This window comes from Mercenaria mercenaria, chromosome 17 (genome assembly GCF_021730395.1).
Source record: "Mercenaria mercenaria strain notata chromosome 17, MADL_Memer_1, whole genome shotgun sequence".
Taxonomy (NCBI): Eukaryota; Metazoa; Mollusca; class Bivalvia; order Venerida; family Veneridae; genus Mercenaria; species Mercenaria mercenaria.
Genome location: NC_069377.1, coordinates 1,675,441 through 1,819,619, shown reverse-complemented (window position 1 = coordinate 1,819,619; position 144,179 = coordinate 1,675,441). Strand labels below are relative to the sequence as shown.

Below are 144,179 nucleotides of genomic sequence, written 5' to 3'. Positions count from 1 at the left end.
AAGATGGATTTTTCCAGCACCAGTAAAAATACCGGAAATCCCCGTCTGGTATGCAAGAAATATTCATATTTACTTTAAACGAAATAAATATCCTCTATATACCCCTTAAACTCTATCCGTAAAAAAGGCACTTACAGCTGAGGAAAGCATACATGTAACAATGTACTGCACAAAAAGAATAAATAAATATATATATACTGTATATGCATAATAATTATGTTATGTAACAACCTTAAAATGATCCCTATATTTTATAAATAAATCATCTCCCTGGTGCTAGAATACAAGATTTTCTACAGTTAGCAAACTAACAGCCAATTTTTTATATTGCTAATCTGTATGTACACTTGGTTGACCCTTGCACCAGCCTCAAAAAAGGTTCTCCTTTAAAGGAGGTTTTTACCCATTTCATGTTTGAAATAAGGCTTTTTTTTTAATATAAGTAATAACTTTTAGGTAAATATTTGAGCAGGGTGATTTTGATTGTTTTCTCTTTGAAAAATCCCTTACCCCTTTGACAAATATTTTTGTTTTTATCTGGACCTTTGTGAAAATTTTAAAGGACCTTTTTCTGAAAAATACAAGTTTTAAAAGTTTGGATTCTTGTTCTTACAAAAAAATAGGAAAAAAAGTCCCCGAGTTGCTTTTAACATTTCGTCTCTGATGGAAGACCCCCTTTTGAAAACCGTAGGCTATTTGGTCTCATATTCGCTATTTGGGCAGAAATTTTTTCTTTGAACCCCCTTTGATCAATAACTTGGAACCAAATTTTGGTATGCCAAAATGAAAAATGGACAGTCCATTTTAGAAATTTGTGGGCAAAAGGCAAGAATTGCACCCTTTTTCCGTGAAAAGTTCAATTTGTTTGTCATGCTCAGTTTCAGATTCAGTTCAATCTTGTTTGTCATGCTCAGTTTCAGAGTCATTCTCTTCTTCTTGTTCCTGAGCTTTTTCTAGTGCCTCTGCTTCTTCTCTAGCTATATTTTCGTAATGATTTATGAACACAAAGAATCCCGTTAGCAAATTTAAATTGTCTATCACAATCCTCATTTGGTTCCAGTACGCCATTCCTCGGTATGACCAGTACGAGATTTTCATATCCACTAACATTGTCATAGCAATTATAACAAAGGCCATCGACATGGAAAGTTTTTTTTTAAAAAAATAACCCGGGAACAAACAAAAACCGCACATGCGTAAACGTTTTTTATAAAATTTTTCTGGCGTGTTTCCACCGGAATGTTTTCGAGTTTTAGACGTTGTCTTCGTAACTTTCTTTAATTAGTAAGCAGTACAAGGGGGTATGCGATATAAAAAGTTCTCCAATTCGTGGATAAGGGTTTTAAATTGTTGTTGCTTTTGTGAACGAAAGTTAAGTACACCCCCTGACACAATATGTGACTTGCTATTCGATTCTGAAAGAAAACAAAAAAACTTGCTTTTTTTAAAAAGGTGCAATCTGTCACCAAAAAACCCCTATACAGAAATTTTAATTTTGACTTTTAAAATACTAATTTTGAGCGGGACTGGTTTGTAAATTTTCACAATTTGCATTTTTTACTAAAAAGCCCATATCCCAAAGAAACAATATTTTTTAAACTAATTCGAAGGTGACCAAAAAACACCCCCAAATTACATTCTGCCTAAGTTTGGTGAACACTGGAAAAGAACTACCGGTATTTATGTTATTATGCTGTGCTATCAATTTCAAAATTTTTAAGTAATTAAAGGCCATAATAAACGTTATTGGGAGTATAAAATATCTGAGATATTTGCCCAAAAAGTCTTTTTAAACTGGATAAACATCGTTAGGAGGGGGATACTGTCAATTTTTCGTAACTTTTAGTAATGCAAGGGTGATAACTCCAGAGCTTCTTTAAAATTCAGCTGGATATAGAACTTTGCCGAAATACTATGCCCATACAAACTGTGATCAAGTTATCTAACACTGGATACAAACTGTTTAAGTTAGAGAGAGGGCAACTTGAGTGGATGCCGCCCAGTGCAGGTGATCACAAAATGTGTTCTGTTCCACAGGCTTATAAAATGTGACATTTTTTGTAAAAGTCTTTGTTTTTCAGAAATGTTATAAGAACTGCGGTTAGTGCCAGCAAATGAAGAGATACGGGACTTTTATCCGAATGTTCGAAATTTTAATCTGAGGAGTTGAGGCTCAAAGCTGACTGCATGCACTCTAGGAAAATAAACCCAAAAGGTGGGTTTTTTAAAAGGAAAACCCTGGGAAAGATGCAAAAACAGAGCTATCCCTTGGTTCTGAAACACTGATCCAGTTGTTCAAAACTTTTAATGCAACAAAGCATTAACAGTAAGTATGTTGTTAATTTGTTCTTTTCTGTATGTTAACAAATCATTCTTTTTTAAATTTAAACAAACATTTTAAACAAACTTATTTTAATTCACTTTTTTAAAGGGAAATTATCAGTGTTCTATTAATGAAAATTTTTTGTAAAATGGGCAAAATATTGTATTTTTAAAGACGTCATGTTATCACCCAAAAATTAAAATATAAGTAGAATTTGTAATTTTAAAAATTTGTGGAAATTTCGCAAATTACTAGGAGTTCAGTCATACATTTTCAGTGAACCCCTTTGACTAATAAATGGTATTGCAAAAATTGAATGATGGACGTTCTTTTTAAAAATTTAGCGGGGTAACTGGACTGTAATGACACTACCCAATTTCTGTGTGTTTTCATATTCTTATGGTTTTTGGCATTCTTTGAAGTAAGTGTAGCTCAAAATGTTTTTGGTTTTCCCAAAAAAAAAAACCACAGAATGCAGAAAAACCTATGGTAAAAAATTGATGGCATCACGGTCCACTACCTTAAACCCCCGGTTTTAAAGGTTTTAACCCCCCTTTTTTTACCTTTAAGGGCCTCCCCCCCAAAATGAAAGAGGGGACAAGTTATTTACAGAAATTTGCAGGGTAGGGTTTTTTAAATAGAGGAAAGGGTATATATTACTCTAACAGCCTGAATTTTGGGGAACTCCCTGTTCGATATGCATTGATAGTAAGTTATAAAGTACAAAAAAGAAAACCCGGGGTAGCAAATCTAGTTGATCTTTGCGACATCAAAACCCAGTCGGGAAACACCCCACTGTATGCCTAGAAAATGTGCGGAGCATCGGAGGGTTTATCTAAAAGAATGTGCAAAAAACGATTTGAAAAAATACAATCAGTAAAACCTGTTTTAGCGGTACCCTATTAAGCAGTCAACCTGTTTTAAAGCAGCCAGGTCTATTTCCAAAATGGTATTTTTAAAAATTACCTACATTTAGCTTTCCCCCCGGGCCTCAGTGGCTGGTGGTTTGGGCCCTGTTCAAATCACTTGCCCCTCATGATTTGGGTCTGAGACAAAATTGGGGGGCCTTGAATTTTATGTGAGGAACCCACCCAGCTGGCTTAATAAAAAATAAGCAGGGAAGGGCACCTGGGTCTTCTCCCCCAAAAAGTGAAAAGTTGCCATATGCCCCAAAAATTTGTTTGGGTGCGCTTTTTAACCCCAACAAAATAAAAAAGATAAAACATTTGTTTTCCCCAAACCCCTTGGCTGGTGTTTTAAGACAGGTTTTTAAAACAAAACCTTTTAATGCAACGAAAAAGTTTGGTAAAATTTCATCCAGGTATCATGAGAAAAAGTAGTTTTAAGGTTTTCTATCTTTAGCTCTGGGCCCCCTAAATGGACCAAGCTGAACCAACCCGAAACTACAGTTACTTTAAAAAAAATGTGACGCCCAAAGTTTTGTGTGCCCCACAGAGGGTTATCAAAATATCCTCTGTTTTTAGTTTGGGGGTGCAGAGAAAAAAACCCCATCTGAAAAAAAAAACTTAAAAGTTTTTTGAAGATTGATCAATTAATTTGTGAAAAGAAATTTGTTTATTTTTTCTCTTGTGTATATTTATGTGGAAAAAAAAACCATTAAAATTTTTGAAAAAGGCCTTTAAAAACAAATCCCAACTTATTTTACTTTGGTGATGATCCATCAAGTGATTCCTAATACGAAGTTCTTTAAAGGTTGTTTTATTGGTAGCTCCAGCTGCTAAATGGGGCTTTAACAATTCTAAAAGGGGCACTAAAATTTATGCTTCCAAAGTTTGATGAAGTTCAGGACCCTTTTAAAGAAAAGTTGTAAATGTAAAGCAAACCCCTGATGCTAACACAACACGTCACAAAAGCTCACCCGCCCTTTGGGTTTACATCTATAAATATGGCTTCGTTCATATCATTTTAACTTTATAATCACAGATGAAATGGCTGTAAAGGAAGTCTAACCCTTTTTTTAAAGGTTTTTGGCCATATTTTTAAAACCTTTTCTACCATTATTTGCTAAAAGTAATTAACCTTATCATGCTGGACAAAATCGATTCTGCCTTTGGCCCGTGCAGCTGATCGATGCACGATGGCAGGTTTCATGCCCAGTGCAGATCATCTCAGACTGCACAGTTTTGCAGGTATCATGATCGCATGTTATCTGTCCCAGTTGATCATGATCTGCATGTTCATCATTCAGCAGTATTTTTTGGTAATCACCCTTTTTTTGCAGTTAATGGTCTGTCCAAATTGAATTAGTGGACCATTTATTATTGAAATTCAGAGGGTAAAAAAGGGGTTTAAATGAAAACCGCTTCGTGAAAAAAGGGTAGAAGCTTAGTCGCTGAGTGGTGTTTTTTAAATTTCTGAATTGCAGCCACCGCGAAAAGCAAAAAGATGTCAAAAACCTAGGGGATGTAGACAAGTTATGTCCCCTGAGTGGCGCTTTTAATTTGACATCTGCGTTACAGTTTGACCCTCACAATAATATAAAACATTTTGTAGTGTTGGATTATTTTGCTATTAAAAAGGTGTAAGGGTGATTTCCCTTTCTGGTTTTTTATTTCTGGGTCAATGGACACTCATTATTTCTCCAATGTTTCAAGTAAAAATGATTTTTCCCTTTTTTTTGATTCTATTTAGCAATTTAATGATGGCAGCCGTTAGGAGTTCAGTAACCAGACCTCTAGACAACCTGTGTAGGGCTGTCTAGAGGTCTGGTAATGAGTATGAATAATGAGAACAGTATTTACAATGAGGCGACTATATTTTATCTTTGAAAATGTTTACTCTATGACATTCATGTCAAGACTTCCTGTACAGTCGGTAGCACTTGGTTTAAATAAATCGGTCCTGAAAAATAGAAAGTACCTTTAAATTTGCGTTAAATAAAAAATGTCTGGCCAGTGAAGAAAAATGGGTGGGGTTTTTTGTAAACAAAGGGTATGTCACATGCCCAATCTGGTCGTTTAAAAAACCACTAAAAGAAAACAAAATTACATTCTTCTCCATCTTTTAATGCTCTTTCCGCCTCAAAAATGATCAGTGACAATCCTGTATGTAGGGGAAAATTGGACAAACGAAAACGGGAATCGCTTACCGGGTTTTTACATGGGGTCGCCATGTTGGTTTAAAACAAGTTCCCGGTTTTCCTAGTCGGAAAAATTTTACGGGAAATTTTACTGGGAACATTGTCGGTTTTGTTTAATTTTCTTTTTAAAAAGAGAACATAAAATCCATAAACATTTTAATCAGCTAAACTTTATATATCCCAAAAAATTAAACCCCGAGTTTTTGCCCTTATTTTAAAAAAATTATAGTTTGTCGGTTTTTTTGTTGAGCTGTGTACATGATGGATTAAGAAGAAATTTTTATTATGGGGCCCGGGCCTAGATCTAATGCATTATTTTTCTTTGGTGAAAAGACATAATTCATATGAAAAATTTGGTGTTTTGTAACTGTTTTTCAGATGGATAAATAAATTTTGGGTTTTAAGTCCCCTTTATTTTTTTCCCCCCAAAAATTGCCTTTTTAACGGTCCCCCCCCTATGGTCACTGATTGGACCCCGGTAAAAAAATCATAATTTTTTTTAATGCTTATTCTAACCGCAACGAGAAATGTTAAAAAAAGTTTTATAAAAATTAGTCGAAACGTTTTATTGTTCTTCTCTATCATGGTTATACGTTTATATATACCCCTTAACTAATATTGTGCCCCCAATCTGAATTTTTTTTATCAAATTAAATGAAAAAAAAAATTTTTGTTGGGAAAAAAACTAGAATTTTTTTCAATACAGGCATGAAAAAACCCCCTCGGAATACTATTACGTTCACTGGTAAATTGTATGCAGTTTAAAAGGAAAATAGCCTATTTTAAAAAAAAAATCACTTATATAAAAATACTTACCCACTGCTGACAGACTGTTTCTTAGCCTTAACTTTCCTCATATTTAAATATACCGTCGTCTCCTTGATAAGTTACAACCTAAACTAATATGGCAGATACTTGCAACCCTTCTCTTCCCGGAAGTAACTGGAGGAACTTATTAAAATATACATCACCGCATCATAGCTTCAGGCGAATAACTTTCAATTAATACATTGGCGGTTTCTTTGCGATTGTCTCTTTAATTGTTGAAGTTAGATTTATTATAACGACCCCAAATTATGAAAGATGGTGAAATATATTTTATAATGAATTTTAAACGGTTTATTTTGTTTAATGAAACCGGATTTGTGTTTTTTTGTTTTTCTTTTTCAGTGTTTTATTCTTGTACCTATGCCCCATTGCTGACTGATAATTGTCAATATGTAATGTGTTTTTTAAAAAAATTTTAAAAGTTTTCTTTATTAAATACGAACCCTGGTTTGAAAAAAGTATAGAACACACATTTAGAAAGATTAGATCACATTTGGTTGTTAAACATTCCTGCATCAGAATAACGTCCGTTAATTATATGGATACTAAAAGTTTTGTTAAAAATAAGTAAGGGGGCGAAATTTGGCACGTTCTTGCAAAATGTTTTTTACTTTTGCTGGGAAACGGAAAGCTAGTTATACAGTATATGTCATTTAACAAGCACCTTTGGAAGTATCGATCGGTTTTAACAACAAAAAAATGCTGACTTTATATGGTATTCGCACTTCTAAATTTTAAGTGTTTTCACCCCCCTCCAAAAACCCCCCCCACCCGAACCGACGCACGCTTATTTTTGTTTTTTTTGACATTTAATTATAGTAACAATCAAGGTGTCGGTTTTCTTTTTTTTAAAAACTTTCTTGGGTTTTTTTTGTAAAAACAGGAAAAAATCATTTCACATTTTTAATTAGTTAATTATTATGTTGTCATCATCATCATCATTATCATAATCATTATCACAATTGTCATCAAAATTGTATAATAGATAAATGCCAGATATTGGGTAAGTGCAACGTTTTAAACTGTCATTTTTTCATTTGAGAAAGGGAAACGTTTGGAAGTATTGTGAAATTTAGGCGCAGACAAATTTAGTTTGCATGATGGATATCCATATTTTTCAAAATTATTCAAAAAATTTAATTTGGAAGTACTTTTTTCCCCACAAATGATTTATTTGAAATTTCTTGTGAAACGCGACGTGTTTTACTAAAAAATTCGTCAATAAATCTAAAGTTCTGTTCTATTTTGTTTTCGAAATAAAGTTGACAAAATATTATTCCGTCTAAGTATGGAATGTTACCCGAAAACGTTTAGCAGTTATTCTACCCGAAGACAGGGAGAGCGCCGATCTACGGATCGCGGGGTCGTGAGTTCGATCCTCCTGATTAGGCTAACTGCCCGTTTTCATATATACGATAAACCCCGTATATAACTGTACTGTTTAAAAAATTTTTCCCGAAAAGTTTGCACACGTTGTTGCGGAAAAAAAATTAGAGTCACTAGTTCCCCAATATCCTCCAATTTTTTTGAAGAAAAGAACATTTATGTGATGTATTCCGTTTTTGTGCTTTTTAAATATGAAAATAATAGTTTTAAAATATGACTAGATAGTAAAAAATTTTGTCGGTTTTTAATTTTTAAAAATGATTTTTTCTTTCTTTCCCAATAAGAAACTTGGTAATTTTTTTATTTTCAAAAAAAAAGATTTTAACTTTTTTCTAGTGACTAGTATTGGGCTCATATTTTTGCGCAGGAATAAAGACTAAAGTTTTTATCATTTCTTGGTTCGGAATTATTTTTGGAGCAATATGGAGGGGTAAAATCCAATATTATGAGCAGAAAAATACAGCGGGTGTTTGTAGGGAAATGTATGTGTAGTTCAAAAACGCCAACCGTTCAAAAAAGGGGAAAACTCGTTTTTAAAAAAGCCAAAACGTTTTAAAAGCGCCTGCACGTTAAAAGCGCAAAACGTAAAATGCAAAAGCGCACGTACGACAAAAATTTTTTTTTTTTTATGATTGGCGCGTAACTTGTCGTCTTGTGTGTTGGCGTCGCTCCCAAAAAGAAACCCTGAAAAGGTTTTTTTCCAGTATTGGTTTTTTTCACTTTTTTTCTTAAACAAACCAGTCAACAGTCAAACATTTTTTTTATTTTGCAAAGGTGAGGGTTTAAATTTTTCATGACGAGGGCTTACTAGATCATTATCCATCACGTTATTGGTTCGTACATCGCCCGGGGGCGAAAAAAAAAACTTTATGACAAGAAGTCGCCGGTTGAAAAAAATGCCCTCTCCCTGGTCCGTGTTGCATTACTTCCCCCAAAAGTATCTTGATTGAAAAAAAGCACTGATGATTTGGGCAATTTTATCTTACAGTTGACTGCCTAAAAAAATCTCTTTGTTTATATCAGCTGATTTAATATGCCGTTATTTGGGGGTTGTTATTAACTAATTTTTGCATAAAGGAAATTGTATAATCGTACTTAAAATGGTGCCCCCAAATGCTGTTACACACATTTTTCCAGTTAGGTAATGTGGCTTTTTTTATTTCGTTTTAAAAGAAAAAAAAAAAAGTCTCACATTACCTAATTGGAAAAAAAGTGTGTAACATGTCACTTTACGGGCACCGTATAAAGGCAATACTAAGTATCTTTTTATGGGGTATGTCTAAGGATGAACATATGGGAAAATTAGACCCATCGCGAAAATCGCCACAAAAGCCGATAATAAGTTTGGCAAGGTAAATCTGCTGTCGAGACTGTTCGGTAGTTTTCGGCCTACTCCGTATTTTAAGCCGATGTCTAACAAGTAATCCCTTCTTCGCCAATGTACCGTTATATATCATTGCTAAGTCTAATTTACAGTGATGGCAAATAAATTGGAACTAATCGGAACCTAAATGGCATTTGGTGGATTAATCAGAATACCTGTATAACGGTATTCTCAACAAACACATTATTATAAAACCGAACAATCACTTTGCAAAAATAATTTCTACTATCTTACAATCAGATGGATGCTCGCTTTTATAATACTTTGTTTTTTTGTGTAATCAAATAACTGCACATTTATTGTTATGTCGTGAATTTTTTTAAAGTCAGATACCGAGCAAGAAATTAGTGTCGAGCCAGCTCGAAAATCGTACATCAAATTTTGAAAAGCTGGTTTTCAATACAATACTGAAACTTCGATCTGCTCAAGATCATAATTCAAAGATTAAAAATCGTGCAAGATCAGATATATTGAAATTCAAGTTTTTAAAAATCTTAATAGATTATTCCCGGTATTATATTTCAAGCCTGCTCAACTTTTCAAAGCAATCGAATTTAAAAGTGGGATTGAATTTGAAACAGCTGGATTTCGATCTTGCAATAATTTTATTTGCGAGCTCGCTCGACGTTTCGAAAATCTAGCACTGAATGTCGAACAAGTTCAAAAATCAAAGTCAAATTTTCAATCTGAATATCGAGCAGGTATTGAATTAAGAGCCAGTTTAAAGATCGCAATTTAAATTTTCTTTAAAATGCCGATTGACTAGAAATTCATGCTAGCTCAAAATATTTAGTTTAGTTTATACTTATTTGTTTTAGCTGGATTGTGATGAAGGCTTCAAGCTTATAGTAACCACTCTCGAGTTAACTTCCTGGAAAAACCAGTACTAATGTCATATGAGAATTCATGATCTTGATCCCAACGGGGTTCGAACCCACGACCCCTGGATTGAACGGCCGACACAATCTCCACTAGATCACTGCTCTCCTCAAAATATTTGAATTTCGATCTTCCTGCTGGCTGTATTTTCAATTCTGCATCGAATTTCGATGATTTCTTTTGATTTGAATCTCGTTTTCCGAGTTGGTGCGAAATTCAATCTAAGCAAAATTCAACGTCATCCTTTCGAAAATTTGAATTTCGATTTTCTACTTCTAACTTGCCCAAAATATACCGCCTCAAATTTCAACGTTTGAAACTTTTAACGGTCTTTTTTCTTCTTACACGAAATTTAATTCAAGCTCGAAATCAGTTCCTTAAGATTTCCATTTTCAACAGACTCGATGTTCAATGCTCGAATAAAACACTGAACATTTCAGTTTCGAGCTACGAGCAAGATCCAAATTCGATGCAAACTCGAAATTCTTCTTTTTGAAATTTTAAATTTCGATCCTCAGGCTGTTTAAAATTGACTATTGGTTGTAAAAAAAATCATAATTATTATAGAGCGTCCACTAATTTATAAATCCGTACATGTGTGCAGTTCAGCGGGTGAGAAGAAATCAGTCTTGAATTCCGTAAGAATTGACGGAAATATACGAGAATATTCGAGTCTTTCCGATAACGATAAAAAAAACAACATATACTCATCTGCAAAATGCTTAAAAAAGACCATTTTCTTCTTCACCTATAAAACTGAAGTTAATATGAAACAATAGCTAAATAAATACAGATTACTAAGTCGTTTGCAATGGTCTTCAAGAGCAAATAAAAATCTATTTATTCTTTGTTAAACAGAAGAAATTTCAGCAAATTATCCATATTTTACTATATATCTAATTGTAAATAGACAGACATAAAGTATACGCAAAAAAAGACCATTTTCTATTTAATCGATTTTGAAAATAAAATGTTCATAAGAAAGACAATGCATTGAATATTATCACATTGTTTGCAAAGCTAAAATACCTATAATACTTTTCCCATAAATTTGAATAAAGTAAAGGGCTCCTTCTTTGCGCTATATAAGATATTTTCACTCGTGCGAAAATTCAATGGGTCTAATTTTCCCATATGTGTGATATAAATTAGGTTATGTGATAGTGTAAGTTATATTTGGTTATTGTTGATTTTCAGAAGACCACATTTAAAATTAAGATGTATTATTTGTACTTTGTACTGATCTATATCTTCATGTGCTACCTTCTATAAATAAAGATGTTATAACTATTATTCTTATTACTACCGCACTTTTTTGTTGTCAAACCTCTTTGCATAGGACGGAAACTTACGACTGTGACTGAACTGCTTTGCTTCGAAATTTCTGTCTTGTCAGGATTCACCTGAAGAGGATTACTTTTATCTACAGCCTGCACTGTACTGTAACATTGAAACATGTTGAGAATAAAGTGCAAGTTTGATGCACGATATACGCGTTCGGTAACATGGTAAAAAATAAGGGTAGGTAGGTAGGTCGGATTTTTTTTTGTGGGTAGGGGACTTTTAGGAAATCATTTTTGCGTAAAATGTTCAATACAAATTGGGGGCTATGCATTCAGAGCATCAGTAAGTTGATTTCTAACATCACTGACCATGTTTTAAAGTATAAAAAGTGCAGGTTTTTAGGCCTTAGGGACAAGGCAATAAAATCTCTGTGGGTAATTGCACAGTACACATGTCATTTGTGATTTAAGTTTTTCCTGCCTATTTAAAAATGCAAGAAAATGTTATAAAGGCGCAAAAAACAAATCGCATTTATTTGATTAATCATTTTACGAATACATGATAATCGGACAAAGTTCCAAAGGAACATTTGTACAAAATAGGGTTCAAATAAAACCATGTACTCTGATGTGCGTGCGAAATGAATTTTCATACGCGTTTTCATTTTGCTTCGGAAACCTTTAAAATTATGTCGATGGGTACTCAGGCAATTAAGCTGGATTGCTTGATTTACTAGAGATGCTCAATATAATAGGGTCATTATAACAGAAGCTTGATCTGGGAAGCAGTAATCAGCTCTCGTGGATTTTGCAAGATCGGATCTCACGAGGCGTGCAAGCGCCGAGTGTGATCCGCCTTTGCAAAATCCACGAGAGCCGAATACAAAGTCCCAGATCCAGCTACTGTTATAATGACCCTTTTATTATATACCTTTACTATTTTAATTCTTGTTTTGTTCTTGAACGAAATCTTCAATGTTTATCGATATTAAATGGAACTTAGTGAAGTTTTTATGTGTGCTATTTATAGAATTTTGTCAGGTCATGCATATTAATGAAAATAGTCCGGCAGCATACAATACGGAAGGTACAATACGGAATTTAAAGGTACAATACGGAATTTTTGTCTGTCTGTCCATATTTGATTGTGAAATACAAGCCGATTTTTTTACAGAATTTATATAGGTATATAATAAACGGTATTATTGGACAGGATTTCTAAACTAGATGCCTAAGGGCAACATGTCGAGCCTGCCAGCTGTCAAAAGGATCGAGTAGGAGTTGCACATGACTCATGTCTCACTGAGGTAAACATTTATGCCAAATAAAAAAAATGATCACAAAAAGTTTCAATATAAGTTACAATATAAGTTATTTATAATAACAACAAAGGGAAGTAAATCTTTAAAAAAGTCTACACAAAATCCTTACCAGTAGAGATAGGTCAAAATACACCTAAAATTGGATGTAACATGCATGTTGTACTACAGAAAAGTGGTCTTGATTTTTCCCTACGACCAGAGATAAAAAGTTACAATATAAGCTTTTTATAGTAACAACAAAGGGAAGTAATTCTAGGTTCTTGCGCATGACACTCCGTCTCACGATGGTGAACAATTGTGCCAAGTTACATCAAAATCCGTCCATGCACGAAAACGAAATGCTCCGAACAAAAACATTTTTGCATCTGACCTTTGTGTGCAAGTGTGACCTTGACCTTAGACCTAGAGACTTGGTCCTTGCCCATGGCACTCCGCCTCATGGTGGTGAACATTTGTGCCAAGGTACATCAAAAACCCTCAATGCATGAAGAAGAAATGCTCCGGACAAAGTCATTATTGAATTTAACCATTGACCTCTAAGTGTGACCTTGACCTTTGAGATAGGAACCTGGGATTTGCGCACGACACATTAATCACTTCGTTTGACAGAAATAAAATTAATTAAAAACACTTGTCTATTAAGGAGGTAGCATACCTTGTTACCAGGGTAAATTCAAATTAGTTGAACCGCAGCAATGTTTTGTATTTCGTGTAATGTGATGTTTTAACTGCTACAATCTCAGTTTCGTTTATCTCTGTCCCTTCAAGTTCATTTTTATCCAGGTTTGAAGAACATGACCCTCCAAAGATATTTCATATTGAAAGAAGAAGGAAAATATGGATATTTAACACTTTTCAGTGTATTTTAGTTTCATTGATATCCTTAGAAGTCTGCATAATTGATATATTTACTAGTATGCACGTTAGCTTTCTAATATAAGCTTAAAATGTATATGTCGCGGGACTCGTGTTTCCATGGTAACGCATTTTCTCTCATTTTTTAAACAATTACATGTATGTATAAAAACGGGGAATTCGACGGCTTCAGTGTCATTCTGTTAATAACCAACATGGATTATTTGTGTACTATTATTAGCAAAATACCAAGCACTTTACATGGTACCCTATTATTCTTAAAGTTTAAAGTAACCATGGCAACAGAGATGTTTAAAATAGCTTATATCTTGTTTTTTTATCGTAATTTCTTACAAAAATATTGAATAAAATTACCTTTCTTGTTAATGTAGCTTTAAAACATATTATTTCTAACGTAAGTTATATTTTCGTGTTATTTGCATTTATTTAAAACAAATTTCACAGCTTAAAATATTTACAGCAGTAACCTTCATCTGGCATTTTTAATTGAAAAATCGTTCAGCATGCTGCTATTATTCCCATGGATATTGTTGAAATGAAAATAAAAAGCCGAAACTGTGTTCCTTGAATAGACCAGTATTAATGCTTTTGAATTTTACCTTTAGATTTATAGGTCACGGGCTTCGTTTCCATGGTAACATCAGTTCAATTCAAGAAACCACAATTTTCTACTGAAATTTGAACAATTTTAGAGCTTAGTTTTAGTATATAAGTAATGAATTATCAACGGAAACTGAAAAATAGGTATTACAAATCAAACTGCTAGTCTTTTATTTGAAAGTAACCTTTCACCCAGTGGTATTCCAAATAACATTGGTTACCATCATCCATTTTCTTACATTCCGCATAACATTTCAATATAACTACATAAAAGAAGCAAAATATGGATTATTATTTAGAGCAAAAGACTCATAAAAAATATTTCAGCAAATGATGGCTGTTTGAAAATAGTTCAAATAAAGAAAATGCACAGAATTACGTACTTTCAGAATAAAAGCTATTAATTTAGCGCGGTAACTGACACGTAACGTCATGACGTCAATGACGTCATTTTAAGGCAACCTTGTTTTGGAGCGTTTCTGCGGCAGTTTATTCATTATTCCTGCATTATTAAACCATAAAGCATCAGATCGGAGATAGGTTCATGATTTGTTTTCAGAAGAATGGCTATACAAACACATTAAGTTTGTCGTAAACGTCGTCGTAAATTGTCACGTTAGCTTCCGGTTGGACATGCGTACATACTAATATTAAGGTAACCTACCTCCTTAAACAATGTTCAGTTTCTACAAATGTGAAAATTTTACTTAAATGCAAGTAGTCTAAGGTTAACAAGTAATACTCGCACAACAGTCAAACAAAACACGGCAAATTAAGAATGTGAAAATGATTTACAGTAAAACTTGAGATTGTACATTAAATTTAACAAACCTTAAAAACATAAATGATGAAATATATAAAAGGCACAAAAATTTGAAAGCTAACACCAGGTGTCATTGCATATAAAAACAGTAATAAAAAATTAAAACAATTCCTTGAAGTCTCTAAAATACAGTGTCAATACTTTTTTGAATGTATCAAGAGATTATAAAAGAATATTAGTTGCTTAAAACATAGCTAGTTGTGTTTGACTGAAGCAACGATCCTCGTGAAGTTGATTTTCCTCATGAAGACAAAGATTCCTCCAGTTTCTTCGTCATGAACAGCAACAGCGTGATGCACGGTCGCATGTTGCGCTTCATACTGAACCTGAGCTTGCCGAGGTTCATATAGGGCAACCCCTCCACTTCCGGAGTAAGGCACAACGCTTGAAGCGCCACCACCTGAATGTGATCCGCCATAGCCGCCAGATGGAGAGACCGTGCTAGATGGCCGTGTCGGATAGTCGTCCTCATCCTTCCCGTATTTGCACACCACAATACAGCCAATAATCGTTAGGATGATTATCATACAACCATCTGTAAGGCACAGATAGAAGGAATAGCCGAGCTCAGAGGTGGAGTATTGTGTCGCAACTATGATACAACCAATGAAACTGAACAAACCTGCAATACAGCAACCATGTTGAGCTTTGAAACACAGCTTATATTTCAAGGTTTATAGGAGAATATAGGAGAACAATGCAATAGTTGACTTAGTTTTACGCGGCGTATTAATTTAATTAAGTAAATCCACATATATAGTCCGATATGATAGCTTGAATAAAGACATTCATGTTGAAGATACGGTGTCATATAGCAATGTTACAATGAGCCAAAACTAGTTTTGAAATTTGTATTTACACTTGATACATTTGTAAATTAATGTAAATATCAAATGCGTTATATCTGGTCATAACATGTTAAAAATACAATAATAAGTTGATTTTCGAAGACTACGAATAGCCATTTAAAATTAAATGCTTAAACGAAACAAAGTCCTTGTAATATTTGATATGAAAACAAGTAAAACTATGCATGACTACAAAGAAAAGTTTTAGATCAGAGATCAGATAAGATTTTAATGTCAAATTCATTCTTTTCAAAATAAAGAGACCTTTTCAAAGAAGTTTGGTAAAGACATTATCATAATTTATTTAAACATTGTATTAAACAATCAATTATTATCATATTAACTTATCAATGCTTTGAAACGAAGGAAGCTTTAATAAAATGTAAGTCCTACACTGAAGGACCCTAAACGTTTACTAGTTTGGACAAACCTGCGTCAAGGAAAAAATGCCGTTATTTAAAATTCAGTAATGATCAAGTTAAATGAGTTATTTTTATGCTCTAGAGCAATAAGGAAGAAATATTCAATAATAATTATATGTTTTTGAAAGGAGGTTTTAATGACAAATAGCACCAATGTCTTTACTGTATCCAGAAAGAAGTAAATTTTATGTTCATAAGTGTCTCTACCTGCAACAGGGTATAATAAAGAGCAGCATTCTCCAAGTATTGTACACCAGCCTGTTTCACCATCATCATCATCACCGCGGCATATTCCACAACACAAGAAAAACACTGCAAGAAACATAACTGCAAACGACGTAGCATGTAAGCCCAAAGCTCTTGCGTCCAGTTCTGAAGAACACAACTTAGACATATTAGTGTATAGGAATAATCCTACAACAGACTTTTCTCAGAATAGAAATACAAATAATGTAAAAGCGATATAAGCATTTGCAGCATTCCTTTTATAAGAAAAAAGTATGAATTTGAAACATGTTCTGTTTTGTATTAAAAGCCAAATTAAAGGTGTTAAATTTTGTGCACAGGCAATTCTGCATTTATATTTCTGCTTCTTGATTATATGATGTTTATTTATAAATGTTTAGCGTATGGTATGCTATGGTATGAAATACAATAAGTTATGTTCAATTATTTAAGTTAAAATATGTATTCTTATTTTGTCTTGGCCATATTTGTTTGTATGCTTTGTAAATGGTCAAAGGCATTGTTACGTGCCAATTAAACAATAAAATGAAATGAAATCATATTCAAAATACATTTTTCATTTTATTTATACTCTTTTTGAATTAATTAAAATTGGTGAACTGTCATCATCAGCCACTCCCATATTACTGCTTCTAAGATTTCATAACAATAATCATACCGTCTCCTCCATTTGTATTTTTACAGGTATCGTTATCACTTCCGGCGCAACAGCTGTACAAAAGCCCAATCGAGTCACATGTTGCATTTGATGCCCACATTGGTGTAAAGAAGCCCACGCTTTGAAATATAAATGGAACAAACAAAAAACAGCAAGAACCACATACAAGCACACATACTGTCCCATCTCCCATTGTGTTTCCTTGTAGACGCTCTTGTTACTCTGAAAAGTGTTGGATTAATATTAACTTTTCGAAAGTATTTTCAGGATCAATTCTACAGAATTAGCGAAAAGGTTACATTTTCGTTTTGTATACTCTGTGTCTAGTTACTCTAAAAAAGACATTGTGTTTTAGGACAATTGATGCTGTGTAGTTAACCATTGACAATCTGCGCGACTTTTAAACGAACACACTTGTTGTTGACACTGGGATTTTTAACTGTCGTTATGTTATCACAAATACACACACAAGCACGCCCCACGCATATATCTTTATTTAATATCAAAATTTATGAATAATTGTAAATATGCTCGTACAGAAAAATCTATGTTATCTATAAATTATGTATGTCAATTACCAAATGTAATGTTAAAAAAAGAGAAAAAAATGCGAACAATGTTGCTGGTTTTCAGAGCAATTTATCTAATCATGCACAAACTTATTAAACATTTTGTAGAAATAATTCTACCAAATTATTTTTGTTTATCAAATTTATACAAATTATCTTTTTTTTCTTTGTAATAAAATAGCCCTCCTATTATGTTCGTGGCGTGCTACTTATTTCGACATATTACGGGTGTTTATAAAAGTAAGAGTCATTTATTAGATTTTATAGTAACGAAACGGCTCGAAATGACTTGAAACGAAAAATTTTTAAATATAATGGTTGTTATAAAAAAAGAATATTACTTGCAACAGCAAAAATAAATAAATAAATGAAAAAATAAAAATAAAATATAAAGACAGAAAGTACAGAAAGTACAGACCTTTTTCCTGTCGTTTCTTTCTTGAAATGCCGTCGAAGCTACTACTTCTGTTATTGGAATTCTCTATCATTTCCAAACATAATATACTTCCTTTCCCGTTGCCCTTGTATCCAAAATATCTTTATAATCATCGACAAAAATTCAGTTGAAAAGATCAACAAATTCAATTGAATCTGTTACATTATAATCATACAGTATGTTATAATATTGGGTTAAAATTAAAATGAACAATCTTTTATGTGTTTTATGTACTATTTATTTGTATAGTGTTGATGTGATGTAAATAAACTAATAAACTAATAAACTAATAAACTATTTGATCTTTTACAAAATATTTTGTCAGATATCTAAGATACTTATTGTTTAAATTAGTAATTAAGATTATTTGAGTTATGTGTGCAAATATGTAAGTACAAATAACTAGGCGTAAAATACAAGACCAGTAATGACCCATCAATTTCACCTTTGGGTTATTTAAGTGATTTATACTGTTTTACAGCAAAACTAAAGGGCAAAATATGTAAAACAGGGTGATATTGTGTTGTAAGAACTTTCAGGCATATAGATAACATATATAATCCATAAGAATTAACAATATACCCGAATATAGTTTTTCACAGTGTATCTATGAAACATGTAAGTGAAAACTTTGAAATTTAAAATCATTCAGATGAATTAAAGATATGTTGGTAGAAGGTCGAAACTGGCAATATGCGATTTGTACATGTAGCACGTGCATTTATTTATTCCATGTCATTTCAATGGTTTAACCAATATCACGCATAACGCGCAACATGATACAAAGTTATATTTTTTCTACGAGTGCCATTTCTTGTATGTTTCTGGTATGGTTTTGCGTATTTTAGGTTCTTATGTACTGCTAAATTTTCCTTTTTATTAAAATAATGGATTATATATCAATTTCTTCGCGTTGTTCGAACGGAATTATATCATTGATTTTTTATACCGAAACAATGAATTTATCAGGAGATGAAATATGAGTACTATGATCCACTGAAAAGTTTAAAAAGAGAAAAACGAAACGTTACGTAAGTGTATTTAAACATAAAATAACCTGTTTTACTTTTGATGGCCTTTAACGTTAATAACAACCCAAAATAGTAAAATAAAAAAAGTTGAAACTTCACAGGTCGCTCAACACGACATAAATGAAAATGTTGCAGGCTCGGTTTGATTGAGCCTGTTCATGGAGGTAGTGGAAATGCATGCTACCGTCCACGCCCTCTAGCCCCGGGTTGAGCAGAACTCAACATTTACACATGCTAAAAGTACAAAAAGCAATTTAGAGACATCCGCAGATGTGTTCAAACGGCGGTGAACACGTGTTGAGGCGTGTAATTCCATGAAGAGCGGCGTTTGGTCCCCAGATAAAGTAAGGGTTTGCCCCAAACGAGAACACAATGGGCAGAACTAAACAAACTGGAATTTAGGAAGGGGGTCTGAGGTTATGGAGCCTGCGTATCACAGGAACTGTCAAAAGACAAAATTAAAAAGCACACTTATATTCAATACGGAGGTCATTGTAACTTTATACTGAATACGTTGCCAGTAACGTCACGTTAAATGATCAACTGAATACGTTGCCAATAACGTCACGTTAAATGATCAGCATGTTGCTGGGATTTTAAATAAAACCGACCACGCACTAATAAAATATGTTTAATCAAACATGTGAAAACTAGTTCATAGATTATCACAATTACAAATTCTTTAAAACGACTGATAACTTAATATTATAATATGCTTTTCTCTGTTAAAACACTATTACGCTAGAATGACGTCACATTAACGTGCGGTGACGTCAATGTTTTTGTTGCGACCAAGAAAGAACGTTACTATATTTTATCTACTGTTTTAGATTAAAGGCATATTAGAATCAAAATAGTTTATAGCAAAACCTTTGTTTAACACTATTTATACACTAGGGCGGTAATACGTCGTACAAATAATTTCACTCGTGCTGCGCCCGACGTATAACCGCCCATCGTGTTAAAGCACTCTCTAGATATAAATTATTTCTTAACTATTCTAAAGGTCTTTGTCCTTATCATCAGGTTTATGACAATTCGATTTAAACAGCAAAATATAGTACAGATCATCAATACCCCATTGGAGCGCCGGACAACTTCCCTTCTTGGAATTCGTGCTCATTTACACTTTAATATATTTCCTTCCCTGATGATATTATTTTGTTTAAACCTTTATGTCCCATTTAAATGTCAAATAAATCGATAGCATTGATTTAGGCACGAAATAAACTGCAGTTGTGACAGCTTATAAAATGTACGCAGATATAATCAAGGAATAAAACATCTCATTTAGAAGTATACTTTAATGCGTTAGACTTATTTAGCGTGCCTTAATGGTTTTGTTTTGTTTTTTATTCCAGTGTAGCAAAACATTTCCGTGTTCGATCTTTAATCGACCGTTTAACTGTAAATTTTATGTAATTCACATAATAACTGAAGGGACTTGTGCGAAACCATTAGAAATTGTTCAAGGAGCTTAAAGAATCAAAATAAAGTCCATGTTCGTTATTTTAAGACTCATTTGATTTTAAAAGCGGAGATACGGACACAGGGCGATCACAAAATGCTGATGCTACCTCGGAAATACGGACACAGCGGGATCACAAGTTACCCTATACTCACACAGATAATTGGTTGCTACTTTGCTTTTGAACCAACTGTAAAATTATTCTGCTATAAATGAATAAACAACACTATGTTAAGTTCACTTCATATATTATACCAATGTCCATTCATCAATAATTAAACTTTTATATAGATCTACCGAGGTACCATTAAGGCTGCGGTTAGATCGTCTTAATAAAGTCAGATCCACTGAGGTACCATATAGGCTACAGCTCGATCTGATCAACGTCCTAAAAACAGTTCATTCACTGGAAAAAGTAGCAAAGTTCTTGCGCTTGTCCTGAACAGCTGAAAGTTTCTATAGAGTGGAGAAATGTGGCCGCTACGTGAAAAACCTAATATGCTGCCAAAAATTTCTTTGCAAAATTCTAGCTCCAAATGTGCTTCCTCGTTAAATGCCTAGACCGTGGAAAATTAAATTTATAAAAGCTCTCCCCCGAATTACCGCGTGACTAAAAGGCGCCTTAGATCGGACGCTACAGTGATACAAATTATTACACCTAAACCTGCTTAGATACCATGCGCGAGCAATAAACTAAACTTATACCATGTACAACAGCGCTTATACCATGCGCAACACCAAACTGTGCTTATAGCATGCACAACTGCGCTTATACCGTGCGCAACACCAGACTGTGCTTATACCATGCACAACTGCGCTTATACCATGCGCAACACCAGACTGTGCTTATACCATGCACAACACCCTACTGCGCTTACACCATGCGCAACACCATACTGCTTATACCATGCACAAATGCGCTTATACCGTGCGCAACACTATACTGTGCTTATACCATGCACAACTGCGCTTATACCATGCGCAACACCAGACTGTGCTTATACCATGCACAACACCATACTGCGCTTACACCATACTGTGCTTATACCATGCACAACTGCGCTTATACCATGTGCAACACAATGAACTAGTAAAATTTCGATTTTTGCTGTGCAGTAATAACGGGGGAGGCTTTAGCATACGTTATACACAAGTATATTCAAAATGAAAAGAAAGTAAGGGTTACTTTTTATACAAGCACGTGTGAAGATAGAATTTCCGCCACAAAAAAGAAAGAAAATAGATTTTTATTTCTTTTTCCGCCAAATTCTAGAAATCATTTTTTTCTTTTTCCGCCAAATTCTAGCGAGCAAACTGTATTAGAAAGCTTTTTTAATGCCTCTAGAGTTAAATCAAGACCAGTGTCTGAAAGGTGAACACCATCCGGCCTAAATAAAGCGCTGTTTTTGTGGTCTATGTCTATTGTGAAGTGTCTTCCTCGACTATTTTCACTTACGAGTTTAAGACCGATGTAGTTTATACGTTTCCGTTTAGCCTCGACACTTTTGACAGATTCAGCACCGGACCATAAAATCCTTTGGAAAATATCTAACCAAACAATAACAGCGTCAGGAAATGTCTGGAATAAATACCGAATACTTTCGGACACTTTTCTAATTAAGCTACAAATACTGATCGATGTAAGATCGTTGCCACCGAGATGAATAACTATTACCCTCGGGCTTGTGTTTTGTAACATTCTCCGTTGCAGCTGCCTGTGAAAGTCTATCCATTTAAGGCCCCTGACCCCAAACCATCCGATAGATGTATTGTTTGGTAAGCTCAAGTTCGGCTGGCCCATATCATTTGCTCTTTTGCCGGCCCAGTAAAGAATCGAATCAGACAGGATTCATATATCTGTTGACGATATAAATTTAGAATTAAAATAGTATTGTACTGATTTAGCCCATATAGCAAATTGATCAAGCTTAAGATTACATGACCTACTGAGGTACCGTTTCGGCTGCAGTTAGATCATTGTATGACCGGGTTTATAATTATTATTATTATTATTATTATTAAATTATTATTTTAAATTAGGCCAAAATTTGATATTTGCATAAATCTGATTCGACTATTTGATTGCTGGCTTACTAATCATTATCCCAATTATTATTATCATCATCAATAACAACAACAACGGCATTATCATTATAGTCGTTATTGACGCTGCCATCTCTGTTATTATTATTGTATTCTTATGTAAGATCTGTATGCGTAAGACCTCCAACGCCCCAGCTTCTGAATTGTTGCCATTTTCACACATTCGACAGCTAATTGAGTTGCTCTGCCTATGCGAAATGAGTGCGATGTATAGTGACCGCTATACAGGCTTGCGTGCCTAATGCATTTACTCAAGACTGCGGTAAATTGATATCTAGTAAGGGGCTTGCCGTCCTCGTGCACCAAAAGTTGACCTTCGACAGAGGGACGAAATTTGCTGTACCGAAGTAAGCCCGGACTGGACAATAACCTCCATTTTCAGCTGGAATTATTAAGATATTTGGTGGACCAGACTGGTTTGTTTTAGACTGGCGAACACTTATTATTACCGATTTATAGCAATCTCTGAAACTGATGTCACTCAAGCGCAAAGGACGATGTTTGTAGCTTTCCGTAGAATAAACTAATTCCCCTACCCTAAACAAACCAAAATAAGCCAGTACAAAACTGGTATAGAATAATACGTTTTCATATTCAGTACTACAGACGTACGGAATGCTTGCCAAAATTTTTTTAAGAATTCCAAGAGTAATAGGTGATCTCGAATCAGGGTTAGCCTTTGACCTGCGACATCCCTCCAACAGCTTTCCAACTATAAAAGAGTTAGTTGGATCGTGAAAACCGAAGACTTTGTGAAAGAAGCCTACCCCAGAAACGTAGGTCTTAGTAGTGGCTGGCGTGCACCCGAGCTCGAAACAATATGAAATGAATAAGGCCACGTGCTTGGTTTCATATGGCAGTTGGCAACTTAAAGAGTACTGCTTACAGAATTTTTGAAAGACTGAAATAGCGGTTTGGTATGTTTTAATGGTGTTCTTTGCGAGGCTTTCTTTTAGTAAAAGTGCGACTCTTGCCTGAATACTTCCCAAAGATGGCTTGGCATTGGACACTGTTCGGAATCCGCTTCTGGGGCCAGAGTTCGGAATCGTTCCCACTGAAAACGAGACAATGAGTCACATATGTCATTTTTTGCGCCAGGGACATGAGAGGCTTTTACGAGCATGTTATACTTCAAGCAGCGCATTGTAATACATCGTACAAGGGTCATAACGCGTTCAGATTTTGATGAAAAGGAATTTAGGATTTGGACAACTGCGGCGTTGTCACAGTTAAAAACAATTTTTTTACAGGTTAACTTATCGCCCCAAATATGTAGTGCGACGAGGATGGGAAATAGCTCCAACACAGTTATATCCCTTGTAATGTTTTCCTGTTCCCATTCCTGTGGCCACTTGCCACTACACCAATGACCCTGAAAATAGGCACCAAAACCGAACCCCCCTGCACTGTCAGTGAAGAGCTGGACAGCCTCGTTGGAAGACCAGTGGCGGTCGTAGAACACTGATATGCCATTATAGCTACTAAAGAATTTTAACCACATCTGCAAATCTAATTTTATGCCTCCATTCACACGAATGTGATGATATGATTTTGTTAAACCACAAGTAGCGTTTATAAGCCGACGACAAAAAGGTTTACCTGGGCGAATTACCCTACAAGCAAAATTGAGACTGCCTATAAGGCTTTGCATAGCTTTTAAGGTAGTTTTTTCTTTTGATAGCATGGCGGATATTTTGCCTATTAAGTCTATGTTTTTGTCTCGCGGCATACGGACAACCATTTCCTGTGAATCAAGCTCTAAACCGAGGAAAGCCAGCACTTGAACGGGACCAACTGTCTTTTCAGACGCAACTGGCACCTGAAGTTCTGCTAATACGTTGTTACAAAGTTTGAGCAAATCTGCGCATGTTTTAAAACAATTGTTGCCTCCTAAAAAATCGTCTAAATAGTGAAGAATCTTTTCAGAATTTGTCAGCTGCCGCTTTATGCAAAACTCAAGAAATACTGCGAATTTTTCGAAAAGATTACATGATATACTGCAACCGAAAGGTAAACATTTATCTATAAAGTAGAATCGAAGAACTTGAAACCGAGCTGATCAAAGTCGTCCGGGTGCACCGGAAGTAACCTGAAAGCATTTTTTATATCCAATTTGAATAGATAGCATCCGCGACCGAGATCTTGCAACATGTGTATTGCTTCGTCAAAGCTAGTATACTGGACTGAACAGAGCTTCGGGTCTATAAAGTCATTCAATGAGTTGCCCTTTGGATGCGATAAGTGATGGATCATTCTAAATTGTCCATTTTTCTTGGGGACGAGTCCAATTGGCGACACCCTTAAATTATGCACTGGTAAAGTAGAGATATCAAAAGGACCGGCTACTCTACCTTCTTTTAGTTCTTTTTCAATTTTTTCTTTTGTAATTTCAGCGTGATCTAAGGCTGATTTCAAGTTTTTCGATTCTATGAAAACTCTAGGACCACTGTAGTTCAATGAAAAGCCGTCGGTAAAGCCTTTTTGCAATATTTGTTTATCACTATGTGTGTAAAAGCTTAACTCACGGTACAATACAGTTAGGTTGATTGGTGATTTACAGATTTCAGACACGTTTGTATTCATTCTGGAAATTCCTATGAAATGGTCGGATGGATGGGGCTTTGCCTCTGGGCGCACTGAATGAGCCACGAAAATTAGGCACCTTTCCCCTAGGGGCTGATATATTGGAATTACCTGCTACTGGAGGAGGATTACTTGATGGTTTCCAACACAAATATTTTGGATGTTGGGCGCCACACGACGAACAAGAGTGTGCAAAGCGACAATTGTTATAAGTACAATGTCCCCTGTTATATGCATTGCACGTGTTTACCTTTTGCGTGCTAGATACATTTCCAGCCAACGACATACAACGAAGCCATAACTCTTGATTTATAGACGCCCAAAATGCTGGACAATGTGACTGTCGCAGTCGAAACTGCTCATCGTATGTTACCCATGCAAAGCCCTGTAATTGTACTGAAGCCTCCCTTATAATTGACATATATTTAATTGAGTCTTGGGTTAATGTGGGTGACTTTTTCAAAAGGATACTCATATATATTAAAAAGGCATCCGTCTACTTTTCAATGGATGTTATTTTACCTTTGAACTCTTTAGGTCTAGATTCAATGAGGCCACTTGGTGATATGTACAGACTGTGGCCGTTCGACAGTTCAGACAATTCTAAAGCGCCTTTTAGCAGAAGCGCCAGATTAACGTACTCACCCCGCCAGATTTGGTCTTTTATAGCCTGCGGGATGTGCATCGCAATGTCATCTGAATTAGACTTCATTGGTTCGAGACCCGGTTGCAAGAACCGTCTTAAATTAGCAACATCCGGTTCCCTATTGGGACTTAAATCACCACCACACACAGAGCTTTCCATATTATTATTTGGATTGTAAAGAAGGGATCTAAAGTTAACAATGTTATCTATATCATTACCCGGGTTTTCTGAATCCTCGGCGTCACATAGCCTGACATGTTCAACATCATTTTCGGTCTGACTGCTCTCATCCACCTTTTTTCTTTTCGCTGTAGTATTCTGAGTTGTCGAGTTTTGGGTCTGCGATCATTTTTTGCTACCTCTACCCCTCATTTCGTTGATTAATTTGGATATTTTGTTGATGTTAGATTTTTCTTGTTCGGCCATTTATGACCTTGCGGAAAGAGGCAGCTGTGACGTCATTCCGCGTGCATATGATGAAAAACAAATATCGGCACTTTCCGTTAGCACCGAGAATACCCGACCTGTCATGTGGAGTCGTCAGTTTAAATTGAACTCAATTAAGCGTCAAGAAATGACTGTAATATAACATTATTTCGCTAAAATAAATATGGTTATTCACGAGGAATAACCACAAATATTTGATAACTTTCGTGTGACATTGATCGAAAACAATATACTTAAAAAGAGATTCCGGCGCTAGGGGGCGTGGACAGTGTTGCAATTTCCATTACTGGTCATGAACAGACTCAATCAAACCGAGTCTGCAATTTTCACTGTTTGCATTGTTCTCGGTGCTTCCGAGTGATCTTCTTTCCGGATTATATTTACTTCACAACAGCGGGTGTTAAATGCTGTGTGGCGGCTGTAAAAGGTCGCACATTAGTAGATGATAACATTGAAAACGGCTGATCCTAAAACTGAAGCAAGATTGTCAAATTAAATAATTGAAATAACTATTATTAAAATGCAATGCCATGCCATTAGCGACTTGCCATGCGGTCAATTACGAGAAAGTCATATTAGCGGTAGTTGTCAGAAACATTTCCATTTTCACAATTTCGGGAGCGTTCATTTAATTGATGGTATGATCATGGTCTGCACTGTTCGCCATTTAGTCAGTATCTTTTTGGTAAGCACACTTTTAACAATTTTATGGTACAGTCCAAATTGAAAGATGGACAAGTTCATTTCGTTATAGAAATTTAGCAGGGTAGGGATTAATTGACGTGGTTTCTCGAGCAAGTTTAACTATACTACTATTTTTCAGACAACATACTCTATTATTTCGATTTTACTAGTTATAGACTTTTGCCAAGGGCACTAGTCTGTTGAGCAATATTCTAGTTCGAAATTTACAAATGTGTATATAAGCCTTTGATCTTGATGTCTTTATTATTTGTTATGATCGTCTTCTTGCATTTTTTCAGTATTCTACAAAAGTTTCAAAAACAATGTGTATCAAGAAATGTCAATTTGTCTAGCATTTTGTTGCGTGCGTCATGTCTTTCCAATGAAAATGCTTTGGTAACATGAACTATTTTATTCTTTAAGAAAAGTCCAAAGTATAAAAATTGATCATAATCATTGCTTTCCCAAAATATATCTCAAGCTCTTGAAAACTAGAAAACGACAGTAACTAACCAATGAAATGGCTTTTAATGCTAAACATGTACATTGTACTTATCATAATTAAATTTTCTCGTACGTTGAAATTTACCATCAGAAAATTATGAGGGCTATCGAAAATAATCCACTGGTCATCCCTAATAACTTTTGAACAAGAACAAATATTACTATATTGAATGTTCCCTCGCGTTGTGTCCATGACAGAACTGTTCTTTCCATATCATCATGTGTACCTCCCAATTTGTAACATATAGGCCTGTGATTATATGACCAAGTCTGTGAGTCAAAAGAGAGAGGAAAATGTGTTTGCTGATAATTCGTAAAAAATTAAGTTGATATCAACAGATTATGATCATATTGACAAACTATACTTCCGGTGAAACAGAATAAAAAATATATAAGCCGATTTTCTAATAATAATTAATATCTATTTCCAGTTCCGGAAAAATCTCTCACAATATGTATATAAACATCTCAGCCTAATGGAACTATTAAAAGCAGTCACTGCATGAAATAAAACGAAGCTTAAATATCAGTCTAAAATGGATAAAACATTTATTTGTATGAAAACGTTTTTACATAGTTTTACCATGTTAATGTTTGTTCTCGTATAAATATTTCGAAATATTAAAAAAAATAGTGAATGTTTAAATATAAATATATGTTTAGGTTCTTCTAAAAGTCCTCGAAACTTTCAATTAATTAGATTAATCCTTTAAAAATATTCCATATGGATACGAGACACTCTAAGTTCTTTGACATCACATGCAATAGTCATTTGAATGATGTTTTTTTTCTTCTAAAAGTCCTTAAATTTTATTGCTTATATCATCCATTCAGCTAAATAGATTAATTCGAAACTTGGAATATTTTCCTTTCAATATATTCTAAAATTGATAAGAGACTCTTGTACTTTGCCATCACATACTATGATCACCTAAATGATGGTTTACCTCTTTAGATGAAGCACTACCCACTACTGTGTTGATTGATATAAAGTTCAAAATAACCGCATGAACAAGAAAGCCAAACTCTTGACGAAAATTATTCACTGTTTGATTACTGCTTCTTTGACTTCCGGTCCAATAGCGGATAACGGAAAATCACATACTGTAAAATCATTCATTTTCATGGGGGACTAGTTTTCGTGGATTTCGTGGTTGTTTCTATCTGCGAAATTAATTCCAAAGGTAGAAATGAAATTTCTATCAAGCTCCTTTACAAAACTGGACATCCACAAATTCAAGGAAACACGAAATAGTCGTTCTGGTCACGCGAAGCAATTTTCTGCCAACGAAATTAAATGATTTTACAGTACTGGACTTTTGTGTGGTTCCTCAGTCTTGATGATATCTTCCGTTGTAATTTCTGTTTAATTGGCTTAAAAATTTGCTTATTCAGATATCTGCCTAACAGTGGTAGGCGCAGCTACCCTTCAACAGAGGAATAAAGAAACTAACCCTCCTTGTTTTGTCAACGATTTTGACCATCATGAAAACAAATCGAATTTGAATGTTTCATTACAAGTGCACGGACTTCGTGATCGAGTAAAGGATTTGATAGTTCAGTCAGAGTATCTTCTATTGAAAGTAAGTACACTGTTATCATTTTCATTACCTTCTCGGGAGAAATTAAGTCACTTAAGAATGAAATTTATGATCAGTCAATGGGTTTTATTTTTACTTTCTCAAAATATTTAATAACGTAAAATGTAAGACAAAATTAGAATAACATGCTCTAAATTACTGAATGTTTGAATATACGGAGAGGCGTAATATTTGGTATCATTTCAGTTACACTTCTTCGAAGCAGATACAGCAGAAAAAAACTATTTTCGGGAGAAATACACATTAGTATACCCTAATTTTCAAAAAAAAAAAAAAAAAAAAAAAAAAAAAAAAAAAAAAAAAACTTAAACAATTGAGATCCATTATGAATAACAAAATAATAAAAAATGTTTTGATACATTAAATCAACGAAAACCTTTTCTAGGTAATTAAATATACCTAAGGTACTTGCTTCTTTTGATATATACCTAAATCTCTTGTTGCTTTCTTCTTTTTTAGATGGAAGTAAGATTTTCCGTCGGGGGAATGGACAATGCAAGCTTCTGGAATATTTCTTTGTTTGCTGGTTCAACAGGAGATAAGTCATTTACATACGATGTAAGATTTTTTAAAGATATCCATGGCAAATGTACGATCATTTCGTAATTAGCACGTTCTTGAGATTGGGAAATGTTCCTAAAAACATTTATATGTAACATGGCTGCCAAACCCTAGCGCCACCACCAAAAAGTGGTGATAAGGAAAAGAGCTATCGGCATTAATGTGGTGTAAGAAGACACAAAGATAAACAATAGAAAAATTGTGTGTGTGTGTGCGTGTGTTCAGGTTTAACGTCTCTTTCAACAATTTTTCAGTCATATAAACGACGGTAGAATAATTGTAACTGGTGTAACTAAAATACAATGACAACAAGGTAATTCAATTCGGCATTTTGCTGGTCTGTTTGCATAAATAATTGTTTGAAATATCTTTATTTTCAGCTTTGCAGAAATATATCTTCATTTCTCAAGAGTCAGAGAACGTACTATGAAATGTTAAATGGACTTGCCAATTACCTCGAACATGTGCCTCAAATTTTATTCGACAAGATAAACATGGATCTATTAAAAGAATTGCAATCTTTTCAACGGGACATATACAGCTGCATGTGCCAAATAAAAGTTGTGCTTCGCGTTTACAACCAAGATCCAGTCGAAAAGGTTCCCGGCGGAAATCTTTCTAGTATATTTATACAGCTCCTTCATGGAACAAGAGAAGAGCAGATTACGTCAGAATATGTCGTTTTACTAGACAGTCAGAAAATTTTGAAAGGTCTTCTTTCATTCTACAGTCAGTTCAGAAATTCGTTCAAGCTATGTCATACTCCAGACAATGTTTTGATTGGCTGAGACTAGCAGCCAGTATTTTACGTCATCTCATCAACAACAATCCAGTATGCTCAACAATGAAAAAAAAGGGAAAAAATAAGCACTTCAAATAAGACATCTTTGACATCAATGTCAAAAGTTAAATAACCAATATATTACCCGTTTGTTTGTAAACATTTAATCTCTATCAGTCTCATGTGCAACACAGACATTACATGTTATAAACATAGTCATTCTGATAATTGAAATATTCAGGACTAAAGTTATGACTCATTATCAAACATAATTATTCAAATAGATTGTAAAGTTTTGTTTGTTACAACACGAGTTTTGTCCAAATGAGCCGTGCCATGAGAAAACCAACATAGTGGGTTTGCGACCAGTATGGATCCAGACCAGCCTGCGCATCCGCGCAGTCTGGTCAGGATCAATGCTGTTCGCTTTCAAAGCCTATTAGAATTAGAGAAACTGTAAGCGAACAGCATGGATCCTGACCAGACTGCGCGGATGCGCAGGCTGGTCTGGATCAATGCTGGTCGCAAACCAACTATGTTGGTTTTCTCATGGCACGGCTCATTAATGTGCATGGATCGAAACTTAAGATATACTGGATTTTTAATAACAATCAATTTACTAATCAAGTGAAAAACAATGAAAATAAGTTATTAAAAATATGGTGTCAAAAACGGCTAAAATGTACAGTCGGAAATACCCAAAAATGGCCAAAAGCTGAAAGTCTATAAATGAAGTAAATTCATTATTCAAAGTTTTCTTTCATCAAGAAGTATTGTTTTATCAAACTGCAAGTTTTAAACAAATCTGAAATTTTCAATATGGCACTCCTGTCGGCCACATCCAAAAGTGGCGTTAAATTTGGTGAAAAAACTGTGGTCAAAACGTCTCTGAGCGTGCTCACTACAAAAAAAAAACTTTTTATGTGACATAAATATGTCATGTTCTCCAATCTTGTGTTTCCAGCAATATTCAGCGACACGTTTTGAACAAAACTAAATTTACTATAGAAGATAAACATTCTGATGGCAAACAACGTTTTTTTTTTCAAATTGTAGGCAAACTGAAATTTGTCCATATAAAAAAGCTTGTCCTTTCTAAAACGATTGTCGTTTTCAAAATTGTGATATTGCTCGATTTTCCCATGGGAATTATACATTTTTATTCTTAGAATTTACATTGTTTAAGATGATCGGCTGAAAAATATCAAAGAGCCTTCTACCACCCTCGGAAACTTTAGGATGAGGCCTGTTTCATGTCTGTATCTTCCAAAAAAAAATATTGTAACTAATTATGCACAAATATAACAGTTTGTTGAAATAATTCATGCATATTATCTTTGTTTGTTTGTAATGTTAAAGTTCTCACATTATATTCGTGGCATGCAACTTATTTCGACATATTACAGGGGTTCATTTCCAAGTAACCGCAAGAGTAATCGCATTTTTACAGTAAAACTTGAAACGAAAATAATCTAAATATAATTAAGAAATGATAAGTTCCCAAACGTGGTTTATCGTAGAATAACCCGAGTTTTGAGTTCTTATGCGTAAGAGTATATCACGAAGGCCGTAGGCCTGAGTGACGTATTGTTTCGCACAAGAACGAAAAGCACTGGTTATTCTACGATAAATCACACTTGGGAACATATTTTTCCGATTCTAACACGACATACTAGTATCAACAGTGTTAGAAAAAATGGTAACTACTTTTTACGACCGCGCTACGCACCTGTACCTGATGATTGCACGCGAGTGGTTTATTGCAGAATAACCCGAGATATATTTTGCTCTACATGTATGTGGCTCATTCGCTGGTCATGTTAAAATGTTATAAGAGAATAGTACTTGTAACAGCAAAAGCATAATAAACTTAATCAAAGGCCTGAATGGCCTGAGTCGGCTAATGATTGATGTACTGACAGTATAGTCTACCAGTTTCAGTTTGTTTTTAGTTTTTTTCTTAAAATTTCATAACACAGCTCGATAGTTACCCAAAATATTATATCCGGATACGATTACACTTTTCTCCAGTTTGAACAATATATTTTACAAATTGTGATGATACGAAGACATTTAGCAGCAATTGGCAGTATCTGACATTGAAGTTTACGGTTAAATTACCTCTTATCTAAATCTTTTCATAAAAAAGTTGTTTCGTTTCGTGAAAGCAGCCAAACATAGACGATCTACTTTCGATTTCAAAAACTACAAGAAAATACAATTTAATGTTTCGCCGATTTGTTTATTTCTCGAAAATATAGAAATTAAAATCATTTTTAATATCAGTAGTAACTAAACAAACCAGTAAGAGCTTCTTCTTCCGATAATTTATCCGTTTACTGACTGCAAAATTCAACCCACGCAAAGTTTATAGAAATCATACGATGCGTGTTTACGTTCAATGTGGGAGAATTAAGGCTGATGGGCTATGTTACCTAACGCATCCAGACGATTCAGATTTTGTTTTTAAAAAAGCATTGGGTGCGTTTCTGTAATTTTATATACGTTTTCATACGCTTAGAAATTATTAGACATGCGTATTTGCATTATTTCTATACGTAATTTACGCTAATACGCATCTTATCTGGAGCCCTGTGGAACTATTTTTTGTCTTTCGCTGGATGTTACCCAAGCCTTGTAAGCCTGCGCAATTCTTAAAATGCACATTTATGCTTAATGAGTTACATTCGAGAATTGCACAATTACAAGTCATAAATATGACAGATTACATCGTATATTGGTCAAAGCAAAGGGAATTGACACAACTTAACTTCATTCATGCAGTGAACTGTTTGAAGTTTGAGAAATCTAATGGAACTACATCCCTTCACTGTGTTATTTGGTCCATTTAGAGAATCGTTGGATAGCAAGGACTCGTCAAAAGGCTTTCAGCCTTTAGCCGACTCAAAAATTAAAAATAATAAAAAAGCCAAAAAGTTCAAAAATAGAAAAAGTGGAAACTTCACAGGTCGCTCAACACGACAAATACGAAAATGTTGCAGGCTCGGTTTGATTGAGCTTGTTCATGGATGGTAGTGGAAATGCATGCTACCGTCCACGCCCTCTAGCCCCCTATTTCCTGTCGTTTTAAGAAATGTCGCCGGAGCCACTACTTTCGTTGCCTTTGTGTCCAAAATAGCTTTTTAACCATTAAAAAGATCAATTTATTCAATTAAATCTCTTATATTATAATCAGACAGTATGTTATAATATTGGGCTAAAATTTAAAGTGAGCAATCTCTTGCAACTCCAATTTATGAGTGACAACACTTGTATTTTATGTGTTTTATGTACCATTTATTTGTATAATGTTAATATGGTGTAAATAAACTAATGAACTATTTGAAATTTTACAAAATATTTTTTCAAATATCTAAGGTATCATACAAAGTTACATTTACATTTTTTCTATGAGTGCCATTTCTTATATATTTCTGATATGGTTTTGCGTATTTAAGATTCTTATGTACTGCTTAATTTTCCTTTTTTATTAAAATAATGGATTGTATATCAATTTCTTTGCGTTGTTCGAACGGAATTATATCATTGATTTTTTATACCGAAACAATGAAATCAGGAGATGAAATAGGAGTAATCCACTTAAAAGTTTAAAAAGAGAAAAGAAAAGAAACAAGAGTGCCAGAATGTCACAATATACGCCCGTCACAGCAAATTTCTTTACACTAGCACCTGCATATGGAATTTTGATTTTGTGGTTGTTGAGTAATTATTGTAATTCTTTTGTTTTTCTAAATTCACATAAAAACTCCTTCCCAGGAAGAGATACCTTAAAATACACCTAAAATTTGAAAGTAACATCTATGTTGTACCACAGAAAAGTAGTCTTAGTTTTTCTCTACGGTTAATTATAAAAGAAGTTGCAATATAAGTTATTTATAGTAGCAACTAAGGAAAATTAATCTTTAATTAAAAAAAAAATCCAAAAGAAAGTCCACACAAAAATCCTAACCAGGTAGAGATATGTCAAATACACCTTAAAATTGGATGCAACATGCATGTTGTACTACAGAAAAGTGGTCTCAATTTTTTCCTACGACTAGTAATGAAAAAGTTAAAATATAAATTATTTATAGTAACATTAAAGGAGGGTAATTCTAAAGAAGGGACCTGCGCACGACACTTCGTCTAATGATGGTGTACAATTGTGCCAAGTTACATCAAAATCCTTTCATACATGAAGAAGAAATACTTCGGACAAAGTCATTCTTGTATCTGACATTTGGCCTCTAAGTGTGACCTTGCCCTTAGACCTAGGGACCTGGTTCTTGCGCATGACACTCTGTCTTATGATGGTGAACAATTGTGCCAAGTTACATCAAAATCCCTTAATGCATGAAGAAGATATGCTCCGGACAAAGTCATTCTTTAATTTGACCTTTGACCTCTTATTGTGACATTGACCTTAGACCTAGGTACCTGGTTCTTGCGCATGGCACTCCGTCTCCTGATGGTGAACAGCTGTGCTAAGTTTCATCAAAATCAAAAGAAGATATGCTCCGGACAAGGTCTGTGGACGCCGCCCGCCCGCCCGCCCGCAAGGGGCGTTCCCATAATACGTCCCGTTTTTCAAACTGGCGTATAAAAAAGAAACGTAACGCAAGTGTAATAATATTTAAAAGAGCCTGGATAAGGAACAGTATTTAATATTTTAACAATAAACAAAACGTCATAATATAGCACAAGTTCTAGTCCGGAGTATTCTTCAGCAACCACTCACTGGAATTCAGCAAAAATTCATTGGAAGTTTTTCTCTAAAGAGCAGATGCGAATATCATCTTCCAATATTTTTCGCTGAGTAACTTACCTTTGATTATTAAACATTACTGCACTATAGTACCGTCCTTGTCCGGAGTACAAATCTGGAAAGTAGATCCCTCGGAAGCATCGAGAACAAGGCAAACAGTGAAAATTGCAGACTTGGTTTGATTGAGTCTGTTCTAAGCAGTAATGGAAAATGCAACATGCCCATGCCCCATAGAAACGGCTTAAGCAGTATTCAATTTTCAAAACTAAATGAGTTGAAATCAATGATCCCGAAGGACCAGAAAATATAACAACACTGAAGTCGGGGCGACTTTTTACGGCCACAACACAGCACTTAACACCCGCTGTGGTGAAGTAAATAAAATCTTGAAAGTAGATCCCTCAGAATCATCGAGAATAATGCAAACAGTGAAAATTGCAGGTTCGGTTTGATTGAGTCTGTTCATGAGCAGTAATGGAAAATGCAACACTGCCCAAGGCCGATATCTAACAAAACTTAATAGTTTTAAGAAAATTCATTAGAAGCTTCACTACTAAGATGAGATATGTACTCAGTCGATGAAAACCGCTTTAATACTTTGGGAGTATCCATCCGTCTTACCGATATTATCTTGTAACTTTAGTCTTAGGAAGATAGTTCCGAGAAAAGATTCATTAGCTGAGACAAGATTTTAGTAAATGATAACATTGAAAACGGCTGATGCTAAAACTGAAACAAGATTGTCAAATTAAATAATTGAAATAACTATTATTAAAATGCAATGCCATGCCATTAGCGACTTGCCATGCGGTCAATTGCGAGAAAGTCAAATTAGCGGTAGTTGTCAGAAACATTTCCATTTTCACAATTTCGGGAACGTTCATTTAATTGATGGTATAATCATGGTTTGCACTGTTCGCCATTTAGTCAGTATCTTTTTGGTAAGCACACCTTTAACAGTTTCTGGTACAGTCCAAATTGAAAGATGGACACGTTCATTTCGTTATAGAAATTTAGTAGGGCAGGGATTAATTGACGTGGTTTCTCGAGCAAGTTTAACTATACTACTATTTTTCAGACAACATACTCTACTATTTCGATTTTACTAGTTATGGACTTTTGCCAAGGGCGCCAGTCTGTTTCTAGTTCGAAATTTACAAATATGTTTATACGCATTTGATCTTGATGTCTTTATCATTTGTCATGACCGTCTTCTTGCATTTTTTTCAGTTTTGTTTTTCAAAAGTTTCAAAACAATGTGTATCAAGAAATGTCAATTTGTCTAGCATTTTGTTGCATGCTGCGTCATGTCTTTCCAATGAAAATGCTTTGGTAACATGAACTATTTTATTCTTTAAGAAAAGTCCAAAGTATAAAAATGATCATAATCATTGTTTCCCAAAATATATCTCAAGCTCTTGCAAACTATAAAACGACAGTAATTAACCAATGTAATGGCTTTTAATATTTAACATGTACATTGTACTTATTATAATTAAATTTTCTCGTTGAAATAAATTGCAATTTACCATCAGAAAATTATGGGGGCTATCGGCAATAATCCACTGGTCATCTGTTATATCGTTTGAACAAGAACAAATATTACTGTATGGAATGTCCGCTCGTGTTTTGTCCATGACAGAACGGTTCTTTCCATTTCATCATGTGTACCTTCCACTTTGTAACACAGGCCTATGATTATATGACCAAGTCTGCGAGTCAAATGAGAGAGTAGCCTGGGAAGCCGTTGATAATATTTGTGCTTTGTCATAAGAAATCATACCTAATATTTATGCATAAAGATCCCACTTAATTTGTGCTAATTAGTGTTAATTGGCATTCATCGAATTTCTGATATTATCAACGCCTGGGAAATCTGAAGGAGTTTCCATGTCACTACCGATTATCGATTTTCTATAATTAGCCTAATTAACATGTGATCATATCTGCGCTTGTTTGAAACGAAATCGAGGCAATGCTGCCGAAAATCAGACAGTTTTCGTAGATCACTAGGTCAGCATTAATATAACAACATAAGATATGATAAGATATGTTTATTTAAGTCTCACTTTGCATGATAATTATACACATACATATTAAAATAACACCAGACGTTAAAACATGTAAACCTTTCTAATCAGAAATATGAGAGACTATACTCTATTCACAAGAAGCAAAAATATTTAAGAATTTCATACTACCTTTTATAAGCATAAGAAGTTTTAGTAATTTTTTAAGACTGTACAACCAAGTTAGTACACCGTATATACGTATTTATACATTTATACTTAATCAGTAATATGAAAGATTTCTTCTACCTAAAATGCATGTACTAAAACAGGTTTTGGCACACAGTAAAGCTATTTCTGGATTTGTCAGCAAAAAGGCTACTTTCTCTGTATCATTTAAAGTTGTGAAATTTATATTGATTCTCCAAGCTTCTAACAGTAAATCTGTACGAATAGTAATGTAACAAGGACAATATAATAAAACATGCAGTTCATCCTCAACTGTAGTGGAACAATTAATAAAATCTCTGTCATTAACAGGAAGACCGTTGTAACTACCAGTTTCTATATGTATTGGAGTAGTACCACTCCTAAACTTAGCAAGTGCACCTGGATATGATTCATTTAAAACAATCTTACAATACTGTTCTACTTCAAAATTCTGTTTAAAGGTACAATACAGTCTAAGCTAATTTCTACCTACACCATTACGGGCAGTATCACGATTTACATCACAATGTCATTGTTCTACAAATTCATTGAAAATCTTAGGTAAAATTACATTTAAGATATCACTTTTATTAGCAAAAGCATTAATGTCACAAAACCTATCACAGTTATATTTTTTCCATCTTTGACACACCCGGAAGTTCAAATTTTTATATTTATTGCTACTTTTATTATTTGACCAACTAAACACTTTTCCATTTAATCTTGTCTCATCCATATTTACTACTTTGCACCAATATAATATAATAGTTTTCCAACATAAACTTATTGCTGGATTCCATCCGATATCCCCACAGACCGCTGCATTTGGGTTATATCTACCAACATTTAAAAAATACCTGGCAGCTCTATTCTGAATTGCATTTATACATGTAAATGTTTCAGTACCCCATACAGATGATGCATACGTAATAACAGAACAAACAGTAGTTTGATAGTTATGACGCAAATTTAAGTTTAAACTGACATATTCTAAAGTTGTTACAACTTGCTGGAAAAGCCAGGGAGGTACAAACTGGTATTTGTCTATGGCCCGGAAATGTTCGGTATCCCTCGAAAATACACAATTCCGATCTGTCTTTTCCGTGAGAATTCCGTTTCTATTCTTAGCCATGGATTATTGCTTTCTTTATTAAACACCCTCGTATTTCGGGTGTGATATAGGTGGCGCTGCGGTCGGAAAACAGGTTTCATCAGGCTGTCAATTTGCAGGTAGAAAAAAAGTAAGAACTTGTCAGACTGGATTCCCAGGCTGATGAGAGAGGAAAATGTGCTTATTGGTAATTCGTTAAAAATGATTTGACATCAACAGATTATTACCATGATGACAAACTACACTTCCGGTGAAACGGAATAAAACAGATTTAGACCGATTTTCTAATAATCATTAGTATCTATTTCTAATTGCTGGAAAATCTCTCACAATATGTATATAAACATCAGAGCCTAATGGAACTGTTAAAAGTAGTCACTGACATTTAACGAAGCTTGAATACCAAACTAAAATGGATATAATATTCATTTGTATTAAAACATTTTCTTACATAGTTTTAACATATTAAAGTCTGATCTCGTAAAAATATTTCGAAATATTAATGATTGTGAATGTATAAATATGAATATGAATATAAGTTTAGATGCTTCTAAAAGTCCTCGAAACTTTTTGTTTTTGTCATCCATTCAATTAATTAGATTAATCCTTTCAAAATATTCCAAATGGATACGAGACACTTTAAGTTCTTTGACATCACATGCAATGGTCGACTTTCTACCAACATATCTTTAAATGATGTATTTTTTTTTCTTCTTAAAGTCCTTAAATTTTATTGCTTATGTCATCCATTCAGCTAAATAGATTAATTCGAAACTTGGAATATTTTCCTTTCAATATATTCTAAAATGGATAAGAGACTCTCTAAGTCTTGTACTTTGCCATCACATACTATGATTACCTGAATGATGGGGTTTACCTCTTTAGATGAAGCACTACCCACTACTGTGTTGATTGATATAAAGTTCAAAATAACCGTATGAACAAGAACGCCAAACACTTGACGAAAATTATTCACTGCGTGATTACTGCTTCTTTGACTTCCGGTCCAATAGCGGATAACGGAAAATCACATACTGTAAAATCATTCATTTTCATGGGGGACTAGTTTCCGTGGATTTCGTGGTTGTGTCTATCGGCGGAATTAATTCCAAAGGTAGAAATGAAACTTCTATCAAGCTCCTTTACAAAACTGGACATCCACAAATTCAAGGAAACACGAAATAGTCGTTCTGGTCACACGAAGCAATTTTCTGCCAACGAAATTAAATGATTTTACAGTACTGGACTTTTGTGTGGTTGCTCAGTTTTGATGATATCTTCCGTTGTAATTTCTGTTTAATCGGCTTGAAAATTTGCTTATTCAGATATTTGCCTAACAGTGGTAGGCGCAGCTACCCTTCAACAGAGGAATACAGAAACTAACCCTCCTTGTTTTGTCAACGATTTTGACCATCATGAAAACAAATCGAATTGGAATGTTTCATTACAAGTGCACGGACTTCGTGATCGAGTAAAGGATTTGATAGTTCAGTCAGAGTATCTTCTATCGAAAGTAAGTACAAGATTATCAGTTTCACAACCTTCGTAAAATATAAGACAAAATTAGAATTTTGTCTTATAACCTCTAAATTACTGAAGGTTGGAATATACGGAGAGGCTTAAAATGTTGTATCATTTCGGTAATACTAGTACCTTTTCCAAGCAGAAAAAAACTATTTTCGGGAGACAAACATCCGTATACCCTACGTTTCAAAAACAAAAAAGAAAAACAAACTTAGACATTATGAATAAAAGAGATCCATTATGAATAAAATAAATAATTGTTTTGATACATTAGATCAACGAAAAGTACTTTTAGGTGATTAAGTATACCTAAGGTACTTGCTTCTTCTGATATATATAATTTTGTCTAATAACCCCTAAATTACTGAAGATTTGAATAATTATACGGAGAAGCTTAAAATTTTGTATCATTTCGGCAACACTTTTTCCAAGTAGATACAGCAGAAAAAAACTATTTTCGGGAGACATACATCCGTTTACCCTACGTTTATAAAAAAACGAAAAAAACTTAGACATTTGAGATCCATTATGAAATAAAAATGGTTTTTATACATTAGATCAACGAAAAATACTTTAAGATGATTAAATATACCTAAGGTACTTGCTTCTTTTGATATATATCTAAATATTTTGCTGCTTTTTTTTTTAGATGGAAGTAAGATTTTCCGTCGGGGGAATGGACAATGCAAGCTTCTGGAACATTTCTTTGTTTGCTGGTTTAACAGGAGATAAGTCATTTACAAATGATGTAAGTTTTTTTAAAAGATATCCATGGCAAATGTACTATCATTTCGTAATTAGAACGTTCTTGATATTGGGAAATGTTCATAAAAGCATTCATATGTAACATGGCTGCCAAACCCTAGCGCCACCACCAAAAAGTGGTGATAAGGAAAAGAGCTATCGACATTACTGTGGTGTAAGAAGACATCAAAATCAAACAATAGAACAATGTATGTGTGTGTGTGTGTGTGTGTGTGTGAGTGTTCGGGTTTAACGTCTCTTTCAACAATTTTTCAGTCATATAAACGACGGTAGAATAATTGTAACTGGTGTAACTAAAATACATTGACAACAAGGTAATTAAATTCGGCTATGTGCTAGTCTGTTTGCATAAATAATTGTTTGAATTATCTTTATTTTCAGCTTTGCAGAAATATATCTTCATTTCTCAAGAGTCAGAGAACGTACTATGAAATGTTAAATGGACTTGCCAATTACCTCGAACATGTGCCTCAAATTTTATTCGACAAGATAAACATGGATCTATTAAAAGAATTGCAATCTTTTCAACGGGACATATACAGCTGCATGTGTCAAATAAAAATAGTGCTTCGCGTTTACAACCAAGATCCAGTCGAAAAGGTTCCCGGCGGAAATCTTTCTAGTATATTTATACAGCTCCTACATGGAACAAGAGAAGACCAGATTACGTCAGAATATGTCGTTTTACTAGACAGTCAGAAAATTTTGAAAGCTCTTCTTTCCTTCTACAGTCAGTTCAGAAATTCACCCCAGCTATGTCATACTCCAGACAATGTTTTGATTGGCTGAGACTAGCAGCCAGTATTTTACGTCATCTCATCAACAACAATCCAGTATGCTCAACAATGAAAAAAAGGGAAAAAATAAACGCTTCAAATAAGACATCTTTGGCATCAATGTCAAAAGTTAAATAACCAATACATAACCCGTTTGTTTGTAAACATTTAATTTTTATTAATCTCATATGCAGCATAGACATTGCATGTTATGAAAAACAATAAAAATGAGTTATTTAAAAAAAGTGGTGTCAAAACGGCTAAAATGTACAGTTGGAAATACCCTACCAAAATTGTTGTTCATGATTAATTCAGAATATCTTAGTTAGCATAAAAATATAACCATGCAAAAAAGGAAAAGGGTTACATTTGCAAAAAAAAAAAAAAAAAATGACAAAATTGTTTGTTTGTTTTTTTTTTTTCAGTAGTATTTAAATCATGTAACGGCGGGCAGTTAACCTACCCAAGTTTTCCTGGATTCTGTACAAGTACAAACCTATTCTCCGCAAGTAACTGCCAACTTCCCCACATGAATCAGAGGTGGAGGACGAGCATTTGAGACACAAAGTCGTTTATCAAATTGTCACGGAGAACATATGCCCCGCCCGGGGATCGAATTCACGACCCCGAGACCCGTTGACCAACGCTCTACCAACTGAGCTAAGCGGGCGGACGAAAAAAAAATGACAAAAAGTTTGAAGTCTATAATGATGTAAATTCAAAGTTTTCTTTCATAAAGAAGTATTGCTTTATCAAACTGCACACACTATTTTACAATTTATTCTTTATCCGATAAAAAAAAAAATCTAACGTAAATGTTTTTAACATTACGGGTATGGAAAACCTTCAGATTTAAAACAAATTTTTAAAACATCTGAAATTTTCAGTATGGGCACACCTATCTGCCACATCTAAAAGTGGCCTTAAATTCGGTGAAAGAAGCTTAACCGATGGTCAAAACATTTTGTTAATCTCTAAGTGTGGTCACTACAAAAAAAACTGTTTTATGTGACATAAACATGTCTTTCTCACAAATTTTGTGTTTCCAGCAATATGCAGTTACACGTTTTGAACAAAACTAAATTTACTATAGGAGATAAACATTCTGATAGCAAACAATGTATTTCTTCCATATAATAAGCAAACTGAAGTTTGTCCATATGAAGGCTTAAGATGATCCTTGTCCTTTCTAAAAATGATTGTCGTTTTCAAAATTGTGATTTTGCTCGATTTTCCCATGGAAATAATACTTTTTTGGCCTTAGAATTTACATTGTTTAACCTTTAGCCTGCTGTAAGCAAGAGTTTCTGTCTTTGCGACCAGTGCAGAGCAAAACCAGCATGTACATTCTTGCAGGGCGGTCATGGTCTGCACTGTTCGCCATTCAATTAGTAAATATTTATTGAACAATTAACCCTTCGAATAACAAATAATATTGTCAAAATTGAATGATTGTCAAATCAATTATAGAAATTTAGCAGGGAAAGAGTTGTAATGATCGGCTGAAAAATCAAAAAGACCCTATTACCACCCTCAGAAACTTTTAGGATGATGTCTGTTTTATGTCTGTATCTTGCTGAGAAAAAAGAACATATTCAATAAAATGTACTCGGACCAAACCGTTTCTATAATAATACTCAGTTTCAACAGGTTTTAAACAGTATAAACTTTAATCTAAATAAAAATAATAGAAATGGCCTCAGATTAACTTTATAAAGGACACATTATAAAATAAACATTAAATGTTAGGCTAGCATGCTTTTGTGTATGTGATAGGGACCTATGGTGGCGTACAGCGCACGGTCCGGGACACCAGGTATATGAAAGAGGCCACCATAGGAAAGTCCAGTACTGATGATGCACACACCGCGAAATTTAGGCGTTACGTACACAAAAATGCGCGCTTGGTGAATTCATTATTTAATATTATCACCTGAAACTTTCAGCATCGCTAGAAAATAAACAAAGTTCGAATTCTATGGCAATTTTGATAAGAAAATAGCAGAGTGTTAATAAAGATATAGAAACAACCGATTTTTTTCTAAAATTACCTGTAAAACTTTATACAGCGCGATGGTAAATAGCTGTTTCGTTATTTTTTTTTTTTTTGTAAATAAATGTAAAATAGTACGGGCATAAAATTCAGCATTTTGGCCAGAAGATATCAAAAACAGAATAGAGAAAATCTTTAATAACTAAAAAACGCCAGATTTTTTTTAAAACATAAGAGTAAACAGTGTTGTCAAACAAATTTTTGTTAAATTACATATAGCCGCATTGTACTTATCGAACGGAGCATGCCAAGTTCATAGTGGATTTTAATAAGTTTTAAATAAATCGTTGTTCTTAATTTTATTATGTTGTTTTAAGCAATAAAAAGAAGTGTGGCAGTTGTCCCCTTGGATGTTTTGTGTGTAAGCAGGAAGGGAAACCGCGGGTATCCTTGTGGATGAATTCGTAAATTAATAACTTGCAGTAAACAGTATTAAAAATCTTAAACTTATGACAAATTTGATCGGAAAGCAACACCTAAAACATTACAATAAGAAAACATTACTACCACTAATACCCAGACATGTTTTATAACTTACACCCGGGCTTTGAATTTAGGCCCCTTTCATATAATTTTACAGTACACTAATTATAGTTTGGAACACATCAAGTCTAGATCTTGGATAAAGATGTAAAAATTGATAAAAAATGGAAAAATTATATGGATTCACTAGTCTGGCTACCGACTAGATAATCTTTTTTTTTTTAGAAAAAAATCTGTAAATAATTCCAACTTCATCAGTCCTGGCTCTGATTATCTAATGTTTTGAGAAGAAAAGGGACATAATTACACAAAATTTGAATAGTCTCAAGAGTTCTCTCCTTTTAACAAAACATTAGGTCTGAACACAGACTATGGATTCACGGGCGTACTGGCGTATAGGTAGCTACGCGCCTGAGTGCCTGGCTGAATGGTTGACTTTACAATTCTGTATTTAGAATAGTAGACGTCAGTGGGCATTCAAGGAAGGGGATAGGTTTGTCTGATGAAAAATTGTAAGAAAACAGATTGGTTACGCCTATATAAAATTGCTATTTTTATGTGTCTGAAATGCTATCTTACTGAAAGAATCACATTTTAATGTTCATTTCTCAATTTTGGGGCATGTGACAGGGTCATTTCTTATAATGGAAGTCTATTGAAAAAGTAATAGGAGTGTCTGACCATTACATACACACATTCGTTCCGAATACCGTATAGGGGACGAAAAGTCTAACCGTTAATCGCCAATTTAGGTACGAATATTAACTGTATATCAAGAAAACCTTCACAATAACCACTTATTTATGTGAATATGTGGATGGCAGAAGTGGACACTAACAGGCAGTTTTATCCTGTTAACATAATGATCCGGATAACTTGCAATTTTGCCACTTGCCAGATAATAACTGGATATGTGACATTTTTAGAGAAAACTGTTTTCATAAATAAGTGGATATGTGGTTGGCAGAAATATGCCACCATAGATAAGATAAAAAAAAAACATTACATATTTATTTTCGTTATATTTCCTACCTCAAATTAGTATATTTTGTTTTGTTAAGAATGAAATTTCATATTTACAGTGTAATTTTAAATGTAATGTCACATAAAGATTGTATTAAGAATGTAATGTAAATCATAGAGTCGTCAAACAATATAAATCTACTGCGATAATAACCCTTTTTTAATACATCTATTCTTCCGGGTAAGTCAGTGTTTGTTATAAACCCGCATAATCTTGTGTTGCGTAAACAAGGATATATTTGATATTCTGTTGATTGTATCGATGCTGACATTGAATACTAAAACAATTACTACCCGCTGACATCAGGGATTTTTATCCGTATAACTTTATTGTCTTTTATCATTCATTCATTTTAAAATAAATTAAGCATAGCCTTGATAAGAGTCTTCCTTTATAATATAGCCGCGCCATGAGAAAACCAACAGTGGCTTTGCGGCCAGCATGAATCCAGACCAGCCTGCGGTCTGGTCAGGATCCATGCTGCTCGCTAACGGTTTCTCTAATTGCAATAGGCTTTGACAGCGAACAGCATGGATCCTGACAAGACTGCGCGGATACGCAGGCTGGTCTGGAACCATGCTGGTCGCAAACGCACTATGTTGGGTTTCTCATTGCGCGGCTCAATAAGTGTTACTAGGACAGAAATCAGATGTTCAAAAATGTCGCATAATTGCTTAAGTTGCATAACTCAGTCATTCAGTTCACGTGTAAGACTCTGGATATATCTTTGATATTCGCTTAAAAAGGTAGGCATTGTTTTATATGAAGGTTTACTTATATTCTTGACGAAAGCCTCACTTATAGTTGAATATGCCGCCATGAAAAAGAAAAAAAAAAAAAAAAAAAAAAAAAAAGTTTAATATTTGTCAAACATAGCATTAAACAATTTTTGTAAGTAGAAACGTATTTTTTTTTCTTTTCTTTTTGTTAGCGATGTAGCATGCAAAAAAAATAGAGTAAACGTCTTATCTCGTCAGTGATATTGTCTGCAGCTTGTAGAAAATGTGAAAAAAGTACCGTGCAGCGTGCAGAAAATTTGAGTTAACATCTTATCATGTCAGCAGCGTAGTGTGCAGCGCGCAGAAAATGTGAGAACACGTCTTATCTTGTCAGCAGAAACAGAATACGTGAATAAAAGTCTAATGTTGTCAGCGATATAGTGTGAAGCTTGCAGAAAATGTGAAAAAGTATTATCTTAACAGCGATTTAGCGTGCATAAAAACAACAACAGCAACAAACAATCTTATGTCAGCGATGTAGTGTGCAGCGCGCAGAAAATGTGAAAAAAAACGTCTTATTATTTTATCAGCGATTTAGCATGCATAAAAAACAACAACAAAAACATCTTATCTTGTCAGCAATGTAGGTGCTAGAATATCTGGTAATGGATGGAGTACAATTTGAGTATTTTAGCGGTAATAGTTAATTTTAAGTAAGTTTACTTCTATACAGCTAAGAATTTCAAGTACATAAATCAAAGATTTCAAGGTACTAAGTCAAATTTTCGATTAAGTCTAGGGGTTTGAAATTGAAACGTTATTGAACTTTTATGATTTTTGTTATTTTAAACATGTCCTATACTACATAGATTGATATACAAGTCAAAGTTTCAGTAAGTATCCACTTTCCAGAAAGAAAAATATGGCTTCCCCATACTGAATTTCCAAACCTGGGTGATGAGTGTTTCTTTTTTTTTGTATTTTTGTTTGTTTTTGTCTTTAAGAGGGAGGGAAGTGGGGGAATAACATGAGGTGTGCATTCGAAAACGTATCGCTGAGTGACACCTGGTTAGACAAGTTGAACGGCAAAATAATGCACAAGGTAGTCGGGCAAAACCCTCCCCAGAATTTAATGCAGGATCAAGTGAGGGGATTTGCCCTACACCAGATAGTAGATACTTGTTTGCTATTAGTTTTCAAGCAGTACTTCCAGTTAGGTAAAAACCGCAACCCTAATAGTAGTTAAATATACAGCGAATATTATACGACACTCGCTACATACGGGCAGTATACACGCAAAGTAAAACTATATCAGATATACACCAGTGAAGGAAGATGTAATCTGAATTTTCAAATTAAGATATGTAAATTGATTTTGGAGTTATCTGTAAAACAAGAGGGCCATAATGGCCCTGTATCCATCACATGAGTAGAGTTCTTTGTTTAGACAAATTTCTTAACTAATGCTTTAAAAGCAAGAAAATTAGGAGAGTGGGTCAAGGTAAAGGTTATGCAAAATTACTTTTGAAATCTGTAAAGAAATATTATAGGTGATCCAGATCCCTTTGTTGAAGTTCAGAAAACAAGAAAATAGGTCAATAGATCACAATGATGGTCACTGAAAGTTGTTTGAAGAACGGCATGCCAAACTATACATGTAATCCAAATTTCAAAGCTCTATCTTAAAAAAGAATAAGAAAGGTCAGTAGGTCATATTCAAGATCACTGAAAATCAGTTTTAATTTCGATGTGCAAAGCTGTACATTTCATCCAGATTTCAAGGCTGTATTTTAAAGAACAAAAAGTAAGTCAGTAGGTCACATTCATGGTCACTTAAAGTCAGTTTTAAGATCGGTGTGCAAAACTGTACATTTCATCCAGATTTCAAGGCTGTGTCTTAAAAACAAGAAAGTAGGTCAGTAGGTCACATTCATGGTCACTTAAAGTCAGTTTAAGATCGATGTGCAAAACTGTACATGTCATCCCAATTTCAAGGCTGTGTCTTAAAAAACAAGAAAGTAGGTCAGTAGGTCAAGGTAAGAGTCACGTTACCCCTAACTACTTGGATCATAAGGTAATTATAATTAAATAGTCTAGGATATTTGATCAGATAAATATGTCAATAGCGCCTTATATCGTCTCATTGCAGCCTCATTACCCTGTGTACACAAAACTCTAATACTGAAGTGTGTCTAAAGCTCATTGTAACATCTAAATGCAGCTACAAGGTCCATTGTTTACAGGATCCTCTTGGAGAAAGGTGTCTGTAGCTTCTTGTAACGTATAATTGCAGACATGTTATCCAGTGTACACAAGACCCTGCTACAGAAGTGTGTCTATAGCTCCTTTTAACATCTAATTACAGCCGCATGACCCAGTGTATACTGGATCCTGCTGGAGAAAGGTGTCTGTACCTTCTTGTAACGTATAATTACAGCCAGATTACCCAGTGTACACAAGACCCTGCTACAGAAGTGTGTCTATAGCTCCTTGTAATACGTAATTTCAGATGTTTGACCGAGTGTACGCATGATCTTTTATAGAACACTGAATCCTGCTGTTACATATATTTTGCATTATCTTACCAACACGGCTAAGTATAAGTTAGACTAAGAACAAGTTTGAGAACAAGCCTCAAATATTAGGTTTGTAACAGTAGATTATCACCCAAAATTGTGTATACTAATGTAAAATGCTGTAAAACCCTGATATGTTGCTACGGATGAAAATTCCTTGGCGATACCGGCATCGGTAAACAAATAGGCTTTAAGACCGAGACATGACCTAATTGACCTTAGGTCCTGCTGCAAAAGTGTGTTTGTATCTCTGTTTAGTTTCATACAACAGGTCCTGCTAAAGAAAATGATGCCATCTTTATATCAAATTTCTTTTAGATAGAATAGAAGGAAAAAAACTGAAAGGTGGTTTATTTATTTTCTTTTCTTTTTTTGTAATTACAGATCAGTTTGAATTTCTGATGTCCAGATCACAGTTGGTGTTGTGGTCATGGATACACTTGCTATTTTGTGTATCCATGGTAACGAGTTTCTATGGTGAAGCTTACTACAACGACAGATATGGTGGACAAGGAATCGCTTATGATTCTGGTATGTAAAATTACAAGCTTTATAACATTTAAGATATTAAATGACAGCTTGAAATATAAAAGACATGGTAACAGCAAACATATCATATATCACAGACATTCGGAAGCCTATAGATACAGTTTTTATCGTAGCTTATAGGTATTTGGACTTCTTACATGTGATTTTGATATTTTTGAACATAAACGACGCTCATATCAATCTATCCTGTATAGTAATTGTGACGAAAAGACACATAGTTCGATGTCTTTTCTTTTTATCACGTTCTTTTCGTTAAATACAACCGTGCCATTGATCAATGGAGTCTTGCCGTCCAGGGCTTTATATAACTTGGACAAAAGGTCAAAGTCAAAACGAGATCGTCCCCGCTAGCAATTTAAGACCCATGTGTGCATATTTTAATCATAAAAATTGAGAAGTTTGGTGTAATGATAAAGAGAGAATGTGCTTGAAAAACACGAAGATGCCAAATGTCTTGAATTAACCTGAAATGTGAATATGTGGTTTTATGTCGCCAAAACGGTGAAATCAATCACATATCACTCCTCTCCCCCACTCTCCGGGTTACACCGGGCTGTGTTTTTGAATATTTTCGGCTTTGACTTCTTTTTGTTTGGATTTTTCTAAATTAAGTTTGGCTAGCTTCTTCGGCGGTACCAAACTGGTGTAAAACTGAGTTATACTAAGTGAAACACTAATATTTTATTTGAGTTGTCTCTATTTCATTGTTTGCCTTCAGGCTCATCTTGTGTATATCGCTATTTTATTTCCACCAATCTATTTTGTGTATATCGCTATTTTTATTTCCACCAATCTATTTTTATTTGATCCAAAAACAGACAACTCATTTCAACAAACTTTTTGTTGCACAAACCTCCAAAATGCACAACACATTTTATGGACCATTATACAATTATTGACTCTTGAGCCATTGAATATGATGTGATATTCACCGGAAGAGGGCAATATTGATCTCTTCCGGTGAATATCACATCATATTCAATGGCTCAAGAGTCAATAACTGTTTTATTATATGAACAAATATTTGTTGCAACATATTTAATGTTTGAAAGCATCAATAACTGCGTGAAACTTCTATTCTATTTTTAGAAAGTCATGTTTTATGGGGGAAAACCCACTACCATTAAACATGAAACATATTTTGAAAGATGATGAACGGTTTCGGCCAATAAAATTTAGGTTATTTTTAGAACATATAATAATAATCAGATTGTGTTAACAGTTGACCGAACATACGGTTTATGGTCGGACGAGGGAGATCTACAGAGTAACTACCTTTTAAGCAATAACTATTGGTCAGGAGAAGAATGCACGGGATGCATGTGCGATGATGATGCCGGAGTTATCACGTCGTGTGCAGGATCAACTGTGTATGTGCCATTCACTTTCTTGTTTATAATGCCTAATAATTTTTAATGAAAATAACAGTATAGAACTGACTGACAAAGGAATTTAAATGTTTACTTGATATTTGATTCGTCACGTAAACATTCGTTTTAGTAATAAACTATTGGAAGCATGCGCTTAAATAGTTCACTTAAAGTCTCACCCCTACAGAGCATTAGCTTCACTGTAACAGAAAATCAGCTTACTGCTGCAAAATATTAGCTTCACTGTAACAGTACACTGCCATTACACTTGCAATATATTAGCTTCACTGTAACAGAACATTAGCTTACTGCTGCAAAATATTAGCTTCACTGTAACAATACATTGCCTTTACACTTGCAAACATTAGCTTCACTGTAACAATACATTGCCTTTACACTTGCAAAACAGTAGCTTCACTGTAACAATACATTGCCTTTACACTTGTAAAACATTAGCTTCACTGTAACAGTACATTGCCTTTACACTTGCAAAACATTAGCTTCACTGTAACAATACATTGCCTTTACACTTGCAAAACATTAGCTTCACTGTAACAATACACTGCCATTACACTTGCAGTACATTAGCTTCACTGTAACAGAACATTAGCTTACTGCTGCAAAATATTAGCTTCACTGTAACAATACATTGCCTTTACACCTGCAAAACAGTAGCTTCACTGTAACAATACATTGCCTTTACACTTGCAAAACATTATCTTCACTGTAACAATACATTGCCTTTACACTTGTAAAACATTAGCTTCACTGTAACAATACATTGCCTTTACACTTGCAAAATATTAGCTTCACTGTAACAATACACTGCCTTTACACTTGCAAAACAGTAGCTTCACTGTAACAATACATTGCCTTTACACCTGCAAAACAGTAGCTTCACTGTAACAATACATTGCTTTTACACTAGCTTTACTGTTACGTAACATTGCCTTCACGAGTACAGAACATTAGCTTCACCGTTACGAAACATTGGCTCCACACTTACAGAACATTAGCTTTACTGTCACGTAACATTGCCTTCACAAGTACAGAACATTAGCTTCACCGTTACGAAACACTGCCTCCACACTTACAGAACATTAGCTTTACTGTTACGTAATATTGCCTTCACACTTCCAAAATATTAGCTCCACTGTACAAAACATTGCCTTCACGGAACGAAAATATTCACTGTTACGAAACATTAGCGTCATCTTTAGAGACATTAGGTTCGCCTTTACAGAATATAAGCTTTACTGTGACACGGCAAAAGGTTCCCATTTTTGGCGATTATTTTGTAATAAACGGATTAGCAAACACAATATTTTCTTTGCAGAATATAAGCTTTACTGTGACACGGCAAAAGGTTCCCATTTTTGGCGATTTTTTTGTAATAAACGGACTAGCAAACACAATATTTTCTTTGCAGAATATAAGCTTTACTGTGACACGGCAAAAGGTTCCCATTTTTGGCGGTTATTTTGTAATAAACGGACTAGCAAGCACAATATTTTCTTTGCAGAATATAAGCTTTACTGTGACACGGCAAAAGTTCCCATTTTTGGCGGTTATTTTGTAATAAACGGACTAGCAAACACAATATTTTCTTTGCAAAATATAAGGTTTACTGTGACACGGCAAAAAGTTCCCATTTTTGGCGGTTATTTTGTAATAAACGGATTAGCAAACACAATATTTTCTTTGCAGAATATAAGCTTTACTGTGACACGGCAAAAGGTTCCCATTTTTGGCGGTTATTTTGTAATAAACGGATTAGCAAACACAATATTTTCTTTGCAAAATATAAGCTTTACTGTGACACGGCAAAAGGTTCCCATTTTTGGCGGTTATTTTGTAATAAACGGATAAGCAAACACAATATTTTCTTTGCAGAACATAAGCTTTACTGTGACACGGCAAAAGGTTCCCATTTTTGGCGATTATTTTGTAATAAACGGATTAGCAAACACAATATTTTCTTTGCAGAACATAAGCTTTACTGTGACACGGCAAAAGGTTCCCATTTTTGGCGACTATTTTGTAATAAACGGATTAGCAAACACAATATTTTCTTTGCAGAACATAAGCTTTACTGTGACACGGCAAAAGTTCCCATTTTTTGGCGATTCTTTTGTAATAAACGGATTAGCAAACACAATATTTTCTTTGCAGAACATAAGCTTTACTGTGACACGGCAAAAGTTCCCATTTTTTGGCGATTCTTTTGTAATAAACGGATTAGCAAACACAATATTTTCTTTGCAGAACATAAGCTTTACTGTGACACGGCAAAAGTTCCCATTTTTTGGCGATTCTTTTGTAATAAACGGATTAGCAAACACAATATTTTCTTTGCAGAACATAAGCTTTACTGTGACACGGCAAAAGGTTCCCATTTTTGGCGATTCTTTTGTAATAAACGGACTAGCAAACACAATATTTTCTTTGCAGAATATAAGCTTTACTGTGACACGGCAAAAGGTTCCCATTTTTGGCGGTTATTTTGTAATAAACGGATTAGCAAACACAATATTTTCTTTGCAGAATATAAGCTTTACTGTGACACGGCAAAAGGTTCCCATTTTTGGCGGTTATTTTGTAATAAACGGATTAGCAAACACAATATTTTCTTTGCAGAACATAAGCTTTACTGTGACACGGCAAAAGGTTCCCATTTTTGGCGGTTATTTTGTAATAAACGGATTAGCAAACACAATATTTTCTTTGCAGAACATAAGCTTTACTGTGACACGGCAAAAGGTTCCCATTTTTGGCGGTTATTTTGTAATAAACGGATTAGCAAACACAATATTTTCTTTGCAGAACATAAGCTTTACTGTGACACGGCAAAAGGTTCCCATTTTTGGCGGTTATTTTGTAATAAACGGATTAGCAAACACAATATTTTCTTTGCAAAATATAAGGTTTACTGTGACACGGCAAAAGGTTCCCATTTTTGGCGATTATTTTGTAATAAACGGATTAGCAAACACAATATTTTCTTTGCAAAATATAAGCTTTACTGTAATACGGAATTAAGATCCCGTTTTTGCTTTTATAGACGGATTAGCAAACATAATATTATTTTCAGTCTATTTTCAATATCGCGTATTTATTATAACAAGATTTTGGATTTTATTTTCTCCACTGACCATGGAATGAACTGAAAGAAATTATTTCTAAAAACAGCATTTCTGTCATTTTATCTCATAATGATGATTACGAGGTAAGCAGGGATTTTTTTTTATTATCTCGTACCAAGGAGATAATATGACACAAAATATTTTTTATGAAAAATATTTGCTGGTAATCATCAGATAAATTAGAGAAAAAACATTTTTTTCAATCCACCCGTTTATCTTGTCGCCACGAGGAAAATCAAGGTCTCACATATCACACTATGCTTCTGTATAACACTGTTATCAAGTAGATTAATTTTCAGCACGATGCGTAAACATAGCAGACATGAAACTGTCGTCTGATATATATTTCAGTTCGATACGAGGTAAATTAATGACAAATATAGCAGCAGGAACGTTCTCAGAGACAACAACAAGCATGTACGTAATGTTTGTATTAAAATAGTTATGTGTGTGGTCATTGAGAGCGCATTGTTCTGTTATCAGTCAACTTGTAATGTTGATAGTAGGATATTTACGTTATTTTAATGATACTTTAAAATACTTCGGTTCATGGGTAAAATAACTTTCAACAGGCAATGCATATCCATATTCACAACTTACCATAATAATTTCTCCCCCTTAGGTTTGGGAGACATATTGTTTATGCCTTCGCCGTCTGTCTGTCCGTCCGTTAGTCCATTCGTCCGCATTAAGCTTGTCCGGCTTTCATAGGTCAAACTGCTGGCAGAATTTCGACGAAGGAATGATCATTACCGAGCCTAGTTGTGCATGTTCCGTTCTGCTGCAAAAATAGCCACCAGAACTAAAAAAAAGAAAAATGTTGTCTGGCTTTCAAAGGTCAAACTGCTGGCTGGATATCGACGAAACTGCATAAGAGAGATACATACCAAGCCTACTTGTGTATATCGGCGACACGTTCGCTTCACTGCACAAAATGGCCACCAAACCTAAAAATAGAAAAAGATTTTCCGGCCGCCAGACCTAAAGGAATAAGGTCAGTAATTTGGTCGAAAATGTGCTTCCGTGGTGTAGTCGGAAGAAGTCCATGATAATTAAATCCTAAATTACCCATTTTCCCGTTAATCTTTGTAGAACGAGTGCTTTAATCAAACTTTTCACTACTAGAATACATTTTGCATTAAATGAGCCTGTTTTCATGTTCATAGACCCTACATGGCACGTTTTTCGGATCGAAACTGGAAGTAGATGTTTATTGTGCGGACGAGAGCAACATGCGCCATTTTGAGGGTAGCAGACCACAACTGACTGGCATTTCACTAGGAACTATTCAACCCCCTATTTTCTTATCATTTTTTTTTTCGTTAATTTGTGACAGAATTTTCATGAATAATAGGTGTAGGAAAAAGAGATGTTCTATAAAGATACGTAAAAACAACCTGACAGACAAACATGTTGTTTTAGCTCGACTATTTGAAGAATAGTCTAGCTATTCTACTCACCCTGGCGTCGGCGTCGGCGTCACGCCTTGGTTAAGTTTTTGCATGCAAGTACATACAGCTATATTAAAGGCATATTAGCTTTGAAACTTATTTTTTCTTTTTCTAGGTCAGTTACCAATCGCACTGGGTCAAGTCCCATAACTCTGACATGTATTTTGAGCAAATTATGCCCCCTTTTGGACTTAGAAAATTCTGGTTAAAGTTTTACATGCAAGTTACTATCTCCAAAACTAATGCAGATATTGAATTGAAACTTCACATGTGTCTTCGGGGTTATAAAACTAGTTGATAGCAGCAAGTCCCATAACTCTGACATGTATTTTGAGCAAATAATGCCCCCTTTTGGACTTAGAAAATTCTGGTAAATGTTTTACAGCCAAGTTACTATCTCCAAAACTAATGTAGATATTGAATTGAAACTTCACATGTGTCTTCGGGGTATTAAAACTAGTTGATAGCAGCAAGTTCCATAACTCTGACATGTATTTTGGGCAAATTATGCCCCCTTTTGGACTTAGAAAATTCTGCCAGGTTAAAGTTTTGCGTGCAAGTACATACAGCTAATACTAAAAGGCATATAGATTTGAAACTTATTTTTTTCTTTTTCTAGATCAATTACCAACCTCACTGGGTCAAGTCCCATAACTCTGACATGTATTTTGAGCAAATTATGCCCCCTTTTGGACTTAGAAAATTCTGGTTAAAGTTTTACATGCAAGTTACTATCTCCAAAACTAATACAGATATTGAATTGAAACTTCACATGTGCCTTCGGGGTTATAAAACTAGTTGATAGCAGCAAGTCCCATAACTCTGACCTTCATTTTGGTCAAATTATGTCCCCTTTTAAACTTAAAACTCTTTTGATATTTAACACTTTTGGGTAATATTTTCCTGTTTCTGGGACAATATTTCGAATAGTCGAGCTTGGCTGTCTTACGGACAGCTCTTGTTTAATATGAAACTAAGAAGGAATTGAATTACTGACCTTTAACCTAAAGGTAAACATAGGTCAGTAGGTGCGACATAATACATATGTTTTTGTGACAAAAATACCTTTCAGCTTTCAAGTGAGTTTTATAGCTTCACCTGACAGATGCATCTATTGTCTTTTGTTACATATTTAAGTTGCAAAAAAGAAATATATCGGATAGCAAACACTGATAATATTTACCTGCAAGATAAATATCTAAGGTATTGTATTAATGTGCTTATTTGTTTCGTTGAATTTAGCATAATTCATTAATGTTCTCTAAAGTTGTACTGATTTTTATTTTCAGAACTATCATCAACTGTCCAAATTTTGAATTTTTCGAGAATGAAACTTTCGTAGATCTAACAAGTCTTCAAGAACTGTAAGTACATCGATGTAATAAAGACACGTGATTTCATATTTCCATTATTGCCTTGTAGTAATAAAGAAGCACATATTTTACCATACGAGCCGCGCCATTAGAAAACTAACATAGTGACTGTGCGACCAGCACGAGTCCAGACCAGCCTGCGCATCCGCACAGTCTGGTCAGGATCCATGCTGTTCGCTTTCAAAACCTATTGCAATTAGAGAAACTGTTAGCGAACAGTCTGGATCCATGCTGGTCTCAAAGTCACTATGTTGGTTTTCTCATGGAACGGCTCAAATATTTTCTTTGAGACATCACGTGACTTGGGTATTAATCATGGGGCAAGAGTATGCCAGTTCTGAAAACAGTGCTCTATTTTGTATAGTTATGACATGGCGGGTAATGGAACACAAGAGTGACATTTGTCAGTATATGATACGCTGACACTTTTTACATACTTGTAATGGGCATGAGTGCTCTTCGATTATGCTGAAGCACTGTTATTGCTTTATTATCAATATTATTATTATCATTATTATTATTATTGTTCTTGTTCTGTCGTTTCGGCTTAAAATGTCTTGTCTTTTTTATGATGACTTAGCATCGACACAAAAAAAAAAGCAGTCGTGAACTGAGTTTTTTGTCATAACGATACAAAGAAAAATAAAACGACCCTTAAATGTCATTATAGAGGTTGCAATATGACAAATCAGCAACTATAATTAAATAGATATCAATTATGTTTCGTTGTTCCTTGTTGCTTCATTGTAGATACACGATTCAAATACACTCCTTTTTGAGTTTCATTACGACATGATCAATTCAACATTTTAGTACATGGATTTATATTACAGTGTCGTCCAGGGTACAGCATTGAACCGCGTGCCGGATTTATCCACGACAGCTGTTATAAAAGTGTAAGTGTTTACTTTTTAGTAAGATATATTCCTGTTCAAAATCATCTTTACAATTTATTAGAAATACGCCACAGTCGTCCCCAGCCCCAATCATCTGTCAATGCATGCATGCATCCGTCCATCCATCAAGAAATCATAAAAATGTCGCTTTCTACCTGAAGCGACGCTAAAAATGTCGCTCTCAGAAAATGTCTAATTGGATAGCCTTACTAGTGCATATTAAAATTCGTGCGCTGTTCTGTTACTTAACAGTTTATATCTATGTTATAAGTTTCACGATATGTATGCGAAGACAATGGCGTACCAAAACAATATATTGATATGAATTATCGGAGGAATCTTCCATTAAATTCTTGCTTAGACTACCAGAAATATATTTTATTGTTTTTATTCTTTTTTCTTATTGGATTTAGAAATCTGGCTGGCAATTCTATATCTATGAGCACAGACAACCACCTCGGCTGGAGGTGGCCGACAACAATACAGTATTTGTACGTAATGTACTATATACATCTTATCATGTAAAGTTTATAAATATTATCATTTGCATTCAGAATACTACTTGCAAAGAAAGTGTATAGAGAATTTTTGCTATTCAAAAACCAAGATAATTGTCCGCAGGAATTCTGAAATAGGGTAAAATGTCAACAGCTGTACCAGAACTAGGACAAATGTCTACAGGAGTTCTGAAATACGGTAAAATGTCCACATCTGTACCAGAAACAGGACAAATGCCCACAGGAGTTCTTAAATACGATAGAATATCCATAGCTGTACCAGAACTAGGACAAATGTCTGAAGGAGTTCCGAAATAGGGTACACTGTACAAAGCTATATCAGAGCAAGGACACATGTTCGCAAGAGTTCTGAAATAGGGTAAATTATCCACAGAAGTTTCAAAAGACAGGTTAAATTTTCCGCTGTACTACTAGCATAATCATAATAAAATGCCACTGTTGTACCAAAAAAGATGGGTAAAGTCTCACTACAGTACCTGACCAGGGTTAAATATCCACAATAGTAACAAATGCCCACAAAAGGTCTTAAATAGGATATAATATCCACAGCTGTACCAGAACTAGGACACATGTCTGAAGGAGTTCTGAAATAGGGTACACTGTCAAAAGCTGTACCAGAAATAAGACAAATGTCTGGTTTTCAGCCAATATATACAATGTTCTGGTTGCTTCAGCAGCGAATCAGAATATACTCCTTCCCAATAGTGACATATATAAGCAAATGAATTCAAGTACAAATGTTAAAAATTACAAAGGATGACAACAATGTGGCATCACATTCGCATCCGAGTTAATGGCTACACGATAACGTACTAGATCAACAACAAGAACAAAGAATAAAATAAAGCTAACAAATCATTAATCAAGTATAAACGCACTCTAAGATGATGATAACATTGATTCCTGGAGCAAAACATTTTGTAACTTGTTTAACCAAATTGTCTTCGTAATATATGACTTAGTGCACTGTTGTAGAGAGCTTGTAGTACGTTTCTTTTCTGATTTAAAGGGCGATGATGAACAACTTGCTGTACTGGCTACCAGAAAACTTTGTGGACGGACCGAACCTTAGAATCGCGTAAGTGAATAAACAATCATTTAGCTTTGCAGTTACAAACTGGTTACGAAAAGGGCAAAAAATGTAACAAAGGCACAGAATGAGCTGTTAGTATATATGGATGACATGGCAAACATCGTCCGGTCAGTCGCCGCTCACCGGGCTCACGATTTCGCACTTGGAAATCAAAAGGTTAAAATAAAGGCCAAATCAAAATCTAGGTTGCTTAATATTATAAAACGCATTATCAACACGCTATAGACAAACCTTTTGACAATATCTACATGAAACATAGCAAAAGATATATATCCATACTGATAGTATGATAACAGGGAATTGAAACTTAGACACGCAGTCAATTCGTATGAAACGCTAGAAAATTAAAATTGACTAGATTTCATGCAAAAATTCTTGATGATTTTATCAAAATATGAAATTATAGACATTACTGAAACTAATATTTTATTTGCAGGAGTTTTAGTAATAATGAGCTGTTACAGATGCATCCCACAATATTTGGTGATACTTCCTCCCTGATCTACCTGTAAGTACTTTTAGTTGTTATTACCACATAAAAGTAGTACGTTCGAAATTCCTAACAAGATTGTTGGCTCATTATCGATCGAAAAGAAATCAAACTAAAAAATAGGCAACAAATTCTCCAATACCCGATTTTCAAAACATAGTTTGTCATATCAGTTTTAAGCTCCCCTGACGTTTTTTACATGTGAACTTTTGATAGAGGTTGGCACAAGGCATCTGTTGTGCATCGTCCTGCCTCAACAGTTTTACTAAAATCTTCTGAATCTTTGTTGAAATAACGTTAAAACTTGGGCTATCCTCTCCTGAAAAGGATGTCTCTTATGATGATTTCGCTTGGCCAGTTTTACGGGTTTGTAGAGCTAAAAGAAGCTTAAAAGCAATTTAAATGCTATCTTCTCTTAACTTCTTAACTGATTTGAACTAAGCTTTGTCAGTATCATCCATGTGTACACCTCTCTCACGTTTATTCATATAGTTTTGCTTGACTATTAATAGGGGACCAAAGCCTAAAACCGGTTAACTACTTTTTCTCATAAATGACTTGATAGATCTACACCAAACACGGTTTGTAGCATCCTTAAAGGTCAAAAATATCTGTTTAGCTATTTTGGGGACCACCAGGGCCGAATATAGGGAAAAATAAAAATAATTTTCTCGTAGACTACTTTATGGACTTCCACCGAACAACGTCTGTAGTCTCTTTCTAATTTGTTTAGATTATACTATTAAGGGTCACCAGAGCTAAAAAATATAAGTAAAACCTTTAAATGACTTTTTCTGTTGAACTTCTCAAACTTAGTCCCGGGTCGTCCTTGTACATAGTATACCTTTTTCAGAACTGGCTGTATCACAGTCATCAAAGCTTAACATATCAAAATGGTGACATCCAGCTTAACCTTAATGTTTGACTGCATTTTACTCTGTTCTTTTCTTGATCGCATATTTCTGATATATGTCTTTAAATTTATTTTATGAACATTTCTATAGTCAATAGCGCATTTTTCCCTGACACTGCTAGTAAACAGGTATAAATTGATTTGAAGACAGACATAAAAACTCTGCTTCACAAATTTATATTATGTAAAATACAATAAGTTTTATAAATTGGGGGTAACCCTAGCTTTAAGCTTTTATAAAAATGCCTATTATTGAGATTTTATTTGAAGCCAATTAGCGGAAACGGATATGGAATTTGTCCATTCGTGACAAACTGTGTCCCATCGATTAGTGGATTTTGAAATTAATCAATATTTCCTATAATTAGAAGTTTTACGTAAAACTCATACATTTAGCTTCGAGGTCAAGGTCAGGCTTGGAGGTCAAAGGTTTTTATGATTTATTCTTATGTTTTGTCAATAACTCTGCCATTTATCAAGGGATTTCAGACTGTGTCGTGCGCAATACAAATACCCCGTGTCATTAAAGGTAAGGTCACTTTTATTTGTTATAATACCCGCGGTCATTTTTCTTGCCCAGTCAATAGTTTTGTCATGCATTGGTTGACATACAAGTAATCTGGCACAAATAGGCACCATAATAAGACACTGTGTCACATTCAAGACCCAGATTCCTAAATAAAGAGGCATGGTTACATTTGTTGGTTAAATGGTAACATAGTTATTCTATTTTATCTTATTATTCTATTTTCGATGTAAATATGTTTCATATAAACCTAGAAAAATTCTTGTTAACATAAAAAAAATGTAATTTACGCTCATACTTGCTTGCAGCGGAATGGATGGTAACAGGATAAGCAGATTGTCCAGGAATAGTATTGCTGCATTGGCAACCAGCAATTTTCAACATTTGTAAGTATCAAAATATTGTTTTGTATATTTCATACGTTGATTATGACATTGTATATCTAAATACGTCTGTGCATTACAGAAATGAAATAGTGAAGACTTTTTTTAAAATATTTCCTTTAAACTGTTTGGTTGATGTGAATTTGCTTAGAATAATTATGTTGTTGTTTTCAACAGAGAGATTGAATACGAATTACCACTACAATATACGAAATAATCACCACTACAATATCATCACTACAATATACGAACTAATCACCACCACAATATACGAACAATCACCATTACAATATACGAATTAATCACCATTACAATATACGAACTAATCACCACCACAATATATGAATTAATTACTACCATAAAACCACCAAAATATACGAACTAATCACCAACACAATATATGAGCTAATCACCACGACAATATATTAACTAATTACCACTACCACAGTATACGAACTAATCACCACCACAATATACGAACTAATCACCACCACAATATACGGACTAATCACCACCACGATATACGAACTAATCACCACCACGTTATACGAACTAATCACCTCCACAATATACGAACTAATCACCATCACAATATACGAACTAATCACCACCACAATATACGAACTAATCACCACCACAATATACGGACTAATCACCTCCACAATATACGAACTAGTCACCTCCACAATATACGAACTAATCACCACCACAATATACGGACTAATCACCCCCACAATATACGAACTAATCACCACCACAATATACGAACTAATCACCACCACAATATACGAACTAATCACCACCACAATATACGGATTAATCACATCCACAATATACGGACTAATCACCTCCACAATATACGAACTAATCACCACCACAGTATACGAACTAATCACCACCACAATATACGAACTAATCACCACCACGATATACGGACTAATCACCTCCACAATATACGAACTAATCACCACCACAATATACGGATTAATCACATCCACAATATACGAACTAATCACCACCACGATATACGGAGACCAATTACGATAAAGTGTTTAGCATTATAAACAAGTCTGTATATTTCACAATAAGTCCACTTACCCAATAAGATAAGTGTCGATGTTGCTCTATATATACGCCATAGTTGCACAACACATTCGCACTGGTTCAACAGTTGTATGTTATTATACTAAAATCTCTAAAATCAGCAGTAATATTTTACTCGCTTATATATTTATTTTTATCATGTGAATGCTCTTCAGTTTTGGAACAAATGAAGATAATGATCAAGAATAGTTGCCTAAACAAAAGTTTATGTTTTGGCAAGGAATTCATGTATCATAAATTTCTTTTTTTTTTTTGCAGAAATATAAGTAACAACGAAATAGTATTCATCCAGGCTGGCACATTTGACCAGTTTCCAAATCTAAAAATTCTGTAAGTAAACATTTATGATTATCTGTATATATTTGAATACAAATAACATAATAAAATCTGGAAAGTAGATCCCCCGGAAGCACCGAGAACAAGGCAAACAGTGAAAATTGCAGACTCGGTTTGATTGAGTCTGTTCATGAGCAGTCATGGAAAATGCAACACTGCCCACGCCCCCTAGCACCGGCTTAAGCCGTATTCAATCTTCAAATCTAAATGAGTTGAAATCAATTATCCCGAAGGACCAGAAAATATAACAACACTGAGATGAAGTCGGGGCGACTTTTTACGGCCGTCACACAGCACTTAACACCCGCTGTTGTGAAGTAAATAAAATCTGGAAATTAGATCCCTCGGAAGCATCGAGAACATAAGTTGGCCTTAACTGAGACAATGACATCGATGTGGGTTCGAGCCTCACTCGGGGGCGTTGAATTCTTCATGTGAGGAAGCCATCCAGCTGGCTTACGGAAGGTCGGTGGTTCTACCCAGGTGCCCGCTCGTGATGAAATAATGCACGGAGGGGCACCTGGGGTCTTCCTCCACCATCAAAGCTGGAAAGTCGCCATATGACCTATAACTGTGTCGGTGCGACGTTAAACCCAACAAAATAAATAAATATAAATAAGACGATTTACACGACATTAGTAATACTTATAACATGACGTTGCGGTCGTGAATTTCCATAAAGTGAATGAAAGATATTCAAGGGAAATTAAAAACTTAAATTAGTCATTTGTTTTTATTTGCAGGGAAGTTCATGGAAATTCACTGCCAACCATCAGCGTGAATGTCTTCTCTAACATGCCAGAATTACTGCACTTGTAAGTATTTTACTTGAATTTTGTTTTGGAAATTTCATTGCGATCTGTGTTTTTGTTTAGATATTGAATTTTCTCATTGAAGAAAATTGTGCTTTTGCTTGAATATTGCTATGTTGTCATTGAAAGAAATCGTGTTTTTGTCTGAAAATATGTCATCGTTGTCATTGAAGGAGCCGTGCTTTTATTTCAATATTATATTGTTGTCATAAAGAAAGAAAGCGTGTTATTGTTTAAATATTATATTGTTGTTATTGATGGAACGTGCTTTTTTGATATTGCATTGTTGTCACTGAAGAAACCGTGCTTTTGTTGAATATTCCCGTCATTAAAGGCCTCGTTTGTTGTTTGAAAATTGCGTTGTAGTGAATGAAAGAAATAATGTTTTACTTTGAATATCATATCGTTGTCATTGAAGGAATAATGTTTTTGTTTGAATATTACATTGTTGTCATTGGAGAAATCGTGCATTGTTTGAAAATTACATTGTTGTCATTGAAGAAATTTTGCTTGGTTTGAATGTTGCAGTAATCGTGCTTTTTGTTTATATTATATTGATTTCATTGAAGAAATTGTGTTGTCTTTGAATATTACATTGTTGTCATTGGAGAGATCGTGCTTTGTTTGAATATGATATTGTTATAACTGAAGGAACCATGTTTTTCTTTGTTTGAATATAACATAGTTGTCATTGAAAGCAGCATCGTTGCCATTGAAGGAGCTATGCTTTCTGTTTGAATAGTAGATTGCTGTCATTGAAGAAATCGTACTTTTTTTGAATATTACATTGTTGTCATTGAAAGAAGTAATGTCATGTCTTTAAATATTACATTGTTGTAATTGAAGGAATCGTGCTTTGTTTGAATAATACATTGTTGTCTTTGAATGAATTGTACTTTTAGTTTGAATATTCTACAATGCATTAATGTCGTTGAAATAATCGTGCTTTGTCTGAATATAAAATTGTTGTCATTGAAGAAATTGTGCTTTGTTTGAATATTACATTGTTATAACTCAAGGAATCATGCTTTTTGTTAGAGTATTACATTGTTGTCATTGAAAGAATCGTGCTTTTGTCTGAATATTACTTTGTTTTCATTGGAGGAACCGTGGTTTTGTTTGAATATTAGATTGTTGTCACTGAAGGAACCGTACTTTTGTTTGAATTTTGCATTGTTTTCATGGATAGAACCGTGCTTTTGTTTGATTATTGTCTTCGTTGAAGGCGTTTTGCTTTTGTTTGAGTATTGCATTTTTGTTATTGAAGAAATCGTGTTTTAGCTTGAATATGAAATTGTTCTTTGCTGCATAGCACTTTTGGACAATTGCGAATTTCACAATATAGTTCCAGCACTGACAGCTCTGTATTTCTGAAGAATAATACTATCACAGTCAATATATCACACAAAAACACTATCATCAACGATTAACTTTTTGCTACACATCAAAGAATTCAGTCCATGTTTAAATTTTCAACCGACATCTGTCATGGCCGCCAATCTGGTGTAGTTTTTTAAATCCTTCCGCACAGATATGTAGTCCTGTTTATACACTGCATGGTGTTCTTTGTGTAAGTGTTCTTGTTTGTATACAGCATTACTGTACTTGTTGTATATTTGTTCACGTTTGATTAATGCAAAGCTGTATTGTGGTATTTGAAATTTCCCGTTTTTTTTTTTTTATATTTCAATAAACAGTATTGTTGTATTTCAAGTTTCCATGTTCTCGACAGTCGTAAATGAAAAATGTATACATTATTATAATATCATATCATATCATATCATACCATTTTATACTATTGTATACTGCATGGTTGTCTTGGAAGTTTGTTTGCCCTTGTTTGTATACTGCATTTTTGTATTTGGAGTAACCTTGGTCTCGACTATCGTACCAGATGTAACATTGATATTTTCTAAATTGAATGATTAATATATTTCAGGGACTTACATGCTAACAATATATCTGCGTTGCCCAGAAAAAGTTTCGAGAATCTTCCCAAATTGATGGAATTAAGATTACACTCTCAGAAAATCCCTATGACATCAATAGCTTATGATGCTTGGACCAACATTGGAGATGAACTCATAAACTTGTTTGTGAGCCAGAATAGTTTGTCGACGTTCCCTCATCAAGTTTTAGAGGAAGGTTCATATCCAAAATTAGAGAGAATGTAAGTTCCGAAAATATAGTTTTGTAAGAACAATTTAAGTCTAAATAGCAGAGCGACAGCGTCGCATCACGGTTAGACGCGTGAAAAGAAAATGAATATCATGTATACTGTCGAGTTGAAAATTCGTGGTACATTTTTCAGTCGGTGTTGTTCGGGTTTCTCCCAGTACACTATGCGCATAGTAATCATCGGAGTCAGTTTACGGATGATAAAAGCATCTTGCTTACTACTTTGAACATTGAATAAAAATATAAAGGAGTGTTTGATAAATTAAATAAGAAATAAGCACTAAATATATTTTTATGTAGAAAAATAATATGAAATTAGGCGCTGCCTATCTGAAGGGAAACCCTATTCATACAGATTCTTTCTTTCTTCTGCATAAATTGTTCTTTTTTATTTTCAGTTTTGACTGTAAGCATGACGGTTTTGCTTTTGTTATGAAATTATGAACAAAGACATTTTTTTAGATGATTGGTTTAATTGAACGAGATCTAATCATTTCGTCAAATGTGTCAAGACTAGACTGACGATGGAAAATGGTGTTCATGATTTAGATCAAAGTGATATTTTGGTGCACAGAATCTAGTCCCAAATATATACATATATACACTTGGCTCTATGTGGCCCACCGACCATGCCTTTGCTGTCAGTCTTTTTCTTGAGTACAAATTTCTGAATCGAGCAATGCAAAGTTTCTATTCAGTTCATGTCTTACAAATAGTTAAAAATACATATTTATCCTGCGTAATGTCATGTTCAACCTCATGGCATCAGCGCATTTGAATGAAGTGGGTGCAACATCAAGTCAGACTTGACAGTATTCATGCTTCATAGCAAACATAGAAAAATTGTTTAAAAAAATTATCTTTTTATAGAGAAAATGGATATCACAATTAATTGGAAACCAGAATGAAATAAGGTGCTATCTAAATGGCAGAGTTCTCTTAAGAAATCAACAGTGCTCCCCCAAAAATTAAAGAAGTTGTGTTATCGTATTTTAATGGCAATACCTGGTATTACAGATTCTTTTTATAAAGTTTAATGTTCTATTAAGTTATTAACACAATTATTTGCATTAATGATAATCCATAATTCCTGAACGTAATATCAGTGTTTTAGGGATTCTAACAGTACAGTAAAATTAAAATTCAGTTAGGCAAAACTTATATTCTATAGAAAAAGGATTACATCTTCTACATCATAAAGATGAAGAGAATCACTTACAGCTAAAATATTTATGTTATACTGCTTGTCATATTTATTAAGATCATAGAAACCAGATGAATAGAAATTTATCTCTTTTCGGGGGAATATATGAAAAATGTGATTTAAATTTTCAATGTAGATATTTAATGTTCTTCTGATAAGTAAACTTGTGTAATTCCTGAACTTACATTATCCTGTTATCCTATACATAGATTATTGCAATGTCTTTTGCATCGGAAACACAATTTTATAATATATACAACCGATTTATGACTATTAACTCTAATTGTGATGTGTTTCGAGAAAAGTATTTTTTCAGCTCTTTAAGGTTGAAGGTCAGTAATTCAAATCCTCTTTTGTTTCTTACAAAATACGACAACTTCAGGTCATATTTACGTATCTTTATAGAACTTTTTTTCTGCACCTATTTTTCATGAATATTCTATAACAAATTAACGAAAAAATGAAAAGAAAATAGGGGGTTGAATGCCAGTCTGTTATGGTCTGCTACGCTTAAAAAGTGCGAATATTTGCTCTTGTCTGCGTTTAGTTGTCGATCTGCAAAACTTGCCACGTGGGGCTTATGAACATGAGAACTGTCGCATTTAATGCAGAACGTATCCTTGTCGTGAAAAGGTGTGATTAAAGCACTTTATTCTACACGAATTTGCGCTAAAATGGGAAAATTAGCATCTATTTTCAACCGAATTACTGACATTGTTCCCACACGAAACCAAAAAAAAACCCCACCGATTCCGCGAATTTTCAGCTCGTTAGAATACGATAGAATAAGAATAATCTGCTTTCTTTTAAGGAAATAGCGCCGGTAGCTCTGCTTACGATTGTTCATAAACAATTTTATTTTATCGAATGTCTTCTTAAAATTATTTACTGTGAACTTCGCGGCTCCGCAATTCGGGAATTGTGGGAAGAAAACAACAACAGTGATAACGGTGAAGGTATTGAAAAAAGTCGAACGGTATATAGGGTTACTTTGACAAATACACGTTCAAATTATCTATTATATAGACGGAAAAACCTTCAGTTTTCCCGTATTATAATATACAATATTTTCAATGTCTAACTTTTTTGTCTTGCTGCCTTAACTGAAGATTGTTCCATTAGTTCAGTCCACATGGCCCTAAAGCTTATTTCAAACAATATTGAAATTAATGTTATCTGAAGGAATAATAATGATGATAATAATAATAATAATAATAATAATAATAATAAAAAGTAATAATAATGATAACATCTTTATTTTCAGAAGGTAGCACATGAAGAAATAAATAAGTAAAAAGTACAGATGATACATCTTAATTCTAAATGCGGCCCTCTGAACAACAACAACAACCAATACATTTTACACTATCACATTACCTAATTAATATCACATTCATTCTTAGACAAATGCGTCTTAAAGAAGATATTATCTTTAAGTATCCATTAAATTACTGTACATCTTGCTGTTACAGTTTTGCAGACAACAACGCGATATCGAATGTGACGGAGTATGGATCTGAAGCGTTTCCCACCTCCCAGAATTTCTTATACTCCAAGAAGAGGCTGATATTTACGCCATTCGCTGCTTATCCCGCTTTACACACATTGTAAGTGAAATGTCATACTTATAATAGTCTTACTGTTACTGATCTATCATATTGATTACACCGTCACCATTTGTTAGTGTAATTGTCTGTTCTTTTGCGACATTGATTTGTGTGTAAATGCTGCGTTACTGTATGAGATGAGGAACTATGGTTGTGCATGGATCGAACTCTCTGTAGTGTACTGTAATTATCTGTGCTAAGACAAGGTCTGTCATATGATATACAATGCTTTGTCCGTGTTATTCTATTTGCAGGTATCTTCATGCTAATTTGATTACACACATAGGGAAGTATGACTTCTGCAACCTGACGAATTTACAGAACTTGTACATCAACAGTAACTTACTCACGGATGATAATATAGACGATGATGCTTTTCAGTGTTTGCCTGTACTCGACCTTCTGTAAGACTCTTGCTTTTCCCTATCTATTGTCAGTACAGTTTTGACAAAAGTAGTTTATTAATGTGATTTTCATTCTCTTGGTATCATTTAATCTTTTTTAGTTTAAAGAACAGAATGAGGCAAAGATATTCGGTTTAATAACAAGTAGTAAGAGAATAATGGACAGTATGAGAATAATAATATGGAATAATGACTGTGGTCATGGACTTTGTGGGAATTGGAATGCTATCACTGACTATGGTTTCGTCGCGCTTTAATGCTTGCATATTAACAATTTCAGAGATATAGGAAGCAACCTGATACAGTATGTACCAAATGCGTTGAAGAGCAGCATTCCAGCTCTAACACAGTTATATATGCAGTCTAACCACATCACGTTCCTGGAAACTGGCACATTCACCAACCTATCAACTTTATCTACACTGTGAGTGACATTTGCGTAATACAATTTGGCTATTGAAAATGGCAGGTTAGGTCAATAGACCACCTGTACTTATTATGTCCATTCTTTGGAGAAATTTGAAATACTTTTTTTCTTATTGCCGGTTAACAGTTTCTTAGGTTTAGCACAGGTTTCCGACCAATTACAAGAGAATGCCTTGACCCAGGGCAGTCAAACTTTAGAGAATGATTACCTATGGTCAGTAAATGACCTCAATCATTTATGGGGTTACTAAGTAGAACGTTTTAGCTTATGACCTTCAAATGTCATAGGTCTGTACATGACATGACACAATCATTTTAGGTCATCAGATTAAAGACTAAGGCTGCAGCGTACAAAATTACACACGCATTCGTTTAGGATAAGCCATAATTGGGGCATATGAATCTGAATAGATAAAATGAGATATAACTAATCTGATTAAAACAAAAGATGAGCTCATTTATTTGTGTTGAAAGAAGGCTAACATATTTTTGTTTACTTTCTGTTTCAGTACATTGACTGGAAATAAAATTGTAGCCATAGAAAACAACGTATTCAATGCAGACATTGAATATTTGTAAGTATTTTTGGTGCCCCACTGTGTTCCTTTGTTTGTTCGTTTTGTCCTTGTGTGTTGACTTTGTGTGCGCGCGTGTGTGTATGCTTATTGTTCGTCTTGTCCTTATGTGTTGGCTTTGAGTGTGTGTGTGTGTGTTGTTCGTTTTGTCCTGATGTGTAAGCTTTGAGTGTGTGTGTGTGTGGTGCACGCGTTTGCGTGCTGGGGGGTTCGTTTTGAGGAGGCTGCGCATTTGGTGCGTGGCATTCCCTGTTTGATATTTTTCTTTGTTTTCTTGTACAATCTTGCTGTGAGGAGAGTTGTAATTTATATGCATTTTCATTTCTTAATATATCTTAATAATATTATAGAACATTAATTTTTAAATGTCTAATACAACGTTATATATTATGTTCAAGAATCTATTTTCACCATAATTCTAATACCTTTTACGTATTACGAAACAATTTATTTTCAGGAAACTAGACAACAATGAATTCCGCTTTACCCACCAATTTCCATTCAGCAACTTACGAAATCTGAAACGTTTGTGGCTGAGTAGTAATGTCATAGATTACATTCCGCCGTCTGCTTTTACAAACTGTACTTCCCTGGTAGAAATGTAAGCACTTCTGTTATGATGTTGATATTATATGAGCGCCTGTAGTATCAGGCAGTTATTTTTGGATAGAGAACAATAGTCTCTGTTCAGTTAAGATTAGATGTCAAATAACAATTATGTTTATTATGAATCCTTTTAAAATAAAGGGTTTAGATATCACTATCTATTGTTCCTATTACATCCCAGTAACAATCTTCTCATCATATTGTAGGATGCGTTAACATAGGTTAATATCTAATCATTAAAACGTACATATTTTTTCAGTCAAATGGCCTATAACAATATCGCCCAGTTACTCAAGCCGCATTTTGAAAACTGTCCACTGTCTGGAGATATTTTGTTCAATGACAATGATATTGGATACATAGAAGACGGCACCTTTGATCACATAACTTCTATGACAAGATTGTAAGTCTATTCAGTTTTCATAAACTATGTAAATAAAAATATCTATAATGTTTCCTTCAAATCTCATAATGATAAGTTTCCTTTCTTTCTATATGTCACGTACGTGACTCCTTCTATATGTCATATACGTGACTCTTTCTATATGTCACGTAAATGACTCTGTCACATACGTGAGTCTTTCTATATGTCACGTACGTGACAGGGCAAATATGGCAATAAGACACTAAATATTCTCTTGCTGGATCTATAATTAATACTATTTGATTCAACTATGCCAGCGAAACTGCAGCCATTTTTGTTAGATCACAGTTCATGTCAGAACATTACCATATATGGAATGTATCTGGTCTGAAAGTGTCGTCTCTTGACCAGAAGAAATACAAGAAACTTGTAGAAGAAGATATATAATCTAATATTAGGATGACATTGGGATTAAAGTGACGGATTTTACATAAAAAATCCTTAATTATGATATTACTTTTTTACACAAGATGTTGTTTTTTTTTTAGTACTGTAGCAAACAATGTATTGACAAGACTTCCAAATGGTGGCGACTTTGCAGACCTCAACATTATTAATGCTGGAGGTACTCTGCAAGGAACATTGGACTTTACTAATAACCGACTTGTCTTCCTCGAGACTAACACATTTGTGAATCTCGCTGTTGCAGAATATCTGTAAGAAAAAACGCTTTGTTTGTTTTGTATGTTGAATATGATGATTAATTAAAAAAAATTCAGCCGTAACTAATAAAATAACAAAACTATAACAGTAATTGTTTCTAAGAAATACTTTTATTTTTAAGCGGTTAAAAGATTGTTTTCTGAAAAAAAACCCTACTCTGAACTATAGTAATAACAAAAGATATATTTAATCTAATCAGCGAGAAAGAATCGGGTATACAATGATTCTATAATTATACATGTGCTTTTTCGAAATGTAGATTTTGTTTCTCAGTGTACGTAATAAAAATTGACTGTATTTACTTGATTGTACATTAAGATTGTTTTTCGTGTACGTGTCTTTACTAGAATGTTAATGATCTTTTTTCATGTACGTGTCTTTACTAGAATGTGAATGGTTTCTTTCATGTACGTGTCTTATTAGAATGTTAATGATTTTTTTCATGTACGTGTATTTACTATAATGTTAATGATTTTTTCATGTACGTGTATTTACTAAAATGTTAATGATTTTTTTCATGTACGTGTATTTACTAGAATATTTACTAAATGTACCATGAGACTGCAATATTTATCCTTGTATTTTCAAGATCACTGGCTAATAACAAAATTACAAACGTTGCCACGGAAGCATTTAACGGATTGTCAGCCAAATACCTGAACCTTCAAGGAAACAACTTGCGAATACTGAACCGGAAGTCGTTCACAGACGTCTCTCTGTCAGAAAGCATGTACCTCAACGATATGTACTTAAGCACTTTACCTACTATGGCGCTCTACGGTGTATCTGCAAAAAATATAGACATCAGCAATGTAGGCATTACCACAGTCGATGAAGAAGCATTCTTTGATGTTGTTGTCAGTGGAAACCTGTAAGAAGTTTCAAATATCTGATAAACTAATTTTGTTCAGAGTTTATAACTTCCACTTTTATATATAGTTGTCTGATTGTTTGTATTCGTCTAATGGTCTTTTGCATTTAGCAAGTTTATTCTTATGTAGTGGATTGTATTATTGAGCTCTAGAATGTCTTCACACATAGATTTTTAACCAGATTTTTACGGAAAAGTATGTCGTTGGGCGGGCGTCAGACTTGGTTTCTGCCTAATAACTTTAGTTTAGAACAAGTTTCTGATACCAAACTTGGCCTGTAGATAGATGATAAAGGAGATGAAGCTTGGTATTACATTTGGGATCATTTGGATCAATGTCAAGGCCGCTGTTGCTAAAATTAGAAAAATATGGATTCGCACAATAACTTAAGTTTTCAATGATGTATTATAATTAAATTTCGCCTATAAGTAGCTTATAGAAAAACCAAGGTAGAAATTGTTTATAGAGTCATTGGGGTCTATATAGTATTTCGAATAATGACTGATTTTGGCACACATACGGCGCGTATAGCTACGACTAGCTACGGATAGAAACGTAGTAATCCGTATCGATCCGTACTTGAACCGTACGGATTAGTACGGATTGATAAGGATTACTACTTTAAGGTACGGCTCAGGTACGGATCGATACGGATTACTACGTTTCTATCCGTAGCCAGACGTAGCTATCCGCGCCGTATGTGTGACTGGGGCATAGTATATAAAATGATATTTGTGTCTGGTTGCCTTAGTTTCTACTGCTTTTAGAATGTAGCAGTTAACATTTCCATTTGACTGCTTTAGCTTCACTAAATACTTTTTAGAATTCAGAAGTTAACAGTCTTGTTTGTCCGAAGTTCAACCAAAGATCATAAAATTTAGCCACAAAACATACACGGAATAAACAAAACAAAAATTTTACGTTTTGATAAATTGGTTGAACTAGCTAGCCGTTTTTGTTGGAATTAATCAATTATTACTTTGAATTTAGGTGACATAATGCTATCCAATAAGTTTGGAGATTTTATCCATCTTTAGTATACATATACATGCATAACATGTATAAATCGATCTTATAGAGGTCGGACGCACTGATCAAGTGGTAGTACTTTCTTAGCACAGAAACCAGGGCTCGTGAGTTCAAGACTCTATTCCTCCTACTAAAATAACTAACGTTTGGGTACTCGTGTAAAAGTCAAGTATAAACTTAAGAGCTAAGAAAGCTTCTGAAAATGAAACATCGTATGTTTCTTGTATTCTCCTAAACACTGAGAATGCTCATAGTCCAGTTTAGTAGTTACTGAAAATAACAATGAGCATACACGCGCACGCGCTCGCTCGCTGCTCAGGTAATGAAGGATAATCAAGGGTTGCTGTAACAAAGTATTAAAAGGATTAAAAGAAGTGGTTAGTTTAGTTGAAAGACTTAAAACGTGTCCAAATTATAGAATGTTTAAAAAAATATTGACATTTGTTGATACTTGTTTATAGATAGTTTTAAGAAGTTCAACAATTTTAGGACTGACTCAGTTTTTTAATCCATAATGCCACAGATTTTCTCAAACAATAGTGTCAAGCCCTTTCCTTATTCAACAAAACACTTTTTGAATGATATCTATGTGTAAAATGAATAAAGATCTGGCGAAATTAAACAAACTGTAATTAAGTAGGGTTTTTTATATTCATATAATTTATTCAGTCTGTAGTAAAACCTGTCTGTAAAAGCCGCCCATGGAAAATGAAAAGGTGGTCTTTGTTTACAATTGTTCTCTCAATACAGGTAATTTTACACAATTTATAGTTATTCAGAAAATAATGACCTTTATCATCAGGATATCGTTTCTTATACTTTTGAAGGACTCTTGCGGACAATAACATAGCAACAGTGACCGGGCCACTGTTTGGAGGAACGTCGAGTGTCGGAGAGTTCATCTACCTCAACAATAACAATATCACCGGTTTGAGCATAGACGCTTTTGATAATGTAGCTCTTGGATACATTTACCTCAATGACAATGATCTGACAGTATACCCTCAAGCCATCCAAGCTTCACAAAATCCAGATAGAATGCAAGTATACCATTGTCTGTAAATATTTCATACTTTCTTTTCTTCCATTTTGTACAAAAACTATTGAAAATCAGCTAATCTGAGGATGATGTTTGGTGTCTGTTAGGCTTAATTATAAAGGGAAGATAAGATAATGCAGAAAAACAGAGGAATGATCGGTAAGAGGGGGTATATCTCTAACGAGATGTTTGAATATACAACACTTTCTAGGATAGCTTACTGACTGAATAAACAAATACTGTTATACCTAGAATTTTTATTTCAACTTTTTAGATACATTGAAAATAACCACTTGTCGCTGATTCCGGATGGGTCTTTCAGCGGACAGACAAATCTGAAGAGATTATATTTGACCGGGAACAGCATCGATTTCATTCAGTCGGGTTTATTTACCGATCTCACAGGATTGGAATATCTGTATGTATTTTGAGCCGGAAAAAGGCGCTTTTAGATTAAAGATTGATTCGCATGTTGTGTTTTATAATGTAGTAACTTATATTGCATATTGTTAATTCATTTTTAGTTTATTCCAAGGCTTTTCATTGCCCTGATACTTTTGTATCAGCTTTTGCCTTTTTCTGTTCAAATTCCAATTCTGACAAATGACATTGTAGTTAGAAATTAGTTTTTTTGTTTGTTTTGGGTTTAACGCCATTTTTCAACAGTATTTCAGTTATGTAACGGCGGGCAGTTAACCTAACCAGTTTTCCTGGATTCTGTACCAGTACAAACCTGTTCTCCGCAAGAAACTGCCAACTTCCCCACATGAATCAGAGTTGGAGGACTAATGATGTCAGACACAATGTCGTTTATCAAATAGTCACGGAGAACATACGCCCCGCCCGAGAATCGAACTCACGACCCCGCGATCCGTAGACCAACGCTCTTACCTACTGAGCTAAGCGGGCGGGCAGTTAGAAATTAGGGGGGAATAAAAATATCAATATTTCTCAGTACTAACCCATTAAAGCTCACCTGAGATTTGTATAATTTTGAATATTCACAGTCCCTCCACTCTTTTCTTACACCTCATATAAAAACTTTTGGTGGAACTTAGTTATAGATGACTTTGTTCTTCCTTATACGGTTCTCTATCAAAACCTTTAAAATATCTATTCAGTGAAGAACTTTCCAAGTGGGAAAACTGAAAAAGATCTTGTCAGAAACGGCTTACTTAATTTTCAGTCATTTCAGACAAATGTTCAAAGCATGTTTTTAGTATGACGAAAATGTATCTTTACTAATCTCTGGGTACTAGAAAAGTATGTAAGTACAAGACACGTTACATTGCATCAACTTAAAGCTTAGCTTGTTCAGTGATAATGATACATGAAGTGTTTATTTTTGTCCAACCCCCCACTGCACCGTGTCAGGTGTTTTAACGGACTTTTGTTGTAAAACACTTTTGTGGTGTTATTCCTACCTTTAGCAAGTTACAAGATGTAATGCATGCTTCTGATATACCTTAATTCATCTCTTTAACGAAATGTTTGGTAATGAAAGTTATTTGCGATTATTTTTGATAGAACAAAACATAATGGAATTAAAGACTTCAAAAGCCATCTCATTATAAACACACGTATATAAAAACATGTTTATGTAAATATATTGTAATCGCCAAATTTGATTATTCCAGTTTCCTTGGAAACAACGTTATCGAACGGGTTGGTACAGATATATTTGATACCATGTCAAACTTACAATTCATTTACTTGCAAAACAACCTTCTTAACCATTTTCCGGCTCTTGGCAACCAATCCATGGATACTATTGATCTAAGTTCAAACACCATCGAAACCGCCGCCACTGAAGCCTTTTCAAGTCTTACTTCTTTGTCTTCACTGTAAGCATTCATTTTGACATTTAACTTGCTGTTGTTAAAGTCAATAACTTTTACCATTATTCAATAAAATATCAAAGAAATTTCCAAATTTACTGACATGAATACAGCTGTTTTTTTTTACTAGTGAGTTATCACAGTTAGTTTCATATTTGTTGTGATAAGCGAAATATTAAAGCAGCATGCCTCCAGATTTGGCTAAAAATAAGCTTTCTTTCAAATTGAAGTTTGGTTATACTATGAACATTAGAATATGAATTTTTGTTTCTAAAATATTTTAAAAGTTCACAATCAAGAAAAAAAGATGACCGCGTCGGGAATCGAACCCCGGACCGCCGCGGCAATAAAGACATTTTCCCGTCGTCTTAACCAATAGCGCTATAGCTGAAGTAGTGAATAATGACTTCAAAATATAGATATATATAATCGAGACAGTTTACCTGGAGTGAAAGCGTGACAAACGCTTTTCGATTTTCATCGTAAAAGTAGTAAAAACAGCAAATTCTCATGTGTTTCCGTAACATAAAGTTTGTCAGTAATTAAGTTTTAAAGCCTTCTTAAGAAATATAGCATTTATTTTCAAGATATCTAAAAATACTTTTTTTTTGTCGAACGATCTATTGGCATGCCGCTCTAATAATATTGAATGTTAAGGTTAAACTTACTTTGAAAATCGTTTTTTTCTTACAAATAGACCAAAGATAATGAACTTTTCAGAAGTAAATTGTGATATGTTTTCAGTTTCTACACATGATGCTTCTCTGTCCGAAATAATTGCCAGTTTTTGATTTCCATCTTTTATCTATAGGATTCTTACTAGCAACCCGCTTGCCTGCCAATGTCAACTAGTATCCACCCTCCATGACGTTGCCAGCACTATAACTGGAGGAGAATGCCAGTACCCAACGGCAGCAAATGGAATTACTTTTGATTATAGTCTGCTCAATGATTCTACATATTACTTCAGTAGCGATAACAACAATGCCTCACTTTTTCAATGCTGTAAGTGAATTACCTATACTTTGATATGATGTATGTGAATCGTTTATTTTCAAGTAAAACAATTGTTATCAATGTTGTAAGTACATCATCTACTTTGAAGTCATCTGTCATCCATCTCTGATTCATGTTGGGAGAATTAGCAGGAAAATACATTTGAGCATTGGATGTTTAATGTTGTAAATGATTCAGTTATTCTCAAGAAATACCTCGTTATGAGAATATAATATAAAAAGCCCCAATGCAGATTAACAAACAGATTCAGCGAACTAGTATCCTGCTCCGAACGGAATAAAGGTTTCGCCCTCAAAAACATTTTTTCCGTCTCATTTCTAATAGAAGTTTTTGAGCAAAAACATTTTATTTTTAAGTACATGTTATTTAGCTTGTCCTAAACAACCCAAAAACGCAACTAAACCTTAGTCTCTGGGTAGGATACCTTAGTATCAGATTTTGTGTGAAAATAGCTCATTCCTAACTTGATATTCCATCCCTAACCGAAGTTACTAATCAATAATTCTTTCCCTGTTCACATTAACACTTTCTATACACTGACCGAAGCAACGCAAAATGTACGGAATACTATTAGGAACATTTTGTTTTAGTTTTTACACATTACCTCTTACGTATGAAATATTAAGTGTTACGTGTTATTAATTTCCTCTTACATTTACGCATTGCCTTTTAGGTATTATATCTTGTGTGTTACTTATTATATTTAAGATTGGCCTAGTTCTCAGTGAAGCAAAAACAAAAGTGGTGGACAGTAATGATTACGGCTAGTGGCACTTGGCCCCTTTTTGTTACCACTAGAGCTAAAAAATAGCAATAGCTTTAAATGACTTGAACAGTATGATCGTTTTTGATCAAACTTGGTCTATAGCATCATTATAAGGTCATTTCCCAAATTTATTTTAAAAAAGCACATTGGCTACCTTGTAGGGTCCGCTAGAGCTAAACATAGAAATACCTTTGCATTTTGAATTACTGCTCATGAACAGACTCAATCTAACCGAGTCTGCAATTTTCACTGTTAGCCTTGTCCTCGGTGAAACCGGGGGATCTACTAAATTATATTTACTTCACAAAAGCGGGTGTTTAAGTGTTGTGTGGCGGCCGTTAAAAGTCGCCACGAATTCATTTCATTGAACATTGTTATATTTTCTGGTCCTTTGTGATCATTGATGTCAACTGATTTATATTTGAAATTTGAATACTGCATTTAATACTGCCTAAGCCGGTGCTTGGTGGCGTGGGCAGTGTTGCAATTTTCATTGCTGCTCATGAACAGACTCAGTCAAACAGAGCCTGCAATTTTCACTGTTTGCCTTGTCCTCGGTGATTCCGAGGATCGACTTTTCAGATTATATAAATGGCAGTGCTCTAGAATAGGCTTGGGAACTTTATGTAATTCTGAAACTAACTACATAAAAACATGAAGAAAGCATATCCTAAATTTGATATTTCCGTTTCAAGATTCCTGCAGAAGAAGAGATTAAATTAAACAAGAATGTTTGTGTTGCTTCAGCCTCCCGCTCAATTCATTTTCTTTTATTGAAAAGGAGACTTAGATTTGTTCTTATCCAGGGGTCTATCCGAATATGTATCATGGATATCTGTACATGTATTAAGTCAAAAAATGCTTACGAGTGCTGATAGCTTAAAGACACTCTTATGCCAGGTATGTGGCTTATGGAGATGATAAGGTCTGCGTATTGGCGGTAAGGGCCAATATGCAAGACTGGACCATTGATAGACTTGCTTCTGTTTATCATAATAATCTTCTGTGTAGCTACCGTGCAGTATAAAATTGCATCTTCATAGCAAACCAGTTCTCATCTTAATAACGAGTTCAGAAATCCTGATTAAATAAAGGTTAAACAAACAAAGTGGTAAGATAAAACAGTGTTTTTATTATTTTAATAAATCAAGTTTTTATTGTTACAATTAGATCTCATCATTGCAGAATTTGTTATTAAAACTAAAAGAAAATGCATTCCGGAACCTAGCTTTTATAAATGATAAATTATGTGTATTTTGAACAATGATAACTCCTTATTGCTGGATTTTATTATAAGTAAAAGAAACTGTATTTAGGCCACACAAGGGGAATTATATATTCCCAAATCACAGTTCTTATACTACATGTATAATCAGAATTATCTGCAATTAATGAAGTTTGTTCCCATAACACATTTCACACTGTGTCATTAGAAATGTCTACAGCCAAACATTCTATTCATCCGTCGTGCCGATATATTGTCCCTGTAAGTATGTGTAAGTCTGTTAGATCCAACATTTTCATTCCAATGGAGAATTGCCATGTTACATCTTAGCATATATTTTGTATCTCCGAACGCACCGATTCGTTTATCTTGAAAAATATTCAAAGTGTTATTGAAAGATTCAACAAAGAATGTGTCCATGGCATGGATGTTATTTTCTGGACGCTCATACACAGTTTTGCTTTCAACGAACTTTCAAGCAGAGAGGGGGAATTCATATATTTTTCTGATCAAATACTTAATGTATTAAAGTTTCATATAAAGGCGTCATTATTAATTGTAAAGAAAAAAAGAATTTCTGTTTATTGCAGCAAGCATATTGAAGTTTCAACATTCTAAAAATACGTTTGAGATGGTCATTTGTCAAACAAGATAATGTTATTCAAAGTACATGCGTGAATTGACTCGAATAAAAATATACATGTATAGGTATGTTTACATTAAGGACTATTTTTTCCTCAGAATAACAAGTAGTGCTAAGTCAATAAAGTTATTAAAAGTTGTTACGCTATTTTTGTATAAAACGAATTGACGATAATTGATACGCAGCCACAACTATTGGCTTTTTCGGATCGTAATAGACTAGCATGGGTTCGTTTGTGATAGGTTTTTGACCATTTCGAAGGCTTTGATTTAACTTGGACCCCACTGCCTAACTTCATCCTGTTTGAGCAGATCTGTCATGGGACTCATGATGATGGATAAATTTTCTACATATCTAAAAGACAATTTATCAATCCTACTTTATCATTAGGTGGCTGTTACAGCCTCTACTTTTTTGGGATCTGGACTGATTTCAGTGGTACTAATTATATGACCATAATACTCAACAGAACGTTTTCTGAAGAAGCATTTTTTCTTTATTTAGTTTCTGACCTGACATCTCAATTCTACTCAATACTGCTTCTAAATTTGAGTCATGCTTGGACATATCCATACCGTAGACGATTATGTCGTCCATAATTACGTCAACACTCTTAAGTCTTGATAAAAGTTCAGACATTTTCTTTTGAAACACTTCTGGACTGAGGTTCAAACCCATTGGGGCGCGTTTATAAGCGTACCGACCTGATGAGGCTATAAATGTGGTAAGTTTCGAACTCGCGTCATCTAGCAGTATTTGAAAGAAACCACTAGAGGCATCTAGCTTTGAAAGTACAGTCATATCAGCGAGTTTTGGTGATATGTCGTCAATATTTTGAAGCATGAAGACCTTTCTCTCCACTGATTCATTCAGTTTTTTTGAAATCTACTGAAATTCGTACATCACCGTTTGCGTTTGGAACGGGGACAATGGGTGCACACCATGTGGGCTCTGAGATTTCTTCTATAATACCATTTTCAACCATTCTCGCCATTTCTTTTTTTCTACTTTCGGGAGTAATGGAAATGGTAAACGGCGCCCTGTTGTGACTGAATACGGTATCGCGTCTGGCGTTCATTCAGTTTTGACCGGATTGCAATTAATCAAGCCTGTACGACCAGATACATTTTACGGAATTTCATCTACACGACGTATTAAGTTCATTGCAGAACATGGCCCTCGACTAAGTAAATTTGTTTGGTCTTTGCCTGTGAGAACAAAGGCTCTCAGGAGAAATTTTCTATTATTTCTAAATGTTTATTATATTATTTCTAATTGATAGAATCAATAATTCCACAGTTTTCATGGTTTTCACTACCACAATTTTGTGTGTCATTTAATTCTTGCACGGATTTTGTTGCAAAGTGATTTATTTTTACGCATTTTCTACAGGTCTTTCCGTAGGCTCGACTGCTCCCTCGCCCGTGGTTCCGGTTGCATCTAGTACATCTTGTTTCCTGTTTTTCCGGTTTCTGATCGAAACGTTTCCTATGGTTTCTTGTGTCACTCTGTTATTGACGCCCCAACGGTTGTGAATTTCTTCGAGATGTTTTAACTTCTTCGATATTTTCAGGACTTCCTGATTGTTCTTTAAATTGATTTTTCACCATTTCAGTTTGTCGAACTAATGCCATGACCTCATCAAGATTCAAGTCATTTTTCAACTGCATTTTTTTTGTGATAATTATTTATCTATAATTCCAATTAAAATTGTATCCCTTTTTTAGTCTTGTTTATTATCTTTAAAATCACATCCGTCCGCTATCTCATGAAAGCTTTGGATAAATTGTTCGGCTTGTTCTCCAGGTTCTTGTTTCCTTTGGTGGAATTTGCTCTGTCATGAATTATGTTTCTTTTTCGAACATAATATTCATCAAATTTGTCTTAAGTTTTATCAAAACTTTTTGAGTCTGCATCACTTAAATTGAATGACTTGAATATGTTTTCTGCCTCCATTCCCATAGCATTTATTAAACTTGAAACTTGAACTTCGCCCTGTTCCTTCGTTATTTTTCAGGCCAAACGGAATCGAAGAAATCTGTCTCGCCAATCCTTTCATTTATGTGGTTAAAAAGTCAAATTCTGTTGGCGGCGAAAATTTTGATGCCATTTTTTTCTTCTCAGTGAAAATTATTCCATATTCACTCAAAACAAACAAATATCCTCTATATATAGGCGATAGAAGAACACACTGCCATCTTGTCTTCGAACTTGCGGTATTTTTCTGTAACCTTGCCATTTGACATTTAAATACTTAGACAATGTCTCAGTTACGGCTTCGGATGGACGGAATGGTGGACGAACATCTGCCTTCTTGGACTACTGTTTGGTGAAACTTATATTTGAAAAATTATTTATTTCATCTTTGTCACGAGACACATATAAAGTTGCCATGCCGTTGTATTTTACTTTATTTCATATGTTTTCTTGTTATCTATATGTAGCTGGTGATAATGTGGCAGCCGTAGCTAATTCTGGTACAGAGATCGTAGTAACATGGGACCAACCAACCTACTTGTATTTCCAACCTAACGGAACTATTGGATTGGCGCCTCCGCTTACTGGATCCGTGTAAGATATCATAAGCTCCACGACCATGATAATGAAACATTTTAAAATTCATATGATCGAAATAGGACAATCCGTCTTCTTGTTGGAACTGTGAAACAGTAAAAGTTCAGATTAGGAAACCATTTCGCAGACTGTTGCAGGAATTCAATCGCTTTGTGATCTATAAATTCCGTCTCACAACGTTAAACTGTGTTCATAATAATCATAACGCATTAATTGATGTTTACAATTAAAAGAATGCATCGGAAGCATTAATGCTGTTTCATGTTGCACAGAAAATATAACTGATCATCATTTATGTTAAAATAGTTTAAATATTATAATTATGTTGACAGAAAGGTTTTGTGTAATAAATTTACTACTTATTCTTACAAGGGCTTAAGTTCGAATGTCTGTTTCATTTATCTTATTTAAGATAATAAAAGACAAACATGTTAACCCGCCGCAATTTTATATTAACATTCGTGATATATTGCGAGAACAAAATGGATAACTTTGTATAGTTTCATAGTTTCATTAACGAAACATTTGACCTCGTTGTGAGGATATCCTTCCTTGGAAATGGAAAAGAATGATGTGCAGTTTATTTTTCGGAATATCATCAAGTATCGCTAAACCACATCTTGTCATTTATTATTTGTACATATGTGTGACAGCTGAAAAGTGCTGATATATACAAAAAATATCATTTCTATCGATGATATATAAACCACTAGTGTGTTAAGTTGCAGCCTCCCCCAATCCCTCACCGCAAGTTACAACATGTCATTTTAATAAGTTACATAGCTAATTGAAATATGAGTTATTTCAAGTTAATTTTTAAAGAGAATTTAGTATATTAATTCCTTTGAAGTATATATTGCAGTGTTATAGTATGAACACATTACGATACAGGAGAATTGTGTGATTTCAGAGAATACCAGGTGATTTGTGTAAGCGATACTGCATCAACACTGTATAACACGGAGACAGACGGAAATGCCACTGCCGGATCTGGTTCATTCTCTATGACCTTTAACACTAGTGTAGTCCCCGATACCACGTATGAATGCTCTGTTAAGATGGTGCATTCATCATATGCTAGTGCAAAAAGTAGTCCGTCTGTTGTAATTACCCCTGATGTAGTAGGTATGGTAATTTTTGTTTTCTTGTTAACACAATATAAAAATAAACATTCATTGAACGGCTTGCCGGTTATACCCCAGTCATACATAAAGCGCGGATAGCTTCGTCTAACTACGGATAGAAACGTAGTAATCCGTACCGATCCGTACGTAAGCCGTAATGATTGGTACGGATTGATACGGATTACTACTTTAAGGTACGGCTCAGGTACGGATCGATACGGATCGATATGTGTCATGAAAAAATTGATTTCTTAGAGCCATTTTTTTTTTGCAAATGTGTTTTTATTAAAATCTTTTCTGTAATATCAATTTTGAGTTTAAGAGATATTTGTTAAAACTGTGATCGTAAATAGTAGCAATTCTATTTATTTCCATGGCTATTTACTGAATAATAAAACTTTTAAATCTTAGATAATATATATAAATTACACGGTAATGAACTATGTAGATTTGGACTTACTGGTTTGATCAAAATATCGTTTGTTTGCATAAAAAATATTGACGCATTTTAACTAGTAGCGGCACACTCCCTGACTCATTTAAGGGTCAGTAGCATACATTTTCTTGAATGAAATAAATTTTCAGTGCCTAATAGACATCAACATAAAGTGTTTAGGATAAACTTGTTATTCTATTCTATTTGTCGCAAAGTTGATATTTTATAAGTTACAGTCCCTGGACCGGAAGCTGGTGCAAATGACGTGGAACTTGACGTCAAATATTACGACTTCAGTAAGTCTCATGCCGACTTCAACGATCTATCTTACCCTACAATCAGTTCTCCATCGTACGTTGCTAGTCCATACGGGTCCTGGCTCTCAATATCGAATAATCCAACAGCTGATACGTTCTCCACCTGGTACCGTGAAGATAGCACAGTTAACTACGAAATCTCCGACACCATAATTCTGTTTGCTCAATCTGGAACTATCAAAAAGTAAGTTTCAAAACTTTGGCGCACAGTTGAAAATACGTTATCGTTAAATAGATGTCTCAGATTTTGAATATACTAAAAATAACAGTTTTACTCCAGTTAAGTATTGAGTTCTCTCACACGATATTTGGTATCAACTTAGCATAGTTCCATTATTTTGGTATATTGTAGAGGTAACTAATTGATTTGCACATATTTCAAGGTACTGGAGTGGCGAGTTTTTTCCAGTTGATGGCCAGGGATTTACTGCAGAACAGCAACAAGATTGTAACGGCACATACCATAACTTTGGGTAAGAGTAGTTACATTGTAACAGAGCATTCCGCAACTTCTGGTAAGACTCACTGCATTGTAACAGCGCATACTGTATTTTTAGGTGAGAGGTGTTGCATTGTTACAATACATACCATAACTGTGGGTAGCTTACAAATTTATTTATGAAATGTAGGCCACCAGCCCGTATACAACTTATTTACACCGTAATAATACACATATCAATTCAATTATGTGAATGCAAACATACAATCTTGCTTGGGGAATGAAATAATAATCTAAATTCTGAAAAGTAATGGTCTACTGGTTAACTATATATCTATCTAAATATATAAAAGAAAATCTTATTATGAGTTACAGACTCCAAGGACTAACTGTCATTTTCTTCCTCAGCTTAACCGAATATACGCATATGGCATTTAATTCTATCAGTCTCGATCATATTTAAATGGGTCTAAAGCAAAGCCATTCTATCGCTGTCCATTTCGGCATGCAGTGCCAGACCGGCTACATCATTGCGTAATGCATAATCGACATGTTCTATCTTACTTTCTAAGGCGTGTAATCTATGCTCTAAATTATCCTGCTTTTTTATAATTACAAATGTACATTAACTTTAGATTTAATAGACGTTATTTCAGAATTCACCTTTTTTAGTTCACTTTGTTCATGTATCACTTCTTCATTCACTTTTCTTATATCTCGTGACAACGAGGAATTCAAATCTTGAATTGATTCCAAAATCACTTCTGTATCCACTGTCGGGCCTAGATTACACCTAAAGTATTAAGCGTTGAGAAAACGAAGCATACTGTACTTCATGTGAACAAGTGCTGGAAAACGTGGCCGTCCAAATAGACAACGGCACGGACGGACAGCCTACTATGTATTCCATAGCGTAGTTGCACTCGACATATCTCCTACAATGTACCACTCCACCAAGCATCCGTGTCATAGTCGACATGTTCTATCTTACTTTCTAAGGAAAGTAGAACTGTGGGTAAGAGTTGTTGCATTGTAACAGTACATACCATAAGTGTTTGTGCGAGCTGTTACATTTTAACAGTACATACCATAAGTGTTTGTGCGAGCTGTTACATTTTAACAGTACATACCATAAGTGTTTGTGCGAGCTGTTACATTTTAACAGTACATACCATAAGATGTTGGTAAGAGTTGTTGCATTATAACAGTACATACCATAACTTTGGGTAAGACTCGCTGCATTGTAACAGTACATAGCATAACTGTGGGTAAGTCATGTTGTATTGTATCAGCGCATTCCATAATTTTTGGTAAGTTGTTTTTTGTTGTTGTTTTTTTTTTTTTGCATTGTAACAGCACATACCGTAACATTGTGGTAAGAAGAGTGGGATTGTAGCAGTAAATACTATAATTTTAGTTACCTTAACTTTATGTTTGTTCTAACTGAATTGTAACAGGGCATACCATAATTGTGGTTGAGATTTGTTGCATTGTAACACCGCTTGCCATAAATTAGGGAAAGACCTGTTAATTTGCCATTGTAAAAGCGTATATGATACCATTTTTGAATCTGTTGTTATTCGTACTTCAGTTTTACAACAGCGATTCGATCAGGCATAAAATTCGCCGGGACCGAACAAATCACACTAGGTGGAGGGGAGGCAATATGGTTGTTCATAAACAAGATCAGTTTGATTGACTATGTTTCAACAGGAGCTTCGAGCAAGGAATGCTTTTACGTAGATCTATCACCGGCTCTCACTGTGGGCGGTGGGTTAGTTGTTCCGCAGCAAGGTACAATATCCGGCGGTGCTTGCACTGGTTTGACGGCGATGTCCACAAATGTCACATTGGATCTAGAGGTTAGCATATTATTGAAACAATGGTCTCCAAAAGAATTTCACAATAATGTTGGGTATGTTAAAACATTTTGTGTTAGTCATTCAAAACCTAGTAGATCTATTTAACTATTCAATACCTTTTATACTTTTTTGTTAAACACGAAATCATATGTACAGCTATTTTCTTGAGTTATTTCAATAAGCATTAAGCTATCTTCTCTGATCACAATAAAATGATGAACAACTACTTGCAGGTAGATGAGATATACAACTTTGATTTATTTCTGGCCGAGACAAAGAGGTGTACATCTGAATTTTTGTTTCAAGTTGAAGGTACTGCCTTCAGTCAGAATCCTACAACCGAGCTTCCACTCGATTACAGGTAAATATTCCTCACACATGAGTTTAAGTATCTGAAAGTGTCATACTGTCGATATTTATATTTTTCGCATAAACAACATTCACACCTACCCTGTCTTTCCTACCACCGACTACAGGTACATAGTACACACGTATAAATAACACCGTTCGTCTACCAAGTATCTGCTTGATAACTTGTATATGAGCCGTGCCATGAGAAAACCAACAAAGTGGGTTTGCGACCAGCATGGATCCAGACCAGCCTGCGCATCCGCGCCGTCTGGTCAGGATCCATGCTGTTCGCTAACAGTTTCTCCAATTCCAATAGGCTTTAAAAGCGAACAGCATGGATCCTGACCAGACTGTGCGGATGCGCAGGCTGGTCTGGATCCATGCTGGTCGCAAACCCACTATGTTGGTTTTCTCATGGCGCGGCTCATATAGTCCTCTCAAATTTCAATGCTCTACAACTGAGCTTCCATTCGTTAATAGGTATTTATTCCACACATTCAAAATGAACATTCCTGACTAAAGCTCTATTTTGATAACATGTACATAGTACTCACAGTACACTCCTGTTCCATTCATTTACAGGTATATAGTCCACGCAAACAATTTATACTGTCTCATTTGATGTTAAACAGGTTATATCATTCACATATACAAATTGCACAGTGAGTATCTCTCCTTCCAATAAACTTCCATTTGATTACAGGGCTGTAGTCCAAACATGCAAATTGCATTGGATTTCCTGCAACCAAGGTTCCTCATTAACATGCTGAATATGAAACAAAATTACGATGCTTATAATTTTTGGAAAGAAGAAATAGTCAATTTTCTTAATTTGCAATTTTAGTTTATTTATTTGTTCAGTTTTCACTTCCAACATTCTTGTAAATTACAAAAAAACAACAACAAAAAACAAAACACAATGGAGGTTTTTGCAGTATTTCTAACTGAATTCAAGTGTTATTTTCTCTTTCACATATCTTAATAAAACATACGTTCATGTTTCTTTCCAGCGCAACAATAGCAGAAGATTTTTATGTGGATGATATTGTAACTACTGTGTATTTGAGCGATGCATTTTCAGTAGGACCATACAAGATAACGTTGTATGCAGGTACTTTCCTGACTGTTGTCATGCATCAAAACAACATTTTGCATTTATGTTAATAATGTAATATTTCATGACGCCCTTCGTTTAGATAACCAGGTTTCTACAATGTTGCAACAAAGTTTCACAAAATTGTTCTGTTATATAGCATTTTGATTCAAATATTTCTTTGATGTAATTGGCTATATGAAAAAGGAAAGCCCTTTCCTGGCACAAGTACGCCAAATATAGTAGGTTCGACGTTACCATGTTTTAACAGTTTTAATACAAGCAGAAATGCTCTTAAGAGCTAGTAGGAATCTAGTTAATTAGTCTGCGCGCCTAATAATAGATACATTATTTGTGCACTACGTGTAACACATACCTTTCAGTTATATCTGATATCTAATAATGAAATACTAGATCAACTTTTTTCACGGCACCTGTATGGCGCCAAATTATATACATTGTGTACTGACGTTACGTTGTTTTAATGAAATGCGCATGGATTTTCCATGTACAATATTGTTCTGAAATGCAAGTACATGTGTAGACATTGTTCTAAATTCAAGGGTATGCTTAATTCTGATATATTACCCATCATTGAATTTTTCTTTATGTACTTGATATTGTTATCAGATATCATTTTCACACACAGATAATGTTAAACTTACTTTAAATATTTAACAATCTATTTGACTTCAGGAAATGAAAATCGGTTGTTTGAGTTCAAAGAAGATACTGCGGCCAATCAATTCACTGCACCATCTGCCGTCTCACCAAACTTTACGACAATAGTCGACACTGACGGAAATACTGTTAACTTTGTTGGTGGGTAAAACTGTAGCATGTAAATATGAGACGCGCCACGTGAAAACCAGCATAGTGGCTTTGCGACCAGCATGGATACAGACCAGGCTGCGCATCCGCGCAGTCTGGTTAGGATCCATGCTGTTTGATTTCAAAGCCTATTGCAATTAGAGAAACCGTTAGTAAACAGCATGGATCCTGAGCAGACTACGCGGATGCGCAGGCTGGTCTGGATCCATGCTGGTCGGAAAGCCACTATGTTGGCTTTCCCATGGCGCGGCTAATATACTAAAGGTAAAATCTATCCTTCTAAAATTCAAATGAGGTCAGTTTGCTATCTTGTTGATTTTCAAATAAGTTTTTGAATTTTGTATGTAGGAGTGCACAGTATTAAAACTGCATTTCAAATACAATCCATTTTTTGAATATGACAATAGGATTTCGAACCCGAAAATGATCCATTTAAATAATGCAAATTATCGTGCAATTATTGTGAATTTACTTTTAAGAACTTACAGAAAATAGATTAAAAATAGCAAACTCTTAACAGCATTTACTTGTAAACATGAGAAATGTTTTTGCTATTCAAATGTTACCGACGATCACATCACTTAAAAAGTGTGTAAGCATTTAAGCTAACCTGATCACAACATGATCGGTTGCTCTGAATCTGTAGTGTAAAGATAGGCCCTAAAATTTTCAATGATAGAATTACATTAAATAAAGTCTAGAAATTAATTTCCAAGTCCTTGAAATAACCAAAAATGATTTCACAAATGTGAAGTTTATAATAGTTTTGTTAATATCAATAACAGAAGTTTTAATTTTTAATTTAAAGTTGTGATCCACAAAGAATGACAACTCTTGCCTTGGGCTAGTACTTATAAGTAGAGATCTATTAGTTTACTTCCCTTGCAATTACACAATTGAGTGGAAAATGAAAACTGTGTAAGACACAATATCATACTTTTTTTGCACAACAAAATCATTAAGGATTTATTCATTTGTGTTTGATTTACCCCTCAAGACATGGTTCCTATGATTCTGTCAACTTACATATGGTAAAAAATTAACTTTTAACAAGCCAATAATAAAACGAATTCCCATTAGGTAAATAATAGTGCAGATAATACAGTTTTTCTTGTATCAAAATGTCACAATAGATCCACTTTTGTAATACAGAACGCCTGGTAGGATTAGTAAAGGTGCAATTATATTGATCTCTATTTCCTATGCCTATGTAGTGTGTCGTCTTGATTTTAACACTCTGGACACTTGAACAGTCTTCGTGAAACTGACACAGAATGTTTACGATTCATTTAAGGTAACTGTTACAATTCAATCTACTTCAACTACAGGAGAGTTGTGGTCATTTAGTTGAAGTAGTCATAGTGATATTAAAGGCTACAGTTGTTGAGCAGACTGTCTCCATATATTTACACGGAATACATACGGTAACAAGAACTGTCATATTTGTTGTGATGGGTAAAATTGCCCCATGTAACACCAGAGTTACTTCTGGTGTGATCAAAATTTCTGTATTTACTTTTTTTAACATTGTTAAAACGTAAAACACATTAGAATTTTGTCAATGTATTTGATCTCCTGAATATACAGAATGCACCAGCGTGTTTACTCCAACTTGGACGAGCAATACCGCAAGCGAAACGTTCATTATGTCTACTTCCACATCTTTGCTTACCTTGAAAGATGTCCTTGACTACGAAACTACACAGTTGTACTACTTTCTTCTTACTGTAGAAGATCAGGGTCTTAACATCACTGGATCCATAGCAATAAGGGTAGGTCTTGGTTCTGTAAATACCACATTTATCCCATCTGTTATATACATAGGAAAGGACCAAGAGGAATGAGCACACCTTTACCTTATATATCAAGTACTCGTGAACTTTAATTTGAGATGATTTTGGGGGAGGGGGGATTAGCTAATTATGATACTATCGTATTTAACTGCAAGTGCAAATGGAATTGCAGGTGTCGTTAGAAGGCAAATATAAATCTGAAAACCCGAAACATGACAGGAATTAGTGCAATAACCAGATAATATGATTTCAATTTTGCAAAATATTAAGCTGCATGTTCCAAGTAAATGAAAAAGGATTGTTTTTCATTTTAGGTAAATATAGAGGATGCCAATGATAATTGTCCAATTCTAACACCAACAAGTGCTTCAATGACACCTCTACCTGTGTTAGTTGATGAACCGCTCATGTATTTTGCCGCGAGTGATACCGATAGTGGCGACAACAGTGATGTCAGATATATCGTGTCAGAAGTAATACCAGAGTAAGATATTGCTGTGATATTTGATACCAGAGTAAGATATCAATTTGATATTAGATAACAGAGTAAGATATTAATGTGATATTTGATACCAGAGTAAGATATTAATGTGATATTAGATACCAGAGTAAGATATTACTGTCATAATAGATACCAGAGTAAGATATTACTGTCAGTTTGTACTGCATTCACTAAAAAATAATAAGATCGGGTAAAGTTTATGTCATTATATCATACAATATACCTTTTCAGTCCACCTGTTGATTACTACAACACGATGTGGAATGACGTTTATCTCAACTATACAACGTTACAGTTTAACGTTATTGCCATTGATAACGGAACGGTTCCACACGGTGATAAAGCGTCCGTTAATATAACAGTTAGTAACACGTGCGTAATGGATGTTCTGTTTAGAGATATTAGACACGTGTTTGCAGTTAACAAGTCTACTGGAGGAATGACCTTTCGAATACCCAAATATTATGTAGTTGATTTCCGTGAGTACCTTGCAAAGTCTTATAAAAAGATTTGTTTGGTTAAGGAAGTGAAGTATTGTTTTGGTGTTTACTATGATTTATAAATAGTACTGTTAAGTATTAAGTGTATTGCCGAATTGAGCAAAATAAAGTTATTCAAAACTTTATTCTTAAACTACATCTGTTCAAGGCGAAATATACAGCTGCATGTTGTAATGTACTAACCCATTACAACCCCGCATTTCTCACTAAAGGCATGAAGGTAGTAATTCGCCGGATATGCTTCCGCGGTCCACTCAAATGTAGTACATATCAGTATATAATGCAATTTTCCTGCCTAGTAAAGGCCATTTTTAGACAATCAGTCGAATGGAATCATAATAACACATATACGAATTTCGGCTTCATATATTTTTTGTTAACCGCAATATATTTAACACTCCGACGAAAGAAAATAGTTCTAAAATGGTAGCACATACAACAAGTGAAATTACCCCGCTTCACTGCGCGCTTTAATTGAATGCAGACGATTAGTGTAGTATAATTACGAGCAGACGATGTGCCCGCTGACCAATAAACTAAGCACGCTTTATATAAGAGACATTGTTCTTATAGCTTGATGACGTATTTTCAATTGAAGATCTAAGATCAATGAAATTCACTTCAAATATCTCTTCAAATTTGGAGATCAAAGTATTTTATCTGCGTATGTCATAATTTGTATGTTGCAAATGTACTGATTTGCAGTTTTTATGTTGTAAATGTTGTTATGCGATAGTATTTTGTAAATGTAGGTAAGACATTATATGCTGTTGTTTCATATTTTAATGTTGTAAATGTAAGATAATGTTAGTTTAAATGTTGTTCATATGTGTTTTCATGGTTTTTATGTTATATATAACCTAATTTAAAGTTTTTATGTTGCAAGTGCACCTAATGAAACCGTCCTAGTTTGTATATTATGGATGTACCTCTATAATAGTCTGTATATTGTGAAGGATGTATCTATATGGTAGTTTGTATATTGTGAGTGTGCCTAAATAATAGTGGATATATTGTGAATGTGCCAATGTAATAGTGGATTTATTGCCTATATTAGAGCTTGTGTGTTAATATGATATTTCAGTATGCTCGGATGATATTGGACTTACAACTGGTATTGTGTTTGACCATATGATGTCAGCATCATCCTCATTGCATTCCCAGCTTACAGGACCCGGGCGAGCCAGAGTCAATGATACTGCAAGTAAGTCGAAAAGATAGCTCTGGGTGAACCAAAGTCAATGATACACCAAGTAAGTCTCAAAAATAGCTCAAGGCGATCCACAGTCAATGATACATCAAGTAAGTCTTAATGATAGCTCTGGGTGAATCAAAGTCAATAACACAGCAAGTTAGTCTAAATGATTGCTCAGGTCGAGCCAAATTCAATGAAACAGCAAGTAAGTCTCAAAGATAGGTCAGGGCGAGCCAAAGCAATGATACAGTAAGTTAGTCTCTAAGTTAGCTCAGGGCGAGCCAAAGTCAATGATACAGCAATTTAGTTTCAATTATAGCTAAGGGCAAGCCAGAGTAAATGATACAGCAAGTAAGTCTCAATGCTAGCTCAGGGTTGAGCCAAAATCAATGATACAGCAAGTAAGTCTCAGAAGTAGATCAGGGCGAGCAAAATGCAATGATACAGCAAGTAAGTCCCAATTATAGCTAAAGGCGAGCCAGGGTCAGTGTTAAAGCAAGAAAGTCTCAATTCCATATCAGTTTTATTCCATATTGATTAGTGTAAATTCATTCATGCTATTGTTGTTGTTTTTTTAGACGTATTCAGCGGACTGTCTGGTGGTTGGGTAGCCGGCACTGTAGATACAAATCAGTATATAGAAGTTGATATGAGTTTACCCTACAAGTTCACAAAGGTTCATATTCAAGGTCGTGAGGATGCTGATGAATGGGTTACATCATTCAAAATATTATACTATAATAACTCTACAGCGGCATGGGATGAATACACCCACACAAACGGCCAAAATGTAATTAAGAACTTATGATCTGACATCTAATATGGATACAAAGTGTCAAAGTTATTAAAAAATAAATTTTGAGGTTCTTTTAACCAAGCCTGTTTGTTACTGGTATTGTGATAGCCTTCACCGTCCATCCACCATTTTTGTATCAACACTTTAGACACTTCTTCTTAAATCTTGAATAATGCCTATTTCTTTAAGTATTCTTGCTACTTACGCAGTGTATATTGCTACAAGATCATTGTACCTCTGGTTAGCTCACCTGAGCAAAAGGCGTGCTCTTGGTGAGCTTTTGGGACCGCTCAATGTCCGTCGTACGTCCGTCAGCATTGTCTAAAATCTTCTTTAAAACCAATGGGCAGATTTACATCAAACTTCACAAAAATGATCCTTGGATGGTCACTTTTCAAAGTTATTCAAAGAATTTAATTTCGTGCTGAACTCAGGTTGTCATTGCAATCAAAAAGGAAATCTTTAAAGAATCTTCTTGTCCTGTACCACAAGACATAGAGCCTTGATATTTGGCGTGTTACTTTCTCTAATGGTTCTCTATAAAGTTTAATCAAATTGTGTCCCTTGAATGAAAAGAGGCCCCGCACGGTGGTCACAAGTTTTATATTGACTTATTAGATTTTTTAAAAATCTTCTTGTCTAGATTCTAGAACCACAAGACTTAGGCCATTGATATTTGGTATGTAGCATTGCTTTGTGGTTCTCTGCCAAATTTTCTATAACTATTGCCTTAGGGTGAAAAGAAGCCATACCGCAGGGTCTAAAGTTTTACATAGACTAATATAAGAAAAATCTTTGATAATATTCTTGCCTAAAACTGAAAGGCAAAGCTTTTGATATTTGGTATGTTGCCTTACTAGTGTGGTCTAGTAAAATTGTTCAAATTATGCCCATTGGGTGGAAAAAAGTCCCTGTCCTGGGGGTCCCAAATTTAACATAGACATAAAAAGGTAAAAATATAAAAATCCTTTTATCTTAAAGTTCAAGGCCTAGGCCTTAGATATTTTGTTTGTTGCTTGCCTAGTGTATCTGTAACAACGAATAAATACTTCAAAAATTATCAGGTAATATTTCCTAGACTGTTTAGTTATAATTACCTGATGACCCAAATTCATCTCTGACTGTGACCTTGACCTACTGATCTACTTTCTTGTTTTTTAGATACAGTGTTGAAACTTGGTCGACATGTACAGTTTTGCACACCGATCTTAAATCTGACTTTCATTGACCATGAATGTGACCTACTGACCTACTTTCTAATATTGAAGCATGTGTTAACCATTTTAAACATGCCGCTCATATTACTCAGGTGAAAGATTCAGGGTCATTATGACCATCTTGCTTTAGATTATTTTCTTTATTGTGAGAAAGAATATTTTGTTGTCTGTCACTCAGGTGTTTGTGGGTGTAGCAGATAGAAACACAATAACCCGGTTGGACTTAGATCCTGCAATACTGAGTACAAAGATTCGAATAAATCCACAGACATGGGCTGGAGGAAACATTTCACTGAGACTGGAGTTATCTGGCTGCGAGCAAGCAGAACAGCTGTACTGTAAGATGAATATAAAACAGTGTATTCTAAATGCGAAATTACGATAATATGGAAATACGATGAGTTTGCGAGATGAAACTAAACAAAAAGATAAATACAAGATAAGATGTGATATAAATTAACATTATTTACTCGCGTTTTTGCATCGTAGTACCGGTTTATGTTTCTCGACCCAATGGAAGAATCATGATATCGCAAGTCATCATAGATATTGAGGTCATTATAAACTCACGTACAACTTTCAATAAATATATATATCTGATGCAGTTCTGAACATAAATTTATGATGTTCATCTGAAAAATGATAAAATATGACCGCTGCACATGCACAGTCATGGCCCTATGGTGAACATTTTGCTGCTATCAATTATGGTTATTTCTGTTTAAGCAATTGCTGGATAAAGCCAAGTGTTTAAATTAAGAGATGCTGGATATTTTATGTTTTCACTTTAGTCAATATACTGCGATATCTGTTTACTTTTATTATCCAGACGATGTTAGCTGTCTTCGATGTGAAGCCACATATTACTGTGAAGGCGATGGAAACCAAAAGCCGTGTGGTAGGTGTGATCCTTACGAACCATCATCTACTTGTGGTCGCAATCCCGTGGAACATTCATTTGGACATGCCTCAGAATGCTCCGCTTGCCCGGATGGTTGGGTAAGTTCAGAGCCCTACTATTTACATTATTTGTTTAAATTTATTTATTTATTTTGTTGGGTTTAACGTCGCACCGACACAATTTTAGGTCATATGGCGACTTTCCAGCTTTAATGGTGGAGGAAGACCCCAGGTGCCCCTCCGTGCACTATTTCAACACGAGCGGGCACCTGGGTAGAACCACCGACCTTCCGTAAGCCAGCTGGATGGCTTCCTCACGTGAAGAATTCTACGCCCCAAATGAGGTTTCGAACCCACATCGATGAGGGGCAAATGGTTTGAAGTCAACGACTCTAACCACTCGGCCACGGAGGCCCCTATTTGTTTAAAAGGGCATGTACTACTACAGAATTGAAGGAGCAACTTCCTTTTATTTGGTAACTATACGTTTTGTTTCGATAAGTTTGTAGTAAAACCGGATGGTAAGGCCTCATTGTTAAAAATCTTTTAGAGTCACATTTCTCATTAACCGCTTCAATGATATTCGCTTTATTAGAGGTATTCTTAAATGGACATCCTTCAAGTGTGTTCAGATGACAATTGGGTACGGATGTTAGAACTAGGAAATACTGGAGAGTAAAACTGAGATTGAAGTGTGTGACTGTTTTTGTGAACCAAGAACATAAAAAATTATATCATTTATTAAGAAATGATATTGTGATATTCGATTCCGCTTTTGAAACAGATCTGTAAAGATGGATACGCCACACCGTGTGAAGAATTCTACTACGTTGAATGTAACTCAACTTGGTGCCCAGACAACTGCACCCAGTGCCAACTTGGTTATGCATGCCTTGATGGACGGAGAACACAGTGCCGACCTGGTTATTATTCAGACGGATTCATGAGTAGGTTTTTAAAAACTTTCAAATGTATATTCTTATCTTGACTTTAAACTGTGGATGTTAAAAATATAAAAAATTTCTTCGTATGAGCTAATCAAGTTCGAAACTCGATCCTTCCTCTTTTCACAAATGCGAGCAGATAAGTACCAAGTGATTCTACCTTCTTCACTGAAAAGTATTTAATGATAATGAAAATAATTATGGTAATAATAGTAATAATAATATCTTATAGAAGGTAACACATAAAGATATAGAACAGTACGAAGTACAGATAATCGTGACATCTTAATTTTAAATGTGACCTTCTGAACAACAACAACCAAATACAATTTATACTATCACATACACTAACTAAAATCGCATTCATTCATAGACAAATACCCTTAACATAGATATTGCCTGTAAGTATTCATTTAAACAATTTCCATTTAGACAATTATTTAGTGACATAATATATACATGCATATCTGTATTATAATGGCATAGTTATAATTCAGGTGATGTAAACAAAGAGATCGCGCTGTCAAACGCAGATCGGCCGGCATTTTTTATTTGTTGTGTTTACATAGATTCTGTGTATATTGTAGCTTCTTTTCTTAATGGTGTTTTACTATTTCATCCTTAGAACACTGCTCTGCCTGTGACCCCGGTACCTATCAAAACCAGTCTGCATCCAGTTCATGTGTTTCTTGCCCTGCCGGACACTATAGTGGTATTGGCATGGCAGCATGCGAAATATGCGAACCTGAAGAGTATTCATTAAACGACGGAACTGATTGTTTAGCTTGCGCAGACGCAGTAGAGTGTCCTTGTATGACTTGGGATAAATGCTTCAATGGTGCTGGATGTTACAATACTGGAAGTGGAACTTACCAGTGTAAACCGTGTCCTGATGGCTATAAAGTTTCCGGTACCTCTTGTTCCGATATAGATGAGGTAACCTGATTTCAGCTTTTATATCAATCTATAATGTTATATAAATTTTGTTTCCTGAATTTATTTTCACCAGTTAAGCCTTTTCAGTAATGTCAAAATAAATCGTAATGCCAATCTATTTTTGTAAATAATATTTTTTTTGTAATATCCTTATAATTTTCTTATTTTACATAACTAGTGTGCTGACAACAACCCGTGCTTCAATTCAAGATGTGTCAACACGGTACCAGGTTTTCAGTGTCTAGAGTGTCCTGAAGGGTACTCCGGCACATTTGAGGACGCCTATGCCTGGGGTGTACACCAGAGGGTATTTGTTTGGATGAATTCAATGTATGACAACACGTCATACCAAACTTGTAACGACATTGACGAGTGTGCAGTAAATAATGGAGGTTGTGACTACAGAATGCCGTGTGTTAATACAGTGGTATGTATTGACACTAGAGACGCGGGTGATATTTCTTGTGGTACTATGTTGCATGTATTATTCCATCATACCGACGTCTGTTATATGTAGATAAAAAAATATCGTTTTTGTTTTGTCCCGATATAAAGCGATTTAACTGTCAGTCTCTCCATACGTCCACTGCGAAATTTTATCGTTTTACCTACAATCCACAATAATGGCCCTAATTAGCGCACGAAATATATAAACAAGTTGAATACGCCGCTAAAATTCTGTTGGAGTGATCAAACAAAATCTGCTGATGACGTGTGGCTGCACAAGAAAAGGAAAGGTTTCATGCTTGCACACCAAATTGAAACATGTTAAGGCTAAGCCATGTGACGGGTGCATGATGGACTTGCTTATATATATTACTTCATATTATATCATATGTTTTATGGGATATCAAATTCTGTCCTAATGCTATCGCAGTGCATCGCATCCCGTGGTGTAAATACCCCGCAATCGATGGCGTTGTGTCACGTGACAAAATTTTCCTTGATATGCCAGAACCGTTGATGTCATTCCATTCTTTCAAATTACATTTATTCGTTTTAAATGTCAGAATGATGCATCATTTTTCTATGCAGTTTTATTTTTAATCTTTAACGTTTTTTCCTGAAACATAAAAGTGTAGACTGCGGGCGCTATGAAATAGTGCGGGACCTCATTATTAGCGCGTATAAACTGATTATTTCACAAAATCAACTATGTATAGAATATTAAGTTATGTCTTTTAAATTTTAGTTAATCAAGTGAAGTGGATGACTCTATAAAAATCGACGCAAATGTTATTTATACTACCCTTTGATTTAAAATATTTTTTCTCAGAATAACCCACTTACTTGGTAGGTATCTGATTCAGTAAAAGTTTAAAACACAGTATACCACTGATATGTTTGACACAGATTACACAGATTCTTTGGTGATTTGATCTTATTATATAGCTCTTAAAGATCCCAAACATGTTAAAATAAAAAGAAAAAATTAAGGCTAACCTCACGCTTTGTAAGCGTCTTTCTAATCATGATAAAATAAACTTGAATTTGCTGCCAAGTGAAGATTTGCCAGAAGTTCAGCTGCTTGTCGGATACAAATTCTCAACAAGCGTCCGTTAGACCTTGCCATAACGCCACTTATAAGCAAAAAATAGGTACCTGATTCCTCGACGATGTGATTCAGTAACATTAAAATAATAAATGCAATATTACTTGGATTAAGTGCAGAAACTAACTACCCTTTGCAAACTTTCTGGATTGCTCAGCTTTCGTTTTCTTGAGCGATTCCGTTCTAAAACAAATACTTCTTTTGGTAATTGTAAATAAAGAGAATGCATAGTTATTGAACAGAATGTAGAATATAGTAGTTTTGTACGTTCTTATTCAGTTGAAAAGTAATATGCAGTATAACTCAGAACAATCTAACAGTTACAATAAAGCCATAGTAACATTCAAGAAAATAATTAGAAATATAACACGACAATTTTAATTATGCATAAACATACACTGGTTTATATTTAGAACAGCAGAGTTAATTGACAGGGATATCCTACAAACTGTCTGTCGTTGGTATATTTCACTTAATCAACTAAAATGCATCAGTAAATATTATTCCCTATAGTTTTTTTTTTTTTTTTTTTTTTTTATATATATATAAAACGGACATTTTTAAAGAGCTACCAAACATTGCTAGACCAATTTCAGACAATAGGTCCTTACCTCATTTTAAAAAGTTCTGATAAAACTAGTATAAAAGAAAAAAGAAAAGTAGGAGTCATATACCATCTAAAAGAGATTTCTAATGTCACATTTGCTTACTGTAAAATCACACCAAACTCACATTGCTGGAACCAGGAAGTACTACTCACAATAAAATTGAGTTTCACTTCAAAATCTCATATCCCATTTTTACCAAAGTTTCAAAAATACATCCACAATGAAATTCAAACAGAAAACAGCTTTATTTTAGAATTCTGTGGCCGTGCCAAATGAACAATTAGTGTTAAAAAGCTCCGTCATTACCTGACCGGACCAGATGTCTCCCATGCTGGTTCCTATATTAACGTTAGGCCTATACAGATGTCACTAAATCTACTTGAATATTTTATTTTGTTCTCAATGATATGCTTTAATTTCGTTTATAATGACAGAACACAAAAGTGATTACATATTTGGAAGTAATGGCTAATATAAACACCTTCTACAGCTTCTGAGATTTGTGATAAGTGTATTTTCTTGAAATTTGTAAGTTGATTATGGTGGAGCATTGTAACACATGATATAAATACTTCTATACAGCGTCACGATTCTGGATAGTTCCTACTGCTTTGCCGTGCCTCCATTAAGGTATTTATTTGATTCAGAAGAAGAATGATATTTTAGTCCTACATCCCAAATAAAAAAAAATCACCAAATTTAGTTCAAACACAACACATATTCGACAAACCTTGTGGTTATTCCGTACAAACTGCCCTATATGACTTCACCTTCAAACTTAAAACATCAATAACAACATATGTTCGGTCCTTTAACCCACATAAATGTCCAAATTTCATACTCGCACTCAAAAATCATTGTGACAAGACCTACAAACTGAAATATATATATAGATGACCATGAACTTCATATGACCTCCATCTTCAGACTTAAACGCTTAATAAACATCATCTTTCGTCTTACAGCCCACATAAGTAATCCAGTTTAGTTCATACTCACATTCTAAAAAACTTGTGGCAAGACCTACAAACTGACCTATATCGGGATGAGCCTGACCTTTATATGATCTTCACTTTTAAACTTAAAACCACAAAAAAAACACGATAATTTCTGTGTGAAATGGATCTTTGTCCGACCAATCATTTAAAGCAATACGTGTAATACGTACATTTTTTTCTAGTTAAAAGTTACTTTGAACACATAGCTTTTGTTATTCTGACAGAATGGTTGAATCTGAATGGCTGTTTTGGGCGGATCAGGAAGCATCCCTTTGTAAAATAGAAATAGCTAGTTTACATCCTGATGATTAAGTCAATAAAAGATAAGGTTTCTTAATTTCCCTCGTGTACGGAGTGATTAAATATATTGAAAATAGTGCGAATGGTAAGTACGATGAATCTTAACTGATATGATCTGCATGGCATGATTGAATCGACATGATGTATGTGTTTATAGTATCAAATGAATGAAGGAATGAATGACTGACCGACTGAATGTTGCCACAATAAACTTTGTATATATACTAATATGTTATACAACAATAGAATATTTTGGTTCACTCATACTGCATTGCTGTAGGTCAGACACTCCTATTACTTTTTCAATAGACTTCCATTATATGTCACATGCCCCAAAATTGAGAAATGACCATTAAAATATGATTGTTTTAGTAAGACAGTATTTCAGACACATAAAAATAGCAGTTTTATATTAGGCTTATCCAATCCATTTTCTCACAATGTTTCTTCAGACAAACCTACCCCCTTTCTTGAATGGCATTTAGAGGCAAAATGCACACCGGCACCTACTATTCTAAATAGAGAATTTTAAAGTCAAGCATTCAGCCAGACACTGGAAAAATATTCCAAATTTCACAGAAAGTATTGTATTGCTTGATTTTGACTCAAATTTTATTATTGTAACCATAATCTTTTTATCCAATCAGTTTGCTGATCAAATGTATTTCAATGCACAATACCATCTGATCTTTAGACTTACTGAAACGAAATTAAGTCACTTTATAGTTAAAGCTATAAAATTGTTCGGTCATGTAGGACGTTTATTAGATAGTAAGCCATGCACTGCACAGTAAATGTATAATGTTAAAGGTCCATTACTAAGGGAAAGTGAGTTGGCAATTTTTTTCATAGCCAGTGCATAGACTTCTGCAAGACACTAAATAATGAAGATTGGCAGGTCAAAATTTACAGAAGGTCTTTGTAACTCAAAGAAATGTTTGTGTATTATGTTGAAATTTCAATGAATCGACAGAATGACCCCCCAGGTCTTTTTAACTTTCTTCATACTTCATAGAAAAATAATTGTACATATACTGCGATTTATTTCGAATTTCTACATACCAACTTTCATTTTCCAATAAAATGAAATAGTTTTTGTGCTTTTTAAAAGAAATTAAAATGTGCACTTTCCTTAGTATCGGACCTTTAAATGGAAAACACTTGTACTGTTGTGCATCAGGAATGAGACTAAACAGTCCAATAGCTCTTTAAAATAGCTGAAAGTCTGGAACAAAATAATGAACAAAATATATATTTTAATCAGCTATGTTATTTTCTCTACACATGATGAGAAATTTTATAATTATCAAAACACTGCGAAGTTAATAGATACTAAAAGCGTTTCTGAGTTACATTTTGTACGGCATAATTCTTATCTGACCTTTAAACTTTTTTTTTAATTTATCACCAAAGTAAATCATGTATGATAAGTATACCGGTGTTGTAATGGTGTGCAAAAATCTAAAAAGAAGTAGAGTGTCGCGGTACAGTTTAGATTCGTATACGCTTGGATTATCTCATTCTATTTTCTCAGATCATACAAAGCAGTTGTATACTACGGTTGGTTCTTACTTTCATATAACTTCTAAATTACATCCACTTCAGTTTTCTTAATATTCTTTAATTTCAGGGCAGCTATTATTGTGATTTTTGTGACACGGGATATATTGGTACAAACGAAAGCGGCTGCTATCTAGATAATTTCTGTATCTCTAGCGCACATGCATGCAGCAATGTCTGGGCCAACTGTGTTTACTTGGGACCAGCTGAGTATAGATGTGAGGTAAGAACAACAGGTTAAGCATCACGCTTAAACCCGAGCGTATCAAAAAAGGGTTTATTTATATTCTGTATATTATATTCTAGTGTTTGAATCCGCGACTTCCCAATTGTGTCTTATGTATCAAACATATACAAGTGACTGTGCTATTACTCGGAAAGCGGAGAGTATTCATGTGTCTTATTTATCAGTGTAGTCCTCAGTACTCGGGTAATGTAGAACATTCATGTGTATTTATTAGTGTCAGCCTGGTTACTTTGGTTACTGAGAGCATTCACGTCTATTTATCACGTTCAGCTTGCTTGGACGGATACAGTATTCATGCATCAATATTTCAATGTATCCTTGATTACTTGGCTAAATTAATCAAGATATATTTGCGACTACATGCGAATAATGTAAAGCATTTTTGCGTTTATGTTAAAGTGTAAGCCTGGATATGCGGGTAACGGAGAGAGATGTGGTTTAGACTCGGACAATGACGGACATCCAGACAGCGGAGTATCCTGTATCGATTGGGGATGCTTCAGGGTATCATTTTAAATATACACTGCTTGAACATTCTATTGCCTAATTTATAATCATAGCCTCACAGTCAGTTAGACAGCCATTTATAGCCTGAACAAACTGAGTATTTTGAGTATTCGATGGATTTAAGTCCTTACTGTTACCAGTAAAATATATACCATTCATTTAAATATTTCAACTGTAGCTGTTCTACTGAAATCATAATAAGCATCTTACAATTTTAATTTGTGTAATGATCTTTAGCATGCTATACTTTGTCTTGAGTCTGAAAGTTTAAATAGAATTTCGTTTGTGTTGTTAGGACAACTGTCCATATGTATCTAACAGTAACCAGGAAGATAGTGATGGTGATAGTAGCGGGAATAACTGTGATTCTGACGATGATAATGACGGAAGGTGGGATTATCTGGTCAGTATCTCTCTTTAACATTCAGAAATATAAATTGAACTCATTTTCCAATAATGTGAAGTAAACCAATACAATCGAGCTAACACTTGCTAGTGTCATATAGATCGCAGTAGATTGACGGGTAAATGCCATTTTATTTCAGATATTTCTGGATTGCAGTTTTTTTCCATTTGTTGAGTTTTCACGATGTGGTAATTATTTTCCTGTATTTTATGAGTGAATGTCTTTATAACTATTACAAAAAATAATGTTTTCTGAACTCAAATGTTACATGTTTTCACCAGGACAACTGTCAGTATATCGCTAACTGGAATCAGACAGATACTGACGCTGATGGTGTAGGTGACGCCTGTGATAACTGTCCCAATGATATAAATGCTGATCAACTAGATACCGATGGCGACGGTTTTGGTAACATTTGTGACTCAGATGACGATGATGACGGTATCTTCATGTTATGTTCGTGTTTGAGTGAATAGGTGTCGTTAGAAAGTTCTAAACATTCTTTCAGGAAAATTGTTTACTGATGAACAGTATTCTTACCATTAAATGAGAACATGCGAATACAGTATATGTCAGAAACTGTTTCTGGTACTTTTGGTAAAAAAAGCAATCGGACTAGAAAATTCAACAAATCACTTAAAATACTTAAAGGGGCAGTTGTTGCGGTAACAAACTTTTGCTGAAAGTAAATGCAAGTCTAAGAAAGTTTGACAAACCATTAAGTAGCGTCAGATGTTCGCGCTTTGCAAACTGTCATCGAGTAGTAAAATTCAGCTTTTAAAAAGTATGACACATCAGGTTTCTGCATGTCGTAAACTTTACAACAATAATACAATACTGCGTGTAATCCTTTGCATTATCCGCAGCATTCATTGTTTACATGCACTTAAATGGATTGCTTAGCTTTTTAGACGATTGACAGCATTAAGTGTCCATTTGTCGCCAAATTCAGTAAGAAAACAGCTAGGAATATGCTGCATTTAGTTGACTATGGAAACATTCATTTACGGCGCGAACAGAAACACATTTCAGGCTAAAACGTCTCGCATCGGTGTGTCGCCAACTTTAGTAAACGACATAAATTACTGTCATTAATTATCAATATGACCTCAAAAAATATTTGTTGTGAGTTACATGACAGCATTATGTGTCCGTGTATACGACTTGCACCCATTGTCTGCCAGTAATACATGCTTACTGAGTTAAAGACGAAAATCACAATGAAGTAGCCGCATGCCGCAAATCGTAGAACGTAAATAGAATACTGAGTGAAATATTTTCTTTTATTATATACCTATATAAATTCTGTAAAAGATGGCCTGTATTTCACAATTAAATATGAACAGACAGACAAAAATTTCGTATTGTACCTTTTGAATTCCGTATTGTACCTTCCGTATTGTATGCTGCCGGACTATTTTCATTAATATGCATGACCTGACACACTTCTATAAACAGCGCACATAAAAACTTCACTAAGTTCCATTTAATATCGATAAACATTGAAGATTTCGATCAAGAACAAAACAAGAATCAAAATGGTAAAGGTATATAATAAAAGGGTCATTATAACAGTAGCTAGATCTGGGACTTTGTATTCGGCTCTCGTGGATTTTGCAAGGTCGGATCACACTCGGCGCTTGCGCGCCTCGTGAGATCCGATCTGGCAAAATCCACTCGAGCCGAATACTGCATCCCAGATCAAGCTACTGTTATAATAACCCTATTTTATGTTTCTTTTTATTGCTACTTTGTCGCGACCATTCTCGGTTGTCGAAAATAATTGCCTCTGTTGACATCTCGGATTTAGACAAAACACAGTTATTTTCAAGGTAAATGATAAACACTTTTATTTACCTTATCGTGGCATTTTCTTTTGAGGTGTCCTTGATGATAGCGACAATTGTCCACTGGTCGCCAACGCGGGTCAGGAAAATACAAATGATACTGACACGGTGGGGGATGCATGTGACAACTGTATTAATGTTGACAATGATAACCAACTAGATACAGACCAGAATGGTGCAGGTGACGCTTGTGATACAGTTAATGGCACAAATAAAGATGAGTAAGTAAAGACCACTGCAATGAGTATATATATATATTATCACAATGATGAATGGGTAATCCACGAAATATTTAGATCCAATAGATCCACTTTTCAATAGATTTAGATAGATGTGTACGAATTTATCTACCAATTTCATTATAGGGTTTCTTGTGTTTTGCTGCAGCTAGATATTTAAGAAACTGTTTGATTTCGTTCAAAAATAGATTAGATTTTTTAATTACTTACCTTTATTTTTTTCATCTTTATACCGGCTGGCGTTATACAATCGGACACTTTGGGCATATTTTTCATGGTAGGGAGATAGATAAATCTAGTGGTTGAAATTTCACATGAACAAAGTTAGGTTCTCCTCCTAACTAAAGAGCTAATTTGTTAATTTTTAAAATTAGGTCAAGTATTTTTTGAGGCCCGAACGACATACCGCCAAATCACGCTGTTTCAAGGTTAAACAGTACCATTTTTGCGGACAGCGAGTTGTCACTTTATTGATTTTCAATTTACGTTCATTGATTTAAACTTAATTTTCAGCCAAGGGAAAGTAGTCGCACAGTGTCTGAGACATAGAATTACCTGTCTTGTCGATAATTTGACCGTATCTCTCCCGACTTAATCTTTTAAAATTCAACTTTTCGATGTGGATATTTTGATATGAAAATGTGTTTTAGGGTGTATTAAAATCATGCACTAAATTATCAAAGTTGTATGTTCCTGGTTTAAGTGTTTATTAAACGTCTCGTCTGCTTACCTCCAATTTGCATTGAGCTTTTAGATTTAATGATGGGACCTTACGGAATAACTGCGCATGTGCACCGCGCCACTACCAACTTTCCCCAACATGTTAACATTCTTCATGAGTGCAGAAGAAATGAAATGTAGCATTTATTGTAAAATACGTACATTTAATCGTTGTAACTTTGCTGTGTTGATGAAAATCAAGTGTCCATTTGATCATAAACAGATAAGAAGGTTAAAGACCGGAATAAAGCGTTTACGGGACTGTCCGGTTTGGTGGTCGTCCGCATTTGTTGGTCGCCAACCAGAACACCTTTTTAAATGACCGATTCATATTATTTATCTCCAATGTTTATTTTTATCTTTTAATTTTTTTCACGATTTATGTATATACGTTTAAGATTTCTTATCTTTAGCTCACCTGAGCAATGCTCAGGTGAGTTTTTCTGATCGCTTGATGTCCGACGTCCGTCGTCTGTCGTCTGTCTGTCGTCTGTCAACATTTAGCTTGTGTATGCGATAGAAGCTGTATTTTAAACTGATCTTCATGAAATTTGGCCAGAATAATTACCTTGATGAAATCTAGGCCGAGTTTGAAAATGGGTCATCTGGGGTCAAAAACTAGGTCACTAGGTCAAATCAAAGAAAAACATTGTGTATGCGATAGAGGCTGTATTTTTCAATTAATCTTTATGAATTTTGGTCAGAATAATTGTCTTGATAAAATCTAGATCGAGTTTAAAAATTGGTCATCTGGGGTCAAAAACTAGGTCACTAGGTCAAATCAAAGAAAAACCTTGTGTATGCAATAGAGGCTGTATTTTTCAATTAATCTTCATGAATTTTTGTCAGAATAATTACCTTGATGAAATCTAGGAAGAGTTTGAAAATGGGTCATCTGGGTTAAAAAACTAGGTCACTAGGTCAAATCAAAGAAAAACCTTGTGCATGCGATAGAGGCTGTATTTTTCAATTGATGTTCATGAAATTTGGTCAGAATGATTGCATTGATGAAATCTAGGTCAAGATTGAATATGGGTCATCTGGGTTTAAAAATAAGATCACTGGATCAAATCAAAGAAAAACTTTGTGCATGCGATAGAGGCTATATTTTTCAATTGAACTTCCTGAAATTAAGTCAGAATGATAGCCTTGATGAAATCTAGGTCAAATTTGAATATGGGTCATCTTGGGTCAAAAAGTAGGTCACTAGGTCAAATCAAAGAAAAACCTTGTGTATGCGATAGAGGCTGTAGTTTTCAACTGATCTTCTTGAAATTTGATCAAAATGATTGCCTTTATAAAATCTACGTTGTGTTTGAATAAGGGTCATCTGGGGTCAGAAAGTAGGACACTAGGTCAAATCAATGAAAAACATTGTGTACGCGATAGAGGCTGTATTTTTCAACTGATCTTCATGAAATTTGGTCAGATAGATAGCCTTGATGAAATCTAGGTCAAATTCGAATAGGGGTCATCTGGTATAAAAAACTAGGTCACTAGGTCAAATCAAAGAAAATACTTATTTTGTGCTCCAATTTTAATGATAATTGGTCAGAATATTTTTTTCCATGAAATCACTAGGTCAAATATGTTTACACTGTTATGGTGTATTATGAAATGTTTCTCAGGTGAGCGACCTAGGGCCATCTTGGTCCTCTTGTTATGTAAATATAGCTGTTGTATATATATTGCTTCATTACTTCAGTGTAGCAATATAAGTAATACGTTAAGCAAGCAGTCGTGCTGCATGTGCACGTCTTTCTATGTTACATATGTGTGTCAATATGTAATATAAATTAGACCTATTTTACTATTTGCAAGATAAATATTGGCATTCCTTGTAAGGAAGTGCTATGTTCAAAAGAATGGGGAAAATGATGCTTTTATTTTATAGGGATGGAGACAGTATTCTTGACATTTTTGACAATTGTCCGTCATATCCAAACGCTGATCAGTCGGACATTGATTCTGACGGCACGGGTAAGTTGTAAGTTAATCATATATTATAATGCACCAGACCTGCATTATTACATTTCATTGCATATGACTGACTCAACCTTTTAGCCGAAAAAAGAGATTACAGCATGCAAGATAGCCAATATACCATTTTAAATAACAAGCAATGGCTGAGTAAAGACCAGACAAGGCAAGACAGAAAAGTGCCACGATGGTTAAAATTGCAATTTTCTTAAATTATCCGGACCCCGTTGTACAAACCCCCAAAGACATTCTCAGTTCTTACAGCGATCAAAAATGATATCAAAATAAACGCCTGAGTAAAGGTTTGAATAACATGCAGCTCATTCGTAGCAACGCACTTGTGCACAAATATCTTACTGAACAGTCTGTCTTACAACAAGAAATGGTTATTTAGTTTATGCATCCACCTTATTCTCCTGACCTTATTTCCTGTGACTTTTTCTACTTCCGTTCCTAATGAAATGATCCTAGGTTTAAATGTTATTCCTCTAGAAGCATCATTGTTACAGTCTCACGAGTATACCAACGGGAGACTACCTTGCAGTGTTTTGATCTTGAACAGCTAGACTCCGAAAGTGTGTTTCCGTGCATGACTAAACTTTCCGTGCATGACTAAATTTCCGTGCATGACTAAAATTATTTTGATCTGATTGGTTACCTAGGCATACAAAGACTACCGCAGAATTAATTGAATCACTCTCGTAAACGGGAAATCAAATACGCTGTTAACTTAGTAATCGTACGCTTGACATACCACCTTTGTATGATTATAGTGTTTTAGTGTGATGTACTTTCTCACTTTTCTTGGCTTTAAATACAGAGAAATGGTACTCAATTGAGTGATATAGGGTGACAATTGCTTCAATTTTTGCATTTTGTTTAGGTGTGATTTCTTGCAGCAAACTGGCTTCAGGTTGTCTATCAATCCGTCCGTCCGTCCGTCCGTCCGAAGACACAATCTTGTGCGCACCAACTCCCCTCATCGCCTTGACACAATTTAATGAGTGATCAGTAACAATAGTAGTTGTACATGGTGCGTGTTAGGCTCCTTCAGGAAAAAAATGCAGAGTTACAGGACTTTGTTTGATTTTTTTTGTTACTACACTATATACATAGACACAATCTTGTGCGCACCAAGTCCAATCTTCCCCCTGACACAATGTAATGAGTGATCAGTAACAACAGTAATTCTGCATGGTGCGTCTTAGGCTCTTTCAGGAAAAAAATGCATAGTTACGGGACTTTGTTACAATACTATATACATAGACACAGTCTTGTGCGCACCAACTCTCCTCATCTCCTTGACACAATTTAATGAAACCTCACACAAGTAATCAGTAATAGCAGTAGTTGTTCAATGTGCATGTTAGGTTGTTTCGGAAAAAAAATGCATTGTTAGGGGAATTTGATTTTTGTTACTTTACTATATACATAGAGTCTGCATATGCAATCTTGTGTGCGCCTGATCTCCAGAACCTATGCATACAATTTAATGAAACTTAGATGTAATACAAATGATCAGTTTTAACCTTAGTTGTGTATGTACGTCTTAGGTTCTTTCAGAAAAAAATCTTCAAAGTTATGGGACTTTATTTTTTTGTTAACAAACTATATACATACAGACTGCATATGCAGTCTTGTGCGCACCTAATCTTCCGAACCCTTGCACACAATTTAATGAAAATTCACGATATAACAGTGCTACTTTGACTTCGGATGTTTTTCAGGTGACCTTTGTGATTCGGATATGGACGGCGATAGTGTTATCAATGACCTTGACAACTGTCCATATTACAGTAATGTTGGTCAGAATGACGTGGATGGTAACGGGGTTGGTGATGATTGTGAAACTGACTCAGACGGAGACAGTGTGGTTGATCAAAATGACACCTGTCCACACAATCCAGCCATCAGTACCACAAGTTTTAGCAATTATTTCACTGTTGACCTTGACCCTTCAGTTTCTGCTGATGAACCGTATTGGGAAGTCAAAGATAATGGAGCAGAAATTCAACAGACAGTGCATACATGGATGCCTGTCATGCTTATAGGTAAAGCAGTCTTAGCTCTACATGTTATACACATGGGAAAATTAGACCAATCGTGAAAATCACCACTGAAGCCAATAATTAACAAGCAAATTCGATGAATTGGTATTCCCCGCCGAAAGGGCTTGTGATGAGGAATGGCAAAAAAATATATATTCTGCAAAATGTTAAGGATGTTACTAAGTCATTAGACAAAATCTCTTTGTGTGTGTGTGGGGGGGGGGGGGGGGATGGGGTAGCGGGGGTGACCAGGTGAGGGTACAAAATTTCACATGTTGATTATAAATATTGATGGAAAATTAAAAATGATAAAAAAAATGGGTGGGGGATGGGGATGCATGATCGGGGTGGTGGACAAGACTGAGTGGAGAGTGAGGTGGGGGAACGGTACAACTTTGAATGCTGATAAATATTCATGGAAGGTTTAAAAAGAAATAATAATTAAAAGGAATTATTTTTTTTTTGGGGGGGGGGGGGTGGAAGGGGGTGTGACCAAGGCAAGGTGGTGACCAGGTGTGGGTACAAAACTTCACATGTTTATAATAAATTATCATGGAAAAGAATGAAATAAGTTTAATGAAATTCTACCAATTGGTTGGTTTGTTATGTACAAATCTGTAGATTTCTAAACAATTAAAGGGCAATAACACTAAGGAAAATTGACCAATTGAACAAATAAAATGACAGGCATCATTGAAGTATGTTGGTTCATATTTATTTCAAGTTTCATGAAATTCTACCAGCTTATTACTGAGAAATGGCTACAGACGTGGATTTTTCATTAAATCAAGGGCAATAACTCTAAGGGAAATTGACCAATCCAAAAAAAACTTGACGGGCATCATCGCAGTATGTTGGTGCATGTTTATTTTAAGTTTGTTTTTTTTTTTTTGAAATTCTACATGATAATTACTGAGAAATGGCTGCTGACGGACATTTTTGGGCATTTTTCATTAAATCAAGGGCAATAAGTCTAAGGAAAATTGACCAATCCAAAAAAAATTTTAACGGGCATCATCGCAGTATGTTGGTTCATGATTATTTCAAGTTCCATGAAACTCTGCCTGCTAGTTACTGAGAAATGACTGTGGACGGACGGACGGACGGACGGACTGACGGACGGACAACGCCATTTCAATACCTACTCCCGATTTCATCGGCGGGGAAGATTAAGTTTGGCTTAGTAAATCGGCTCTAGAGACTGTTCGGCACTTTTCGGTGTACTCCGTAATTTGCCGCCTGCTGTAAACAGGTAATCCCTTCTCCGCCAATGTATTTATTTTTCAATTTTTTTAGCAATATGAATTCTAGTGGCTATTTTGGTAGATCGCTTATTATTAAGGTACACTCAAATAAATTGCCCAACGGTCACCTCTTTACTCAGGAAAGATCCGATTTGTATTCATAAAGGTGAGTAGCAGAGTGAGTGATTGTTGAGGGAGGTCCTAGGGACACTTGAGTGTTTCTCAAGGTCTCTAATGTAAGTTTAGATGATCAATTTACAATATTTATTCAACTCGAAAGTAAGATAACAGTGTCATGTTAAAGCCAAAGTTCATATTTGTGCAAGGTATTTTGGAAAAAAATATTATGTCCTTTTTTAGGACGACGAAAACGTAAAAAGACCCAACAAATTGAAAGACTGTGTCGCAGTAAATTGATGCAAACGGTTAAAAATAGATATTGGAAATCAAAAATACATCTACGAAATCTAACCTAACAGGGCTCATCGGTCACTCCCAGAAACACACATCGTATTAACAAATATTTACATTTCACAAGCCTTGATATCGGTTAATTCATACTGGAAAATATAAACATTCTCTCAAAGTAAATGTCATGAATAAAACCTATATCTATTAAATTTCTTTGTTTAAATGACAACGGAAACATTTATCTAATAAAAAGATATGTTTTTAGTAATAGAAATTTTAAAAAAATAAGCGGGCTGGCATTCGGGAAACACCAACAATTAATAGCAGAGTTAAAAACTTAGTTGTTTTGATAAATTTCAATTTCTGCGAAAATGAAATGTTGTATTTTTAAGTATGAATTTCATTCTACTAATGCAAATGAGTAGACTGACGGACGGACGAACGAACGGACGGACGGACGGAAGGACGTATCATAAAACAAACAGACGGACGGACGAACGTCGGTCCCCACAAACTTGGTTTATGTGGCTACCCCATTGTTCTCTCTATTGTTCTTTTAGCCACATCATTTTGTGGGGGCGGACGGTCGGACGTACAAACATACATACAAGCAATATGATGACAACTTCCGACTACAAAGATAATGATCAGCACTTTTGCATATATTTGATGTTATTGTCATATAAACCATTATAATCCTCTAAATCCATGGTTTACAATGAAACCATTAATCGAGCAGTTCTTCTGAAAGTTAAAATTGAGTGGAACTTATGCATATGACTTTCGAACTCCGCTCATACTCACGCAAGGTCTACCCGAGGTCCACTTGCGTGATACTTACCCAAGTTTGAGTCAAGTTTGAGTTTGAGTAACGACTATAAATATCATCCTAATCTACAGTGGTTGCAAAGATAAATGAGAACATAAGTTGGTCAGCCATTGATGAACCCCGTTAGCCTATGTTTCGTTTATCTATATTCAATTTGCCTATATCTATTTTTTAGATAGTGTTCATCAATTTATTTTCTTTTTTTTTTTGTCCTCAACAACATGCATTAAAAAGAACTTTTTTTCCAAAATAAAAGAATTTTTTCACAAATACGTATCTTCGCCTCAAATACATATACGACACTGTTATAAAATCTTTAAATGAATAAAAGATTGTAAATTTAACATCAGTTTGCACTGATACTGAAGATCGAAAATGAAAATTTAATTTCTAGCAAGCTTTGAACTTCGATCCAGCTCGCAAATCAAAATTCAACATCAAACATGTATAGTTTCGAGCTAAGGTTGAATCGAAATTCAAATTTCCAAAAAGTTGAATTTCCAGCTGGAATTTAATTTCGAGCAAACTAGAAGATCGAAATGGTTCAAAATTTCAATATGTTTAATTTCGAGCTGGGATTGAATTTCGAGCCAGCTCGAAGATCGAAATTCGGATTTTCATTTCAAAATTCATTTTTAATGGAATTTCGATCTTCAAGCTCGAAATTCAATTTTTTGAAAATCTAGCACGAAATCACAGATGTTTATTGTTGATTTTCGTTCTTCGAGCTGGCTCAAAGTCCAAAGTTTGCTCGAATTTAAATTCAATGTTCGATCTTCGATGTCAGTACTAACGCCTCGATGCTCATAACTTGTTAAAGTTTGATCTCAAGTTACCCGTGAAGATCAAAATTTAAATTTTCAAAATTCTACTTTCAAAATAGCATTTATTTCTGAGCAAGCTCAATTATCAAGAGTAATGATATTCCAAAAGCCGAATATCGACCTTGTGTTAATTAACAACCTGTTCAGATATTAATACTGAATTTCGAATATCGAGCTAGCTTTGGGTGTCGAGCCAACTCGAACATCGTTCTTCAGATTTTGAAAAGCTCAATTTCAGTTTAATACTGAGACTGGGATCTGCTCAAATTTTCATAATACCGATTGTCTAGAAATTTATGCTAGCTCGAAATATTTGAATCTCGATCTTCCAGATGGCTCTAACTTCAGTTCTATCTCGAAATTCGGTGCTTTTTAGATTTTAATTCCGATCTACGAGTCTGTTCGAAATTTTAATGTCAGCAAAATGCAACGCCGTCCTTTTGAAAATTTAAGTTTCGATCTTCTAAAAACTTGCCCAAAATATGCTGTCTCAAATTTCAACGTTTTGAGACTGTTTTCTTCTAACACACTTTCAATTTTATTCCAGCTCGAAATCAGTGCCTTAGATTTTCATTTTCGATAGACACGAAGTTTAATGCTGGCTCGAATTTAACACTGAACATTTCAGTTTTAGTCTTCGAGCTACATTCAAATTCCTTATTGACTGTAAACAAAATCAGATTATGGAGCGTCCACTTATTTCTAAATCCGTACCTGTTTGCAGTTTAGCGGTGAGAAGAAATCAGTCTTTACCGTTTGGCAGAATGTTCCGATAACGATAAAAAAAAACCTTAAAACTCTTTCTTTGCGTTATATAAAATATTTTCAGTCATGTGAAAAATCGATGATTCTAATTCTTCCATATGGTTAATGCTTTGTTTGACTCATGAATCACGTTGACCCCGGCAACATGGTCTACAGTATATATGCTTTGACTCATGAATCACGTTGACCTCGGCAACATGGTCTGCAGTATATATGCTTTGTTTGACTCTTGAATCACGTTAACCTCGTCAACACGTTCTACAGTATATATGCTTTGTTTGAGTCATGAATCGCATCGATCTCATCAACATGTTCTACAGTAAATGCATTGTTTGACTCATGAATCACGTTAATCTCGTCAACATGTTCTATATTAAATACTTTGTTTTTACTCATCACGTTGATCCTGTCAACATGTTGTACAATGCAAGGTTTGTTTTAAATCTTCACATTGATCTTGTCATCATGTTTTACCATAAACGCTGAGTCAGCACGTTGACTACGTCAACATGTTTTACCTTAAACGCTTTTTGAGTCATCGCGTTGTTTTCAACAACATGCTCTACTTTGAACGCTTTGTTTTGAGTCATCGCGTTGTTCTCGTCAACATATGTACCATATTCATCAACAAGTTCTACCATTCTATGACATTACAAGGACTGTGTAAATCTAAAAGATCTTGGAAAGTTTGATAAATGGCATGTTGTCGAAGTACCGTTATGTCCCTATAAGTAGTCGAAATTACTGCATTGCAAATAGTTAACACATAAGCTGTGTCATGATTACTTTATTGACGTTTTATACAATGTATATAAGCAAAAATAATCGATAAACTTCGATTTTGAACATTCAGTCATAAATTACAGCATGTGAGTCATCCTACGACCCGGCTGTAAGACGAGTTTTCCAACATCGGCAAAATCACAGATAAACTAACGCTGTAATATTTTAAGTCGCTCTCGCTAAAATTGAAGGAATGACACATCCTGCAATAAGATAATGACATGGATATATTATTAGGAACGTTTATCATGTTATATTCATATTAATTTTTCAGACACACATTTTATCCCCTTCGATTAATTGTTGAATGTTTCTTATGTATTTAATTATTTGACGCAACAAGTGAATTACCATGATGATTTAGGATAAAAGTGGCCAAGAACATTTTAACCTTTTGAAAACAATTTGATATCGTAACCATATCCTTACAATTACAAATATGTAGTAAAATGTGTATGCCTGTAACAATTAAAGGCATACTTTAGATTGTTTTTTATTAGATATTCCTTTCGTTTTCAATATCAGAACTGAAAACAGATGTTGTTTTTGATTAAATCTGTATAACAGGTGAGCAAGCTTACGGAGGGGTTAAATACGCTGGAACTTGGTTCACAAAATATTCATCCGCTTCGGACTATTTTGGCTGTGTGTTTGGATACACGAACAACAGGAAGTTTTATGTGGTCACGTGGAAAGGTGTTCACTACAATTACGGGAATATGACATACAAAGCTGGAATTAAAGGGATCCAGTTGAAGGTATGCAACTGCCTTATTACAATTTCAGCCCTTCCAGTTCTCCGCAAAAAGATCCCTAAATAATCGGTCACACTTCCTTCCTCATATCAATGCATACCAAGCTATTGGTAACAGAACGTAGTTTTGCCAAATCAGCTACTCCCTGAAACTCAGAGAATTTAAGTACAATAAGCATTTCTGTTGAAACATTTCAAATACTAGGATAAATACTTTTTCATGTTGCAAATTTTGGATGATTTTATACAAGTGCCGTGTCTTTATGTTCAAAGGTAGTGAACTCAAGCACTGGACCTGGCAGCACTATGGCTGAGACTGTCTGGCACAGTTACGATACGTCTGGAGAAACTAGACTTATTTGGCAGGATCCAGATCTTCAAGGGTGGTTGCCAGAGACATCGTATAGATGGTTCATAACACACCAACCGTCCATAGGATATATCAGGTGAAGTACAATTGCGATGTTGAGATTTTATTCAAACTTTATCACCACAGGATCCTGATACTTTTCTACAAAACAAATTTTTACACGGTGCAAAACTTAAAATAACATTTGCTACTTGAGTTTTTAACAATTTGAGGATTTGTATATTTAAAAGTCCTTTGATAGAATCTTGATTCACATTTTTCTAGGCCAGACAAAATGATAGCATGCAAAGAGACCTAACGGCCTAAATCTTGTGTTTTTCTTTGAAATAAAATTTTAAAAAGTTTCAAAATGAATCCAAAGCGGGCCAGCTCACTTTCACACTTCTTGAAATAAGCACCAGATGTAATTTCGTAAGGATAAAACTTGCAGAAAACCAGCCCTGTGTGTTTCTTTTAAGCTTAAAACCTACACATCAGTGCTCTCTTTATCAAACCAGTATCCAGGTATACCGTGGTTACACGTTACTTGTTGATTCCGGACCTTTATACGACTCCACAATATCCGGAGGAAGACTTGGTGTGTTGCAGTTTGGTTACATGTCGGTTATTTGGTCAAATCTACGCGCTGAGTGCTTAGATCATGCAAACCAAGCGTTACACTTGGACGGAATAGACGATTATGTTACTCTTGATGATATACCGACCCTGCAAATAAACGAAAGGTAAATTAGTTTGTACACATGATACATTAAATTCATCAAACGTAATTGCCTTGTTGTTTGTATTATTTAATTAAGGTAGTTTTGTCGTATTCTAGTGGGAACGAAATACATCAGGCATTTTTACTTAATGGCGCTGGTTTGAAACAGCAATCGTCAGTCTGGTTTTACAAAATGATGCAGTTATTTCTAACACGTCTTAGTTTCGCGTCGTTTCCATCACTTCCAAATTTCGCGTCAGGATAGAGTCTTTTCTAGCACGTCATAGTTTTGCGTCGTGAAAAGTCTTTTCTAGCACGTCCTTTTTCGCGTTATGATGGAGTCTTTTCCAGCAGATCCTAGTTTCGCGGCATAAAACAGTCTTTTGCAGCACGTCCTGGTTTTGTGTCATGATACAGTCTTTTCTAGCATGTCCTAGTTTCGCGTCATGATAGGGTCTTTGCCAGCACATTCTAGTTTCGAATCATGATGCAGTCTTTGCACGTCCTTGTTTAGCTCATGATAGAGACTTCTCTAGCAAGAGTTCTAATTTATATGTTGTTTTTACATACAGTTTTACCGTTGAGGTTTGGTTGAAACTGGATAGCGGTTACACAACTGGACCATATCCCATTTTCTGTACGTCAAATGGTACCCTATGTCTTTGGGTGGAGAACTCGTTGGTATATGGTGGATATGGAACACAGTCTGTGGTGTCGTCCTCAGTTCTGTCTACTGATGTCTGGTATAATATTATATACAGGCACAGCATAGAAGGTAGCGATTTATATGTTCCCACCCCCTCCCCCCCCCCCCCTCCAACGAGACGAACATATAGGTGTCGCTTTGTCTGTTACACCCTTTTATCTGACATTTCAATCGCGGTGGATGTATAGAAAGACAGATTCTTAGAAAATTTTAATTTTATAAGTCAAAATTCCTTTTTTTATGCCAAAATATATATATTAGCAAAATAGGTTGAAAAGTACGCACTACTTTCCTTATAATCAGGGCTCTGAGGTCTTCCCTGAGACATTTTGAACTCCTACAAGACAAAATACTGCATTTTTGTGCAGTTTCTGACAAAAATGTGTGAACAGTTCAGAAACACATCAAGTACTAATCTGTTAAATTAGGAATACATATTGGTAGGTGTTCGGGGGTCCTGCCCGAGAAAATTTGAAGTCATGTCAGACAAAGTAAACCGGAACATTTCGTGTTGAAAATTCCACTAGCTCGAATAATTAAGTAAACATGTGGAATGAAAAGTTGTCTAGGAACCAGGAACATCCCTACAGGGAAATTTTACAAGAGAAATCATGCTCTTTCGCGCAAGTTTAGAAATTTGTTTAGCAAGCTGACTTTGATTTATGTATATATTACAAACTACAGGTGAGTAAGAAGTGATTAACTATTTGTAGTCGTTACCAATTATTCCAACACCATACAACAAACACAACTCAGGTAGTCAGTGAGTATTATTTCCATGATATGACAAATGAACAATGATTGTATAATACATACATATAAAATATATTTATAAGTACTATCTTTATCTTTCAAATAAATTTTCTTTTTATATACTTTACTTTGCTTCAAATGAAATCAACAACTATCTTTATATTTCGAATAGTCAAGTCCGATGTAGCAGATATATGCCTGTTTAAGAAGTTACAAGCATATTGTTAGTATTTGGCTCAATATACTGTTTGAACATAATTTGGATGTGCTGAATCCAAAAACTATGTCTTGCGCGTCAGGCAAATGCCCTGAAAGGAAAATAAAAGGTACAAAAATAACCACTATTTCTGTAATTATTTCTGTTGGTATCATAGTTAACAGTTTGCGTCATGCAAGCGCGAAGATACAGTTCTGTCATATTTGATCTAAATGTTACAATAAGATACATGTTAAAATCGAAATAATGTTTAACAAAACGGTGTTTTAATACTGTTTATACACTCAGACGGTTATACGTCGTTCGAAGTAATTCACTCTGGCTGCGCCCTTGTGAAATTATTACGCCCGACGTATAACCGCCCATCGTGTACAAATAGCGTTAACACACAGTTTTGCTGTACATTATTTCATAAACCCTTGTTGCTAAAAAAGGCAATTATGATTTCTGTTCCGTGAAATAATCGAAAGAATGCCGTCATGCATTCCGTCATGCATTCTGAATGTTAAATTTGATACATTTGCCAAGGTCGCTATACTTGAATACCGTACATGTCGAGTTTATTACTCGTCCATATTGTAGACACATAAATGCATAAATGTTTGAATGTTATTCGTCTTTGAATACCAAGAAGGCTTTTTTTTCATTTGCTGGAGGATAATTTCAGACGAGACCATTACTCTATTTATTGATGGTGTTCAAGACGGGATAACAGCAGGTGTATCGATAGTCAACTGGGTAGTGTATGATTTGGTTCTGTTTTATTGTCAATGTTCATTTCTGGTCAAAACCATATTGGTATAGGTGTTGTTCATTTATTTAAATTGTTATACTAATGTTAGTTTTTCTTTTCAAAATAGATATTACCTTAACTGTGGTATTTGAACACCTGAACCAAAGGCTCAAGATGAGCTTTTGTGACCGCTCGATGTCCGTCTTCCGTCGTGCGTCGTTTGTCAAGGCCCTTTACTAAGTTTGTTCAAATTATACCCGTCCTTGGGTCATATGATGTACATAGACATACATATGAAAAACTTTGGAAATGTTGTTGTCCAAAACCACAGGGCCTAGGGTTTTAATATTTTGTATGTAACATAATAAAATTGTCCACTACCAAGTTTTTCAAATAATCCCCCTAGGGTCAAACATGGTCCCGCCCCGGGGACACATGGTTTATTAAGACTTATTTAGGGAAAATGTTTGAAAATATTCTTGTCCAACACCACATGATCTAGGACCTTGATATTTGGTATGTAACATCAACAAATAGTCCTCTACCAAGTTTAATCAAATTATCTCCCTAGGGTCAAATATTGTCCCGCGCCAGGGGTCACATGGTTGATATAGACTTATATAGGGAAAAAATTGAAATTCTTCTTGTCCATACTTTTACTTATATAGGAAAAACTTAAAAAATCTTCTTATCTGAAACTGGAAGGCTTAGGCTTTTGATATTTTGAATGAATTACTTAGTGGTCCTCTATCAAAATTATTAAAATTATGTCCCATCGCTGAAAAGAGGCCCCACCCAGGGTGTCCCAAGTTTTAGGACACACCTATCAATTCATCTGTAGACAAAAGCCGCTTTTCATGGAATTGCACGCCACAACCCGTGTATCATTGAAGGTTCCATGTTCACCGCCGTTTGAATACATCTGCGGATGTCTCTAAATGGCTTTTTGTACTTTTAGCATGTGTAAATGTTGTGTTCTGCTCAACCCGGGGCAAGAGGGCGTAGACGGTAGCATGTATTTCTACTACCGTCCATGAACAGGCTCAATCAAACCGAGTCTGCAACATTTTCGTATTTGTGTTGAGCGACCTGTGAAGTTTCCACTTTTTCTATTTTACATAGACTTATATAGGAAAAAAGTAAAACTCTTCTTGTCTAAAAGGCCTTTGATATTTATATTATATTTTGATTTATAACAAGATTATTCGAATAATGCCCCTTGAGAGGAAAGAAGCCTCACTTGTTATATAGGAAAGAAATACTTCAAAACTTTCAGATCATATTTCTTAGACTGTTTAATTATAGTGAACTGATAATCCCAAGTAATTAGGGGTCACTTAACTGTTACTTTGACCTACTGACCTACTTTCTTGTTCTTTTAAGAAACAGCCTTGGAATTTGGATGACATGTTTAGTTTTTCATAGCGATCTTAAAACTGACTCTCGTTGACCATGAATATTACGTACTGACCTACTTCCTTGTTTTTAAGATACATCTTTGAAACTTGGATGACATGTACAGTTTTGCACATCGAATTAAAACACTGAAGTTCATTGATCATGAATGAGATCTACTGACCGGCTACTTATTAATATTTAAGCATCATTTTTACATTTGATACATGTAGCTCATATTACTTTTGTTAACTTTTTTTGATCATTTTATTTTAAAAAAGGCGTCTGGCATGTTTTTATTTTTGGTTTTAAAAATAATTAATGTAGTGTTATACCTAGGTGACTTGTCTTTGTACTTTTTAAGCATAGAAAAAAAGCAGGTTATTTTTATCCTAGCTTCCCGGCCCGAGCTGGAAACTCGGACCAAAAAACGGAACCCCAGGTCGTCACAGCTGGAAACAGCTGGAACCTCGATTCGTTACATTGGGAACCTCGGCTATTATATTTTAAATCTCGGCCCATTTAACACAGTTGGAAGCTCGATCATTACTAATTGAACCTACTCAGCCTATAACAAGTACATCCTCGGCCTATTGCAGTTTGAATCTTGGCCATTCTTTTATATATAAAACATACGATGTTTCTTCTAAACCGCAAAAAGATAGGAAAACAATTTATAAGTAGACTGTAGAATTGACAGTCTTATTAGAGCGTAGAAGTCTATATGTATATAACTTGTACACTAATTTCTTTTAGAGAAATTTTATATGAAGAAAATATATGATTAACAATTTCAGACTGTTGAAGCTGAGACACATGATCTGACGGTTTACCTTGGCAAACAAAACAATACCTACTTCAGGGGTACAATAGATGAAGTATGCTCATTATGATAATTCCTATGTGTGTACTTTTGGCATTGATTTCGAAATCTACTGTTTCTAATTCTAATGGCTTAATATTCTGTAATAAAGTCAATAGATTCTACCAGACTGGATCGTATTCGTAAACTGTTTATAGTTTCTTCACATAAAGAGAAATGTCATTCCGAACCATGTAATTAGCCATTTTGTTCGGTTTATGACAGGAAATCATTTCAAAGAATGAAATGTGCCACGAGAGAGATCTCCATTACTGCATTGTTTTGAATGATATTAAAGTAAATCTATCCTAAAGCTTGAGCATTTGTTATTTAAGAAATAATAATTTTCCAAACGTGGATTATTGTAGAATAACCCGAGTTTTGAGTTCTTGTGCGTAAGAATATATCACGAAGGCCGCAGGCCTGAGTGATGTATTGTTTCGCATAAGAACGAAAACCTCGGGTTATTCTACGATAAATCACACTAGGGAACTTGTTATTTGGATTCTAACACGACATACTAGTATCAAAAGTGTTAAAAAATGGTAACTACTTTTTACGACAGTGCTACGCACTGGATCGGATGACGTCATTGCACGCGAGTTGTTTATTGCAGAATAACCAGAGATAGATTTTGCTCTACAAGCATGTAGGTTATTTGCTGGTCGTGTAAGAATTTGAATTATACAACTGTCTGAAATAATAGTACTAATGCCTTATAAATATACGTTGTAGACGAAAATAAGCATTTAGTTGTTTTGTAATTATGATCTTTTCATAGAGCTCCTAATTCGTCTACACCTATAACGACAGCATACCAAAACATGCGATCAGCTGTTTAGACGGTGTAGACGCTTTAAAAATAAGAATACATTCATTTAATTCATTTAATGTAATCTCTTCAGATTTTGGATATAAAAATATATTTCATAATTTTAAGCAGTATCAGCGTACTTGCCTCCGAATTTTTAACTTCATGTACGGTCAAATGATAGCGACGCTTCTAATTAAAGGTTTAGTCGAAAATGCCCCAGTTAAACCGATCCTAATTTTACATTTGAGCGAATTTGCGTGTAAAGAGAAGACCAAGAGAGTATGAACGAAAGTAGTGTGCTTTATGAAATGTTATAATATGAGAGACCTAATTACAACCGACTAGCATTTTACTTCTCCATATTCTTTTCATTTTCTTGAAGCAAATGTGCTGTGGAAAAATATCTGTGAATCTCTTTCAAAATGGAACTTAGGCGAAGGAAACCAGCAACAGTTTTATTTCTTTTGGTGGTTTAGAATCTTAAATCGTTATATGAGCCGTGCCGTGAGAAAATCAATATAGTGGCTTTGCAATCAGCATGGATCCAGACCAGCCTGTGCATAATTTTTGGTCGGGTCATAGTTGCGAAACTCAACTTATTAGTTTTACCCAGGAACTTTATAGCAACTTAGAACAAGGCCAACAAACTGATGTCATCGTTATGGATTTTTCTAAGGCATTTGACAAAGTCGACCATCTGAGGCTAATTTACAAATTACAGTCTCTAGGTGTTAGTCCTCAAATAACTAACTGGGTCAAATCCTTCCTCTCTAATCGTACTCAGAAAGTCGGAGTTGAAGGTCAACTGCCTAGTGAACTTCCGGTCCTGTCTGGTGTTCACAGGGGTCTGTCCTTGGGCCCTGCCTTTTCCTTGTATGCATATTAACGACCTGCCAGACTCGGTCAAATGTAAAACACGAATGTTTGCAGATGATACCATTGTTTACCTTACAGTTAAATCAAATAATGATAGCCTATACCTTCAAGAAGATCTCCATAAATTAGAAACATGGGAAAGAGTCTGCCAAATGGAATTTAACCCTGACAAATGTGAAGTCCTTGGAGTAAGTAGAAAAAGAAATCCCATTATTTTCCCCTACAGGTTACACAACACAGAGTTAAAGTCCACCTCATCAGATAAGTACCTAGGAATAACTGTCTCCAATGATTTGAACTGGTCACAACATATAGAGAACATAACTTCTAAGGCAACCTCTTCTCTTCGTTTATCCAGAGAAATGTCAAGACAGATAACATAAAGGTTAAGCAAGCCGCATACACCACCTACGTCCACCCCCAACTAGAATACTGTTCAAGTTTGTGGCATCCCTGGCAGAAATCTCTCACCCATAAACTCGAACGAGTCCAAAGGTCAGCAGCTAGGTATGTCATGAATGATTACAACTACACAAGCAGTGTAACTGAAATGTTGAATTAGCTAGGGTGGCAAACTCTCCAGTATCGTAGGTTAAACTGTTCATTACTTTTATTTTACAAAATAAGGACCCATACCATTACAATTGACCAAGGTTACCTGACCCCTATTAGAAATCTGAATTATTTGATCCCTTATTCCAGCACCCAATACCTTTTTTTAAAAAAAATAAAATAAAAAAAATAAAAAAAGACAAGTATCAAACAGGGAATGCCACGCACCAAAAACGCAGCCTCCCCAAAACGAATCCCACAGCACGCAAACGTGCACACCACAAACACATACGCACACACGCAGCACACACGCACGCACGCACGCACGCGCGCGCGCACACACAAAGCCAACACATGAGGACAAAACGAACAAACAAAGGAACACAGAGGGGCACCGCCTTGGAACGGTCAGTGGCAAAAACACCACTGGGGAGCTAACTCTTATTTCCCTAGAACCATCCGTCTCTGGAACTCATGCTGGTCGCAAACGCCATATGTTGGTTTTCTCATGGCACGGCTCGGATCAAGTTCACTTCGTACATGCCGAATGTACTTCATTATGGAATTGTCTTAATAAATTAAGAAAGCGGAATATATTACTTTTACATTAAAACAACTTAAAGTAAAATAATTGTTCTGACATTTCATTTTATTCAACCCATTACAATTGTCGCCTTCATGAAATAGAAATAAACGTCACTTGTGAAATCGCATCACTCAACAATACTTTAAAAACATAATAGTAATTAGTAATATCTATTTATGAAGATTCAATTTATTATCTTTATTTGAAACATCCATATTCGCTTCCACTGATCACTTTCCTCTGTAAATCCATCATTCATAGAAATAATATTGCAATGTTTTCTATCACGTACAAGTAAGGATAGCACTATAAAAGTAGACCCTGTCCTTTATAATTGAAAATAATGTTGAAACAGAGCTAAACTTGAACACACATACATACGTATATCTATGATACGGTGAGTATATATGCAATTCCGATGTAGACTGCGCAAAAAGCAAGGCATTTTTACGTTGTTGTTCCATTTTGTGTTTAAACAAATCATAGAGAGATAGACAGGTTACTCATTTATTTGTACTGAATACATTTTACGCTGAACTTTGGTTCCACCGCTTTAACGTTTCAATGTGGCGTGTATGAAAAACACTGTTTTTGTTTTAAATTTATTTTAAATATATTTTTCGAGCGTTTCATTTCTATTCTAGATGCGTCTTTATTCTGTCGCCGTACCGGATACCGATATATCCTCACACATAAGTTTGGTAACCCTTGAAAGACCAATACTCAAAGATTATGGAGTACTACATTTCAAGATGGAAGAAACAGCTGGATCGAGCAATTTAACAAATTCTGCTTCACTTACGGCTACTTCAGATCTGTCAGGAGGTAGATTTGTTACGGTAAGCAATCTAATTCAGACAGTGCACCTGTGATATAAGGAAGACTCTGATCTATACCGAATTTGAATGATAAGTATCTTTAATGTGTATATTTTATAACCATGGTAATCCTAGCGCTAACCTTTAGTAAGTATATTTTACTTATATTTTTCAAGACAGCTAGCCTAAAATTTCAGAAATATATCACTATGAAGTGAACTTTCGCATATTGTCAAGAGATATTAGAAACATACCCGGTTCAAGAGATATAGCCCGTTAAGACAAAACCTTAACAACATAAATGCATTGCTAATAAGTAAACTTGCGCATATTTTTGGGATGTACATGCACCGCTATATACGCCCATTTAAGTGCTCTACCGATAAACGCACCCCCTCTCCTGTTTGCAAAAAGAATTATCCTCCTTGGCGTAATGTCAGTATAAACAGTTACAATGCTACCCTTACCCTACAATTCTGTCCTATTTTACCACTAATAATAAAATATTCATTATTTTTTTTTTTTTGTTAAAAAAAACGCTCTCCTTTGCAGAATGAATTTATGGCCGCAGAATCATTTCTTGAATTACAAATTGTATAAATGGGACAAAGTGAGGAAAAGTTGAAACACATAACTAACTGCTATAAATAAGTGTTTAAGTTTCATTCTTTGAACTTAATATTAAATTCTTACGACATTATGTGTACCAAATAGAATTTTGTAAAATTTATAATGCAAGGAAAACAACTCTTATCTTTTTCCAACGGGTTTTCGTGCTTTCGTTCATGTATTGTCTGCCACGCCGGAAATTGATGAAAAAGTCGGTGAAAAATGATAGATTAAAATCATGACCTCTCAGAATTAAATGCTAAATTACACACACATTCTTTTTGTAGGTGGTTGTATTGTGGTTGTAATTCATTTCTGTCCTATGCAATTATATCCAAACTTCCCGAGTCTAAAATATACTGACTTTCACATTCGGGTTCCTCCCTTCCCCCCCCCCCCCCCCCCCCCCCCCCCCCGCCCCATTTTGCCCCTTACCATTTCCTTCCCCTCCTTCTATATTTAGCATAAATTAATATGTACTTGTTGGATGTCTGAAACAACCCGTCTGAAATATTTTTACATTAAAGGCGTACGCTAGAATTCCCTGTATGTGAGATGGGCGAAAATTTTCCCAATAACAGAATTTCTTTAAACTTTGGATATTGAAGGACAATTATCTAAGAAACGAATATATGCAATAAAAATCATAGGTCACCGTATCGAAAAAGAGTTATCTGCCCTTGAAAAAGTAATTTTGCGGGGAAATGCCGTTTTGTATTTATTGTACAAACCGGAAATAAATGTATGTTCTGTTCTTCTGTTTAAAACAAGCTGCTGCATTTATCATATATAACCAATTTGAAATCCTGTTTCAGCTTATATGATAGATGAAAAGAGGCAGTATTTGTTACAGTTATCCCGTGTAAGACCAGAGTAGGCACATATATCACGTGTTCCTGCTGCATGAACTAACCTTGTCCACCGTATATACATACGTACATTAAATACCCACCACGACCTAGTGATCTACTTTTTTTCATCCACAAAAACTTCATGAAAATCGTTCAATTCGTTCCATGCAGCAGGTGCGCATGCCTACCTTTAAAGACATTATACCATACTTGTTACCAGTCTATACTTGATTTTCAATACGATTTTTCTTTTTCAGAGTTACCAGCAATACAATCAATTTGTGCTGACGTATCCCAACAACAGACGTTAACTCTCGTAACTTAATTTATAAGCTCTGAACATTTTAACTGTTAATGCCACTGTATTGTTTTAAAGTTTCTAAACTTGGCAGTTCCACAACATTTCTGTCTAAAAACGAACAACAAAGACTCAACCGACGCAACCTGGTAATGATTTGATAATAAAATCAAATTCCCCTTCTTTTCCACGTCTATACTAGTAACAAGGTCATTAATTACATAATGTTAGCTATTTTTTCACCAATGAACCTGCACATGTGCGTGTTATACATACTGCAAACATCTTAACAAAATCAAATTTTAAAGTTTTGTTTAGGCAGCAAGCTTTCGTTAACACCTACACGTTTTATTTTCTATACAGTGCATATAGTTCGTCATATCTTTGAATCCGGTTGTAGACGTAACTGGAAGACATTCTCCGCAGTGAATAACACTTGGTCCTCTACGGTTTATTTATCTATTTCATACAACATATCAGCAAGTTAGAGGCAACTCAGATTATTTGTTCAACGTTAGCTGTCGTATAGGTAAAGTACGTATCAAATATCTGAAACGTTTGCCTGCTAACATACCAGTTGAACAGACCAGGTTATCATACAAAAAGAAACTCTAGATACACATGTAGTATGGGATGGTAATTTATTTCTCAAACACTGATCATCGGTTTATAAGGCTAGCTTTGTCACAACAGTGTCTTTGCTGTCCTAAACGTTAGAAACATAGATTGAACCCTGTGGAATAAGTTGCTCACTAGTATTACACTCATTGACAAATCCTTAATGTTACGGAGGAACAAAAAACGCCATTTTCTAGATAATATAAATTGTTCTTACGCTTAAATGAGATTATAACCAAGTAGTGTCCTTTCTTACTTTTAAACAACTTATTTACGAAATGGGATATATTTTTTATTTACGTGTTTTTCAAATCACAATATAATGCACAATCTTCATGGTATTTTATTAAGTAATGCTTTCACTGTAAGTACTGTCACGCTTTGACGGAGCTCATTTGGGCATGTTGAGCTAAACGCTGTGATGTTTCATTTCTTCATTCTTTTGTGATACTTTCATTTTTTGTACCTTTTTGATATGATATTCTGAGCTAAATGATTCTGTCATTTGTTGTCCATGACGAGACGCCTTTACGGAGAATCGCTATAGAATTAAATGGGTTTTTTTTTGGAGGGGGGGGGTTGGAGGGGAGCATTTGTTGCGCGTTTTTCACGTCATGGTTGATATGCACCTGTTAATATTGTACACGTTTCATTTAACAATATATCATATATTTCTTACAGAAATAATTCTTTGTATTATAGTGACACTTAAGAGATGCTCTTATGCGATCATTTTATTGATGTTTTACTTTATCTTTTGTTGTTTTCATGTTCATTTAATTTTGCATTTTCTAGTTGTTGTTGTATTATTGAACGTCAGACATACATAAAGGTATTGAACGTCAGACCGACATAAATGTATTGAACGTCAGACCGACATAAATGTAAGATAATTTTGCAGTTTTGATGGCGGGGGAAAAACGGAAAGTACCCCTTTGCGTATTATTCCATGCCTAAGTTGGCATCTTGGTTTGGCTAACGAGCTTCCGTAAATCAGCTTCGTGATATGAAAGGATTCTACATCCCAAGTGTGGTTTCAGACCAACACCGGGGAGGGACAAGTGATTCGAACCCGTTAAACTTGGTAGAATGATGGCCTGTGCTCAGTCAATGACTCATATTGCTTGTGAGCTACAGATCAAGTGGCATTTAGACTAAAAGATATTTTACAGTACAAAAAAAACAACAAATGGGCCTACAGCTTTCTTAGAGGGGCTTCGTGGCCAGGTGATTAATATAGCTGACTGTGAGTCATTTGTAATCGCCACTGCGGATTCAAAACGTCGTTTAGGGCGTATAATTCTTCCATGTGAGGAAACTCTCCAGTTTGATTACAGAATGGGGTTGATTAATTAGTGCTCATAGGGGCATCTCAGGTCTTTTTCGCCTTGAAAAACTGGAAAGTCGCCATTTGACATATAATTGTGTCGATGTGACGTTAAAAAACAAAGACAAATATCAAACAGGGAATGCCACGTACCAAAATCGCAGCCTCCCCAAAACTAAACCTACAGCACGCAGACGTGCACACCACAAACATACATACACATACACGCGCACACGCACAAAGCCAACACATGAGGATAAAACGAACAAACATAGGAACACAGCGGGGCACCGCCTTGGAACGGTCAGTGGCAAAAATACCACTGGGGAGCTTAAACCGGTTTATGGTGCGCACCCAACCTCACTCTTACCCCCACCATGTTCCAAAGACACGGGACAGTGTAAATAAAAGAAATCCCCTTCAAGTGAATCTCTAATACACGTAATGGAAACAAAAAGGCATGGCATGTTAAACACAAAAATGCTCGTGTATAATTATATAAAAAGCACACCTTTAGAACCAAAAACGTATGTACTCAATGCCTTTTCAGAAGACAGAGCAACAAGAGAAACACCCTTAAGGGCCCGACGAAACAGGCCAGATGACAGATATCAAAACAGTTCAGTCCTGGTAGGATTTAAAAACTGATTATCATAGAGTGCTCCCCCTCTTCCGTCAGACACAATCGCAGATTTGTTTTTATATTGTTAGGAAAGAGACTTTATGCTGAGACTTTCTCCAGATACGCAGGCAGATATTATATCTGCATTTAATAATACATCACGCTATCTGGATGATATTCTTAATATGGATAATCCTTCTTTTTTGTTCAAATGGTGGGTACTATTTATCCTAGGGAGCTTCAATTAATTAAAACTAACAATTCGGATACTGATGTTTCATCTTTAGATTTACATCTCTCTATTTATGATAATATTATACATACCAAAATTTATGACAAGAGGGATGATTTTGATTTTAGTATTGTAGATTTTCCCCATTTGGATGGGGATGTACCTCAGGCTACATCTTATGGGATATATATTTCTCAATTAATTCGGTTTGCCAGAGCGTGTAGTCATGTCAAGCATTTCAATGAACGTAATCAATATATTACAAGTAAACTTCTTCAGCAAGGCTACCGTTATTACAAATTGCGTAAATATTTTGGTGCGTGGCATTCCCTGTTTGATATTTGTCTTTGTTTTTTAAATGACCTTAAATTCTGTGAAAAAACTGGACCTATGGTCAAAATATTTTTATAATCTCTGAGTGTGCTCACTACTTAAAAACTGTCTTTTGTGACATAAGTATGTCATTCTCACAAATCTAATGTTTCCAGCAATATTCAGTCACACGTTTTGAGCAAAATTGAATTTACTATAGAAGATAAACATTCTGATAGCAAACAATGTATTTTTTTTCTCAAATTATAAGCAAACTGAATTTTTTCCATATAAAGCTTACGTGAACCTTAAATGATTGTTGTTTTCAAAATTGTGATTTTGCTTGATTATTGCCATAGGAATAACACACTTTTGGCCTTAGAATCGTCATTGTTTAAGATATTCAGCTGAAAAATCAAAAAGATCATACTAACACTCCCGGAAACTTTTAGAATGATGTGTATTTTATGTCGACAGTTTAGTTTAGTTTCAATATTCCATTAGGTCAAATGGCCCATGAGAACATACAACACAAGATATGTGGCAAGACAGTGTACAACATATAGATCTACATGCAATTGAAGTTGATGTGTGGAGAAGGTTTAATAATATCGTTAATGCGTGATAATGTCAATGACAAAACAATGTGTTTTGCAAACCATACAATATTATGATAAGTTTTGTATGAAGTCTATTTTTTGTAAATTCTTTCTTTCATAAACATAAATGACAAATTGTAACATGGTGATGTGTGTAATAAAATGATTAGCATATAATATTGTCTTTATTATCAACTTAATCATACACAGTCCCAATCCATGACTCTAATTACCTCCCCTGACGACCAGTCTGAAAGTGATAATTACGTCACGAATTGGACTACAACATACCCAACATGATCAGACTTCTGTAACTGCCTTTAGAATTTTATATAAAAAAGATCATTCATTTCGGTGAATTTTGTGGTTCAACAGATGTGCATTGATGAATCCAGAAACTGGTGTTGAGGTAATAAGCAAGAGAGGTCCGGGCTTAAAATCGTTATGAAAATCAGCATTACAAAATTACGAAAAATGTTATGACATGTTTTTATTCTGAGAAATAGAATTCAAGAAGTAAATATTTGTATGGTCCCACACCCTTTTGGATACATTTGCTGCTAGGTGAAAAGCATTTCTTATCCCATTTTTCCATATTAAATACCGAAGATACTAAAAACATATTTAAATATAATAGCTTTTCCCTATTTTGATGTCGACGTCTCTCGTTCAGTTCAAGTTTTTGTACTTTCTGCATCACGATCAACTTCAGAAGACGGATACCGTTTTCACGTTTTACTTGTACAATTCTGGTTTCTTTGTTACTGTTATTTCCAGTGCCTGAAACTTTGCATCTGTTAACTATTTAACGAACCTTGGAAAACTTGGAAAACCTGGAAACCATGAAACAGTTCATCTTTCCCGGCAAATTAACACCTTGCAGTAAATACAACCCGATGTTTAGGATTTCGTTTTAACTTGGTTTTATAGGCTGATTGTTTTACAGCTACTGCATTAATTAATATGTTATATATTAAATATCAACCCCATAAATGAAATGCCAATTAATTTGCAGAGTGCATTTCTATTTTTGGTTCAAAGTGACGAAAACGTGATGGTAAAACCCGTACACCCTAACCGAATTTAGTGTGGGATGAAGTTCAGTTTGTATGAAGAAACAGATTACTATTGTGTATGTGTGTGTTATTTATAAACATTTCCCTTCGCTATGCGACATGCATATGAAAAAAAATAATTAAGTCGCATTGTGGCAAACAGTTCAATAGCCTGTAAAAGTTATTTAATTACTTAATTGGGGGAACGAGGTTTCAAAATCTGTGGTACAACGCGAGTTATAAAGGGTTTAAATTCGATATGGTAAGTTGTTTTTTTTCTATTTGCATTTAAAGTGTGTTTTTTTTCACAATTTATGCTGTAAATACTCTTTTTACTAGTTTTGGTTGGTTTAATTTTTACGTAAACTTTGAAAATATTTAGGTTCATTCACCGCCTTGCGCCATTTTTAAAACGCTATAAACAGATGTTTCTAGATAAGTTTAAATGTTTTAACTAAATAAGTAAATATCTTTTCTGCATATGGAAGTGACATAGAAACTTACATTCGCAAATCTATATATAATATTATTAAACAAGTCTTTAAGGCATTTTGTTCATGTGTTTAAACTATTTAATTTGATATTTTATTTTGCATAAGTAAATATTATCTCTTATTACGAAATGTAATACTTCAATACGAAGTGCGCATGACATTTGATATCCTATGCAGTGTTGGACTAGTGTGAGATAAATACTATAAATATCAATTTGAACCTTCTTTACTGTTTATACTCGGTGCACCTAGTGTTGTTAGTATATTGCAATGGTCATTCCATGCCACAAAGCAGTTTCTTACACTTTATTCGCTGTTTTTTTTTTTTTTGTTTTTTTTTTTTTTTTTTTTTTTTTTTTTTTTTTTTTTGTTTTTTTCAGGCTGAAAATCTGACAGAAGAGCAAACTGCCGGTAAGTTATATGTTATTACATATTTCAGAAAACTAATTATTACCTGCATCAAATCGAGACAGGCTGTTTTTAGTATCCGCATTATTGCAGAAAATTTATATTTGCACAGACGATTTAAGAATAGTATCTAAAATTTTAAATCATGAAAAGCAATTAAAATTAATATTGGATGTTTGAATATAAAATTTAAAATGGAATATAATACATAAGTTTTGATTTGATCATTTTAAGCATGTTGTTTAAGTTTTTTTAATTCTTTTATTCAAATTCCATGTATCCCGTCCTTGCAGATAGTCCTAACTATGAAGTCATTGATAAATATTTAATCCCCAATTATACCTGGATTATTGCGGAAGAATTTAACTCAACGCAAAAAATGATTATTGCATGACATCGGGAAATGTTTTAAGTCTGATAAAATCAGATCAACTATTTAAGCTGAAATTTAGATATAATTTTATTTCTACCGTATCACACATCATATATAAAAACAAGAAAAATCTCTTCGGCATTTTTTCATGAAATTTGAAAATACAACCAGATGACTTATTACTAAGTTTTTAACCATACTGTTACTTCGTTCTTCCTATTATTTGGCGTCATACAGGTGTACAGGTTAATGCAGGGAATGATAATTATTTGTGTCATTGATTGATCTCTAGTACTATGTCTGGACGATTTAGCAAAATATTTTATAAATTTACCTGTGTTCAGTTTTTAGTCTTATTTTTATCACGTACTAGTATCTTACAGAGTTAAACGAGGCTTTCAGTCTGTTTGACAAGGATGGTGATGGCACAATTACAGTCAATGAGTTGGGCACAGTTATGAGGTCATTGGGTCAGAACCCTACGGACGCTGACTTACAGGACATGATCAACGAGGTGGATGCAAATGGTTAATAGAAAGATTTAAAATATTTGTAAAATATAGGCAATCAAACGCATGTTTTAGAATGCTTAGTTAGTTTGGTATGCTATGCCTTAGAATAGGGGAGGGGGTGGGGGTTTACCGTTTATTCCAGTACCAGGCAATTGCCTATTTGGACATGAGTCGGGATTTGAGACCTTCTTTGTATCTTAGTCACCATTAACTCACATAGTCGGCTCCTTAAACTCAAGGATGCGTGGCAATGTGTTATATATTTTTAAGGTCTATGAGAGATATAGAAAATAATCGACTCAAGTGATGTTGTCATTTTCTGCATTCTTAGAGAAGTGGAATTAAACACGTTTGTTCATTAGCAAGTACCAAATTACTTCATGCATCTTGAAAATAGTTTTACTTTCCCATGATTATATCATTGTAATAATGATAAAAGAATTTCCATCCTTTGTACAGGAAACGGAACAATAGATTTCCCAGAGTTTCTGACTTTGATGGCAAATAAAATGAAAGATAAAGACACTGAAGAGGCGGAAATGATAGAAGCTTTCAAAGTTTTTGATAGAGATGGTAATGGTAAAATTAGTGCTGCTGAACTAAGGCATGTAATGACAAACTTAGGAGAAAAACTTACAGATGATGAAGTTCGTGAAATGATCAGAGAGGGAGATGCTGATGGTGACGGTCAGATCGACTATGAAGGTAGGTTAGTGAAGCCCTCTGTTGTTTTAGGACTCATTTATAATCTTAAGGGGTTCTTGAAAATTCGCTTTTGACTAGAATCACCAACCCTAGGCTGTTGTTGGTTCAAAATTTATTTTAAGTACATTAGATTTTTCTGTGTGATGAAACTATCTAGTTTAAGTGCTATGGATTGTTTCTTGCGATGAAACTATACAGCGTAGGTGCTATAGCTTGTTACGATTGATAAAATCATCCAGCTTACGTGCTTTATATCTTTCGGAGTGAGAAAAATATCCTGTGTTTTAAATTTTCCCTACCAGCTTAGGCACTAAATATATCGTTAATTGTGATGCAGCTTTCCAACTGACGCACTGAAAGGTTTATGTTGATGAAGCTATCCAGCTTGGGTGTCATAGACTGTTCCGTGTGATGAAATTATGTTGCTGACGTATTGTAGATTTCTGTTGATAAAGCTTTCAAGCTTAGGTGTTTTTAGATTGTTTCATGTGATGAAGTTATCCAGCTAAAGGCTGTAGACTTGTAATTCTGTTCCAAAGTCCGCTCGTCAAGTAATGCCTTGAGGTGTATCTTGCATCTTCCTCTGCATTTAAAGCTAGACGGTGTTGTTTTATAATGTCTAGACATAGCTTTAAATGAGACAACATAAAGAAAACAAATAAACTTGTTAGCATATACTAGGAAATACCTTAACGTTCTCACTGTCCAAATCCTGTTTAGAGAACTGCTACTGACTGACTCTTACACTATAATATTTCTCTATGCTTTAGATACACTGATGGCAGAAGAAAACACAAATCAAGGGCTTTGTTTGTAATTAAATTTAATTTTACTATGGCCACGCGTTTTTATAAACAGGTATTATTATCTATAAAGTGCCCTTTTCTTGATAAACACAATCAAAGCCGTTTAATGTAGCACAAAAACAGCCACTCAGTGTGATCTGACCAGAGGAACAGAGCGAAAGAAAGTCCGTTCAACACACACACACACGCACGCACGCACGCACGCACGCACGTACACACACAAACACACAGACAGAGAGAAAGAGACTTGCCACCGCTAATTACGCTCTCGGGCATTTCATGTATTTTAATCTTTTCTATTTTCAGAGTTTGCAAAAATGATGCAGGCAAAGTAACCAGAGGTAAATGAAACTGCCGCGCTATGAAAATAACAATTGCTTTCTCGAAATTATCTAAAGGAAGCATCGCTGCAAGACTTTTCACTGCCTTGTAATCATTGTTACTTCAATCCTTTGCTTCGCCAAATGGTTTTCGACAATCTGTCTTTTATCTTTGCATCCATCTTAGTTTAAAACATTATAGTGTGCAGAATTTTTTTCCCATCAAGTGTTAACGTTTGATTAAAAGCATACATCAGGACATATACGCTGGAGTAATGGTTAACCCAGGACAGAGAAACGTTTCAGATTAAATGCAAAATTTGTTTGACCCATGGAGTAGGGTACGAGGTATGCATTGCATAATTCCTCGCCAGTTTCCATTTTCATTAAGAATATAAATCAGATTCAAAGCAATTAATACGGCAAATACGTTGATACTAAAAATATAGATTTGTAACATGCCTTTGTTGTTGTTTTCTTTTATTTCCATTTTAACGTTGTCTGTCGCAAATAATAGCATGTGTTTTATCACCTACACACATTCACATGATACGGTAGACCAGTGTGTGCTTCTGCTTCTTTCCTGGAGTCCTATTTGTCAATAAAACCGCCTTTGCGATGATTTAGTTCTCTATTATCATATAATATTGGAAAATAAAGACTAAAGTACGAAACTCCTGTTCAGAAGAAACAATAGAAAGAAGGGAAGTTACTCAAAAGACCTTTTAGAGATTGCTTATCTCTGTGTTACATTTCGAACCACGTCGTGTTTCCTTTAAACCACCAAAACCAGCTTTAATATGGGCATCATCTAATTACTAAATTTTACCTATTTATATTTAAGGAAATTTATTGTATCCGGTGTACCATGTACAAATCTTGATAAAGTATCAGTTCTGTTCTGATCTGTTTATTTTAAACACAAAATGAAACAAACAGTGTGTATATGTCTAAAAATAAAACAACGAATATTAAGATATTACCTAATTGTTTATTTTACGTTCCGGAAAGGGGTCCGAAACTGCCGGAAATTTTCCTGCATTCACTCGAAATGTTTAGCTGTCTAGTAGCTTCAGATCATTAGTAAGATAGAAGATACACTAGTATCTTAAAATTTGGATGTTGTTATGGGTCTTTACTTTAATAGCCATTATATTATCCATACATGTAATAAAAATTGCAGTCATTTCTCCTCGAACTAATATTGATAGAACCCGTGACCCGCGCTTTAAACTCTTTCGCTACATTTATGTAAAAAATGAAGTTGTGGAATTTTTATAGCATATAAAGATTTGTTAGTAATGAACTATGTTATACCTTAACATATACTATCACAACAATATTTTTCTTCCGTTGTTCATCATAACACCTATATAAATCTGGTATAATAATAATAACACCATTACTCCATCTTTCAGTTAGAATTATGCGTCTTTCCATGTTAGTCAAATAAGGTATTTTTATAGAATACATTTAAACTAACCGTTGGAACTTATTACCTTAACGTTAGGAGGTAGGTTACTTTGCTACCAGGGTAAATTGAAATTAGTTCAACCGTAGCAATTTATAGTATTACGTGTCAGTTTATGTTCTAGCTGCTACAATCTCAAGTTCGTTTATCGCTGTCTTTTATCCAGGTTTGAAGTACATGACCCTCCAAAGGTATTTCATATTGAAAGAAGAAGGAAAATACGGATATCTATCACTTTTCAGTGTATTTCGGTATCACAGTTATCCGTAGAAGTCTACGGTTGATAATTGATAATACTATAAGTATGCGGGCTAGCTTTCTAAATGTAAGCTTATAATACATTTAAAGTCTTTAGTATTTCGCTAATTATATTGCCTTAATATTCTGTATTAGTCATTAACAAAATGGCACTGAAGTCGTCGAAAACCCCGTTTTCATACATAGGTGTTTAAAAATGAGAGAAAATTAGTTACCATCGGAACACGTGCCCCGCGACATATACATTTTAAGCGTTATAAGAAAACTAGCGCACATATTAATAAAAGTATCAATTAAGCAGACTTCTATTGATAACAGTGAAATCGAAATACAATAAAAGTGTTTAATATTCATATTTTCATTCTTCCTTCAATATAAAATACCTTTGGAGGGTCACGTACTTCTAACCTAGACAAATTGTACTTAAATGGACAGAGATAAATGAAAGCTGAAGTGTTAAGTTACACAAAATGCAATAAATTGCTACGCCTCAACTAAATTTAATTTACTCTGGTAATAAGGTATACTACCTCCTTAAGAAACTTTACATTTGTAAATGGTATCAACTGTATCATGAAATATTTTAAACGATCAAAGTGTTTTTATGACAAAAACAGTCATGCCCTGGATCAAATGTCGAATGTATTATTACTCTGTTAAAATAAATAATCTTTAGCAGAGGTTGATTCTATTAGAGCATAAAACTGGCGAAACAAAATGCCTTGTAAGTTTATAACTTTGAGGTAAAAGGCATAAAATATGGAGGGAGAATGTGTGAATACATGGGATTCAGTAGATATGGATTTTAAAAAAGTTTGTAGGCTATTTTCATATTAGATTTTGCTTAAATCTTTAACTATTGTTTAATTTGCAAGGTATAGTTTGTCAACTGAGCCGTGGTATCGAATATTCCTGATTATCAGAAAGTATTGTAAGTAAAGTTACTACACAATAAAATAAAGTGCATTACATAATATTATGTTTAAGATAACTGCCTCCTCTCAAGTCAAGTCAAGTAAATTCTATTTACAAAGTCGATGGTACAATATCAATATAACATAAGCTCGTAAGAGCTTTTAAAATCGACTTAAAAACATCTAATACTTCTATAAAGGATAAGAAAATATAATATGTTTCAATAAATAGGTCTGATTAAAAGTATTTAAATCATAGCATAGGCATATTAAATAGAAACAAAAGGCAATTTAAAAGTTAAAACAATGTTTAAAACATAAAGAGCACATGATAAAAATATAAAGCTATGGTTAAAACATATAAAGAGCTCATAAGAGTAGTGAGTACGGAAAAGCTTAGAAACCACATAGCACATGGCAACAAAGGTGTTGAACTAATCTGGCAGAAAAAAAGCAAAGCTACTAAAAAAGCAAAGCTAAGACGAAAGCAACTAAGCTAAAAGCAATACCAACTAGGGTACTAAATGAAAATGGCAAACAAAGGAACACAACATTAAGCTTTAGATATTACCTGCAGCTAAGGAACTCTTTAAATAAATGTGTGAATTATAGTGTTGATAATCGGACAGCATAACGATAACTGATTAATCGGATATAATCGGAAGTATATAAATCCTGGCATAGGCACATTAAATACAAGCAAAAGACAATAAAACAGTTAAAACTATGTTTTAAACATATAAATAGCACATTATATAAATATAAAGCTATGGTTTAAACATATAAAGAACTCATAATTTAACTATAGCACCCATAAGAGTAGTGATATAGTAGGAGAGTTCCATCTTATAGACGAGGTTCAGCGTTGTTGGCGAAGTACAGCCAAGGCATCGGGGTTATATCTATATGATAGTTAAATGCTAAATGTGATAGCATATAAGCGCTGAGCATTCAGGGGTCAGGGCAAACATTGAGTTGTAGCTTCAATAAAGAAGGTATAGGCTGAGCACCCGTGCGATATGACTCGTATGTTGTTGTTCAAAGACATCGTCTGACAGGAACTTCGACAAAAAGACCAGTCAAGTATAGTACTGTGCAGCGGGTTATATTCACGGTGCCAGATGTTCGCGGTTTTTGAAGAGTTTTGAATTCACGGTGTCTTAATTTCGCGGAAACTACTTCGACCGCGAATTATAAACCTTTGTTTTAAACAACAGAAAGGTTGGATACTCTTCCTAGACATGCAATTAATAATAATTACGCAAATTTTGAGCTAGATTGAAAACGACAGTAAGCTTTATATTGTACCCAATAATAAATTACCCCCTTTGTGGAGAGCGTAATCGGTCTCACTGAACCACCGAGTGTCGTTTTCTTGAAAATATACCAGTAGCTAATAAAATACTGTTCTATTTCTTGTTTCTTTTTTTAAAATTTAAATATTTTTATGAATGGATAAAAGCAATTTTCAATATCTCCGAATGGCATTTTTTAAAATGACATCAACTTATCAATTCAAACCGATAACAAATGGTGTCATCGTCCTTTGTTACATCTGTTAAACTCGAAAGAGGAAATAGCCATTAATTATCGACAATATGTCAGTTTTGATGTTCACAGTTTTATCTCGGTTTAAAATTATAGTCGATCTTTTATTAGTATCATAATTTTTTCTTCAAAATTCGTCTATTTTAATATAAAACTAGAGCTATCACTGAAGGTGGTGAATGTACCCCCACACGCACTGACACGTACAGTGCATTGCAATTTGACGCACACAATTTAAGGTAACAAAAACACAGTCAATAATGCTGATGAATAAAGTTTGTAATAGAGTGATTTTCCTTGGTGAAATTTGTATATTCGCGGTAACAAAAAATCGCGGTGTTTAGATTTCGCGCAATCAATGTAGACCGCGAAAATTAAACCTCCGCGAATATAACCCGCTTTAAAGTATCTCCAGCCTAGGAGTTTGAGCTGATTATCGTTAACTGAAGATTGTTAGTTTGAAACATTTAGTAATTTGCCTGATCCCTGAAATTATCTAGCTCATAAGTGAAAATATTTACGAATCATTGGTACACGAATCATTTAGGCAAGGTTGCTTGAGGAAAATTTTATATATGAGAAATATGGTCAAACCAGATATACGTTTTAACAAAGAATATTCTACATCGTTTGTCAGCTAGTCTAAGACATAGTCACCTTAGCGATCAGACCAGTTTCATTGTTCAAGATACTAAAGGCGTCGGCACTTCCCTGGGTCATATAACTCGTATCCAGACAGTCAGATTATGATGCACATTTCTGTGCTATCTTGAAATGGTCTCTTGAGATTCAATGTTTTGTTCGGAATACTTTAACACGTATGAAAACAAATCATATTTACCATTTATCATTCACAAGCAATTATAGTATATAAAAAGCTAGCTTCAACAGTTTCTTATAAATGAACTATCACAGATCGTGCGATACAATTAATACAATTTTCACCAAATTTTAAAACACAACAAAGTAAATAAAACAAAGCTGCATGCTCTCTGTTTTAAAAATAAAATATACATGTAAAATTTTCCTACCTGTAAACATCCTGCGAAAAGGCCTGATTCCATGAAGTTTTGTTGACACCTCTAGAACCTAAGTGATATGAAGAATGTGTTTGTCAGAATAATGTAACAGGCTTAAAATGTCTCAGGCCTGACCGGAATCGAACCCAGGACTACTGACATAAGGCATCAACTCTATGCGTCGTTATAAAGCTAGCTCAATAGCAAGGAAGTATAAGTGTACCCTATACTCTACCCTAACTCACATTAACCTCTCCATTTTAGAAAGTCCTTCGAATTCAGGATTTTAAACACTCTGTGGACGTACAAGTTCCATTCATATCTAATCATGCTTTTTACGTTGGAGCCAGAGTAACAAACTGAATATACTTCAGGAACTGACTGATGATCGAACCCGAACCTCGAAGGACGTTTAACCTTCAATGTGGACATCTGCTTCGAGTAGAACCGTCCGTTTGTAAAGATCGATTGGCTGTGAACATAGCTTTCTTCACTGTCGTTCAAGGTCATCCATTAATCTGAATCAGATGCCAGCTTCTTTTCGACAGCTAAATGCCGAGTATCTACTGTAACTAGAAACATCGTTGGAAAACAACAAACAACACTCATCACGTCGTTTAAAAGCAGCTCAATGGGCAACTCTACGCTTTACCATACTAAAATTAATAACTGTCGTCTTTTACAAAAAACTTTTAACAGTGACAAAGCTCTTTTGATCAGGTATAGGTTTATTTTTTACAAACGATCGGTGGTAACAATCAAAACAGTTTAGAAACGGTCTTATAAAGCACTATTAAAATAGGAAATGTTCAAATGAGAAAGTACTGACTTAGATGCCTTTTATGATTTTGACATAATTGCAAAAACTAGCTGGTCTACAGGTTTCTTGCTTAGTAATGTTTTTTAATCAATAGTACGACCTGTCAATTTATGTTTTAAGGAAAGGTGCTTCATAAAGAGTACTATTTACAGATTGGCATAATGGTTCAGAGAGCACGAGCTTCAAATTGGCAAAAAAATTGATATAACAAAAATGGCACAAACAGCACCATATATACAGTGTTCATGTCCTTTATCTCATTTCTGTATGGGGTAAATTACGATATTTTTTTGCATTGAAACGAGGGATCCAAAAGATACAACTAAAGAGTTCATGGATGGATCATGAGGCGATACGCTATGCCTTTGCAGAGAAACGGTGCCGACACTTATACTGCAAGTGATCAAAAGTAAAGAAATGTGTATAGTCGGCGCCGGGATGCGGGGCTTGCGCGGCTATAATTGCCAAGATTGTCTGATGATGTTTATCATAACACATTATAAGCCTTTATATTTAACGTTTAAAATTAGTTGCGTACTAGAAATTCATAATGCTATTTGATTTTGTTACAAAATGTTTCTTATAGCATATGTGTATGGCATTATGGTTTTTCATACTCTATATATACCTTTAATTTTTAAAGTTATAAAACAGTAAATTGATTTTTATGTCTTCCAATTTAGCAATATATACGTAATTGTTTGACAAACGTGTATATTGTAAGTTTTTATTGTACCTTTTATTGGGTTTTGAGAAAGCAGATCAACCTGCGATCACAAATAATGATCTCTTCTGCCTAAGGTATATGATAGCTGATATCTGCCATTTCGTGGCGCGCCTATTAGTCGTTCTGGCGTGCTGGCGTCTTTCAAACGTGTCAACACGCTAAAATGACAAATAAGTGAGCCGATACGACTAGTATTGGCGCATTAATTCGTCGTTCTGATGACTTGTAGTGATGGCGCTCTTAAAATGCGCCAACAAAAAAGCATAAAATTGCAAAAAATAGCCACAATACAGGTAAGTATGTAGCAGATACTTATCATGTATTAGAAATGCATCTATATTTTAGATGCAGTGATCGGGAGAACAAATGAAACCCGAGTTTGATATCTAGACAACTTCTCGAAATTGTTACCGGGATATACTAAGTATTCTATTAATTATGGATTCCATTTGGTTCTATCTGATCAAAGAACTTTAAATACATAGATTATAAGGTGAAGGACAACTTGGTTTTTAGCAATACAGATACAGAATAATGAGTGGAAGAAAATGTCATAATTATTGACCGTTTTAACAGTAAATTACAGGACTTAGCAGTCCATTTTTAACTATTTAACCTCTAATAGTGTGCTTATAAATGTCACACACATACAAATAAATTTTGATAATGTGGCAGTTGAGTCCAATAAGTCCAGGGGTGTTCAAAGATAATCCATCATAAAATTCTCTTTGGACTTTATTACAAGGTACTAATTAGATACCTGTATTGGAAAATAACCATAGTCGTTGTATTGAGGTCAACTGCCACATTATCAAAGTTTATTAGTAGTTGTAATGCTCTAGACGATTGTTTACACTGGCAGGTAACAATTCTTGAAGCACAGTCTCGAGTTGGTGGACGAGTGAAGACTGTCAGAGAAGGGTTCGCGCCCAATCTTCACTGTGAAGGTGACTATTTGCACAGATACGTATGAACCGGTTACACCTATTAACATTTCTATCAAACAGAATTTATTTTGCAAATTTCACTTGTTTGCTTCATTTCACAGATCATATAGAATAGATTTTACAAACGTTTATCGTATTCTGCTGTTGTTTCACTCCATACTACTTGGAATATATACTTGGAGGCATTTAGTTATAGTTATTCTCAACTTAATGATAATCTATTTGTTTGTACATTTATTCAGTCGAAAGAAACAACGTTAGAGGACTTACCTGATATTTTATAATTCATAAAGTTAGGCTTTAAAAATCATAATTTGTATGGTATTGCATAAGAACAGCAGGCACAATGCGACTTCCTTAATCTTAACTTGTACGGTTTTGCGTAATTACAGCAGGCGCAATGCGACTTCCATAATCCTAACTTGTACGGTATTGAATAATTGCAGCAGGCGCAATGCTACTTCCATAATCCTAACTTGTACAGTATTGCGTAATTACAGCAGGCGCAATGCGACTTCCATAATCCTAACTTGTACGGTATTGCATAATTACAGCAGGCGCAATGCGACTTCCATACAACCATTTTCTGACAAGACACTATATAAAGCTGTTTAACATTGAGACCAGTACATTCCAGGAT

At 34.7% G+C, this 144,179-nt stretch overlaps 5 protein-coding genes across 5 annotated transcripts in view; 4 read left to right on the top strand and 1 right to left on the bottom strand.

Moving 5' to 3' along the window:
- Positions 1-11,687: 11,687 nt before the first annotated feature.
- LOC123536936 (uncharacterized) lies at positions 11,688-18,077 on the bottom strand. The gene is made up of 4 exons (XM_045320450.2): positions 17,966-18,077; positions 16,979-17,200; positions 16,282-16,446; positions 11,688-15,426 (listed from the first exon to the last, which is right to left on the bottom strand). The coding sequence occupies exons 2-4, from the start codon at positions 17,169-17,171 to the stop codon at positions 14,999-15,001; spliced, it is 786 nt and encodes a 261-aa protein (XP_045176385.2). The 5' UTR covers positions 17,172-17,200; positions 17,966-18,077; the 3' UTR covers positions 11,688-14,998.
- A 21,760-nt stretch (positions 18,078-39,837) lies between these two features.
- Positions 39,838-41,901, top strand: LOC128550371 (uncharacterized). The gene is made up of 3 exons (XM_053529314.1): positions 39,838-40,000; positions 40,661-40,759; positions 41,158-41,901. Exons 2-3 carry the CDS (start codon positions 40,661-40,663, stop codon positions 41,563-41,565), a joined length of 507 nt encoding a protein of 168 aa, XP_053385289.1. The 5' UTR covers positions 39,838-40,000; the 3' UTR covers positions 41,566-41,901.
- A 3,805-nt stretch (positions 41,902-45,706) lies between these two features.
- Positions 45,707-128,652, top strand: LOC123536011 (uncharacterized). The gene is made up of 58 exons (XM_053528651.1): positions 45,707-45,858; positions 48,792-48,938; positions 50,179-50,326; positions 53,821-53,886; positions 56,210-56,284; positions 57,127-57,189; positions 57,603-57,680; positions 58,717-58,785; positions 59,237-59,308; positions 61,038-61,115; positions 62,475-62,546; positions 63,296-63,367; positions 65,304-65,534; positions 68,219-68,353; positions 68,608-68,757; positions 69,038-69,181; positions 69,693-69,758; positions 70,216-70,359; positions 70,624-70,767; positions 71,277-71,444; positions 72,041-72,322; positions 74,180-74,410; positions 74,666-74,809; positions 76,029-76,235; positions 77,041-77,234; positions 82,325-82,451; positions 83,365-83,579; positions 84,245-84,515; positions 84,715-84,804; positions 86,362-86,632; positions 86,866-86,993; positions 87,994-88,094; positions 88,773-88,898; positions 90,495-90,679; positions 91,015-91,184; positions 91,434-91,681; positions 92,787-92,906; positions 93,476-93,687; positions 95,089-95,248; positions 95,740-95,909; positions 96,595-96,757; positions 97,380-97,690; positions 97,869-98,117; positions 102,779-102,931; positions 103,355-103,459; positions 103,758-103,865; positions 104,150-104,309; positions 105,750-105,936; positions 108,569-108,654; positions 110,382-110,705; positions 116,126-116,316; positions 116,586-116,758; positions 117,180-117,404; positions 117,955-118,157; positions 119,726-119,796; positions 121,984-122,064; positions 125,521-125,715; positions 127,412-128,652. Exons 2-58 carry the CDS (start codon positions 48,809-48,811, stop codon positions 127,463-127,465), a joined length of 8,796 nt encoding a protein of 2,931 aa, XP_053384626.1. The 5' UTR covers positions 45,707-45,858; positions 48,792-48,808; the 3' UTR covers positions 127,466-128,652.
- Positions 128,653-132,284: 3,632 nt separating this feature from the next.
- LOC123536689 (uncharacterized) lies at positions 132,285-136,296 on the top strand. The gene is made up of 5 exons (XM_053528718.1): positions 132,285-132,479; positions 133,092-133,122; positions 133,876-134,019; positions 134,464-134,709; positions 135,822-136,296. Exons 1-5 carry the CDS (start codon positions 132,477-132,479, stop codon positions 135,848-135,850), a joined length of 453 nt encoding a protein of 150 aa, XP_053384693.1. The 5' UTR covers positions 132,285-132,476; the 3' UTR covers positions 135,851-136,296.
- Positions 136,297-143,297: 7,001 nt separating this feature from the next.
- The window catches only part of LOC123536688 (L-amino acid oxidase bordonein-L-like), a 9,054-nt gene continuing 8,172 nt past the window's right edge, over positions 143,298-144,179 (top strand). The window contains exons 1-2 of the mRNA XM_053528717.1: positions 143,298-143,539; positions 144,094-144,179. The exon at positions 144,094-144,179 is cut by the window's right edge and continues 55 nt beyond it. Of these exons, the coding sequence (XP_053384692.1) occupies positions 144,102-144,179 (78 nt within the window). The 5' untranslated portion in view covers positions 143,298-143,539; positions 144,094-144,101. The remainder of the gene's footprint in view (positions 143,540-144,093) is intronic.

Bases quoted from the DNA above. Each gene is read 5' to 3' on its own strand.
- LOC128550371 (XM_053529314.1), top strand. From the start codon at position 40,661: ATGGAAGTAAGATTTTCCGTCGGGGGAATGGACAATGCAAGCTTCTGG. The intron at 40,760-41,157 runs GTAAGTTTTTTT...CTTTATTTTCAG, and splicing joins ATAAGTCATTTACAAATGAT to CTTTGCAGAAATATATCTTC.
- LOC123536936 (XM_045320450.2), bottom strand. From the start codon at position 17,171: ATGGGAGATGGGACAGTATGTGTGCTTGTATGTGGTTCTTGCTGTTTT. The intron at 16,447-16,978 runs GTATGATTATTG...TGTGTTCTTCAG, and splicing joins AAATACAAATGGAGGAGACG to AACTGGACGCAAGAGCTTTG. The intron at 15,427-16,281 runs GTAGAGACACTT...GCTGTATTGCAG, and splicing joins TTTATTATACCCTGTTGCAG to GTTTGTTCAGTTTCATTGGT.
- LOC123536689 (XM_053528718.1), top strand. The intron at 133,123-133,875 runs GTAAGTTATATG...AGTATCTTACAG, and splicing joins GACAGAAGAGCAAACTGCCG to AGTTAAACGAGGCTTTCAGT. The intron at 134,710-135,821 runs GTAGGTTAGTGA...TTCTATTTTCAG, and splicing joins CGGTCAGATCGACTATGAAG to AGTTTGCAAAAATGATGCAG.
- LOC123536011 (XM_053528651.1), top strand. From the start codon at position 48,809: ATGTCCAGATCACAGTTGGTGTTGTGGTCATGGATACACTTGCTATTT. The intron at 53,887-56,209 runs GTACGTAATGTT...TTTTATTTTCAG, and splicing joins TCAGAGACAACAACAAGCAT to AACTATCATCAACTGTCCAA. The intron at 63,368-65,303 runs GTAAGTATTTTA...AATATATTTCAG, and splicing joins ATGCCAGAATTACTGCACTT to GGACTTACATGCTAACAATA.